Source organism: Lagenorhynchus albirostris, chromosome 18 (assembly GCF_949774975.1).
Source record: "Lagenorhynchus albirostris chromosome 18, mLagAlb1.1, whole genome shotgun sequence".
Classification (NCBI taxonomy): Eukaryota; Metazoa; Chordata; class Mammalia; order Artiodactyla; family Delphinidae; genus Lagenorhynchus; species Lagenorhynchus albirostris.
Window position 1 is genome coordinate 78476620 of NC_083112.1, and position 139705 is coordinate 78616324.

The following is a 139705-nucleotide window of genomic DNA, read 5'->3' on the forward strand; positions in this document are numbered from 1 at the left end:
AGGGACAGGGGCCTGGGGGTGACGCCGACCGCGGCGGTCACCCCCTTGGCTTCTCCTCATCCTGAGACCATTGCCAGTTGATGACAACTGGACACAAGCTGCCCACCCCCGACAGACAGGACGGGCCAGCGGCTGTCTCCCCGCACCCGGCACCTGCTTCCCACCCCGACTCTGCCTCTTGTCCTGCAAAGCCTGGCCCTCTCCTGGCCTCCCTCCTGGGGCCAGGAGGGCTGGTGTTGCTGCGTGGGGTTTGCTGCCTGACGGCCGGGAGCAGTCCCCTTCCTTTCTTGAGCGCCTCTGCCCTCAGAGTGTCACGCTGAGTGTGGCTAGCACCCCTGCCATCTGCTCCCCCAGCAGCCTCGGGACAGGAGTGACCCTGAGGGGCACGACCTTGGAGGCTGCGGCCCAGCCACCTGGGACCAGTGGCCCCGCTGGCCTGGAGCCACTGCAGGAGGCTGGCCCCGGGCTGTTGTGGCTCAGAGAGCCGTCAGGTGGAAGAGGCCGGCTCGTTGGTGGGGATGTTTCAGCATATCTTCGGGTCCCTTGTGCACCGAGGGCATTAAAGCCCCTCTCCTGGTGAAGAAACCTGCAGGACGACCCTCTCTCCTGTGCGCTGCAGCCGCGATGTCCTGCAAGGGCCCTGAAGGGCCGTCCCGTGCTTTTGGTCTGTGACCTGAAACTGCCACGTGAGCATCACCTGGGAGGCTGAGATGGGGGCCCGTGGCCAAGGGAGGCCGGCTGTCGGCAGGATGAATCGCTGTGTCGGCCCTGACGCGGTTTTGTGTCCTAGGATGAGACACGTGGATTATCTAATAGCTGTAAATCTCACCTCACTACATTCAGGTGCAAGACACACCACTTCTGGTCTTTCTAAACCCATTTAATCTGCTCTAGGTCCCCATGGCCCTGAGCAGAGTGATCTAAACCTCAGGGGGCGGGTGTGGCCTGGCCTTTGGCCGCCGTCCCAGTGCCTGCCCGGGGTCCATGGCGCCTGAAGGGCAGCCCCTCCTGTGGGACCAGCAGCCCCGGCGGGGACCCCTCTGCTTTCATCTTATGCCTGGACGGCCCGAGGAGACACAGGGCGTGGATACAGTTGAATTTCAGATAAACAAGTAACTTTCTCGCGCGTGGGACGTACTTAACGCTAAAAACCGATGCAGCGTTTTTGGCTACATCTGGTACAGCTGTTGCAGGTGCTTTACTCAACCTACGAAGGAGGGTTATTCCATGGACCAGCAGGTCTGCGGGGATATAGTTGCAAGAGCGAGTTACGTGTGACTTCCGCTGCCTCTCTTGTGGCCTGCTCAGGGGTGCCCCCCGCTCCCCAGCGAAACTCAAGCCAGCCTCATGTAGTTGCACACAGGCAGCAAAAGTCGTGCAGTCACTTCACTTTTATTTTAAAACACTTTGAAACTTAAATTTTCACATAGAAACAAAGGAATTGGCAACGCCCACACTGTGATACGGACACCGCCGCACAGGTGCAGGAGCCTGGATGCGCCGGTGTCCCGCCGGTCAACCCTGACCCAGAGGCGCCCTGCGGCCACCGTGGGGAGCAACCAAAGCACTAACGTAAAATGCCCCCCCGGGAGGACTGCCACCCCAGCCACCCAGCCACTCCGTCTTCCCCAGCTGGGCTGGAGGGACGTCTCCACCCTCCCGTCCAGCCGCAGCCTTGGGGCCTGGGGGCGAGGCCGGGGGCCGGAGGGTGCACAGGGCAGTTCCCGGCTGCTGGGTGGGCGCTTATGGTGACTCTTCCTTGTGGGGTTTCTTCATGGGCCTTCGGGGGCCTCTGCTGTGGGGCGTCTCGGGTGCAGACCCCCTGACCGGGCACACTCTGAGGGGTCTCGCTGTCACTCCAGCTGTTCCCCGGCTCCCCTGGGCAAGGGACACGCCATGCAGGCTGGATAACGGGGCTGCCCGGGCGTTGCCCCAGGCCAGAGCTGGGGGGCCCTCTGTGGAGAAGCCTTCGTCCCTGGGCCCTTTCATCCCCCGAGCACAAGCCTCGGGATCCCCGAGGGGTGCTGGGCTCAGGCGCTTGGCCCTCGCCGTCGTTCCCATGCCAGGAGCCAGAGGAGATCCCACCTTTCCATCCTGGTGCGTTCCAACGTGAACTGTGGTGAGGATGTGGGCCCCCCACAAGCGCATATTTCCTTATGGAGAATCTGCAAACACCTTCACTGCGACTCTTCCTTTGTAAAGGACAAAAAATGCAATTTCCATCCAAGTAGAAAGCGTAAAAATAAAAGTTTAAAAACACGGCAGACTCTCCAGATTGTGATATGGTCCTGGTGCGCACTCTCCTTCAAAATCACATACACACATTGCTCAGCCATAAAAAGAAGCGAAATTGGGTTTATTTGCAGTGAGGTGGATGGACCTAGAGTCTGTCATACAGAGTGAAATAAGAAAGAGAAAAACAAATACCATATGCTAACACATATATATAGAATCTAAAAAAAATGGTTCTGACGAACTTAGGGGCAGGAGAGGAATAAAGACGCAGATGTAGAGAATGGACTTGAGGACACGGGGAGGGGGAAGGGTAAGCTAGGGCAAAGTGAGAGAGTGGCATGGACATATATACACTCCCAAACGTAGAATAGATAGCTAGTGGGAAGCAGCCGCATAGCACAGGGAGATCAGCTCGCTGCTTTGTGACCACCTAGAGGGGTGGGATAGGGAGGGTGGGAGGGAGGGAGATGCAAGAGGGAGGGGCTGTGGGGATACATGTATATGTATAGCTGATTCACTTTGTTATAAAGCAGAAACTAACACAGCATTGTAAAGCAATTATATTCCAATAAAGATGTTTTAAAAAATCACATACACATGCGTGCAGATGCATATGGACACGTGCACACATGTACACACACAACACACATGTACACATACACGTACATAACACATGCACACACAGTGCACTCATGTACACGCACACACGTGCACACACATGCACTCATGCACACACATGCGCTCTTGCACTCACACACGCACACACTCTGTCCCCATCTCCCTCCAGATTCAGAGAGTTGCCGGCGCAGCCCTGCGGCCCCTGGGTCTGCACCTCTGCTCTGCTCCCCGTCCGGGCGGGTCCCGTGTGGCTTCCGTCTGCTGCTCCTGGTAGCCCGTCAGGCCCTGCTGTCTACACATATAAACCCCTTTCTTCCACTTGTCTGAGTGGAGCTGCAGCCTGGGAGAGGCAGCCCCATGGGTTTTCCGGGGCGATTCAAGCGATACGGTCTGACTCTGATCAACACAATAACTAACTAAATATAACTGCAAATGTCATTACCCAACCCGAGCTCAGCAAAGGCTGAGGTCACCTCCTCTTACTTCTCGATGGGCCCAGCCCCTCCTGCGAGTGTTCAGACACACAAGTGGGCCCCAAGTGAGAATACAGCGTCCACGTTACAGGCATTTTGCCGGCTAAGAGAAGAAGAGTTTGAGAGGCCATGGGATTAAAATAACCATGAGATAGGCTCCCAGGCTTTACCCAGACAATGTCAAATGAAGGTAAGAAGGCTTGATTTGATTTTGTGGAAACCAAACCTCAGTCCCTCAGTGACGGTAGAACACTGTTCTTCCAGGTTCACGCTCCTTACGTCCAAACGAAGGGCCGAGGGGAGAAGGCTCATGAAGGGCCAGGGCCTCGGGGTGCGACGACGGGGGTGGCCAGCCTGGGCGCTCCCAGCCCTGTGGGTCCTGGACGCTCAGGGCGCCGCCTTTCCCCAACACTCCAGAATGGGTAAGGGCGCGGGTGCTAGGCCAGGCCTGTGAGGGGCAAGGCCTCACTCAGGGCGACGGCTTGCACGTCCCAGGAGATGGCAGGCAAGCTGTGTGGCCAGTCCAAGGCCCGGAAGGCTCCCCCTTCCTCACCGGGGAGTCAGCTGGCGGGGGGCTTCCCGCTTCCTGTGGGGCCTGAGAGCCTGGAAAGGTGAGCCTCCTGCTTGGGCTCTCTAGAGGGGCAGGGAGATCACGGTTACAGGCCCCCCGCGAAGCCCCAGGAGTGTTTGCAATTTACACCGTTTGTGTCCCTGAGAGCATCTCCCGTCTGGCTGGCCGCCTCGCCGGGCACAGGCAGGCGGGGCCCTGAGTCTCCCCGGCCTCCGGTCTGCATTATTCATTCCTGGCTCATCGCAGGCTATTCGGTTACCGCAGGGCCCCTAAGCCCGAGACCAGACTCTAACGCGCTCCCACAATGGACAGGGGTCCTGCCTGCGCAGGGGCCCAGGGCCCTGGATCTGGACCCCGCCTGGCCTGTGGCTGACAGAGGAGCTTCCTGCATGGTTCCTAGGGGTCTTTTAATCCCTCTCTTTTTAGGGCTGGTCCTAGTTTCAGAGCCTGCTGACCCCTATCTGCTCACACAGGTTGGGGAGAAGGGGCCTCCACCTGGGTCTCCTCGAGGGGGCCGGGCCGGGAGGACTCCGTGGAGAGGGGTGCGTCCAGCAGGGGCCCCCGCCTGGGTCGGAGCAGGTGCTGAGAGGGGTGGGGGCCGTGCTCGTTCAGTCTCCATCCGCAAGGTGTTCCTGGGCGCCTGCCGTGAGTGGGACGTGGTTCTAAGCAGGGAACAAAAGAAGGGCCGTGATGAATTCAGTTTCATAACAGGACCGAGTGAGCGCCAGGGTCACCCTGCCCACCGCCCGCGCCTGCATGGGATCGAGGGCTGAGCCTCCCTTCTTGGGCAGCTGGTCATGTGCTTGTATGTCACCCTGATCGTGATTTAAGAAACTAAGCTCTAGACTCCTCTCCCTCTCCCCCGTTCCAGCTGGAGCCTGTGAGATTCATCCTCGGAGGAGGGAGGCCGGGCAGGGTGGATGGGCGGAAATCCCTGGGGCACTTCCCGTCTCTGCTTTCTCCAAAGCCTAAGCCAGGTAACTGGGAGGCAGCGACCGGAGGGTGAGGGGAGGTGGGCCGGCACCCGGCCAGCCTTGGCCGCCAGCCACCAAAGGCCATCTGAGCTTGGCGGGGGGGCCCCCGGGGGCAGGCCGTAAGGACCGACGGCCAGACGTGCCCACACCCTCACCTGCCACTGTGACAGAGTGGAGCCCCGACGGGAGCAGGGGGCCAGCCAGGTGTGTGTGCACCTGTGCCGTGCGGGACCTGCGAGGACGTCAGGCTGACGGGGCCTGTGGGAAGATGAGTCCCTCTTCTCGCAGTGTGGGGCCGAGCCAGCCCCTCCCGTCGGCTCCTCCGTGCTGGACGGGTCTCCAGGGGCAGCTGGGGTCACGCTGGACCTCGTGCTGGGAAGGGTCCCTCCCTGCCCGGGCGTGAGGAGGATGCAGGGAGACCCCACTGCGCAGAATCCTCAGTCTCACGGTGATTGCTTGCCCTCCCGCCAGCCCTGCTCCTGGGCCCCTGAAAGCCTGCCCCCCGACTTAGCTACCCCCGCAGGCAGCCGGACACAACACCGTGTGCACCGCCCCCCCAGCATCCCCTCGGCCTGAAAGCCTGCTTCCCATTCCTGTTGCTCAGGGACCACCTGGGCACCTCAGACGTTCATTTCCCTCCAGACGCCCTGGTTCGAGTGTCCAGGCCCCAGGATTATTAATGGCCCCTAGGGGGTCCCGATGCAAGGCAGGGTCACCGAGCAGGTCACCGGGGAGGCCTGGATCTCCGCAGGGGCCGGGTCACGTCCCTGGGATCCCTGCTCCTTCTCTAGCACGGTGACTGCTCTCACCGATGCTACTGTCACCATCTGCTTTATAACACAGTAGTATGTTTTATTTCTCCTGCTTCGCACTTTTAAAGCCTTGAAGGGCAGGTCTGTATGACTTATCTTCACGGCTCTCCTCGTATCTTGCATATAGAGGAAATTCAACAGATGTTGACTGCACGAACGAGAGATTAAATTAAATGTCCGTAGTGAAGTAAATACATGCTTTCCCACTTGGAGGATGTGATTACGCCTTGATATCGAACTGACCTGGTTCGTATCTTATCTCAGCCACTGACCAGCTACTTCAATTCAGAAAAATTATTTAAATTCTCAGTGCCTCAGTTTCCTCATCTGTGAAATGGGTAGAACATTGTACCGATTAACAAAGGCAGACATGAGCAGCGGTGATCACAGGGAAAGGCATCTGATAGGTGTTCGACCAGTGTCAGCCCCGATCTCCACCTGCCCCGCCCATTTGAAGGGTGAATCCAGGTCAACTCAGGACCTCTGGGTGAGACCCTCTGAGGGGATGCGGCTGTTTCTGGGGGCAGTGGGGACTTGAGTTCAGGTGAGGGAAGTGGAGGCAGGGTATTAGGATACTTCAAACATATTACACTGAGCAGGAAGGAACTTGGCACTAGGGTTCATAACTGCTTTAATCAATTATCTTCTTAACATCAGAATAATTGGTCCAGACCCTCTGCCTGTCCTCAGACCAATAGAAGACAGATTTCCTCATCGTCTCATAATTGCCTTTGCAAGAGCTAAATTACATTACGTTTTAAAAATACCCTGATCCCCGACTGTGGCTCCCTGCAGAGCTGGGCTGGATGCAGGCGTCCTCAGGCCTCCGCGGGGGGATCAGGTGTCAGTCGGTGTCATCAGCCTCAGAGTCGGTGCCTCCTACACTGGTTGTGCTGCTCGGTCTCCTGGCGGGGGTGCCTGGGGGTGAATTCTAAAAACGTCCGTGCCAGGTCCACACGCAGGCTTTGGAGGAGGCCCGGGTCTGCTCTAGTCACGTCGAGTAGCCTCCTGGGCCTGTTTCCTCACCTGGGCAGGGGGAGCTTGTGGGGGGGGGGCACACTAACGCCTGCCATGCTTTTCTCACGACCCCCTGCTCACGGAGCCCTGAAAGGATTCCCAAAAACCTGCCCAGCTCCAGTTGGCATCTAAAATCTCCTGCGGTAAACGTATTAGTTGGAAAAAGGTATCATTTCTAGCAACACATGCACATTTTTTAAGGATATTTTCAGCGCACCTTTGGAACGACACACAGGTCCAGCCCACCCAGCTGCCCTCGGGGTGCGGCCGCGAGCTCGGCCACGCACGGCCACGGCCGGTGACCCTGCTGAGCGGCCGGGCTGAGTGTGGACAGAGCACTTGGACCCCGTGGGGCTCCTTCCCAACACACACGGGGCTCCGGTCGGCAGAGTAGGGTCTGGTTTTCAAAGCAGCCAACCAAATCAGACTTGCTTGCTGTCAGATGTTATGAGCTACCCTTCACTTCCGACAAGTGGGCGAACAGACGCCTCCACGGCAACCGCTCGCTGCGCGATTGTCGATTGTCGTCTACACCCTCCTGGGCGATGTGCGATGGGCGGGTCTCCTGTGAGCTCGCAGAGGTGTTTCCTACTGCTGCTGCTCTCTGGTCGTGGTTTCTGTCATCGCTTCTGTTTGGGCCCCGGAGGGTCATCCGCACTGGGAACTGCACCCCTGGGGGCCTCGTGGGGGAGGGGAGTGATGTTCCCTCCACCCTGAGTTCTCGGCTCAGACCCCAACACAGAAGGCAGAGTAACAAGAGGAAGGCAGCTTAGCACACAGCTTGGGGAGCGACTCCCGGGAAACGGCGAATTCAGACACACAGGGCAGGGGAGCAGGTGCGGCTTCCAAGGGCATCGGGTACGGGAGGGAAGGCACGGGGTGAGGCCTGCAGATGCCGCTGGGCCGTCTCTCGGCCGGTGAGAGTCGGTCTCGGTAAAGGAGAATTTATTTCCTGTTTTTAGGCAGAAGGGGGAACTTTTCCTGCTCCTTCAGAGCCTTCAGCTTCAAATAATTTTTATGTCAAAGACGCACGTACTTCGGGGCGATGTGTTCTGGTTTCCTTCAGCCTTTCCTGTTGAAGGTGGGCTGGGGAAGGAGATGCCGCAGCCCCGAGGCCTGTTCTCAGCGGAATCTGCTTATTCCCCCTCCCCGCAGCCCAGGTCCCCCCACCCCCGCCCCCCGGACGGAGGCTCTGGGTTAGAGCCCTTAAGCCTCACACGTACCACTGTGTATTGTGCTTAAAACAACACAACTTATTCTCGTGCAATTCTGGGGCCAGAAGTCCAAACTCAGGCTCGCCGGGCTGCAGTCAAGGTGTTTAGGGGGCACCCGCTGTGTGTCTGCACGGTATGGGGTTGGCGTGACCACGTCTCACCGCCCGCTCTACACCACGGTCACTTCTCCCTGGACCCTAACCGCCTTTCTGGCCTCCTGGCTCCCATCCTGCTGCGCTACAACCCCTCTCAGTGACCCTTCTGACGTGGGCTCCCCTGGGGCCCTGGCGCCGCAGGTAAGACCTCCTGCCGCCCACTGCATGCCAGGCCCGCCCCTGCTCTGCCCAGGGGCTCCTTCCCAGACGGCCGAGCGGCCCCACCACACGCCCTCTGGGTGGGCGGGACGTCTCCTCTGATGACAGTGACCCGAGCCCTCCTCTCCGAGTTGCACTTTCCCTCCTGCCGCAGCAGGTGTGGCCGTCTCGGGCCCCCCGACCTCCTGCATTTTCCTCGGTGATTGTATTTATTGGCCACTGTCTCGTCTCCGAAGGGTGCCCACTGCACCAGGACCTCTGTCCATCGGCCCTTCCTGAGTGCGGGGCACGGTGTCTAGCAGGTGGGGTGGGTGCCCAGTGCAGCCCGCGGAGGGGCCGCTGTGAGCGAACGGTACCGCTTTCCACGCCTGAAACCTGTACACAGGTGGTGTTATACTCACCTCGACGCCACGAACCGCGGTTTTGCTCCACGCTGGGTTTGAGTTTTTCCTGCTGGTGCGGGAAGCCTCACCACGTAGTGAACCACTGGATACGTAAATCTCTCCCTCGTCCTGGTGTTCGTTGTTTTGCCGTTACACACAGAGCTGTGTAGCATATTTTGTGTGCGAACCTCACACGTCAGGGTTTTTCTGCCTCAATGGAACCCCTTCAGAATGACTGGGGCTCCTAACAATTACTTCACTGCCAGACATTCTGATTGGACCCGTCTGGGTTGGCTCAGGACTGCAGTAACTTTTATTTATTTATTATTTTTCTTTTAGGTACGTGGGCCTCTCACTGCCGCGGCCTCTCCCGTTGCGGAGCACAGGCTCCAGACGCGCAGGCTCAGCGGCCATGGCTCACGGGCCCAGCCTTTCCGCGGCATGTGGGGTCTTCCGGACCGGGGCAAGGGCAGCCTGGGCCTGGAACCACAGGTCTTGGGCTTGTCTTTAAGCAGGGAATTGCTGGCTTGTAGGGACCCATCTTTGACTTTCCTAAACACTGCTGTCAAAGTGGTCACAGCGGCCGTAACCCCACCAGCAGCGCACGCGGCTTCCTTCCCCCAGATTCTCAATACTATTACCGTCCCAGCTTTAAAGGTTTGCCTGTGCCAAGTCCGGGGCGGGGCGGGGGTGGTGGTGGTGGGTGGGAACTGGCTCTCAGTCCCCGGCCGCATCGCCTTCCCTTCGCTGGTGCTTTGCGCTCCGGGAAAACCGGGAGGGGGCAGGGGGCGGGGCGAGGGGCGGGGCGCAGGTAGGAGGCGAGCGGACAGACGCTGACCGGAGGGGCGGTGCTCGGGCATCTGGTCCTCGCGGCCACCGCGCCCCACGGTCGCTGTCGCAGCGGGAGAACAAGCAGCCCCTCCCCTCCGGAGCAGCCCCCGGGATGCAGCCGCTCCCGCCGCCGGTGCCCGGGCCCCTGGCCCTGCTGGACACGACAGGTGAGCGCACAGGTGAGCCAGGCTCCGGTCTTCCGGCGCCCGAGCTCCGCCGGGGCCCCTGGGCGCGGGCACAGGCCCTCTCCCTCCGCTTTTTCCTGAGTGTCCAGACTTTGCGCCTGTCTCTCCCCGTCTCGTTCTCCGCTGTCCTTTACTACGAACAATAGACGACGATCCGTATAAACCTTACAACGCACTCCTTTGCCATCTCTTCCACCCCATTTCAGGCTCCAAAAATTTCTAAGAAAAGGTCATTTCGTGGGGCCAGGTGGCTTTTTCCTGCTTGAAAGTGACCAAGGCCCTTAGGGCATTCTTGGCGCGGCTGTCCGCCTCATCCGCGCCCTCCCCAGGCTTCTCCCCCGTAAATTCACGGAATCTCGAATTCGCGGATTTCCCACTAAGCCCGATGCAGCCCAAGCCAGGCGGCGGGACACAGGAAGCCGGAGCCTTTGTCTCCCTACCGGGAAGTGGCCGGGAGGGGAGTAACGGGGGTGTTTTCCTGACGGGGAGGCTGGGAAGCCTTCAAGAAAAGAGAAGGTAGTTCCACCGAGAGCGGGGCTCTGACGGACGGGCGGAGCGGTGGTGATGCCTCGGGGTCCGGCTGCCGCTTCACAGGGGTCCAGTGGAGAGCGCAGGGGTGTACCTCCCAGCCCTGTGTGCAGTGGCTTTGCAAAGTCTCTTTTAAAAGACCAGATTAGTGACGTTGCTTGATTTTTAAATGATAATCAAGGCTTCTGGCTTCTTCCTAAAAGAAATAATTCTATACCCACCGCTCTCTAAAGCCAAATGCTCTGTGACAGACTGACCTACACGTGTTCCATCCTCCTGGAAAACAATTACTTATTATAATGACAACTAGTTGTTATGACTAGTTATTAACTACTTACAATTATTACCATCATTATATTAGAATGACTTGATTTCAAAAATAGCATTTTTGACTTAGAATTTTCTTCTGAGGAGGAACTTTGAATTTAAAAAATACTGAGAGTTGGTTTTTTATTTAAAAATACTAAACAGGAGTGTAGCTGGGATGGGATTATGGGTATTTTCTACCTTACATGTCTGCACTCATGCCCTTGGGGGATGTGTTCTGTGTAAAAGAAAAATAAAAGGGAAACTGTTGGCTGAGGGCACGTCCTTGTGCCTTTGTCTGTTTCCCTGGGACGGTTACTTAGCCCCCATGGCTGCCGTCGAGATGAAATGATTAAATGAGCTCATTCTTCTTTCTGGCAAGGAGGGGGTGACGAGGTGACTGCCCCCACCCTGGTCTTTGTGACACCCTCTTCCCGGCTCCACTAAGTGGAGAAGGTGCGGAGGGGGACAGGCCCTAGGTCTGCTCCATCCTTGCACCTGGTCGTGGAGCCACAGAGGCTGGGAGGAGGCTGGGAGGGGGCTGGGAGGAGGCTGGGAGGGGAGGCTGGGGGGAGGTTGGGAGGGGGCTGGGAGGAGGCTGGGAGGGGAGGCTGGGAGGAGGCTGGGAGGGGAGGTTTGGGGGGAGGCTGGGAGGGGAGGCTGAGGGGAAGCTGGGGGGAGGTTGGGAAGAGGCTGGGAGGAGGCTGGGAGGGGAGGCTCGGAGGAGGCTGGGAGGGGAGGCTGGGAGGAGGCTAGGGGAAGGCTGGGGGGAGGTTGGGAAGAGGCTGGGAGGAGGCTGGGAGGGGAGGCTGGGAGGGGAGGCTGGGGGGAAGCTGGGAGGGGAGGCTGGGAGGAGGCTGGGGGAGGCTAGGAGGGGAGGCTGGGAGGGGAGGCGGCAGGTGCAGGGAGCTGGCGGGGCTCCTGGGGAGCGACATTCTGCACAGGCTGGAGTCAGGAGAACAGTGAGCAGGCAGGTGAGATGCAGGTTTGGCCTCAGCCCCACAGCCCCAGACGCCCCCCCTCCACTCCCAGGTGGAGAGCAGCGGGTAGGAGTAAGTGCTGATTCACCTTGACGTTAGCACCACCCACGACCACATGCCCATTATGCGCATAGACACGCATCTGGAATTTCACGGATGTTCTCTCACTGCATCCTTATCACAGTGAAGAGGCAGGCAGTCAGGGGGTTGTCATACCCCCCCCACCCCACGGCTTTGCAGATCAGGAAACCGAACTTCCCTCATTCATTCAGCATGAGAAGATACAGGCTCGGGGACTGGCATCAAGCAAGATCCCAGGGCCCCTGCTCTCAGGGTCCTCCCTCTGCAGGGCTCGGAGAGGGCGGGGGGCCGTGTGCAATCACTCAGCAGGCCTGGCAGCCCCACAACAGCTTGGGCAGCGTTCGTGTAAGTTGCCACCAGTGCTATAAGCCTAACAGTAGAGATTTTAACTAGGAGTCAGGGCACTGCCTTAAGGATGCTTCAGTTGTAACAACACACACAGTAGGACTCCTGCTAATGGGACAGGAAGGTCGAGGGAACAATTCAGGGAATTCGGTTTTTTTCCTTCAGTGTGGACCCCCTTTCCTCCGAAACTTGACCTAAAAATGCATATGTCTTATGGCGATTAGAAAGACACCCTACCTCCTTTTCTCGAGGTTATTTCTCGTTGTCTTATTTTTTATGCAAACCCCTCTATTTATAAAGACTATTGAAGGTTGGGACTCTTCTCTTTGTCATCCCTGTTGTACCTGGAATCAAAATATTGCAGTCTGTGTCATTGGGATGAGGTCGCTCAGAAGCATCCCTTTCCCACCTGCCTGTCTCTCCAGACCTCGCGGTAAACTCGGAACCCGCAGTACGAAGCGTGACAAGGAGGACAGCCTGCATCTTGCGATGTTTGTCATGGAGAAGTTTCAGAGGGAAAGTCATGCAGGGAAAGCCTGGTGAAGTCATACTGCAAATGGCTCCTAGGAAGCTTTACACGGTCCCAAAGGAGATGTTTGACGTGACCTGTCAGAATGTCACTAACGGACTTGACAAGGTCCCAGCAAAACTGTTTGCCTGGTGGGGCCCCTCAGGTCCCTGCTCATCACGCGACCGCCCTAAAGGGACAAGTCAAAGCGGAGGCAAGAACCTTCGGAACCAGAATATCCCCGCGGGGCGTCTTCCAGACGGGCCCACAGGAGCGAAGAGACAAGGCCCAGGGGCCGGAACTGTGGCTTGAAGCAGGTGCTGAGGCCTCAGTTAGTTATTCTGAGAGAAATAGACACGTAACGCATTCAATTAGGGGAAACAGCAAGACGTCCTCTGAGGAGGAGGGCATTTGATAACTTTCTCAAATACTTAGTCCCAGAAAGTTTAGTTTCAAGAGGCTTCTTGCTCTTAAAAGACATTTTGCAGCAGAGATGGGGACGGGACCTCGGGAAGAACAGTTGAGGAGATCTGATGAGGAGGCGGTGCTGCCCTGGGTTCATCCGCAGGGGCTCGGGGGCTGGCGGGGCGGGTAGCGCACGGGAGGGGTGACCGCTAGGGGCGGGTGGGCGAGCGGAGGCTGCAATGCCACCCCCCACGACTGCTGGGCGGCCCTGGCGTGAGTGTCTCATCAACTTCCATGGTAGCAGCTTCACTAACTTCCAAAACATAGAAGAAGGTGGTTTTCAACCTTTGTGTCCATTTTTTCCCAATGTACCTGCCTTTCTAAAGTTAATCACCCAGAGCAGAATGTCGCCCGAGGGGAGCCTTCTTTTTTCCTCTCACGCACTCATTTTCCAAGTGGCTTTGCCATTTCTGTCCCGTTTCCCTACAGACACCCCAGATCGGCTGTAACCACTGATCTTTCTGACCCTGGGGCAAACCAACCTGTACTTATATCCTTGGTTTCAGGCTCTAGATACATGCGAGGAAAAATAAGTGACTGCTGTCTGCATGCACACGACTCTGCAAGTAAGATGCCGTGAATAATAGTGAACAGAGAAAAGCCCACCAAGGGGACCCCAGGGCCGCTGGGTCCCAAAGGTGTAAATCGTCTCCCAGCACTTGTGGCTGTGCTTCTGTAGACTCTCCTACAGATGGTTCACCCTCAACAGTTCTTATATATTTGCAGTAAAAAGTACGAGAAAACGGTAATGAAAGAGCAGGTGAAGGGAGGTGAGGGCCTCGCAGGAAATGAAGCGACCTTCCTGAGACCTTCGCCCTCACCAGGCCAGCGGGTAGAAGCGGCGTTCCCGGGCTGGCCAAGTGATCCTGAGTGAGCACGTTGACCCAGAGTTGTGTGGAATCTATTTCTGAGTGCGTGACAATCCCTTTCTTGGGTGGCGTGACCTTGACCTGCCGTTAAACTTTGCTGACGAGACTGCGGACGGGCGTGCAAATCTTCAAAGGCACAGTCTGGGCCGGGGGCCTGGGGTCATCTGAGACAGTGGTTGAGGTCAGATGAGCAGCCGCTTCCCCACCAAACACACACACACACACACACACACACACACACACACACACACACACACGTCAATTTTAAAACTTTGGTGTGGGAAGAAGCACCACGTTTTTCTTTCATCCTGTTTTGTTTTGGAGTCACAGGGATGAAGATGGTTAACCTTCCAACAAACGAAACACACCAGCATGGCTGTGTTCAGTGTGGAGTCTCGTCCTGCCCTCTGCCTGGCCTGTGTCTCTGCCTCCGTTGTGCGGTTGCTGTTGACTACGTAGGAACAGGCGTATCTGAGATCGAATTGCTGTAATAATGATTACAATTACGGTTATTGTAAGTGAGGCTTCCCTGCCTTCCCTGAGACACACGAGAGGAAAAACGGTTCACACGAAATCCAGGAGTCAAGGCCTGAGGGAGGAAGGTGCCAGTGATGGAAGGTTTCCTTTCTTGGGTTCTGTGACAGTTAAAATTAGCTTTGGCTACAGATACCAGGACATCCACAATAGTGGTTTATGGTCCAGAGATTTAATTCTGTTACCTAATCAAAGTTTGGAGGTGGACAACCCAGGGCTGTCTTTCTGCTCTGCCTCTCTTTGTGTGTGGCTTCTATTGTCATGGTTCCCTCATGGTGCAAAATGGCTGCAGGGGCTCCACCTTTCTGTTCACGTTCCAGGCCGCGGGAAGGATGAAGGGGAGAAAAGCAAAGGGACTGGCTCCTTTAAGAGATTTCCTGTAGGTCCCACCCAACATTCCTTGTTGAGGTGGAGATTATTTGCTGAGAATGTAATCACCCAGCTGGAGCAGAGGCTGGAAAATGCCATCTTTCAGCTGGCGTGTTTCCACATCCAATAATTGGGGCCTGTTGACAAGGGGAGAGGGTAATGGACGTGCAGGTGGGCAGCGGCGGGCTCTGCACAATTTTCTTTCCACCCCTTCCCATTTGATCACTCACGTGTTTGGCGCTGAGCCAGGTGTAGGAGTGGAAGAACACAGGATGCCTGCCCTCCAGGGAACGGCTCGGTGTGGACACGGGGGCACACGTGCACCCATGGAGCAGCGTGGACGTGCTGGCCATCCCAGAGGGATGCACGCCCCCTCTCTGTGTGGGACCTGCTCGGCCTGGTCCAGGGCAGTGTGCAGAGGTCCTCTGTGCAGTCTTGGAGTAGGGCAGGGTCCAGGGTCATGGACTTGGCAAGGCCCAGGGGTGCTTGTTGATGCAGGTAAAGTGCTCAGTAAGACCAGGCGCGGAGCACATGCGCCATAAGCGGCCGGCGTGACTGCTGCCGTGTGGGGTGAAGCCGGGACGGAGGCCGCAGGGGACTTGGAACCCGGGGAGGGCCCAGCCGCCCCCTGACGTTTACTGAGAAGCTGCTGTGCGCGGCACTGTCTCAGGTGGCAGGGACGCAGCGGGGAACGAGGCAGGGCCCCGCCCACTCTCATGGGGCTCGTCGTCCGGACGTGTGGGTGGTGACAGTGCCTGGAAACCCCTGGGTGCGGTGGGGGCCACAGGGGAGGGCGGCTGTGCAGGGGTACCGGCGGGGTCTGGGTGCCCTGTAGGAGACGACGGTGAGTCCTCAGGGCGGGCGGAGGGGTGGCGAGGGGTCCCGCTCTGAGCACGGGGATGGGCGGGGAAGAAGCAGGCGGTGGTGGTCCCTGGGGAGCGCGTCCCAGGCTCCTGCCAGCGAGCAGCAGGGCTGCAGCAGAGAGCCACGCTGACCCGGGATGCGCTCGAGGTCCTGGGCCCCCCGCCCCAAGCTCAGCCCCTTACCAGCTGGCTCCTTGTTTGTGTTCCCCCAGAAGGGTTTGCGAGAAGAAAGAAGACTTCCCTGTGGTTTGTGGGGTCTCTGCTGGTGGTGTCCATCTCCATCCTGACCGTCGGCCTCGCTGCCACCACCAGGACGGAGAACGTGACCATGGGCGGCTACTACCCTGGGATCATTGTGAGTGGCGCGGTCCCTGGGGTCTGCCGGTCGGGGGGCCTGGGGGCGGTGGGGACACAGATGTCCGTGTGCTGCAGACACGCTCCACCCCAGCCCCCCGAGGTGGAGGTTTAGGGCAATTATCCTGCATGCTCAGGTGGCCCTGCAGGCTTAGGTGGCCTGCTCACCTGAGTCAAAAGCTCATTTCTAAGGGGTGTCAGCCGTGTGCGTGTCAGAAACACCCTTGGTTCCAGCTTCCTATGATACTCCCTGAGGGGTCAGCCGTCCGCCCACGACGGCCCAGGAGAAGCTCTCAGACGGGCCTCTCCCTGACCACCAGGCGTGGAGGATGGGTCACCATGAGGAAGTTCTGTCTGGGTGGGGGGCACGTGACACTCATTTCCCGGACTCGAGAGTTAAACTGACGTCGGAGTTAAAACATTTGAACACGGGAGATGAGACAGGCCTGTTTCAGCAGCTTCTATCCCGACCACTGGCTTCGACGGCTCCTGAGAAGTCCACCCCAATGGGCACGAACCTACCTGCCGCTTAATGCTTCGGGCTGTGTGAGGGGGGCTGGCTGGCCTCGCTTTCCGATAGGATGTCCTGAGGCGGGTGGGCACTGTTCCCTGTGGGCGTTAGGCTGCCAGGCGTGTAACCCGAGCGCTTTCTCCCTTGTTTTCTTCTGGTGTCAGCTGGGCTTCGGATCCTTCTTAGGAATTATTGGCATCAACCTGGTGGAGAATAGAAAGCAAATGGTAAGAATGTGCATTGTTTCTTTCAAATGTGGTTCGTGGGGCTGTACCCGGGGTGGGGGGGAGTGCTGCCCCTCTAGCTGCGGTGTTCCTGGGAAGGCCCCTGCCCCAATCCAGCACCCCCAGGGTCAGTGCCCAGCTTCCCAGACTGTGGACTGTACACCCCAGGACTCAGGGTTGAGTGGGTGCCGTTCACATCTTAGGCTAAGTGAGCATCGCCCCTGGGATTGTAGGGTACATTCTACAACCTCATGTGGTGTCTTAGCAGCTAAGGTTGGGCCACGGGAAGGGGTGGGCTGGGAATGTTGGCAATTAGTTTAAATCATGGTGTATAAGGTTCAGGCAAAAACACGCGTGTATGAGCGTCTGTCCTTGAGTCAGGGAGCCTGGCATCTCCTCCTACGTCTGGGGTGTGACGACGGCTCTCCCAGACTGAGGAGAGAGAAGGGGTCAGTGGAAAACCAGGAGAACCGTGGTTCAGAGGTCTTTGCAGAGGGCGTGTCTACAACTGTTTGGCTGTGGGACAGATGAGGGCCAACGTTGATCGGTCAGGTTACAAACCTGACTTTTACTGATCATTTCAGTTTGGAGTCTGTCGTGTTGATGCAGTGCTTTGGGGAAGAGCGCTATAAGAATAGTGAATCCCTAGTGAATTCAAAATAGTTAACTTTGCCAAATCATTGTACCAGCCAGTGCTGACTTTTGAGAGGGTTCAGGGAGGATGCGGTTGGACCATACGCTGTTTGTGTCTCATCTCCGAATCATCGTAACAGACTGTGCGGGCGTTTCCGCCTCTACCTGCACCGGCCATCATCCTGAGGTATCACCAGGATCCCAGCGGCTGCCCTGGGCTTTCACGGGTGTGTGAGGGTGTGGAGAAGGTGGAGACTTGCACACAGCTGGCGGGAGTGTGAAGTGACGCAGCCACCGTGAAAAACAGCGTGGCAGCTCCTCACAATGTTTCGCGTAGACTTACCGTAGAGGAAAGCGTGTGCTGTCGTCTGCTGCTCGTCTGGCCCTTCTGTTGGGTGTGAAGTGGGGTCTCCTCGTGGATCTGTGTTTCCTCGATGACTAATGATGTCGAGCCTCTTTACATGTGCTGATTGGCTTTTTGTGTATCTGTTTCTGGTTGTCGCTGAGAAATGTCTATTCTAGTCCTTTGCCCATTTTAAAATCGGGTTACTTGTCTTTTTATTGTTGAGTCGTCAGAGCCCTTTATATATTCTAGACACAGGTCCCTTATCTGATACGTGATTTTCAAGGATTTTAGCCCATCCTGTGGGTTGTCTTTTCACCTTCTTGGTGGTGTCCTTTGAGGCACAAAGGTTTTCCATTTTAATGAAGCCCGATTTATCTAGTTTTTCTTTTGTTGCTCGTGATTTTGGTGCCATTTCTAAGAATCTCCTGCCAACTCCAAGGTCATGAAGATTACCCTTATGTTTTCTAAGAGCTTTATCACTTACATTGAAGTCTTTGGTCCATTTTGAGTTGATTTTGTTTACGGTGTGAGATAGGGGTCCACATTCAAGCTCTGGCATATGGCTCCTCAGTGGTCCTGGCACCATTCGGTGAAGAGACTGTCCTTTTTCCGTTGGATGGTCTTGAGACCCTAATTGATAATCACTTGGCCATAGATGTGTGTGTTTAGTTTTAGACTCTCAAGTCTGTTCTGTGATCTGTGAGCTTCTGATAGAAATTGTGTTGAATCTGTAGATCAGTTGAGGGAGTGTCGCCCCATGAACTTGGGGATGTTTTCCATCTCTTTAGATCTTCTTTCAACAATGTTTTGTCATTTTAAGAGTTGAAGTTTTGCACTTCTTTTGTTAAATTTATTCCTAAGTGTTTTATCCTTTTGGAGGCTATTGTGAATGGAATTGTTTTCTTAACTTCATTTTTGGATTGTTCATTGCAAATGTATAAAAATACAATTGAGGGGCTTCCCTGGTGGCACAGTGGTTGAGAGTCCACCTGCCGATGCAGGGGACACGGGTTCGTGCCCCAGTCCGGGAAGATCCCACATGCCGCGGAGCGACTGGGCCCGTGAGCCATGGCTGCTGAGCCTGTGCGTCCGGAGCCTGTGCTCCGCAACGGGAGAGGCCACAGCAGTGGGAGGCCCGCATACCGCAAAAAAAAAAAAAAAAAAAAAAACCCCAAAAACAATTGATTTTTGCATGTTGCTCTTACATCCTGCAACCCTGTTGGTCTCACTCATTAGTTTTAATAGTTTTTTAGTGGATCCCTGAGGATTGTCTGTCTATGAGGTCATGTCACCTACAAATAGAGATAGTGTAACTTCTTCCTTTCCAAAATAGTTGCTGGACTTCTATTTCTTTGGCTTTGGCAAAAGAAATGTGGGCCTTGGAGTGGGAGGATAAAAATCCAGAACTGACCCTAGCCCCCAGACAGGGTCCAGCCTCCCTGGAAGCCACCCTGAACCCCAGGCGAGACGGGGCCACCAGGTTCCATAGACCAGAGCTTTCTGCCTGAGGTTGCGTGTGTTGCTGTAGAATCTCATTTCAGCCCTTTCAGGAACGCGTCCCCCAGAATCACCTCGTACGATAAACACGTGTTTCACTATCTAACACTTAAGTTAATATTTGTGAGAGCTGAAACCTGTGTCGACCATTAGTCTGTCGCCATCTCGACTGTCGTGAGCCTCAGTTTCTCCACATTCAGGATTGTTGAGCATCTGAGTCAACGCACGCGAGAACACGCAGTGCCACGCTGGTCCGTAACGGGTGTTCGGAGACTAGTAGCCGTTGTTACTTATTGTACTGAAGCACGGAGGTCAGTCAGAACATTCGAGTTGTAGCAAAGGAAACAATAGGAAGCTGAGAAAACGTCAGCTGGAGACAGTGCTTGTTTCAAATGTATCTAGATTTGTAAGAACGCTCTCTTTTCCCTTGCTTTCTCTTCATTTTAATTTTTTGCAATAGAAAAATGTAAAGATATGCAGAAGTGGACAGAATAGTATAGCAAACCCTCTGTATCCATCTCCCAGCTTCATCCATTGTCGACTCGTGACCGACCTTGAGCGGTGTTTTGAAGCAAGTCCCAGACGTGGTATCATTTTGTCTGTAAACATTTTACTCCGCTCAAGCTAAGGGGTGGAATCTAATCATTACAAATGGCTCCTCCACGATCTCTGCCCGTCATGGCATTAGTCTCCAGTGATGTCCAAAGAATGCCCTCAGCGGAGTCAGCTTTTGATATTTTCCCATTGACAAATGAGTTCTTGCTTTCTCCTTGCCCAGACGTCAGAGGCCCTGATTTCACCAACAGCTCTGCAGTCTAGCTTGGTCCCCACGGCCGGGGATGGAGAAGTTAAGGGCTTAAAGCACCTTGTTAACTGCCGCCTCCGCCCACCCCCAGCCATATGTACGTGCATGCGCACACACACAGACACGCACGCACGCACACAAGAGACACACACGGACACACAGAGACACACACAGACACACATATACACACACAGACACACACACAGATACACACACAGACGCATACACTGGAATCTTCCTGGAACATAGTTTAAAACCCCCTGAACTAGAAGGACCGATGGGACGTCACTTAGCAGTAGAAGCGCGTTTCCTACAGAGGATTAGGGTACCGGCCTCCGTCTGCTGGGCTTCTGCTCCTTCAAGTGTTGTGCTAGAGGGTACTGGCTGTGCCCTCCGGCACCCCTGCTCCGGGTCTTGACATCACAGGAGTCTCCTCGGCCCTTCACCTTCCCGTGTAGAAGCCAAGCTGGTCTCTGTCCCCCCAGGACTGAGCTGGGCGGGGCTGAAACAGCAAGGCCTCGAGGGCTGGGCAGGCAGACGTTGGGGTGCTGGGGGATCCGAGGGCCATCGGGGAGGAAGCCTGCGAGGTCCACGGTGACCCACGTGGAGGCTGTGCAGGGGGGGCTGGGCTTTCCCTGTGAGGGCCCACTAGTGACGGGGCAGGAGGGTGGTGGCCAGGTTCACACACTGTCCCACCTCCAACCCCGTGCTCCACCAAAGGGCCTGCACACCCGTCCAGTTCTTTCTTCGACGAATGCTTCCTGGAAGAGCTGCACGGGTCTGAGCTGGGGGCTGGGGCTGGGGGGTGGGGGAGACCCTGACGCATGGGGCTTCGACCTGTACATGCAGCTGGGGGGCCCTTGGGGCCGACAGGGGAGAGGCAGTGAAGGCAGAGAAGGGCCGGAAGGTCTATCCCCAGGCCGGGACAGGAAGGTGGACGCTCCTGGCAGATAAGGCCGAGAACCAAACAAGGCGTGTCAATTCTGGTAATAGTTTCAAAGAACCAACTTGCAGTTACCTCGATTCCCTTTGCTGCTTTCCTGCTCTCTGTTTCTTTTATCTCTGCTTAAGCCTTTCCTAGTGCCTTGCTTCTGCTGGTTCTGGGTTAAGTTTGCTCTTCTCTTCTAGTTCTCTAAGGTGTTACCGCCTTCTCCTCGGTGTGTGTGTTCACAGCTCTCACTTTCCCTCGGTTCTGGTTTAGCTGCATCGCCTCTTGCCTGGACCCTGTGGTCGGGGCTAATTGCTCCCGTCTCCACTTTCTACCGTTTATCTGGCTCCAGGCAGCCTCCTTCGTATCACACCCTTATCTGTTTGGTGTTTGTTTTTGAAAATCACTTTCCCCTGCTGGAATGTAGTAAACTCTGTGGGCCCAGCGGAGATTTGAAGATGACCTTCCCCCACTGAGTAACAGCTGCCCTTCTCCCAGAAGAGACCCTGACAGGACAAGGAGACACAGTCCCAACCCTAATCTAGTGCCTTCCTTAGTTGCTAGAGTCACAGACAGACCCTGTCTGCAACATCTGTCGGGCCCGGCAGCCCTCGTGTTAGAGAGGGGCCTTCGGGGCGTGAGCGGGTCCTTGTGCTATAACGTTGTTAAACCACTAGGCTGCTCGAGGGGCAGCGAGGCCTGAAAAGGACGTGGCGGCTGTGACCGAAACCAGGACACGCAGGCCTCGGCCAAGGGGCAGCTGCTCGTCCTGGCCGGTTTCCTATTTCCAGCCCGAAGCGCTGGAGGAGAGAACTTCCAACGTCTTTCCCAGCGCCGTCAACTGGACCCTGGTGGTTCCCGGGCAGGAGCACGCGTGCGGTCACCCCAGAGCCGAGTTTACCACGTGTGAGGTGGTGCTAGGTCTGGCTTTTACTTTTCCCAGGGCAGTGGGAGGAAGGGCAGCCGAGCAGAGTCCCCTGAAGGTTGAGGAGGACGTTCAAGTCGTGGGGACATGTGCAAACAGAGTCAGAGCACGTTTACACACCCAGCTGTGGGCAGCCCTGCGTGCTAGGAGACGCTTTGCAGGTTGTGTGCTGTCTGTGGAGACCTGGATGAAAGCCGGTGGAGGTGTGACGTGAGCGTCTCTCGGCCGAGACTGTGACCGAGCCACAGTTGGGGCGGAGCCGGCCAGTGGCCAGCGTGGAGCAGGGCGTCCCCTGAGGCGTTGAGTTGGTGCGTGGAAGACTCACCAGGGCAGCGGGTCCGGCGATGGCTTTGCTCACCCGCTGGTGGTGAGAGAAGCAACAGGGCCTCAGGGGCCACTTCTGGGAGCGTCTCAGGCGACTGCAGTGCTTAGTGGACTTCCTGAACCAGCACCCGTGCTGGAGCACACGGGGCTGGGCAGACACCAACTTCTGGCGAGGTCCCGGTGACCAGGCTAGCCGCAGACCCACTGGTCCTAGGAGACCCGTCACTGGGGACAGCTCCACTCCTTAGGGACACTGGCAGTGGCCCCGGGGGAGGTGGGAAGGGGGAACGGTGCCGTCCCAGGGGTGTCAGGCCGCAGGCTGCGTGGCTCTCTGCAGGAGCAGGTATCCCGGACCGAGTGCACGGCTGGACCCAGTGCCAGCCTGGCGTCTGGGACGAAGCAGGTGCTGGGGAACACTTGCTGGCGGAGCAGTTTGTCCCTCCCATTGCTTTTCTGCCAGAGAGTCGTCCTCCCTTCCTGAGGTCACAACTACCTGGGGTCTGGGAGGGGCCGGGGCTGCGTCTGAACTTGACTGTAGCTGTGGCCCCTCTGTAAGGCTGGGGCGGGAGTTCCAGGTCAGAACCGGTGCTTTCCCTCCCTACGCGGCTGGGGTGTCAGGATGAGATGGGTGCCCCGTGCTGAAGGACTTGGGGCTCCAAAGCGATGTTGTTCAGGTCGCGTCTCTGTGTTGGGCCCCTCTGGCCGGAAGCTCTGCCCAGCAGGAACCGCGTCCTTCCTGTCGGGCTACGGCATCCAGGGGCCTCGCGGTCAGTCACAGGAGCTGCCCTGCTCTCCGGCCGATGCTAAGACGAGACGGGGCGGCCTCGCGCTCCAGCCTCTACGAAGCATGAACCGTGCGCTGAGCGTCTCTGTGCGAAGGGCGCGAGCCCGGGGCGGCTGGAAGGTCCGGGGAGGAAGCGGGAGGACGCGGCAGGCAGAGCAGACACAGGCCTTTCATTCACTGGAGACGCGGGCCTGCCTGGCTCCCGGGACAGCGGAAAAGTGCCTTCTGAGTCTTTTTTGTGTTTTCCTGTAGTTTGTCACAAGGCAGTACAAGCCTGGGAAGGCTCGGTTCGGTGTGGTTTCTGCAGTGATTTTTCCCACCACTCTTTAGCCAGCCGCGTCGCATCTGTGTGCAGTAACTTCACGGGAAGGGACCACGCGGTCTTCCTCCCCCCATATGAGGGAGGGTCTGCCCCTGGCCTCCCTGCTCGGCGTCGAGGTCCTGCTGGGATGAGACCCCGCCTCGTGTCTCAGGGCAGCTCCTGCCTCGTAGACCTAGAGCACCTGGGCGGAATGTGGGTCTGACTGGGGCTCCGCAGAGCCCCAAGGCGAGGTCGCTGCCATTGTTCAGATGCAGGCAGGGTTCTGTGCATGGCTCCCCGCAGGGGGTCCCCAAGGTCCCTTCCGTTCAATTCTCCATTACTGTCACAAGTGTCACGTGGGGGGAAGGGCCCGCGGCAGCAGCCGGGCTTGTCACACCTGCATCCACACAGCACCTGCAGGGCGTGGATCCGGCGCATGGAGAGGTCAGCCGCACGGCTCCTTCTCCGGATGGGGACACAGGACCAAAGGGGTCAGCAGGGCAGAGACCCCCGCAAGGCTGGGCGACGGCTCTGACGTGCGGTGTCAGGGGACAGGTTTCACTTGGAAGCAACATGTGGGGCTGGGCCTCAGGCCTGTGGGCTGCAAGGAGGGAGCCCGGCCACCCTCCCCCTTGGGACAGCCTTGTGTGGCCCTCCCGCCCATTCCGTCCCTTGAGTAGCCACCGGGAGCCTCACGTCAAAACGGAAATCAAAGTTGCAGTCTGTCAAACCAGCCCACGTTTCATGCCAATCCCTGTGCTCTGTTGAAGAAACAAATCTCTCAGGCTGACGAGGGTGGGAGGGTGGGGCCGTGCAGGTCAGTAACACCAGAGCCTGACTCGGCCACGGGGAAAGAGGCAACCGAGGAACGCGGGTGGCGGGAGGCAGCTTCTGGCCGTGTTCTCCAGGCTGGAGGCAGACGACCTGCACGCGCGCGTCGTGCTCTAGCTCGCAGCTTGTTGTTCACAAGGTCTGGGCTGGAGATCCCGGTTACTCTACACGCCCTCTAGGACGGAGTGAATGCACTGACGCCGTGGCTCGTGGCTGCCACGGGGGTCCTGCCGTGGTTGGCAGGGTGGACACTCGGTGTCGCCAGTGGCAGGACGTACAGGAATTTTGGTACCACTTTTGCTGTCTGTTTTCGTAAACCTGAAATTGTTCCCCGAGAGAGAGAAAAAGATTTAAAGAAATGGCCAACAGACGTAAGAACAGGTTCTCAGCCTTGATAATAACAGAGAGATGCACGTGGAGTGGCAGCGAGGCTTTTTCTGCCGTCAGATGGCAGAACCGAGAAACGAGCAGCGAGCCCTGTGTCCTTTGGGACATCAGGGGGTGGGTGTCTGGCCGTGGGGCGTGGGAGCGAAACACATGCCCCCTCAGATCCTGACGTGCAGAGACCCCCTACCTTGTCCTGTTGGCAAGCGTGGCTCCCTGTGTGTTCCAGGAGATGGTCCTGCAGGAACACGTGTGTGTGAGCCCAGACTTTTATGTAGAATGTGATTAGGGCCTTTGTAGCAGAGTCTGTAAAAGCAGGAGATTGCAAACCGTTTAAATACCCTGGAGGCCCGCCGTTACCCACAAGGCCATGGGGGGGGACCACACTCCCCATCCAAGAGCTCCTGCCTCCGACCCTGTGAAATAAATGAGGCAACCAGGACGGGCCTTGCTCGGTGGGATCGGGCCTGGGGCGCCGCCCCGGCCGTCGGGGAGGGTTTCTGGAGAGGCCGTGGTGGGAAGTGAGGACCCTGCGGAGCAACTTCGGGGGCGGGGCCGGGGGCCTCGAGTGGGCGGGCGCTCGGGGAAGGTCTGATGAGACTGAGCCTCTCCCGTCTCTGCTTCCAGCTGGTGGCGGCCATCGTGTTCGTCAGCTTCGGCGTGGTGGCCGCCTTCTGCTGCGCCATCGTGGACGGCGTGTTCGCTGCGCGGCACATCGTGAGTTCTTCCCAGTCTCCCTCATTCTGTTCTCAGTTGCTCTGTGGGTTTAAGAAATCTTCAGAAGTTCAACTTCATCTTGCAGGACGCAGCTCGGTGACCTTCACAGTCTGACGAATACAGATTGTGTTGGCCAATCGCAGTCTTTCCTCCTGTCCCTCCCCTCGTTTCCTCCAAAACTGACCCAACACGCACCCCCTACCCCAGCCATCACGTCATTAGAACCAAAGTCCTCAACTTCCCACCGACACTCCTCAGGCCCCTCTTTAATCAGTAAGATGAAAGATGTCCTGGAGCCAGTGCCCCACGACTTCCCAGGCTTTTTGCTCAAATACGTGTGTTGGGACCTCCTCACTGGACGCTGTGCCCATGAGGTCCCTCTGCCTCTGTCATCCTAACGGTGGGGAAGCCGGGGGAGGACACGCCACGTCAGACACTCGTGCTTTGGAACCGTGGGGCGGTGGCCGGGACCTGCTCAGAAGGAAGGGCCGGGCGCTGCTGCTCTGTCCACCAACCCTGACCTGGCGCCCCGTCCGGGCCGGGAAGGACCCACTGGCATTTCTCTGCGGCCCCAACGGGTCCTGTGTCAGGTGGTAATGCGACACGAGCTCAGGGCTTTACGTGCGCTCGTTCACGTCGATTAACACTGAACTCTGAGTGGTTTTATGCTTGTGAAGTTTCTTAGGTTATAAAAAGTGCCGGCCCTGGTGGTAACGTTAGGCTAAGCTTTACAGTCGCTCTTCTTGGGACTATTCGGTCAGTTTGAAATTATTTCCAGATAATTACAAAGTGCTGGCCCTGGGAATCCTTACCGATTCCTCTCCAGGAGAGGCGAAGGGCCAAGGACGGCGCAGTTTCACCCTCCCAGTCAGGTTTTACAACTAAAGAGGCAGGTACGGTTGATTCCCGCAGCCTCCCTCGAGCCTCAGGCGTGACGAGCACCCCCTGTCCGGGGTGTAGGGTGTGGAGCTCAGTCCCCACGTCCCTGCGCTTTTCTTTCTTTCTTCCTTAGATGGGTTTTCAGCTTCCTCTAGCTGCATGTGGCCAGTGTGCCCAGGATCGGCCGTCCCGCCAAAGCTGGCCTGCCAGTCAGGGACTTGGACGTGAACAGAGGGGCTGAGTTTCCAGGTTGAAAACACATAGCCTGAAGCTGCAGGGAGATGGCTGTGGTTGAACTATGGAGAATCAATTAAAAATGCCCTTTTCTGGGCTTCCCTGGTGGCGCAGTGGTTGAGAGTCCGCCTGCCGATGCAGGGGACACGGGTTCGTGCCCCGGTCTGGGAGGATCCCACATGCCGCGGAGCGGCTGGGCCCGTGAGCCATGGCCGCTGAGCCTGCGCGTCTGGAGCCTGTGCTCTGCAACGGGAGAGGCCATAACAGTGGGAGGCCCGCGTACCGCAAAAAAAAAAAAAAAAAAAAAAAAAAAAAAAGCCCTTTTCTGCAGCTTGTAACTGGCTATCGGCACTTCCCGAGATTACAGCTTTAAGATGCCAACAGCTGGGGTAGAAAAATGTGTGGAGGACGACCCCCACGTCGTCCTCACCCCCAGGGCAGGCGAGCTGGCATCCAGCCCACTGTGGACGTGTCGGGTGTGATGGGGTCCGGCAGGCTGGCAACCACGGGCCCGGGAAGACTTCATGAACATCCACGACGACCCTGATCCTCAGGGACCTGTGAGCCTGTGCCCGCCGGCGTGTTGCCCTTCTGGTCGATCCCAGCCTCTGGGCTCAGCCTCTGTCTGGACCAGGCCCTCCTTTCTGCCTGTAACCAACCAAGCAGAGGGGGATGAGGGCGCGCGTCTGGGAGGCAGCCTCAGGGAGCCCCACATTCCTGGGGGCAACAGAGGTGGGGTCTCGGCCGTGCGGGCGGCTTTCTCAGGCCTCAGCACCCTGAGCCCTCCCTTCAAACGCACTGGCTTCCCAGTGGAAGAGCCTCCCCGGCCCTCTGTAGGAGCGAGACCGGCCCTGCCTTGTTTCAGGGCTGCACAGGACACCTGGAGTGGCATCCCTGCAGGCGAGGACTCACAGCCTGCAGGCGCCCCCTTCCCAGCTCCAGAGCCAGGAGGCCCTCCCGGGTGCCCTTATGGTTTGGCACCATCTGCCCTGTGAATGTCGGGGACAGACTCACGGATAGATAGTTGGATGGGCACATAGGTGAATGTACGCTCCCGTGGCTGGTGAGTGGATGGGTGCATGGAGGGAGGGGGATGGATGGACGTGGGTGGATGGATAGAAGGATGGAAGGATGGATGGAGGGACGGGTGGATGGACGTGGGTGGATGGATAGAAGGATGGGTGCATGGAGGGAGGGATGGGTGGATGGACGTGGGTGGATGGATAGAAGGAAGGATGGATGGAGGGATGGGTGGATGGACGTGGGTGGATGGATAGAAGGATGGAAGGATGGATGGAGGGATGGGTGGATGGACGTGGGTGGATGGATAGAAGGATGGAAGGATGGATGGAGGGATGGGTGGATGGACGTGGGTGGATGGATAGAAGGATGGATGGGGGGATGGGTGAATGGACGTGGGTGGATGGATAGAAGGATGGAAGGATGGATGGAGGGATGGGTGGATGGACGTGGGTGGATGGATAGAAGGATGGATGGGGGGATGGGTGAATGGACGTGGGTGGATGGATAGAAGGATGGAAGGATGGATGGAGGGATGGGTGGATGGATGTGGGTGGATGGATAGAAGGATGGAAGGATGGATGGAGGGATGGGTGGATGGATGTGGGTGGATGGATAGAAGGATGGAAGTATGGATGGAGGGATGGGTGGATGGATGTGGGTGGATGGATAGAAGGATGGAAGGATGGATGGAGGGATGGGTGGATGGATAGAAGGATGGATACACAGATGAGTAAGTGATCGGGTGGCTGGTTGGCTGGTTGGATGGATGAGTGGATTAGGCTGAAACCCACCTTGCTCCCTCCCTCGTGGAAAAATTGCTGTGCTTTGAGGGAAAGAGGCAGGAGCCAGGGGGTCTCCTTGTAGAAACTTGTATGGGAGCACGACCACCTCCCTCAGCTGCCCTGTGTTGACCGATGGGGGGAGCTGTGCCCCTGGCCAGCAGGGTTGGGGTGCCTGCTTCCTGGCTGCAGGAGCCCAGCTGCTCTGGGATGAGCCCTGGTACTTCCTTTCTTTGTACTCCTGGGAGGGGTCCGTTGGCCTTGGCCTCTCTCCTTTGGGCTCAGAGCCTGTGGCGACAGGTCTGGAATCACCTCCGGTCCCTCCTGACATGGGGGTAAAGCCGTCCCCTTCCATCTGTGGTTCTTGGTCTCTAGGAGCCCAGGCCCCTCACCGCAGGAAGATGCCAGTTTTACTCCAGTGGGGTCGGCTACCTGCACGACGCCTACCAGACGGAGGTGAGTGCAGCGCTGGTCCCGCTCGTTAACCTGGCCCAGATCCGACCTTCTGTCCCCAGCACGCCCTCACGTCGTGCTCACCGCGCCCGGTGAGGTGCTTCGCTCCGGATCACAGCTGCCGACTGCCTGTGGTGCAGCCCCGAGGCCACCGGCCCCGTCTGTGCGGCGTTCACGATGAGCTTTTTATTGACGTGATTAGTGCACTAAAATCTAGGATGCTACGTTTGCACTGGCCCCAAACTCGCCGGCTGTCCCTGGGCCGAGGATGTCTGATGGGCGTTTCTAAGCGTGGCCGGCATCTCCTCGTGGACCGTCCCAGGTGGCTGCGTGGCTCCCTTGTCCTGCCGTCTCCCTCAGCTCTGTGTAGATTTATCGGTGTAACTAAACATGGCCTCTGACACTGTGCACAAATGTCAGGAAGGAGGCGCGCAGGGCGGGCAGCAGACGCCGTGGCTGAGGCCGCGTGGCTGGCGGCGGGGAGAAGGGGCCTCTGCTACTGCCCCTCAACAGGGGGCGGCACACGTCTTCTCCAAAGGCCCGGCCTGTGCCGCTGGAGGGGGCCCTGGGGACTCGTCCTCTTCAGCGGGGGTCACTGGGCCCCCCATGCCCTCGTGCTGCTCTGTCCTTCCTTCCTGCTCACCGCAGTGTGTTCCGAGCGGTACTGGGGTCACAGAGGTGACACCTCGCAGGAGGGAGGGACACCTCCCAGCAGGGGCACCTCGGGTCAGGATCAGGGTTAGGTCTCGCCGTCCTGTGGCTCCGACCTTCCCGTGTGCTGGCTGCCAGGCTCAGAGCCTGGCGGTGCCCTGACTGCTCCCCTGCTCCCCTCGCTGAGCCCCGGTTCTCACCTGTCGGGCCGTCCGCCCAGCCCCCTTGCAGGCCTGAGTCACACGGGCTCACTTCCATGGCTCCCAGCAGCCTGTCTCTGGTCTCCGCCCCGTCGGGACTGTTTTTCCAGATTAATCTTTCTAGGACCCTTGCTCAAGCCCTCCCACTCCTGATGTGGGTGGCTTTCAGGAGTTAACCACAGAACCCTGAAAGAAAGGCTACATGCCCAAGGGTGGCTTGAGGTGCTGCTATAGGGGCCGGGGCCAAGGACCTCTGGGGTCAGGCCCTGCCCCCGACCTGCCCCCTGACCTGCCCCAGGCGCTTGGCCTCTCAGGCGACCCCAAGCCTGCTCGAATGTCTGTCCTCACTCATGCACGGCCCTCCCTCCAAGTCCTTCTCCCCAGGGTCCCCGTCCTCTCTCTGCAGCTGGGTGGTCTCTGCCCCACTTACCTTCCACATGGGGGTGGTTACAAAGCGCCGGGGGAAGGAGGGGAAGCCTCCGTGTGACCTGGGGAAGGGCTGGCTTGGTCAGACTGGGCGACCGGGAGCTGTCCTCTGGGAGGTCAGGAAGGGGCTCCTTCCTGAGGGGTCCCCACCTGCAGGCTCCTGGGGACCCCCCGCCCCTCACCTCGTCCAGCAAGCTTTGGCCTGGTCCTCTACCTCTCCCTTCAGGGGGTCCCTGTGGCCCCCCAGCCCTGCTGCACCTGGACTGGGTGGAGGAAGGGGCAGGTCAAGAAACGTGGGCTCAGGGGAGGCAGCTGCCTGGCTCATGGGGCAGAGGGGTGGGTCCTTACGCCCAGGGAGGCCCCTGCCCGCTGCGGCCTGAGGACAGGGGCACCTGACCGGACTCTCTGCTCACAGGTGACCTGCCACTCCCTGAACGGTAGATGCCAGCTGAAGGTGAAGAGTAACACCTGCTACTGCTGCGACCTCTACGACTGCCACAGGTGAGCGGTGGGAGCCCGACAGCCGCGAACCCCACGTCCCCGGACTTACCCAGCCCGCTCTGCATGCCCGTCCTCGCACGCTGCACCCACATCTCATTCAGCCCTCGCACATCCTGTGAGGCCGGGCATGGGCTCCGTTCCACAGATGAGAAGGCTCAGGGCTGCCGGGAGGTGGGGGGCAGGGGAGGCCTCCCGGGGAGCCCTGTCCTGCTGTGGGCTGTGACCGGCACAGGTGACCCGTTTCTTCCTCCCCGGAAGGCCGGGACCCTGTCTCTGCCTGCTGGTCTCTCCGGTCTGGGGACGGGGGCGGCGGTTTGCCCTGTGTCCTCCCCCGTCCCGTGGGGCCCAGAAGCGCTGCTCTATTCAGTCTGTCCAGCTTCTCACCTGTCATCTGGACCAGTGCAAGGTCCCAGCTCCGTGGGAAGCAGAACCCTCCCCACACCGTCTTTTAAATTTTCTGTTAATAGCTTGAATACCTACATTAAAGCCAACAGGGAGTTTACTGTTGCTTCTTGGAGACCCTCCCTGAACTGTTGAAAACCCCAGGGGTGTAGGCTGCAACACCCTTCCCCCAGAGCAGGAATTCACCCCATTTCCAACCCGAGGCTGCGGTCCAGAGCCTGCACAGACCGTGACCACGGGGACCAGGCCACGGGCCAAGACGAACCCCCTCCGAGGCTCACCCCTCTGGGCTCCCTGCCAGGGCGGCCAGCAGCCGCTAAGCCCTGCTGGCTCCAGGGGTGACCGGGCCGGGGCTCTGCCTGCCGGGGCCCTGTTTGGGGCAGGCTGTCCTGCTCAGAGACCTGGGCCCCCTCCCAGGTGGATTCTGGGCTCCCTGGGACAGCCCTGCCCCCAGGGCCTCCCTCCGCCACCTGAGGGCCTGGGCCCTCCCAGCAGAGCCCCCGGCCCATCAGTACGCGGAGCGTCTGCCCCGCTGGCTCAGGTGGCGAGGGGGCCCCCCTGCGGCCGTGGGTGACGCTGAGCCCCTCCCTGCACAGCACCGAGCACCCGCCCACCTACTACGAGTTCGTGGGCGTCCGCGGCTGCCAGGACGTGCTCCACCTCTATCGGCTGCTCTGGGCCTCGGCAGCGCTGAACGTCCTAGGCCTGTTCCTGGGCGTCGTCACCGCGGCCGTCCTGGGGGCCTTCAAGGACATGGTGAGTAGTGCCCGCCGCACACTGGGCAGACTCAGCGATGGGGACGTGGGCTCGTGGAGCCGGCAGCCGTGCTGACCGCAGCCTGGGGACACTTCAGTCCCTCCTCCCCGAGGCTCGCGCCACCTGAGCCGGTCCAGGGAGCGCGAGTTTAGCGGCGGAGAGGGGCACCGAGCCTGGTGCCTGACGGCCGCGTCCATCCCTTGGTGGCCCGCTGAGCACGGAACCCCAGCGCCTCCGATCCGGTAGATCTGGGGCTCAGGCCCGTGCTTCCCGAAGTCAGGTGACTCCAAAGTGAGCCCCCGAGAACGTGCTGCAGCATCTGGGCGGCCCTGGGCAGGGACCGCACTGCAGGGCCCGGGCCTGAGGCCACCCTGCAAGTCTCTCCACGGGCAGCGTCCTCTCCAGGGGACCAGCTGTTCCAAGCTGTGTTCTCGCGCGGGGCCCAGATGGTCCCTCCTGCGACCTGACACTTCATCTGTGGAGGTGCCGCACGGGAGGCCACAGGCGCCAGGAAGAGCTCACAGCCTCCCACAGACCAGCAGCCACCCGCCCATCGCCCGGCTTTAACGAGGAGGAAGTGCAAATGCACGTGCAAACACCCCCTGCAGGCCAGACCCCATCCACAGCCCACACTGCCGAGGGGAGGCTTGTTACCTCTGCCCCAGAGACTGTGGCCCTTGGCCGCATTTCTCAGCCTCACCTGGAGCCTCCCGAGATCAGTGACATGTTTCTTGGAGGTTTCCTGACCCCAGACAAAGCCCGAGATACCACGGGAGACCCCCACGGGTGACCCCCCGCCCCACTCCCACTCTGTGTGGTGCAGACGCCGGGCCCAGCTCCCGCTCGGTCGCAAGGTGTCTTTCCGTGCGCGCACAACAACATCCTGTCCTTCAAGGACGAGGGCCGCCTGCCCCCGGGACGCCTGGGGTCTGCAGGGCCCACAGTGCGGTCTGGGGGTCCCTCGGTGGGGCTTTTCCTGCTGTGACCAGGTTGGAGTTTTCTCTCTCGGCAGATCCTCAAGGAGAGTGAGGTTAGACTCGATGGCTACACAGAGTGTCTTGTTCGGGTCCTGCCCCTGGGAGCCCGGGTGGAGGCTGCTGGCTGTCCCCAGGGATGGCCGTCAGCTCGGTGGCTTTTCCAGAAGAGGGCCCTGTGCTCATGAGTTTATAATAAAACTGCTGGAGCTTCTCTCGGGAACGTAGCAACGCCCCAGAAAAGCTGCTTGTCACGTGGGACACAGAGTTACGTGTCAGCCCCGCTCTGGACAGTTTCCTCTCTCACACCCAGAGCTCAGGGGTGTTGTAAGAAGCAAGCAAAGTGATTCCTTAAAATTTTACACCTACGAGTAGTTGCTCTTGTAAGTTAATGGAGCTTATAATTTAAGAATTATCTTAAGGAACGACACGTCACAAGCCACCCGAAGCTCTGGGCGCTCAGGGCTCCGTCCCACGGGGTGCTGGGTGGGCGGGCGGGCAGAGCGTGGAGTCTCGGGGCTGCAGAGGGTCTCCCGAGGTGGGGTTGCCCTGGCAACGTGGCCACGCTTACAGCCCAGCCTGGCTGAGGAAGGGTCTGCGCTGGCCTCAGGTATGAGAGCTGCAGGTGGACAGTCCTCCTGGCCCAGCTGGGGTCTCCTTGCCGTCATGGGAGGCTCGGAGGTGAGAGGGTGCACGAGGGGTCAGGGCAAGACCAGGCAGTGCAGGCGCCTAGCGTCCCCCGCAGAGTGGCCGTAGTTCCCAGAGTGAGGCGGCCTCTGGGAGACCCCTACACCTCCACCCCATCCTCCCCAGGCCCCGAAATGCTGAGCCAGGCCAGGCAGCTCCTCTCCAGCCCATGACACCCTCTGGACCCTCGAGCCACGACCCTCACCAGCCCCCTCGGCCCGGATCCCCTTAGCCAGGCCTCAGGCCCGAAACGCTCTCCGCAGCCCTGGGGCCCAACTCTGGCGGCACCGGGCCACGTCGGGGCGCACAGAGTCGGCCCTCAGCTATGCTTGTTCGTAAGTCATCAAAGCATCGAGGTGGCTGCACTTGGGCCCCGTCTTGAGTGTTCCGTCCTCTCTCCCTGCTTTCAAGCTGCCTGTTCACCCCTCGGAGTTTAACTGACTCGCCGCGCAGACCAGAGCTCCTGGTAGGAGAGGACGGAGCACTGAGCCTGCGGCATGAAGGAAGCGCGACGGGCCTCCTCCTTCCTGGGCTGCCTGCGTCCCGAGGGCAGGGGCGGCGAGGCAGCTCTGGGGGGCTCGCTGCCCCCCAGGACCCTGCTCTTGCACCTCCAGGGCTTTTGATGAGTTTTCAGATGCTCCGTCTGTGCTGCTGCCTGTGCTGTCGCAGCCCCTCCCGGCTCTGCAGGGCCTGCCCCGTGGGTGTCAGGCGGGATCCAGGTTCTGGGCTCTTAGGGAAGGATGCACCTCTGGTCTGGGAACCCCCGAGCCCCCCATCGGGAGCGGCTGGCCTGCCTCTGGAGAGGGGTCCGTCCTACGGCCCGTCCTTTCTGGGGGCGGGTGAGAGGTCAAGAATTAGGGCCCACGTTCTGTTTTCCTCTGGGGAATCAGAGCCTCCCATGAGCTAAGGAAGCCGGAGTTGGAGGAGTTTGGGAAGCTCTGGTCTTGGCTGTGCTGCTCCAGAAATCCCTGCGGCCAGAGCCCTACCCCGGCCTGTGCCACCCAGAGCCCTACCCCGGCCTGTGCCACCCAGAGCCCTACCCCGGCCTGTGCCACCCAGAGCCCTACCCCGGCCTGTGCCACCCAGAGCCCTACCCCGGCCTGTGCCACCCAGAGCCCTACCCCGGCCTGTGCCACCCAGAGCCCTACCCCGGCCTGTGCCACCCAGAGCCCTACCCCGGCCTGTGCCACCCAGAGCCCTACCCCGGCCTGTGCCACCCAGAGCCCTACCCCGGCCTGTGCCCCCCAGAGCCCCTGTGGGGAGAGGGCCCTGCTGACTAGAGCCGGGGGCATCTTTGGAGTCAGCGCCCCTCGGGGATGCCCGTGACACACGCTCCTGGAGCAGACAGGTGGGGTTTCCTCACTTTTCCAAAAAAACCCAAGAGAGCCTGGGCCTAGCTGGGCCTCTCAGCGGATCCCGGGACAAACAGGAAAAGGAAAAGCAAGAAGAGACCCAGCTTTGGGGCTTTAGTTCTGGTCGGAGAGAGGCTGGTGAGAGGACTCAGAATCTCTCCCTTGGGGACTCCGCCTTCCTGAGCGGCTGCCAGACGGGGCTCCCCAGAGCGGGGCTCGGCTGACACGTCTCCATCCTTTGCGCAGGTCCCGCTGTCCCAGCTGGCCTATGGCCCGTCCACAGCTCCTCAGGCCCTCTACAACCCCGCCCAGCAGATCCTGGCCTCCACGGGCTTCGGCCCGGTGCCCCCGGCTGTCCCCACCTGCTCGTCGTACCCGCTGCCCCTCCAGGTAGGCCGAGCGTCCCCGGGCCGGACGGTGCTCACGTCCCAGGCAGCTGTCACCCAGGGAGTGCGGCTCGGGTGGGACACGGGGGTGGGGGGCTTGGGTTGAAGGAAAAGGGGGGGTCTGTGGCTCCCCCTCCCGACCTAGACAATGGGGTGATGCAGCTGGTGTGGACCAGCAAAGGGGGTGGGACGACCGAGGGACGTGGCGGGTGACCCCAGGCCCCGCGCAGGACGCGCGGCATCCCCGGGGGCACCTGGGGCATCCTTGCTCCGTGTGGCCCTGGTGACCCAGCCCGCCACGTCTTCCGGGGCCTTGAGGTTTTCTGGCCCCTGACCTGGCCCCACGCGAGTTGCCTGCAGTTTCCTGGCCCCGTACCAGCTGCCGGGCCCCTGCGACAGGGCAGCGCCGCTGAGTAGAGCCGAGGGCTTGCCGGCGCTCACGGAAGCGGCAGGTGCACAGGCCTCACCCTAGTACCACTCTGGTGGCCTTGGGGCTGCTGTGGAAGGGGGCACGCGGGGGTGAAGCCTGTTCATAGAGCAGCGTCCCGCCCGACCAGCTGCCACTGTGGTGACCAGGACGTCCCCAGATGTTGCCCTGTGTCCTCGGGGGGCAGAGGTGAGCACCTCTGGCCCAGACAGCCGGTCGGCCTGTTTTGGCGGGGGCGGGGCGGTGGCCTTGGCACGTTCTCTGGTCTGTGTCAATGACAGCAGCCCCTGAGCGATTCTGGGAAGTTCGCGGGGTCAAGGTACCGGAGGGGCTGCGTCTGTGTGCGTGGGCAGGTGGGGTGCTGAGACCCCGGCCGTTTGCTGTGAGGTCACACATCTTCATCTGCTGCTTGGGGTCCCAGCGCTCGAGGGGTGATGTTGACGGGGCATGAGAACTTTCCAGGGCCAGAGGCTGTTTAGGGCAGGTGTGTGTATCCACCAGCTCAGGGACAGAGGCGGCGGCCAGAATTGAGGAGGGGCTGAGGGGAGCGTGGTGCCCGTCTCCGCAGCCCCTTATGACTCAGAGGAACCCGCAGACTCGGCCCGGCTGGCCGCCCGGGGCTGTGGCATAAGCCCGGCCAGCGAGGTCCGCGGTGGCCTCCCCAGGCCCGACAGCTCGTGGGGCTGGAAGCGGGTGTGGGGTCTCTGGGCCCCGGGGCGCAGCAGGTGTGGCGAGCTGAGAAAGCCTGCAGCCTCGTCCTGCCCGGGGCAGGCCCGCTGGGCGGGGAATCAGGGGCCGCTCCACCTCCCCGTGGAGGCGCAAGTCCGTCCTCTCCGCGCCTGGCTCCTTCCGCTTGCCGTGAATGTGAAGCTGGCGGCTGTGCGCCCAGGGCTCCGGGGGCCTTGGAATTCCCAGAGGAGGCTGCGCCGCGGCGGCCTGGCCTGAGGGCAGCGCCACGTCTGTCTCCGAGGAGTGGTGGCCCACGGGCTGTGCCACGGGAGGCCTCCTCCTGCCGATGAGGGGCAGCCCCTTAGCCACCCCACCAGTCCCGAGCAGGCGCCCTGGCCGTACGGGGACCTGCAGGCTGAGTCCTGAGTCAGGGAGGGGCCTGGCTCGAGAGTCCTCCCATTTCTAAGACACGGAAAGGAATTACCCAAGCGTCAGGAGGTGAGCTGGCTGCCAGTAACCCCCCGTGGCATCACTTCTCACGGTGGGTACGTCAGCTTCCCCGACACCCAGGTGGCCGTCCTTGGCGGCCCTCGTCTTCCCTGGGAGCTTCACCTGCATCCCACCTCCGGGCCATCCTCCCTGGTCCCCATCACGGGAAGGACCACGTCATCTGGGCGTGGCCTGTGTCCTGGGCTGTGCTCTGCCTCTCATCTGCTTAGTTTGCCGAACCCAGAACATGAGACCACAGCTGGAGGGAGGGCTGGTTGGCCACCTGTGGTCTCAAACGCCAGCTTGGAAATGCACAGACGCTGAGGAATGGGCGTGCTCCACGGGCCGCTGTCTCCCGTCCTCCCAGCGTCCACCGCGAGTCCGCACAGTCACGCCCGCACACGGGGACTCCAGGCAGCTCTGGGGCGTGGCTAGGGGGCAGAGGCGATCCCCGCAGGGCCCTTCCTCCTGGCTGAGCCCCGGCGTTTGGCTGGTATAGCACCAGCGTCCCGCAAGCTTGGCCGCAGGGAGGACCCGGGGAGGACAGCACCTCATCCGGGGCCTGCTGCTCTGGGTCCTGACCTGAGGCACCGGCAGGTGTCCTGCCTCTGTTCCCCCAGGAGACAGGGCTGCAGGGTGCGGGCACGGTCTCCCCTCCTTACCGCTGGTGCTGGAGAACACATGGCTCTCTTCCGGTGTCGTACTCCAGCCTCATCCACCTTCGGGCCTCTGGCTCGTCACAAACAGCAGATGCTCCCAATTCTCCCTCCCAGGGGAGGCCTGGGCTCCCTCTACAAGGGCCTAATCAGCTTTTATCACCGGCACATGTAGGAGCGTAATTACATACGCGTCAATAATCAGATTTCCAGGAGATGGCAAATCAGTGATGCTGTGTGTCTCGTCAGGAGGGAAACGACAGATTGATGTTTCTGACTCTGTTCCCATCGGAGGAGGAAAGGGATATTGCAAGTGTCCTGTCCAGTCATTAGCAGCGGAAAACACTCCTGCATAATAGAGGGAGTGAGCAGCTCTTGGGGCTGTTTGGAGCAGCTGGTCAAACGAAAAATCGCCTTTGGGCTTCCCTGGTGGCGCAGTGGTTGAGAGCCCGCCTGCCGACACAGGGGACATGGGTTCGTGCCCCGGTCCAGGAAGATCCCACATGCCGTGGAGCAGCTGGGCCTGTGAGCCATGGCTGCTGAGCCTGCGCGTCCGGAGCCTGTGCTCCGCAACGGGAGAGGCCACGACAGTGAGAGGCCCGCGTACCGCAAAAAAAAAAAAAAAAAAAAAAAAAAGAACACTCGCCTTCGAAGAAAACCCACCTTCCTTATTCCCGGGGCCACCTGGTCAGGAAGTGCAGGAACAAGGACACGCCAAGGATTAACTCACATCCTGTAACTAAGGACCTCGCATCCTGTAACTAAGAGGCTTTTTGTCTGCTCCCCGATGGGATTGCCTGTGTGGACAGAGCCTAGTTTCCTCTGTGGTTCCTGGTGGTTTACCCTGTGGTTCCTGGTTGTTTACTCCGTGGTTCCTGGTGGTTTTCTCTGTGGTTCCTGGTGGTTTTCTCTGTGGTCTGTGGTGGTTTACTCCGTGGTTCCTGGTGGTTTGCTCTGTGGTTCCTGGTGGTTTGCTCTGTGGTTCCTGGTGGTTTGCTCTGTGGTTCCTGGTGGTTTACTCCGTGGTTCCTGGTGGTTTACTCTGTGGTCTGTGGTGGTTTTCTCTGTGGTTCCTGGTGGTTTTCTCTGTGGTTCCTGGTGGTTTTCTCCGTGGTTCCTGGTGGTTTTCTCTGTGGTTCCTGGTGGTTTGCTCTGTGGTTCCTGGTGGTTTACTCCATGGTTCCTGGTGGTTTACTCTGTGGTCCCTGGTGGTTTGCTCTGTGGTTCCTGGTGGTTTCCTCCGTGGTTCCTGGTGGTTTACTCTGTGGTTCCTGGTTGTTTGCTCTGTGGTTCCTGGTTGTTTGCTCTGTGGTCTCTGGTGGTTTGCTCTGTGGTTCCTGGTGGTTTGCTCTGTGGTTCCTGGTGGTTTACTCCGTGGTTCCTGGTGGTTTGCTCTGTGGTTCCCGGTAGTTTGCTCTGTGGTTCCTGGTGGTTTGCTCTGTGGTCCGTGGTGGTTTGCTCTGTGGTCCGTGGTGGTTTGCTCTGTGGTCTGTGGTGGTTTACTCCGTGGTTCTTGGGGGTTTTCTCTGTGGTCTGTGGTGGTTTGCTCCGTGGTTCCTGGTGGTTTGCTCCGTGGTTCCTGGTGGTTTACTCTGTAATCCTTGCTGGTTTGCCATGTATTTCCAGCTGGCTCCTCTGTGGTTCCCACTGGTTTATTCCATGGTCAGTGTGGTTTACTCCCTGGTTCTCTCAGCTGCTCTTTTCTGGTAAAGAACTGACAACACACATGCCTGGTGGGAGCTGGGGACCCGCAGATCTGAGGGATGTTCTCTAGAGGTTTCATTTGTCCCCTGAGGTCAGAAAGAAGTGTGAGTTTGAGAGAAAGAAAGCAGTGGAGGTGGGCAGGGGCCCAGGGCCCTTGGATCCCTAGAGCCCTGGCCTGTGAGGAAATTCTCTCTCAAAGCCCGAGGTCTGGGGTTCCTCCAGGGGGAGGGGCAGGCAGGCCAGCATCCCTGGGCCCTGGACACCTGCTGAGCAGAGAGCAAGGAACCACCTGGCCCCCCCGAAGATGAGAGCCTGCACACACGCGCCTGTGTCCCATCACAGAAGGGGTCGCTTGCTTTATTTAATGTTGGTTTTAAGCAGGCGTTTTTAACCTCTAGAAGTTAAAAAAAAAAAAAAAGAAATTTAAGAGGTTGTTGGCGGGTGGAGGAAAACTGGCAATTTTATTAATTTGAAGTCTGTGGCATGCCCCAACATTCTCTTTGCAGAATCACCTTCTGCATCTATGTGGGTTAGTGTGGGTTCTCCAGAGAAACAGAACCAATAGCATGTGTGCACGTAGGAGACACAGGTAGAGATATATTTATAGGAAGAGATGATACAGATATAGATATATAGAGGGAGAGAGCCCAAAATCTGCAGTGCGGTCCACAGGCTAGAGGTCCCAGGAAGACAGATTTTGCAGTTTGAGTCTGGTCAGTCTGGAGGCAGAATTCCCTCTCCCTCGGGAACCTCCGTCTTTTCCTCTTCAACTGATTGGACGAGGCCCACCCACACCAGAGAGGGTGATCTGCTGGTCTACATGTTTATCACAGCTACCAAACACCCTCAAAATGACATCCAGACAGTTTGAGCAAACATCTGGGCACCGTAGTCTAGCCAAGTTGATGCATAAAATTCACCATCACACTATGTGGAAAATGTTGATGTTCTTGTTTTTTTCTGTAAAATATGAAGTGTTGAGTAAACCCAGGGCCCCAGATGAGCTGGGCAGCCTCTTCCTTAGACAGCGTTTGCATGTCCGTGCATCCCAGTGTCAGGTGGTCACCAGCCACCCTCCTGAATGTCAAGACCTGGATGTCAATGTGCCCACAGGCGAGAAGGGGGCCCAGTGGGGCTGAATCGGGGCCTCCCTGCGGCCCCCTGGGAATGCACGCTGTTCAGGGAGCGATTCCCACCAGGAGGGCCTGGGTCTGGGGGTTCGGGCCAGGGTGGGCTCTGAGGGGCGCCAGTGGCGCTGGGCATGTCCCCGGGCTCCCGTCAGCTGAGGAGGCTTTTTCTGTTTGGTTGCAGCCCCCTGGTGGCTTCCCGGCCTCACCTGGCTCCGACCTCTCTCTGTCCGAGGATGTGCAGCCTCCGTCCCAGCCCGGCTCCAGCTGCCGGCCCCCCCCGAATGCCCCCCCCATCTTCGCCCTCACCCACTTCCTCCCCGGGGAGAAGCCTCCCCCCTACGCACCGTGATGCAGAGGGTGGAGACTGAAAACAAGTTTTTGTCTTGTTAGAAAACAGAGCAGCTTCTACGAACCCTGCTTCTGTGGCCAACCTCCTGGAGATGCCGAGCCCTCCTCCCCTCCCTGGGCACATCCGGGCAAGGAGAGGCCGGACCTGCCCTGGCGGGCGGGGAGCCCTGGTGGCTAAGGCCACCTCACCCTGTGTGAAGCCACACACGATGCCGTGCTAAAATGCCCGCCGGAGCCGCCTTGCTCTGGTGGCGTCACTTACAAAACAGTTTCATTTTCCTCCTAATTCGTTAGCACTATTATGATCAAGGGGACTGCGGCAGGTGCCCCCGTGTGAGGACCACTTTCGAGGAAACGCGCTGTGTTTGTATTTATATGTGTGTCCCCGGCGAGGGCAGGGTCACCACCCTCAGCGCTGCACTCCTGGTCCCCACGCACTCGAGTGAAAACTTGTCCCAGCTCAAATATAAGCGCTGTTTCCAAGGCCTGCGAGTGTTCTGAGGTCTGCGTGTGCTCTGTTCCAATCGCGTCCCGCAGCTGCGTGTGTCCTGTGTACGGGGTCCAGGCCCCCTTAGGGGCCCCCGACTGTCAGCCTTCGTGGAGAATCCAGGGAGCCTGGTCTGTTCTGTGGGACACCCTGTGTGGGCCCCCGCCCGCAGAGCAGGTGCCCCTAAGATGCAGCCTCTCTGCTGAGAGACCCCTGGAGGGGGGTGGCCTCTGGGCCCTGGTTGAAGCCGTGCCCAGAACAGACCAATGGCTACCGACCAGGGCCCCACATGCACCTGCCCACTGCCAGACACACCTGAGGAAGCAGGTGAGCGTGGCCTTGGAGCCAATCAAATCCTGGTCGAGAGACAGACCAGAGTCTGTCTCAGAGTTACAGAGTTACAGTCGTGGATGTTTGGGGAAAAGAGATGGCGGAGGAGGGACAGGAGGGAGGAGAGGTGAGGGGAAGGGAGAAGGGAGGGAGGAGAGAGGGAGGGAGGCAAGTGGTTGAGTCTAAACAAGGCGTGGCCTCCTCTCCCGCTGCCGGCTGGGAACGCAATTCTGTCCAACAGACAGAATACTCCCAGCCCTCACATCCAGAAACACTTCTCACTACATTTTCTGAGCATGTGGACCGTTTCCTTAGAGAGGAGGACACGCGTGGATGCGTCTGGCCCCTTGGCCTAGGGAAGGCTATTTGTCACAGACGAGGCAGGAAGGACCTGGTCACTGGTCAGAGCATGTAGATTGTTTTGGTCCCTGCAGCGCCCCCCCGCCCCCCGCCAGTACCGCAACGAGGGGAGTCACAGAATTCTTGGCTTCCCGGCACATGAAAGCGATGTTTACACCATCCTGCAGTCTGTTGCCAGTAGCATATGGCTAAAGAAACAACCCACGACCTTAAGTAAAAACACTTCCTCCCTAAAAAATACCAAAACAGTAGGGGCTTCCCTGGTGGCGCAGTGGTTGAGAGTCCGCCTGCCGATGCAGGGGACACGGGTTCGTGCCCCGGTCCGGGAAGATCCCACATGCCGCAGACTGGCTGGGCCCGTGAGCCATGGCTGCTGAGCCTGCGCGTCCAGAGCCTGTGTTCCGCAACGGGAGAGGCCACAACAGTGAGAGGCCCGCATACCGCAAAAAAACCCCAAAAAAACCCAAAACAGTGACAAGAGTAACATCAAAGACCACTGGTCACGAATCACCATGCAAATATAATAATAATGAAAGAGTCTGAAATATCATGAGAATTATGAAAATGTGACACAGAGACACGCAGTGAGCATACACTCCTGGGAAAATGTGCTAACAGACTTGTTTCGCACAGGGCTGCCCCAGACCTTAATTTGTAAAAAAAAAAGCAGTATTTGTAAAGCGAGATGTGACTGTGTTTTGTTAAACGTGGGCTCGCAAGCCCCGTGTTTCCAGGCTGGCCTGATCCGATGGGCCCAGCGCAGCCCTGGCCTCTGTGGCCTCCATGGCCAGGACGTGGCCCCACCTCCTGTTGTCCCGGAACTTCAGCTCCAAAAGCCACGAGCACAGCGAGGTCACTCCTCGTCGATTTGGAATTTTAGCTCAAACTCTTAAGTGGCCAATCCTCCCTAATTGTTTGACTTGCTTTGGGCATATCGTAAAAAATAACAAAACTAGCAGAATTTAGGAGGAGTAATTCCTTTGGCTGAGATGCAGCCCGTGGCCACACCGAGAAGCAGCGTGAAGTTAGTTTTTGAAGCATCCTTTGTCTCCCTTTTAGCTCGATTTTGACCCGACGGGCTTGCTGTCCCTCCACCTGTCTGCCCCGTCACCAGCCTCACTAGTCTGGGTCCCAGCTCCTCACGGCTTTGCTTGGTAGCCTCTGCGGCTAAGGTCTCCCTTTCGGGGCTTCGCCGTCACAGTGGCAGGCATTTGGGGCCTGGGGGGGTGCCTAGTGTGACCACAGGACCAGTGTCCCTGTGCCCAAAGCCAGCTCTTGCAGGACGAGTCCCACTCAGCTGTGCGACTTGGGGAGACCATCTTTCACCAAAGAAACCTAGTTTGAATGTCACGTAAAACAATGGTGTATGAAAGGAGAATTCACGCGACTGACTGTGCTCCCTGCCGGGATCGTGCGGAGAACAGGGAAGACGGTTCTTACTTCTGAGGCTCGTTAGACCCAGACGGGTCTTGTTTTGCATAAGGAGGATGATCTCTTTCCTCCGGCGGCCCCTCTACAGCCCACTCGAGACCTCAGCTCTGCTAGAGGCCCAGCAGGCATCCCTGCGGCCTGGGTGTCAGGCAGGGGCAGGAAGGGGCCCCCCGGGCGGCAGCTGGAGCCGGGTGACGGGACGAGCTCCTGCACACTCCCCCCCAAACACAGGCGGTCCTCTTCACAAAGGCAAACTCGTTACTTTACAAAAGTTATGTGTATCAATGTAGGGACTGTCCATAAAACCTAAGAACTTAAGAGTCACTGAGATGTTTACTTATGCTGAGAATTATGTTAGGATATTAGCGCACAGGTCACAAACCATCAGGGACCGGGGTGGGGTGAGACCAGATCCCGGCTCCCCCCTTCCAGCCTGCCTGCCGGTGCGGCAAAGCCTGGGCCTGGCTTCAGGCCCATCCAGGTGAAATCCACCAAGAGCTCCCTGTGTGGGCGCTCGACGCCAAACCTGCCTCTTCCCAGCCTCGTCACATCATCATCTGTTCATTTTGCTGCATCCGATAAGGTCCTGCCAGCCCCGTCTCTCCCTCGCGGCGTCTGTTGGGAGATGCGAGCTCACTGGCACGGATGCCAACATTTATTGGGGACACCTGCGTAGACCCCACAGGCACTTAGGGTTCCGCGTGTGAGGCGCCCAGCCCGGCCTGGTCGGGGCCAGCGCCTGCCATCTGGCCGCCCTTCCCTGCATGCCCACCCCGAATGCGTCAAAAGATGACACGAGCCAAGCCGCACAGTATCGGATGGACAAGCGTCCCTTCCAGCCAGGGAAACCTCAGCCTAGTCTGATGGGTTCTAGGAGGGATTCTTCCTTCTCCGGGTGACTTTCCAGTGGATCCTTGGTTTTATGTTCTTGGTGTTTTCGGTTCAGTGGGCAAAGACACGTGACACTGAAATGCCCGCAGCTGTGTTGCTTGGGAACGACCTCTGGCAGCAGGGCCGTGGTTCTGACCGTGGGCTTTGCCCTCCGCCCGCAGCCAGGTCAGCCCCCCTATCGCAGCATGGAAACACCTTCACTTGTTTTATTCTTTCCACCTTTGTTGCTCCTGGAAATGTCGGTCAAGGTGGAGATGCTGTCTGATCACAGGAGCCTCTGCGGCCCCTGGGCTGGAGCCTCTGGGGGAGGACGTGCCCTCCCCGTGTCCGTGCCGGCTCTGCTGCTGCCCCGTGGGGCTTCGGCGTCCTGCCCTTCGGGGGCGTTTAACCCAGTGCAAACCGTACCAGGCAAAAGCAGGAGAGGAGAAAGGAACTGGGGCTGGGACTTGAACGGGGCGTAGGGGCTGAGCCCCCGAGCTGCTCGTGTGGGCACGCGGCTCGGAGCTACCAGCGGGAGGGGGCTCCACGCTTGACCAGAACCCCTGCCTCCACAAGGCTGGACCGTGCTCAGGAACAAGGAGGAAACCCTCTTTCCTCCACGTCTCTGGCGCCCCCTACGGTTTCTGCACTCAGATGCGAGCCCCGGGACGGGGGCGTCCTGGAGACAGAAGCCCCTTGTCCAGCAAAGGCTGGAGGTGCCCGGCCTCCACTTTCCTCACGTGACGCCAGGGCTCGAGGCTGCTGTCCGCTCGGTCCAAGGAGGGGAAACCAGACGCGGCCAGCAGGCATGAAGGGCCGACTGCACGCCCAACCCGCACCCCGGCCCACTGACCCGCCTGGGGTCCTGCAGCAAGTCCCTCTTCTGCCCAGAGTTTAAGAACCGTAGCGTCCAACCGAGCCAGGGGTCTGTGGTCCGAGACGTCGATCCCCTCGGTGGCTCCGCACCCACGAGCGCCCGGGTGGGGAGGGACCTTGGCTCCGGGCTGCAGGGAGTGAAGCCGCAGTCCCTGGTCCCAGCAGGCCCGTGGCTGCCTTTGGAGCAAGTGGCAGGGAAGCCGGTCGCGGGCCTGGATGCGGGATGACCTTCGACCTCCGAGCACAACCCAGGGTGGGGTCTGCAGGGCCTCAGGGTTTCCCCGGACCGTCCACACCCGCGTGGCCCAACCCAGACTGTCTGCCCTGCCAGGTCGTTTCATCTCGCTGAGAGCCGGGAGTTGATAAAAAATGTTAGACTCCAAGGCCAACAATTTTGCTCTTGCGCACAAAAATGTCTTTATCCCTCAGCCCAGCCACAAAGAATGTGAACGATTCAATTCCCAGACTGGTGGTGGCTTCCAGGCACCCCCATCCCCAGGACCCCCCAAGTCTGGCTGGCCTCAGTGTGCTCTGGGCGCCGTTCCCTGGGGACCCCTCTCGGTCATGCCCTCCCCACGGCAGAACCCGGCCAGGCTCCGCCTGCGTCCTGACGTGTGTGAGACCCGGCCCTGCAGCTCTGACGGGCACCACCAAGGGGTGGGGCTTGGTGGGGCCTCTCCCCTGGCCCCTCCCCCTGCTGAGCGGCCCCGCCTCTTCCTCAATCACAGACTGAGGCTGGTTGGGCGGAGGGGGTCAGGGAGGCTGCTGATGGGAACGGGGCTCCCTGCTGCCGTGGTGGAATGTTCTGGAACTGACGGTGATGTCGCACAGCCCTGTGAAGGTGCTGAAACCCGCTGAGCTGCACACTGTTAGGGGGTGAACGTTATGGTATGTTACTGGATCTCATTGGAAAAGCACTCAGGGCAGGGCCGGGCGATAGTACGCGCTTGGTTAACAAGCACGACCTTCAGCAGCAGTCTGGTCCGGTCCGCGCAGCCTGCGGCCACCCGCACTGCCCCCCCCCCCAACTCCTGGCTTCTCAGTCCTTCTGCAGCCCGATTCCGCCACCTCTGGGTGTAGGGAGAGGACACAAAGCCGGTGGGAGCACAGGCGCCCCTGGATGAAGGGGACGTGCCCAGCCGAGCGTCGTCCAGCCCAGACGACAGGAGCAGGGCAGGGCCTCGCGCTGCCAGCGGCTCGTGGGTGGCACCATTACATGCCTACTTCCGTTTCCCATTTGCTAAAACTTTTTAGTTATGAAATTTAATACACCTGCAGAAAGCCTGCTGGAGACCAAGGTGTAACGTGGTGACTATTTGCAAAGCGAGGCAGTCACCTGGCCCCGGGGCTGGCCTTCCCTCCGCCCGGGGCCCACTCTCCCACTGTTCTGTCCTCTGTAGGGACAGGTGCCCAGCCTCCGCTGAGCTTCCTGCTTGCGAGATGCACGTGTGGGGCTCTGCCGCCGAGCCCAGGACCCGTGATGCCCCTTTGGCTGTGGGCGGGCCTCGGCTGATCTCGGGGTCCCTGTGTGTATGCGGGGCCCCTGGCTTGGATTTGGGGCACATGGCAGACTTTGACTTTGGAGGATGACGCCCGGCCAGTGTCCGTGGGGTTGGCCCAGCGCAGTCTCAGCTGCGGACCTGGCGTCCTGACCCACCGAGATCTGGTCCTGCGCCATCCGGGAACCTTTCGCAGCTGTGGGTGCGGGGGACACTCCTTGTAAGTTTCTTCTCGTGGTGTCTGTGACCCCATTTCCTCCTTGTTAATGAAGCGGGGCCCTTTGGACAGACAAACCGACCGCTGCTGTTTCCTGTTCTGTGCAGCACCCGCCTGGTCTTCTGCCCGTTCTTCTGTTGGGTCGTTACTTTCTCTCACTGATTTGCAGGAAGAACTCGTTCTCCCTTCTGGGTTAGCCCACGTTAGCGGGTTCACGTGGTTCCCAGTATCTTCTGTTCTGAGCTGGTCTCGTCACCCTCTTTATGGTACTTGGTGAACAGATGTTCTTGATGTATCTACTGACGGATATGCTTGTTTATTTTTAATAGACTTTACTTTTTATAGCAGGTTTAGATTCACAGCAAAATGGAGAGGAAGGGCCACAGAGTTCCCACAGGCCCCTGCCCCACGCAGGCGCAGCCTCCCCCACCATCACCATCCCCCACCCGAGGGGCCGGCCGTTACCATCCGTCCCCGTCACCCAGAGTCCGTCGTCTCTATTCGGGGTCACTCAGTGTTGTACATTGTGTGGATCTGGACAAATGTTTAACGTCCCGTGTCCGCCATTACCGTCTCATGTGGAGCACCTTCACTGCCCTAAAAACCCCCCATGCTCCGCACTCTCACGCCTCCTCCCCTAACCCTCGTTAACCGCTGGTCTTTTTATTGTACTATCTCCATAATTTTGTCTTTGCCAGAGTGTCACATAGCTGGAATCATACACTACGTAGCCTTTTCAGATTGGCTTCTTTCACTGAGCAAATATGCATTTAAGTTTCTTCTATGTCTTTTCATGACTGGATAGCTCATTCTTTTTATCACTGACTAATGGTCCGTCGTCTGAGTGTAACACAGTTTGTTTATCCATTCACCTACTGAAGGGCATCTTAGTTGCTTCCAAGTTTTGGTAATTATGAATAAAGTTGCTATAAACATTTGTGTGTACATTTTTATGTGGACATTAGTTTTCAGTGCCTTTGGGGAAGTACCCTGGAGCACGATTGCTGGATCACGTGGCGAGAGTATGTTTAGTTTTGTAAGAAACTGTCTCCCATGGTGGCTACACCATCCTGCGTTCCCACCAGCAGTGCTGAGAGTTCCTGCCGTCCCACGTCCTCACCAGCACTTGGTGTTGTCTGTGTTCAGGATTCTGGCTGTTCTAATAGGTGTGCCGTGGCATCTTACTATTGTTTTAATTTGCGTTCGCCCTGATGACATATGACATATGAGCACGTTTTCATGTGCTTATTTGCTATCTGTGTATCTTTGGCGAGATGTCTGTTAAGGTCTTTGATCCATTTTTTAATTAAGTTGTTTATTTTCTTATAGTTGAGTTTTAAGAGTTCTTTGTATATTTGGGGTAACAGTGCTTCATCAGATATGTCTTCTGCAAATTTCTTCTTCATCTGTGGCTTGTTTTTTCATCCCCTTGATGGTGTCTTTGCAGAGCAGAAAGTTTTCATTTTAATGAAGCCCAACTTATCCATTATTTCTTTCATGGATTTTGCCTTTGGTGTTGTATCTAAAAGGTTATCCCAAATCCAAGGCCATTTAGATTTTCTCCTGTGCCGTCTTCTAGTTTTATAGTTTTGTGTTTTACTTTAGATCTGTGATCCATTTTGAGTTGACTTTGTGAAGGGTGTGAGGTCTGTGTCTAGACTCGTTTATTTGCACGTGGAGTCCAGGTGTTCCAGCCTTATTTGTGAGGAGACTGTCTTTGCTCCATTGTGTTACCTTTGATCCTTTGTTGAAGATCAGGTGACTCTATTTTTGTGGGTCTGTTTCTGGGCTCTCTGTTCTGTTCATTTATCTCTTTGTTTCTTCTTTTGGCAACACCAGGCTGTACTGACCACTGGAGCTTCATAGCAAGACTTGAAGTCGGGTAGCTTCCTCCAACTTTGTTTTCTTGAAGTTCTTAATTTTAATGCAGCCCAATTTTAAAATATTTTTCTTTATCATGAGAGCATTTTGTTTTATTTTCTATTTTAAAGCAATATTTCTTTACCCTAGTTCATGAAAATACTCTTCTATCACAGGGGTCAGCAAAGTTTCTCTGTGAAGGAACAGATAGTACATGGTTCAGGTTTTGAGGGTCCGTAGCTGTGAAGCTACCGCTCAGCCCTGCCATTGTAGCAGGAGAGAAGCTGTAGAGAATCATAAGTTAACGGGTGTGACCGTGTGTCAATAAAGCTTTATTAACAAGAACAGGGGTGCATCACCTTAGGCCCACAGCCTACAGTTTTACATTATCTTCTAAATGCTTTATAGATTACCTTTAGATTTAAATATATGCTCTACATAGAGTTAATTTTTTCTGTCATATGAGCTGGGGTCAAATTTCCTATTTCTTTAATGCAGAGATTTCAACAGGGATGATTTGCTCCAGGGGACGTGTGGCAGTGTCTGAAGATGTTTTGACTGTCTCAAGTGTGTGTGTCTATGTGTGTGTATTTGGGGGAGTACTGGCAGCAAGGACAGAGGTTGCAGGCATGCCGCCAAATACCCTAAGGGCACAGAACGGCCCTTCACACAAAAAGCCGTTATCAATCAATCGATAGTATCTGAAAAACAAACAAAAGAATGAAATACAAACAAATATTACAGCTCTTCTATTTAAAACAAAAAAAGCAAAACTCTGAGATCAATGCAGACCACAAGTGTCAGCAGCATAATCCACCTGAGTTCCTCCTTCCTGGCGCACAGTCAGACCCATCCCAGCTCCATCTCCATGGCGCACAGTCAGACCCATCCTGGCTCCATGTCCATGGCGCACAGTCAGATCCATCCCGGCTCCACGTCCATGGCGCACAGTCAGACCCATCCCGGCTCCACCTCCATGGCGCACAGTCAGACCCATCCCGGCTCCACCTCCATGGCGCACAGTCAGACCCATCCCGGCTCCACCTCCATGGCGCACAGTCAGACCCATCCCGGCTCCACGTCCATGGCGCACAGTCAGACCCATCCCGGCTCCACCTCCATGGCGCACAGTCAGACCCATCCCGGCTCCATCTCCATGGCGCACAGTCAGACCCATCCCGGCTCCATCTCCATGGCGCACAGTCAGACTCATCCCGGCTCCATCTCCATCTCCATGGCACATAGTCAGAAGACATGCAACTCTCTGTCTGCCCCAGCCTCGTGTGCAGTCTGGCCCGGACTGGGTAGCAGCAAGGACGCCAATCTGGCCAGTACAGCTGGGGAATGTCTTGCAGATTTTGGCTCTCCACTGGCCATAAACTTTTTCTTGGCAGTAGTTAGAATAACCCCTGGCGCCCAGTGGAAGTCTATGGAAACCTCAGTAGGAAACAGATGTGGCCCTCACTCTCCCCGGAGAGAAGATGAACCCAAGGTGGTCAGAAAGCCCCTGAGAGCTGGCCTCGGCTCCGTGTGTCTGTGAGGCCAGAGTTTCCAGTCCCAGAGCTCAGCATGTGTATTGTCTGCTCTCTGGCCATCCTGGCCTTTGTGAGCGGGTGGGGGCTGGCCTGGGGAGCATTCCGTAAGAATATTCCAGAGCTGCCTCCGGAGTGGACAAAAACCAGAGAGGATGGCGGGAATGCTGTGGTGACTGGGCTGAGAGCAGGCCCCAGGGTGGCTTTGGGCTCCTGAGGCCACATGGGGCCAGAGGGTGGGCAGCAGGGGGTCTCCTGGGGTCGTGGGCGGGACTGCGTGCCCCCATTTCTCAGAGTGGTGCTCGGCGGCTCTGGGAGACCACGGGCGGCAGGTGAGACCCCTGCTCCCTGAGCTGATGGCAACCGTGCCTGGTCCTCCTGGTCAACATCAGAGTCCCCAGGAACTGGGCTCTCAAGCCCCCAGCGGACAGTGTGAGGCACGTCCTACAGCTGCGGGCCACAGCCTGACCAGTTCAGCCCACCAGGCCAGCCCCCAACCCGGAGGTGGCACAGGGGCCTGGGCTGGGGTCCACTTAGGCTGTGAGCCAGACCACACGTCCACTCCGGTCACGGATGGAGGAGGGGGCTCCACGGTGCTCTGGGAAGAGGCTGGCTGGAGGCGGACTTTGCACGAGGACCAGGGCTCGCCGAGTCCCCTGACTGACCTCCCTGCCAGCCCTCTGTGCAAATCACTTGAAGAACTCTCGGGCTAGTTTCCTGAAGTCCTGAGTCAGCAGAACTCTCACCCACAGCCCAGTGAGGTTCAGGGACGCCTGAAGGAGTGCACCGTGCCCACGGCTGGCCTGGCAGAGGAGGGGCCCAGACACATACATGCACGCTCATGCACACACACACAGACACACACACACACACACACAGTCACACACACACACACAGAGACACACACACACACAGAGACACGGTTTGAGGCAGGCCGGGGAGCAGACAAGTGGGTTCAGGCTGGCAGGAGGACATGGGTGGCCCTGGGAGGGGCTGACCCCGGCTGCACGTGCCGGCCCTGCTGGGCCCTGGGGCCCGAGCGCCTCTGCCTCTGGGGTCCTGGCCGTCACCTTGTACCTTCGGGCCTCAGCCTGGTCGTCTTAGGTGAGCTTGGCCCACGGGTCCCGCCTGATGGGCATCTGTGGTTGCCAACCCCTCCCCTGTGTCATGGAGACCCCGTCCCTTCCAGGGCACGCCAGCTGCCTCTGCCCACGGTCCCCGGGGTCACTCCACTTGCCAGTCCCGCCAGCCAGGATCGAGAGGGAGCTTCTCCTCCTGAGGTGCCGCGGCCACTCTGCGTCCCACGGGCTCCGCACGCGGCTGGGCTGGGGTCTTCGGCCCCCGCCCCTCCTTCCGCCCCTGCTTGTCTCTGGGTCAGGTTGTGACTGTAAACTCACGTTCAGCAGCGGGGTGGGGGGGAGGCGGGCGGGTGCAGAGACCCCGAAGCCGCTTTGAGGGATTAAAGCCATGAAGCTGAAATGGGGCCGTGGGACCCTGGGCTGCCTGCCTGAGAACACACTTCGGGGTTTAGTATTTAAAAAAATAGAATCTCAGTCTTGGGGTGGAGGGAAGCCCCACCGGATGCCGGAAACTCCCCTGGGACCCTCTGCTGCGACAGCGCCCACAGCCCCGGACGTGTCCGCAGCAGCTGCAAATGCCGGGCTTGCTCTCCCCCGTGACCTGGGCTGGCGTCGTGGTGTCGTTACTGCCCCCCATGCTCCTGGAGCCAGAGCGAAAGGCCCGTGTGCTCGACCCCCGGCAGACCCGGCTCGCTCTACAACGAGCAGGTGCCTTCCGGCACCGCGCACGGCCTCCCGAAATGAGAAGGTGGGAGAACCGAGGCTGCGGGTTTGCACGGGGAGCCGGCGGCGCTGACCTGTGGCGCCTGCTCGTGGCCGCGCAGGCAGGCGACCGGCACTGCCGCCTCCCGGAAAGCGGCTCATCCCTGTCTCGGGGACGCCGGCGGCAGGCGGACGGGATGCCGCCTGGAGTTAAAGCCGATGGGCCTGGCGGACCGCTCTCGGCCTCGGACCCCACGACGGCTGCGCCGCTGAGTGCCAAGGGGCAGAAAGCGCTGACTCAGAGCTCGGGAGGTTCCGTAAACGTTTTATTTTTCCATAGTTTTAGGTCAGAGAGAAGCATCTGGTAATAAAAATAACAGAATTCTCTTCCCGGGTCCGCTCGGGTGGTGCTGAGGTGAGTCCGCTATTTACACATATGTTACACACGGGCAGGGAGGCCGTGAGGGGAGCTGGCGGGCGAGGGATCAGTGTCTCGGGCAGGGGTGCGGGGGCCTCCCGCCGTCCTTCCTGGTCTGGGAAGAAAGCTAAGGCGCACGTGGCTGTGCGGGTGTCCGGCGGCAGCAGAAGCCTAGGCGGCCGGCTCAGCTGGGGGGCAGGAGTGGGCCGTGATGTCGCTGTGCTTGTAGGTGGCCTCGTCCAGGTCCAGAACCTTCCGGTTGACCTCCAGCGTCATGCAGCCGCGGTAGAAGGCTGTGACCGGGGCCGAGGTCACTGGCACATCTGGGCCGCGGGGGAAGAACAAACACGTCTCAGGGGGCGAGATGCCCGGCGTCTGGGGCCCGGGCTCCCCGCGCTGCGTCTCCGGCCGCCTCGAGGGCACGGTTTCCCATCCCTGCGGAACCCCTCCGTCTGGCTCGGGCACACGCCCTAGGCAGGTGGTGAACCGCTGCCGCCAGGCTTGACGCCGCACCCCGGCCCCCAGGAGCGCACACAGATAGCAGATCAATTAAATATTATCTTCTCGGCCCGAATGAGTCATGCCCAGGGCTTCCAGGCTTTCTCTCGTCCTCTTCAAAGCTCTGCTTATTAAAACCAAATGCACTCTGAGTCTGCCAGCCAAGACAGAGATGCTGCCGTCTGTGGCAAGTGGACACCCACCCTGAGGGGTGGGAGCGGACAGGGGCTTACGTGAGGCCCTGGCCTCGTCCTCCTGCCACCACTTCGCCCCGATTCCTGGCTCCACCTGACCAGACCTGAGCCCCGGACGCAGGAGGGGCCGGGGTCACTCTGCCTGCTGCCATGGCAACTGGACACCAGGCCTCAGGGGCGAGGCTGGCTGGGGCACTGGGGCACCCAGCCCCCAGCGTGGCCCAGTGGGCTGAGCCCTCCTCACTAGCCTTGGCCGGAGCCACCGTCTGATGCCCACGGTTGGGGGAGGGGCTCCTGGAGGGTGCGGGAGCCGGGCGGGGGGGAAGCTTCAGGCTGCCGCTTGGCCCTGCAAGCGTGTTCTCAGCCGGAACGCCACACACAATGGCAGGCCGGGGCCGACACCCAGCGAGCACCCGATGCAGCCACGGGCCGGCTGCTTCCCTCCTCCTTTTAGTACAGAGCAGCCCAGTTCTGCTTGGGGCGAGCAAGTTGGGGCACCCTACCTGGCAGCCCCCCGACGAAGGTGAGCACGGAGCCCTGCAGGTGCCTCCCGAGGACGGCCAGCCTCTCCTGCAGCCCTGCTGGGCTCACTTCACTCTGGCCCTTCGTGCCGTCCACCTCCAGGGTGGCCTCGTCCTTGTTCACAGAAACGGTCACAACGTGCTCCTGGCCGTCACAGACCTTGATCTCCATCAGGACCAGGGTGACGCTCTCCACGGCCAGGACGACCAGCTGTGGGGAGAAGCATGCCTGAGCAGGGGCAGGGCAGGTGGGGTGGCGGCCAAGTGCCCGCGGGCCCTGTTGTCCTGCCCTGTCCTGCGGGCCTCCTGCGGGCAGGGTCGCCTGCGGCCGGGGTGTGACAGGGACTCAGTCTCTATTCGGGTGAAGGAGGGGGCCACCTGGACCCTGTCCAACGTGATGGAGGACGAACAAATAAAGCCACACACCCTCGGGCGGGAGCTGGGGGGAAACACGCTCCAGAAACGGGAATGCACATGCATTGGCCTGGGCAGAGGTGACCCCAGTCACCAGCGTGTCCACAGCCGGGACACAGGATAGGGCTGCCCCTCCACGTGGAGCTGCCACGAAGCAGCACAGAGGGGCCCGGGCAGCAAATGCACACGCCAGGCAGAACACGCCTCTGACAACACAGGGCAGAGGCGCGTGATGACCGATGGCCCTCCCCTCCCTCCCTCTCCCCGCCCGGGGAGGTGGTCTCAGCTGGGTGGGCCTCGGGGCCGTTTGTCCCAAGTACCGGGACGGGGGAAAGCCGGCCTGGGCAGGGCGCGAATCTGCGCCCATCAGCTTGCAGACCCGCTAAGAGGGGAGCTGGGTGGCCCCCACGGGCAGGCTGACTTGGTGAACACACCCCTCTTAGGACAGAGGTGAGAAAATAAACCTATTTCCGCCACCTCTTAGCTGTTCTCTGAGAAAACAGTAAGTCCAGTCAGCACGGTGTTGGCATGGTGTCGGGAGAGTCGGGAGAGGGGGGCTGCGTGGAGGTGACGGGCAGCGTGTCCAGTGGCGTGTGCCCAGAGCTCCGCCTGCGTCCCCAGGGGGCCGCGTGACAAGGGTCTGGGGCACGTTTGCGCATCTTTTTCAAAAGGAAGATCTGATCTGTGAGCAAAGTCCTTTGGCTTGCATACGAGCAATTAATTCAAACTGCTACACCACTGAGCGGGTGGGAAAGTCTCCCCACCGCACAACTGGCTTCGGGAACGCAACACTGTCCCCGAGCCACGCGCGGCTGCTCTGACCCTGGAGAGAGACGGGGAGGGTGGGCTGGAACCTCGAGGGGCACGGTGCGGGCCGCAGCCTGGCTGGGCACTGGGCGCTGGGGCAGCAGTGCGTCCTCAGGGGTCGGGGGTGGGGTGGGGCAGTGAGTGGTACCTGCTTTTTGAGCTTCTTGGTGGAGTGGTAGTCGACCAGGGCCACGGAGAGGGCCACGGCCTGGTCATCGCCCACCAGCGCAAGCAGCATCCCCGTGTCGGCGGCGGGGCGGATCCGAGCCACGGCCTCTACTTCCCAGGTGGTCTCGGTCCCGACGTCCGGCGATGTCCGAGCTGCAATGAAGGCGGCACATCACAGGGCGATCCAGACCCGAGAGGCGGGGAGCGAGACGCGGCGAGCTCAGCTCCCCCGCGGCCCCGGGCAGCAGAGGACGCCGGGCGGCGGAGGAGGTGGGAAGCCGGTAACAGCCTCCCAGAACCCGCGGTTCGCGCCAACAGCTGGGAAGTGACGGGGGCCGGGCCCTGGACTCAGGTCTGGGCCGCAGTCCAGAGGCCCCAGGCCGCCTGAGGATGGCCATGCCGCCCGCTCCCCCGAGGGCCCCTTCGCGTGACCACCGGGCCACCTAGTCCCGCCGGGACCTCAGACGCGCCACTCGGGCCGTGCTCAGCCCCCGGGCGCCCCCGACTCCCTCCCCGCGGGTCAGTTGAATGGGGCGGGCGTCTCAGCCTTCGACCCTCTGCACCTCAGCTGCGGCCTTGTGCAGCCCCGCAAGCTGAAGGACTTTGAAAAGTTAAAGACGCGAAGAAAATGGACGCTTCCACGAGCCCCTCTCAACAGCACATACGATCTTACGTCCTGAGCCGCGCTTTTCTACCGTCACAGTCGACGCGTCCGCGGGTGAGGTTTTGTTCGGGTGTGTTAGACGGGCCGCAGCAGGTACCGCGTGTGGATTATAAACCATACGGTGCGTGTCACGCACACGACGCATCGGAACGCGTACACATGGTGCACGCCTCTTGCACAAACTGCTCCAAAGCACTTGTGGTAGCAGGGCTGCATTCCGGTTCTCGGAGGGCGAACGCCACCTCACGTTTCTTCCCCACGTGTGATCACCTGCTGCTGAAGAGGCCAGACAACCTCCGCCCTCTTGGGTTTTAAGTGTTTCTACCTCGTGAGGATGTCAGGCAGGGGCTGCTTCGGCAGAGAATGCTGAGGCCACGTCTGCGAACATCTGGGCTCGGACCTCGCCGCGGGCCGCTCTCTCCCCCCAGTGGACTGTGTGCCCCTCAAGTCGTGTGTGCGCCCGCATCCCAGAGGGGCCTGTTACGGCCGGTTCCCATAATTGTTCATCGAATCGAACGCACACAGAATTGGAAAAAGGAACCGACCCAGCCTTCTCCTCTGCTGCCGAGCTCCCCCTGCACCCCTGCGGCAGGGGGAGTGTGTTCCCTGCTGAGTCCCGGACAGAGGAGGCCCGCGGCCTGGTTGCTAGCAGTGTGCTTAAGGTACCGACGCCTCGGCTCCCCTGGGGAGTTTTCTCGGGTGCACAGTGGGGTCAGCCACACGCCCCTCACCGAGGGCTTCTCAGGCTTTGAGACCCAGTGAGTCCAGATCCACTGGGACCTGCTGCTGAGGACAGTATCTGTCATTTCCTAATGTGTCCTTTCTGTGTTGTAACGTGAGAACGTTGACGGTATAGTTCAAGACACATTAAAAATGCATAGAGTTCTAACTACCATTTGGCCTTTGTTGTCACAGAACTTGAAGATCAAAACCATGCAGCAAAGCGGCGAGCAGACCACAGCAGGCATGGTGACGGGCACAGGGACAGCACTGCAGCCAGTGGAGACCGTGCCTGTGGTGTCTGCGTTACCACAGTGTTAGTGAAAAAGGAATGAAACATGTATGCTCCATGATGTGATATTAAACATCATAGGATGCTCTAGGGTTGCACGTACAAAAACAAAGACTGAAAGAGTGACGTGTTTTGTATGAGGTGGTGCGATTAGGGGTCAATGGTTCTTTTCTAAAAACCCTTCAGTGACGTGGTGATGCTTTTGACAATTAAAGACAGAAAGGGGACAGTGACACAAGGTCTTGAGAGGATGGCCCGACTTGCTAAGGAGGAGGGAGCAGGCCCCACGTCCTCTGAGCTGGACGGGCCCTCCTTGAACTTGCAGGCCACCGGGGCAGTGAGGTCTGAAGGAGGCAGCAGGCCACCTGCCCTCCTGGGCTGACAAGCAGGGCCGGGGTGGGGTGGGGGGTCACGTGTGCGCCTTCAACCACGAAAGGCTCAGAGTCTAGGAACAGAGAGGGGTGGGGGTACCCCGGGGACTCTCTCAGGGTGAGAGTGTGGAGGGGGGAGCAGAGCCGGGAGCGGGGGCCTTCGCAGCAACGCCAGGAGCCTGGCAGGAGGAGTGGACTGCGGAGAAGGGGAGGGGGGCGACCCTGGAGCCTCCCTGGACCAGGTGTCCACCTGGGACTGCCGGGCAGCCCGGGCTCTGGATGCCTTCCCGACCCTCGGAAAGAGGCGCACGGTTCTGTGCGAGCTGTCCCTGGGCCGGGACCCAGGGCTCTCCCGACATCCTCAACTTGGAAGTCACTAAGGCCCGTGAGCCCAGGCACGGTGACACCTCGGGGCTGCAGCTGGTGCCCCCTGGGAAACAGAGGCTAACTTCAACCCTGTCAGAGGGGAAGTCGGGGAAATCCTGGGTCCAGAGTCAAGTGGAACCGCCACCGTCCCCGCCCCCCGCCCCCGACGTCCGCACCGTCCGGGTTGACGTCCCCAGAGCAGAGGGGGCAACGGTACCGCCGGGATTTGGAACATTCACTCATTTCACATAAAGCTGACATCTAAGTGCTCACTTATCAGCACGGGAGGATTATTTGTCTTTACTGTAAAAGTTGTCACTGATGGATAATAAAAGGGAAGAGATAGTTGTGGTTTGTTCCAGGAATGAAGGGCCCTGCTTCACAGAAGCCGGAGGGACTCCGGGCCGACCCTGTGTCCCCTGCGGCAGCACGCTGGCCCCCAGCTGCCCACCCCGCCCGCTACGAGGCCTGCTCCTGTCTCCCCGGGCGTGAAGGAGAAGCTCCTTTGCTGCCTCCGTAGCGGCTGGAAAAGCCCGGCTCCTTGGGGCCTCTCTCCTCCTCGTCCTTCTGAAGCTCGGGCTCAGGGACTCCTTGAGCCGTTGCCCCCTCCCCACGGCCCACGGCGCTGTGACTGCAGTGCTGGGCGTTCCCGAGGGGCTCCGTCTACAGCTACCTGGATGAGCCTGCGCCTGTCTTGTCTCGGAACCTTCTGGGAAGCTCCCCTTAGAGCCCTGCATCCGCCTGCCCGTCTCGGCCACCAAGCACCGGCACCCTCCTCCGTCCCTTTTTTCCCAGCCCTGCGCCCTGGGAGTGGGCCTGTGCCCCGCCTGTAGCCCGGGGGCCGTGAGGCCGTCCCTTCTGCCGTCTTCCCCGGTAGGAAACTGCTTCCTGCTTCTCTGGTTTTTAGTGTATTTCGGCGTATTTTGGCTGCAAGGACAAGCACAGCCATCCCGATGCAGGAGCCAGGACTCACCGTAATCCAGGCTGTAGGAGGCAAACCCTCTCCCAGGGAAGAAGGAGCCTCTCTCGGTCAAGGAGAAGCACTGCATGTTCACGTTCGCCTTGACCGTCTCCTGGACGGTGGTGTCCTCACCGTCCAGCCAGTGCCAACTCCTCAGGCAGCCGTCCAGACGGGGGTTCATCTGGAAAGACAGAGACCCCCGGTGGCTTCCTGGTGCCGCCGCTCCCACAGTGCCCTCCCGGCGCAGGCACGTGGAAATCCACCACTAACGTGGATGAATCCTGCGGGGGGAGCTGTTTCCACTACAGGTTCCGCGCTCACGGAGGGATTCGCTGCCCGACTGCAGGTACACGGCACACGCAGCAGCACACGTGGCACATCCGTGCCCCACCCGTCCTCCTCTGCCTGCACCTGGTCCCCACTCATCTAACAGACACAGGGCGCTGACCACCACCTGGAAGGACGAGGGCGAGGGGCCCCTTCCACAGCAGCTGTGCCTGTGCTCCTGCCAGGCGCCCGAAGCACCTGGGGTGCGTAGGGCGGGGGCTGGGGACCCGCAGCTGTGCACACGCCGCGTGGCTCTGCACACGCCGCGTGGCTCTGCACACATCAGGTCGCCCCAGCCTTTGTCTGTAAAACGAGGAGGCATGAGGCACACGGATGGGACTCTGGGGTGTGGGCCAGCCCTCTGGAGGGAAGGTGCTGCCGCCACCACCCTACTCAGAACCTCAGCGTGCTGGACTCACGTCTCGTGTTCAGTGTGGAAATCAGACCCGAACACCAGGGATTCTGGCCGTGGACATCGGCACACCGGGGGAGTGGGGTGATGAGATGGGACAGGACTTTGGGAAATGACCAACGCCAACCTCCCGTTAGGTCTTGTTTCCCCTGTGGGAATCCCGGCAGGGTTTACAACCCAAATGTACTTGGGAACTGCCCAAAAAAGTGAGTGTTCTTTTTGTTAAAGGATAGTTTCTTTGTGATTTATCTCCTCTGCAAAATAGATATTTTTATCATGAATTTAGACGAGAACGCGAATGAGTTTCGTAGAGAGATGGTGCGGTGCGTGACGCAGCCGCACTGCGGCTTGTTAGGGTCTAGAGATGCTTGCCTCCCTCCGGTCCTCTCCCAGGGCCCTCAGGGTTAAACCCTGCGCTCAGCCACCTGGGCTCCGACCTCAGGGGCTAAGGACAGTACTTACAGGCTGGACGAGGTCTTTCTCCTTGAAGGGAACGCCTCCCACGGTCAGGTTCAGATGGTATAGTCCTCTGTCCAGCTGGAACAGGTCACCGGCCACGGCGATCTTCATGACAGCATCCTTGTTCACCTTGATCACCAGGTTCCGTTCGAGCTCCTCAACAGAGATCTGAAGAGCACAAGTGCTGTGAGGGTGGATGTGCACCTTCTGAAGGGGCGCCGAGCCTTGGGTACCAATTCCCATCACCACCCAGGGCCAAGAGACCCCCAGCCTTGGGGGGGCCACGTTCCCATCACCACCCAGGGCCAAGAGACCCCCAGCCTCGGGGGGTCCATGCTCATCACCTGTACTGCTTCCCTGGCATCTATGGTGTGGCTCCGACCCTGCCGGTTTTGGTTTCCCTCCCAATGCTACTCCCTCCCCCTGGCCCCCCCTCCTCCTGCAGGTGAGCCCACCTGGAGCCCCTTCCCCATCTCTGGACCCTAAATTAAGCCTCAGTCAGGGAGCTGCCTTCCGGGGGCCTGAGGTCACTGCCCCCTTGGGTCAGCCCTGACACCTCTGGCCCTTAGCTTCTCCCACCCCTCACTGGGCACTTTGAATACAAGAGGACATATGTTACCTTGGGATCTCCAGCAATAGTGCCTGGCACGGACTGAATGCTGACTGAACGTATGAATTCTTTCTAAAACTTGGCACTCTTTCCTGCTTTCCTTGTAGGAAAATTAAAAAATCTGTCACTCTATACACAATGCATCTTCCTAATGACCCAGAAGCCCCTCAATTTCCTTTCTGGCTCAGGTGGAGAAACATTTAGGTACTGGGTCTGAATTTGGTCAGGAGACAGCAGTGTGCACATGTGGGGAGCCTCAGGGGCAGGGAGAGCGGGCAGAGGTCGTTGTGGAACTGGCCCTGCACCTCAAGGACCAGTTTGTGCCTTGGGTGGGCTGGCAGCCACGTGCATCCACTGGTCATGCCTCCTCTAGCCCCTTCCCCTCGGGCAGTGTCCCAGCCCCGCTCGGGACCCTCCTGCCCTCAACCGCGGGGCAGCGGGTTCCCACGTGTGGAGCTCCCTCAACCCCGAGACGGCTTCCCTCTAGATCGACTGTTTTATCTGTAACTTTGCGGAAGGCATCCCTCCTTCTGCTTTGGAGATGCTCGTGCTTTAAGAGTCCAGGAAAGGAGGAGCTAGACGCCACCGACAGGATGGAAATATTAGCAAACGTCTACACTGTTTTTATTCGCAGAGACCAGGGCAAATTTTTCCATTTAATCTTCACTTCTAGAGGAAAAAAGAATGCTTTTCCCATTTCTCTTTCAAGCACTTACTTCTAAAAGCCCAGTTCCAACTAAGGTTGCCTCCAAGTTTGGGGAGGGAGCCTGCGTGTCACAGGCTGCTTTGCGCCAGGCATCATGATGGAGGACACAGCGGCAGCTCCAAAGCCACCGGCTGCAGTTCAGGCTCTGGGCGGTCAGGGCACCTCCGTCAAGAGGCTGGAGGTCAGCGTGAACGGAGCCGGCCAGGGGGCCAGAGCCTGCGACGGCGTCACGAGTCACGTCTGACCCTGCCCCACACCGAGAGCCGGGCCCCGGGACCTTGGCCGGTTCTCAGCCTCGACGCGACTGGCAGTCTGAACCGGCGGGTCCTCGAGGTGGGGAGTCCCGAGCCCCCCTGGCCTCAATCCAGCTGCCAGGGGACCCCCATACCCCCCCAGAGCTGTGATAAGCAGAAGTGTCTCCAGACACAGCCAGGTGTCCTCAGAGGAGTCACCCCACTGAGAATCACGGCCGCTGCGGTGGAAGCCCTGCTCTGCTTCTGTGAGGACATAATGCCCATCTGAGCGCAGGCTTTCTGGCGCGGGCCGTCCTGCCACGGCTGCACCCACTAACTGCTGAGTGGGCGAGTGCAAGTAGATGCTGGGTCCTCGGCCCAGGAGCCCCGGGCAGGCCCAGGCAGCACGGAGGGGGCCACGCTCACCGTCTGCCACGAGCCGTGGTTGATGATGGGTCCGCTGCTGGTGACGCGGCCCACGCCCTGGTAGCGGAGCTGCAGCTCCAGTCGGCCGGCCCGCAGGCCCAGGACGATCCAGGTGCTGTCCCGGTGGCCTCCGGCGAAAAACAGGACGCCCTCAGGATCGAAGGTCCTGAAGTCGAACTCAGCCACCAGTCTGAGCGCCGGCAGAAACGAGTGGGTTACACGCGGGTCGTGGTGCGCGACCCCTCCCGGCGGGGCTCGCCTGGCCTCGGGAAGAGCCCAGGCGAGCGGGCCGAATGCCGCCCGCACCCCAACGCCAGCAGCGAGTCCCCGGGGAGGCGCACAGCTGGCGCCAGCCCTGAGGCCCACGCGGCCGTGCTGGACTGCGGGCTCCCGGCCGGGACGCGAGCACGGGGCTGACTTTGCCGCCCGCCGCCGGGCCCAGACGCTCGGGCCGTCCTCTCACCTCGTGGGCTGCAGCCGTTTGAAGCGCAGCCTGATCACGGGCGTCCCGCTGAACATGCGGCCCAGGTACAGCGACTTCACACTCTTGGCCACGTTGAAGGGCACGCAGGGCAGGATGTCCTGTCAGGAGCGGGGAGCTGGCCTCAGGTGGGGGCCCTCGGCCGGGCTCCCACTGGAACCCCCAGGGACCCTGCTGCCCCCAGCCCAGCCCACCATGGGGGCTCCCAGGGGAGGCTGGTCTCCGATGTTTTCAGAGGCCCCGCTCCCTGCTGGCAGCTTCTCCAGCACCCTCCTTCCCTGTGCATTTCCCTTCTGCTTTCATATTTTAATTATGGAATATTTCCAACGTACGGAGAATAATAAAAACAACTATAAAATGTTGTAAAACAAGCAAAAAATGGAGACCTTGAAGTCGTTTCTAGAATGTTCCCTGCTCTGCGATGCGGCTTCTCCACTACCTGGAGGGCCACACGGTGGGAGCCCCGGGGGGGTCACAGGGCAGCGAGGGCGGGCCTGCCCTCACGGTCAGGGGGCACCTTGCTGCCCACGCATCGCAGAGCCTGGGCGGGGGCTGCGGTCACGCGTGTGTGAGTGAGTCACACTGGGGAGGAGCTGAGGTGGCCACAACCACACATCGGGTGGCACGGCCACGCCTCCCACCCCGCCTCTCCCCACGGGCCCGAGGACGCGCTCCCAGCCAGCCCCACGCGGGGCCACAGCGCAGCCGGGAGGCCGGGCCAGGCGCTACCTCGCAGGTGTTCATGTCCTGGGACAGCTTGAGGCCCCCGCGCCCGTCACAGTGGCAGGTGTAGCTCCCAGGGGAGTTGACGCAGGCCTGCTCGCAGCGCCCCTCCGCACACTCGTCCACATCTGCCAGCCACAAGGAAGTGCCTGAGTCCACTGACGCCACCACGCACCCTGCTGCCCCATCACACCGCCACGGACGTGAGTCCCCAGCCCGAGACCCGGGAGCTCCAGGCCCGTGGCTCCCGCCCAGCTGGCCGGCTCCTTCCTGGGGACGCGGGACGGAGGCCGTCAGCATGGCCAGGTCAGCATGGGGCACAGGGACAGCCTGGTGGGCGGGCAGGGCCAGGACTACCCCATCCCCTCCCTGGTGGAGGGGGCAGCCACGGGCCCCAGGCAGGAAGGTGGTGGGAGGGAGCAGGGCTCTCGGCGCCCCCGGACTCGGCTGGGCTAGGCCGCACCGAGGGCAGGAGAGAAGCCCGTTGCCCAGAAGCACAGGGGCTCCGCCTGGTCGGTCTCCCTGTGTCTCTGGGGAAGAGGCCCAGGTGCACAAGGGGCGCGCGCCATGTCGCAGGTGTGCAGGACCCACACGAGCGCCCAAGCACGCTGTGCTCCTGGGAGAGCAGTGCCCTGCGCGCGCGCGTGCGTGTCCCGCGTGGTGTCGGGCGGGTACCTCGGCAGGACTTCTGCTGGGGGCTGAACGCGTAGCCCTCGTCGCAGAGGCAGGAGTAGGAGCCCGGCAGGTTCTGGCACTGAGCCTCGCCGCAGGCGCCTGCGTCCGCACATTCATCCAAGTCTGCAGGAAAAGCCAGCTGTGCTTCAGGTCCACCAGGCCTGCTGGCAGCCGGCCCGAAATGAGGCGCCGCCAGCCAGGCTGGGAACCGCCGCTGAGAGGCATCCAGGTCTGCAGAGTGAGCACAGCCTGGCCGGGCGGTGTCATCACTGCACCCTGGGCAACGCAGCCCTCCTCCCCTCCCCTCCCCGTTCCCTCTCCCCTCCCTCCCCTGCCCTCCCCTCCCCCTCCCTTCTCTCCCCCGCCCCTCCCCGCTCCTCTCCAGCCTCCTCCCTTCCTTCCATCCACTGGGCTTTCCAGCCCCAACCCAGGAGCAGGGGTTGGGGGGGGCACTGCTGATCAGGGGCCTGGTTGAGAAGGCTGATTCCAGACGGTGTACAGGGCACCACCTGGCCGGGCTGCACACAATTGGTGCTTAATCCCAATGACTGCAGTCCAGGAAGGTAAAAAAGTAACTCCTGGGGCCCTCTGACTAGAAGTCCCAGCCTGCGCCCTGGAGCCCTGAGCTGACCACGGAGCTGACCACTGCCTGCCAGGCCTCACTCAGGCTCCCTGGTTCCAACCCCCTCCCCTCGCACCGGGGGCTGCCCGTGGGAAGCCAACGCCACAGTCGGTGTAACTGACAATCAAGGGTCAGTCCTGAGGTTCCGTCCCCTCCGCCCCTCTGGCAAACAAGTACAGAAAGCCTGCAGTTAAGAACTGGTTCCTAAAGTGACAGAGGGACTTTCTAGAAAGCGCAACCGTTACTTCAAATAACATCAATTCCTCAGAAGGCACACAGGACCGCATGCCGCAAAGACTCACGACCTCATTACAAGGGCAGTGGAGCGAACACAGGCTTTCAGATGTGGAAACTAAGATTTCTCCCCGCGATCAATCGTGGGAAGGAGACAACACAAAGGGCACCTGCTCCCCCCAGGGAGCCTGTAAACCTACACGGTTCCACATCGTCAGGACCCACCTGCACAAGGACCAGACTGCAGCCGTGACGCGGGCTGCTCCGTCCTGAGCAGAACTGAATCTCTAACGTCACAATTCCAAGAACTGGCCTCACGAGAATGGGATTAACACTATTGCTCATAATAATCTATACGTTTGTGGGCATCAAAATAATTGTAGCTGGCTCTGCCCCTATATGTAAGCGGACAACTAAAACCGTCAGCAGAGAGGCGCTACAGACCCACGTCAACGTCGTCCACCCTGAGCATAAGGCGCCTATGTCAGCACGAAGAAGTTACAGAACACGGACCTTCACCCCTAACCCCACAGAAATGGAACGATGTCTGACGGGGGATTCGTAAGCAGCTCTCTACAGGGAACTGCCCTCAGGAAGCCCCCTTCCTTGTCACTTTAGCAGAGCTTACATTGCAGCTGGCTTTCGACCAGGCACCCCCGTGCTCTACTCATCTCAGCCCAGGCACACCTCTCAGATCTCTTGATCACACAATACCTCGCCTAACCTGTCTCTTCTTTCTGTAGATCAAAGGAGTAGAAATGAACAGATGACCAGACCTCCCGCCAGCTTCCCCTCCAGGAATCTCCCGAACGAACTGTGTGACCAAGATCGCATCTAGAGGGAGGCCGTGAGGAGTCGACACGCCCGCACACAGTGGGGGACGGCAAGGACTCTGACCCCCCATCTCAGGGATTAACTCAGATCCCTTCTCTGTCTCCCTTTAGAAGCTTTCAGGGCCGGGCGGAATCTTCGGAGGTGGTTTCTGGGGGACTCTGAGGACGCCATCTCCCCAGATCGCTGGCCTTTTCTGCCGGTTGTGAGCGCTGGTTTTGTAAGCAGCGAGCAGTGGGACCCTGGGCTCCCTGCCCACCCCCCACCCCCGCCCCAGATGCCCTGGGCCCCGACCGGCACAGAAGCCTCTGCTGGCTCTGTGGCCTGGAAGGAGGCCTGGCAGCCGCCTCCCGTCCTGGGCAGTAGGCACGGCCTCCCCAGCTGGGCCGGCCCTGTCCACAGGTCCTGGTGCCTCAGCCCGTGTGGAGGTGCTGGGGCAGCTCCCCGTGGCCGCGGACATGCCCGGGCATGTGCTGTGTCTGCAGGACGCCCACAGCCTCCAGAGCCTGAGGGACCAGCCACGGCCTGCAGCCTCTCGCAGAGGAGCAAAGCAACTGTGGCTTCAGCCAACCAGCAACTTGGCAATCGCAGAAGAAAATGGGGGAGGAGGAGAGAGGACGGCAACCAGGACCCAGGGCCTCACCGTGGCAGGTCCGGCCGTCCAGGGAGAGTGCGTAGCCGCTGTAGCAGCCACACTGGAAGCTGCCCGGCTTGTTGTAGCAAATCTGGCTGCAGATCCCGCTCTCCTGGCTGCACTCATTGACATCTGGGAACAGGACACAGGGACGGAGAGAGCCAGAGGTGACCCACAACCCGCCTGGAGCACGTCGCAGCGCCTGCATCTCCGACCCCATGGGATCCACCCTCAGATCCTGGGTGGGAGGGCACAGGGGCCCAGGGCTCCCACTGCAGCCAGGGGGTCGCCTGAGGGTTCTAACCACGTCCTGGGGGTTCTCTGCAGCTTCTCCACTGACCCTGCGCACTGCAGACTCAGAGTCTCTTGACTCCTTTCTGACAGCTGGGGGGCCGCGCCGGGCGGGGCAGCTACAGGGCACTCTTACTGCCCTGCTCTCAGGAGGGGTCATCGCCCTCCCCGCCCGCCCCCCCCCAAGGAGGTGGCCTGGCCAGAGCACAGTTCAGGGCTCAGCACGGTGGGTTTTCAAGCTGGGTGGCGCCCAGCCCGGGGGGGGGGGGGGGTGAGGCAAGACCTCCCGCGCTGTGCAAACATTCGCGCTCTTGGGAGGACCCCGCCCGCCCATCTTCTCCCGGGAGCTGGGAGGGGGCCAGCCAGCGAGGGGCCTGGACCCCCGGCCTGCCGCCCTCCCGCTTCTCCTCTCTCTGCTCTCAGCCAGACGGGCCAGTGCAGCTGTGTCCCTGGCGGGGCAGGCAGGCGGCCCGGCGGGGAGAGGCGGAAGAGAGGACTCAGGGCCCCACCAGCCCGGGGCCCTCGGGTGGCCCTGCAGGGAGGGCCTGACGCCTATGCCCAGGCCCGCCCCCAGGCCGTGGCCTTACCTCTGTTGCAGAGCCGTCCCGCCCAGCCGTCTCTGCACTGGCAATAGAAGGTGCCCATGAGGTCCTGGCAGACCCGGGTCCCCCCCTTATCGCAGGGGTCTGGGTAGCACTGATCCGGCAGCTCTGAGTTGGAAGGAAGGAGAAGGCGGCCCTGAGCTGTCCCTGGTCGGCTGGGAGGAAACCGAGGCAGGTCTGGGGCACTAACGTCCCCTCCACTGGCCCCGGCAGGCCGCACAGGACACCCACCTCTGGGAGGGAGGGGGTCACAGACCAGGCTGGCCGGGCCCCGCCGATCCCAGGAAACCCAGGTCAGCTCGGAGGGAGTGGCCGCCCACCCCCTGGGCCCGAGGTCAGGGCCGCGGCCCCGGGGCAGCGGAGGAGAGGAGTGGGCCTGGCTGGGCCCCGGGAGCTTGGACCTCCCAGGGAGCAGGTCCACAGGGCCCTGGCCGGTCCACGGGCCAGCCCGGCAGACACAGAACATTCCCCTCCCCCGGCAGCTGTGTCCACCCTGCCAGGCCAGGACCCCTGGCCTGTGGGGTCCAGTTCGCCCAGAGGGCGCCCACAGCCTCCCCGCCCGCCCCTCGGGTGGGCCTGCTGCCTCTGCCTCCGCTTGGACACGGTCCAAGCCATCCGGGCCCCGGGCTCCGCTGCTCCCCTTTCTCTCCGACACGCGCTGGCCCCACGGCCTGTCGGCTTCAGTGGTGCTGGTGACCAAGGGCCATCCTGCTTCTCTGATCGTCCTGCTTTCAGTGGAGGGGAACGGGGCACATTTCCCAGGGCCCTGGAGACGGCAGGGCAGCCACCCGGCCAGGCTCAGCCCTGCGATGCCGCCTGTCTGTGTACCAGTGGCCACCACCTTCTCACACCCGGGCGTCCACCCGCAGCACCCGAGCCAGGCACTGTCGTGTGTCTGTTCACCGAGCGACGGGCCCGTCTGAGCGCTGGGAAGCCCACGACGGGTGGCCGCGGTGCTTCCGCCCTCCCTCTGCCCCCGTCCCGTGTGGAGCTGAGGTCACCACTCACTGCACAGCCTGGTCACTAGGAACAGGCCAGGCCAGCACGTGACCATTGAGAGCGCCAGGCGGGCACTAGCCCCCGCCTCTTCACTTCTTTCTCAGGACGCTGACGTCTCCAGCCGGACGCTGGTCTGGGGACAGTGTTTCCACCGTGGGCTTGCTCCTGGTCCCAGGAGGGCAGTGGGCCCCTGTGTCCCCCGGCTCGGCAGGCCTCGCGCCAGCCCCTGTCCTTGGCATGGACCCAAAACCGTGCTTTGTCCCACTGCGTCCCTGTGGGTCTGGGGGCCCGGTCACCGGGGACCCCCTCAGGGAGGGCCCAGCATAACTGTTTGTGTACGCAACCCTGGAACCCACGTCTCTCACTGGGCTCTCCTTGTGACCTTTCCACGGGACCCCCCAAAGCTTGCTTGTTCTGCACAATTACAGCCAACAAAACACTTGCAAGTGTGCCCCGAACACAGCACCTCCGGGTATTTGGAGACCCATGCACAGCTGTCCTCGGTGGGCTCAGTGAGTGCCTTCCGCCCCTAAGCAAGTAGGACTGGGTCTGGCGCTCGGAGAGTGAGGAAGGGGGGCCCAGCGGTCAGCCCTGTGGCCCCCGTGCCGCTGTAACGAGGGCTCCCCCGGGGCGGCGGGGGTCAAGCCCAGTGCCAGGGCTGAGATGACGGACGGGTCTGCTTCCTGACACTGTCTCCGCAGGACGGGGCTCTGAGGGGGCAGGGAGACCGGGGCGGTCGGGGGGACGTGTGCTGGGGCCCGGACAGCATCCGAGCCGAGGGTCCGGCTGTTCCCCCAGCAGCACTTGGCACGTCAGAGGCCCTGCAGGAGGGACGGGGAAGATGGGGTGCGTCTCCACTCGACATATTTGGTGAAAGACTTAAAGTTATTTCAGAAGGACACACCTGGCCTCGTTACCTTTGTCTGGAATTTGCCTAGAATGCCTACCCGCCGACCCCCCACCTTTAAAAATCAACCTCCCCTGGGGTGGGACAGCCCCAGGAGATCCCCACAGGGAACCCAGCTGGAGAGCGGCTCTTATCTGTTGCCCTGTTGGGAAGCTTATCTGTAGGGCAGAGGAAGGAGAGTGTTTGCAGGTGCCTCTGAGCCTCTAGGAATTCGGTGGACGCAGGCAGCCTGGAGGGGCTCGGGGCTGAGTCAGACCTGAGCCCCAACCCGGGCCCCCGACAGGCGGGAGGCGAGGGCCACGATGGCTGAGAGAGGATGGAGGGAGAAGCGGCTGCTCTGTGGACGGGGCTGTGAGGCACCTGCTGAGGCCAGCAGAGGCCTGTCTCAGTGGCTTTGGCTCCCACTTCCAGGAATGTGTGGGTGTGACGAGTTATAAGCTGGGAAATACATGCAAATGCGGGCCGTCGTCCTCACGGAGGAGAAGAGGCACGGAGACCCTTCCTCGTGGAGACCGTTGGCCAGGACTCCGCAGACGGCATCGCCCAAATCCTCTGGGACCCAAAGGCAAAGCCTCAGAAACCGATCCCAGACCCCCGGGGGAGGCACATCTAGAATAAATGACCTCCTCACTGCATCAGAGACGGCGAGGCAGGTTATAAGCTTAAACATGAAATATCAGACAACTTCTTATAGTCTCAGGAAAAGGACAGCCTGAAACCCAGGAAGTAAAACAAACTAATCAGTTTGAACACATAACTTAAAACGAAGGAACTGGTATGGCAAGTTGACAGCACCACAAATCTGCTACGAGTGAAGCGTAATGACAGGAAGCTGAACTGCTGTGATGCTCCCATGTCTGCCTAGGGCCGGTGAGGTCCCGCTCAGCTTGGGGGGCCGAGGGGCGGGCTTTGCTCACGTCAGCCGGGGTGTGTGGGCGCGGGCTCTGTTCCTTGAGTGCACACTGGCCTCTGCCCCTCACCTGCTCTTGGGAGGCTGCTGAAGGGTCCGTGGGGAGCCCGGGCCTCACAGCAGGGCCCCTGCCCTCGTTCAGTCTCTCACTTCCTTTGTGCGCCTGGGCCGGGTCGGGGTCTGTGACCCGGGGCGAGACAGGCAAGGCCAGCGGCTGGTAGTGGGCGGCTGGGTGACGGGTCACAGCCGCCGAGCCCTGCCCACCAGGCCCTGGTGCCAGTCCCAGTCTTCCACCCGCCCGGGGCGACCCCGCAGTGCAGGCCCGCGTGCAGCGCAGGGCTCCCCGTGCGGGGCTGGCTGTACGCTCAGAGCCCGTCTCCTCACCGGTGGAGCCGGTGCAACAGAGCAGCTGACAGCCGGGCCTGGCGGGGACGAAGCGGTCACATCACAGAGCTCTCCGGCCACAGCCGGGCCTGGAGTCAGGCTCGGCTGAGACGGGCCTGGGGGTCTACGTGTGGATTAAAGTTCGTGCAAAGCGTCAGTGTTACGTATGATAATTTAAAAGAATAATAAAGACGCAGGATGAGCTGAGGAAAAATTTTGCTACCTTTAGTACAAATGGCTAATTTGCAAAATATATCAAGAGCTCCTACAAATTGAGGCAAGTAGGCAAAGACTCTGAACAAACTACCCACAGAAAAAGAAACCCAAGGTTCCTCAACATATGAAGCTCAGCTTTACTCACGAGTAAGAAAAAAAGAAACTGAATTGACTGGGGGTCTTTTTTCACTTTTTCTACTGAAAGATATAAAAAAGTAAGAAGCAATACACCGGGCTGGTGCAGGTACTGGGAGAGGCACTCCCGCCCTCCACCGGGGTCGGGGGTAACGGGGCCGGGTCTGCAGCAGAACTGAAAAAGAACACAGCTTTCCCTCTGCAAGTCCACTCTATTCTGCAGATATATTCAGACAAGGAGGTCACTCTGGCTTTGCTTGTTACGGTATAAAAACTGGAAACGGCCCAGGTGTCCGCCAATGCACACTGGTTAACAAGCATGCTGCCCACCAAGCGCGAGTGTGGACGCAGCCCCACGTGCTGGCCGTGCTCATGCTGACACAGGAAGCGCCTGCGAACCGTGGAGGGGAAAGGGCGGTGAGGTCATGGGTTCAGGGAGCTGCCACCTGTGTGGAAATAAGAGACTCTGAGCACATTCCTACGGGTCTGAGCATATTCTTAGAACCGGTGGCCGTGGCGAAAGGGCCCCTGACTGACCAGGAGGCAGGGCCGGATGCACCTTCTCTCCACCTGTGAAAGGTTTACACTTCATACCGTGCGAATTTCCTGCCTGTTCGAAAAGCCAACACGTACTCGCTTAGAAAAGGAAGTTCAGGGCAAAGGAGAGGACCTCAGGCAGGTGCCGTGGCTCCAAAGACAATGGAAACATAGCAAAGCCCCAAGACCCCAAACGCAGGGGCTTCGAGGAAGGAGACAGACTTACTTTGCACGCAGGTGATGAAATCTGTGTTCTTTTTGTACGGAGATCCATGTTTACTGATGCATTCTGCAAAACAGGGAGGGCAGGGCGTCACCTTCCGGCACGGGGCCAGCAGACGTGACACTCTGGAGGGAGGCTAGTCACGCTGACACGGAACATGGAACACCGTCAGACGAGACGACGTCTCCACCCATGGGCAGAGCTCTGTCTCCAAGGAGCCTTGGGCCCCTGCAGCCTCCCGGTGGGGTTCTTTCTGTCGTACAGAAGGCTCTCCAGTGGCACTCAGGAAGCTTCTGACCGTGGTCAGAGAGCTGGCCTCCATTTCAACCTGACCCCCGCTTGGAAACAGTACCCTTGGTTTGATGGTCAATCTCTTTGGCGAACTAGCCCCCTCCTCCTCTGTGCTGTCTGACCGCGTGCTCCACACGGAGGCCAGGGGTGGGAGGGGCCACAGGCATCCGGATGATCTGAACTTGAGCTTGGGCATAATGGGTGTTGGTTGAGCCACTTCACTGGCCCTTTGGTGGGTCGCTGCTGCCCATCCGCGCCTCGGAGGATGTGGGCACAGGCAGTGGATAGCATTGGAGGTGGCCCGGGGGCCACTGTCGCCTTTGCCTCAGGATGCAAAGCCATGCACCCGGGAGCAAGGCCGGCAGGGAGCCCGGATGGGGCTTCTCAAGGCCAATCGCAGGTCCACTACGCTTGTTGCCAGATACACACCCACAGAAGGTACCTCTACGAGGCTATAAGGCCAATGGAAAATTTACCAAAATGCGCTTCACACAATTAAAGAGGAAAGCCCTGGAATACTTCTCTCTCATTATAAGTAGAGACATAAAAGAACCCTTGAAACAGTGTCGATTAAGGAACAGTTCGCAGGGGAACTTTCAGGTCTTCCTGAAAACACGGGACCGCCTTGGCCTTTTTCCTCTCGTTCTCCCCCAGTCCAGGCCCCCCCGCCTCCACACACAGACATGACTGGCACTCGGGGAGTGCCATGACTGCTCGACGGCCAAGGCTGTTAGCCTGCCCGTTCCTGTTGTCCAAGTTAAACAAAAGCACGTTTCAATGTTCTCAGCTTTAATTAATCACATGGTATCAACAACCAGAGTCCGCATAAGCAAAAGCTCTCTGGGGTCTTCAGTGATTTCACAAGGGCAGAGTCCTGAGACCAAACAGCCCGAGAACCACGAAAGCAATCATATTTCCAGTTAACGAGCTAAGCCTGGAATCAGAGTGGGGCAGAGGTCTGCAAACAATGGCATTGGCTGGAGGTGACACTAACGCGGTCACTATGGTATAAGAGACACAAACTAGGGCTTTGTCCCGTGAGCCCTGGAGAGCTCCCAACTCACTGTGCGATTAAGCAGGTCCTTCCGGGAACAACTCGGTGATGAGGTGTGAGGCCCCAAACAAAAGGAGGAAATGAGTCCAACTTACCTAAGTACCTTGGATAAAAGTACTCCTGCAGAAAAAGAAAAAGAAAAGGCAGCGGTTAACCGGCAGAGTGCCCGGCGTCTGGGCACCACCCCCTGGCGGCTGGTCCACCAAACCTCACCCCTCTCCTCCAACAGAAACGGCCAGGCCCGGGAGGCAGGTGCTTGAGGGAGGACGGCTGCCCAGAAAGCCACTTTCTGCCCTTGAGAGGGCTGGGGGAGGGGACGGAGGGAGGGGGCGTCCCTGGGGCCACGCAGCTTCTGCAGAGTGATGTCTGCACACTGAGACCAGACCTGCGGTAACCAGCAATGCTGTGCGGGTGAAGCATCTTTCAGGAAGACAGGAAACATGCCAAGAAAAAGGCAAGCCTTGGACCCCGGTGGCCGCAGGGGCCCCTCGGGAGATGGGAGGCCTCTGTAGGACTCCCAGCAGCTACGGTACTTGTAAAACAAACAGCTGGATGAGGGATGGAGGGTGTAGACGGGGAGTGCTTTTATCCATGACTGCAAATTAAGAGATGGGCGCTGGGCAGTGAACGTCAGGTGAGAGAACACCTGCCTGTGCCCATCCCGGCAGCAGCTCCGGGACCCACACGCTCTGATGTCCCGCTCAGGGCTGATCGCTCAGGGCCGATCGCGGAGCAGTTTGGCCCTGTGTCCCCTCCCTGACGGAACCAAGGGGCCGGATGCTGGGTGTCACCTGCTTGCTCACGACCACCCTCCCAGGAGGGTCTTGCTAATCAGCCCCATTATCACAGATGAGTAAACTGAGGCTCCAGGCCGGCTGTGGAGTCTGACTGAGTCCCGTCCCAGGGAGGGCGGGGGCGCCGGACCCCACGGGGCCCGTGCTTCACGCCCGCCGGTCCCCCACCGCCTCACTTGTCCCCTCCGCTCGTGCTTGGCCGGGGCGTCCCACGAAGACGCGTTCAGATGTGCTTTTATAAAGTAGCGTTCTGGTAAAGATGCTTCTTGTAAAACTCAACTTGTTTCAAAGAAAAGTAAGGATCAGAGCAAGCTGGGGACTCATGCAACACTTGCGAAGGTGACATTCACGCGAATGTGGCAGAGGCAGGCAGGAGGCGACTGCCCTCCTCTGTGCTCCCAGGCCCCCAACAAGGCTGGCTGCGCTTCTTTCTCCTGCTTTCAGTCCCACACCGGCTGGCGCTGGGGACGGAGAGACAGACCAGTCTGGGGCCCTGTGACGAGAGCTCTCAGGGTCCCGGGGGTTGTGGCATCTTTCGGGGTTAGAGGGAGAACAGAGGCCACTGGGCTTTGCAAAGGGAGGGAATTTGATTCTGAAATAAGATTCAGGATGGACGCAGGAAGTTCCGCTCAGCCTTAGGAAGCCAAGGGTTAGACTAGGGTTGAACATGGTGAAGAACTGCGGGGCAAGCACCCGGTCACACACACGGTTACACGCTGCGGCCTTCCGGAAAGGCAGGTTCCATTCTTCCTAATCGTGACTAGTTAACAGTAACGTGTAATATGTTTTAATACTGAGCCCTGCTGTTGTGAAAACTCAGGCTCCGCAGCCCTCCGTGCCGCCCTGCTTCCCGCAGGTCTGTGCACGGGAACGTGTGGCCCGAAGCTCCTTCAAGGAGCTGCGCCCAAGGGCAGCTGCGTCCACCGGGGTCTACAGTGAGGCTGCATGGGCTCTGGAGCTACAGGAGAAACTTCCCTGTGAGCCACCTCCTCTGTCTCTGCTACTTGTGACCTGCCCCCCGCACAGGAAAGGAGAGCAAATCTGCTTTACCCCTGAGCTCCTCAGAGGCCGGCCACGTCCCTGCGGGGACCAGGTGAGGCGTGAGAATCCAGCCCTGATGCTGTCCCACTGTTCACCCGATGGCCTCGCTTCCTGGCCCTGCGCATGGATGGGCCAGGGGACTCCCGCTCCCGGCTCTGCTGACCAGCAGACCAGCTGACCAGCAGCGTGGACGTTACCCTGCAGACATGCCCGTGCCGGTGGTGCGTGGATCTTTGTCGTGGAGTGTCTGGGCTTTTACCTGGATTACACAACGTGGCCGGAGTCGCACCTCACACCACAGTGTGGTTACTTCTCAACAGTAAACTGAGAACTCATTACTTCCTTTAGGACATAACAGCGCTAGGTTGTTTCCAAACATCTCTACTCGGACAAACCAGGCTGGGACTTGGCTGTCAGGACAGCTTTGCTTCCTGACATGAAACGTGTAAAGGTGTTTTCCCTGGGGAACAGTCGGGAGGGCTGACCAATCCTTCGGCCACGGCCTTGCTAGCAAATCTGCCTTCTGGCAGAAGACCGTCAAGGTCACGGCAGCCTGAACTGCCCTTGCCGAGGCTTCCTAAGAGCGTGAAGCTCACTGCGGCCCCCGAAGACGCCCTCCTGCAGGTGGGTGCCCCGGCTCCATTGGTCCCGCCCGGGGACCCGGAAGGGCTCCTAACCCCTGGGGCTGGCGTTACACGGCTCTCCACGTGTTCTCCTAGCACGGTTCATACAAAACCCTTTCTTCCTTCCTTTCTCCCAAATTCAGCTAAGATTCTCCAAACCAGGTGCAAAAGACTCCACAAGACAGAAGGAAACACAGACACCACTTCTCAGAACACGGACCTCTGGGATCCCCCAGGCCCTGCTCCACCCAGAGAACCCAGGGCGGACCCTGCAAGGGGGGCAGTCCCCAGAGACACCCCGCGAGGGCACTGGGTCCTCTCCTTCCTCAGACACTGAAGCGCACGTTGCAGGGAGGTCCTGGAACAAAGTCCTGGGTATGACCACCCAGTGGCAGGGGTGACGCTGGGATCAGCCCCGGCCCTGACCCTGAGGTCCTGCTGCAGCTCTGCACGTCTGTGTGTGTGGTTCCCTCGGCTGCACGTACACCCTCCATCCCCATGGCTGTCCCCTCCCACCCAACCTGCACGCATGTGACAGGGACAGCGGCCCGAGCGGGGGGGCCCAGTTCTCCGGGTCCTCTTCACATCAATGTTAGGATGATACGCGCTGCTCCGGATGCTCAGGGCCCTGGTACGGGCAGCAGCGGCTCTCGGGGGCATGGAGACCCTGGTCCCCTTACCACCAGCCCCTCCCTGCAACCTGCACCTGCCCACGGCACATCCCTCTGCACGTGCTTCCCACCTGCTCTGGGCACCCGCTGCACCCCAGCTGCTGGCGGAGCACGTGCACACAGGCCCTGGGCACCCCCGCACCCCGCCAGGGTCAGCAGGGCCGCAAGGCAGGGGGTGGCAGCCTCCGCTCACCACTCAGCTGCGGGATGACAGGCTCAGGGGGCTGGGCGACTGCCGAGGCCCAGTGTGCGGCAAGAACCAGGGCAGCAGAGCGGGGCTGGTCCCTCCAAGCACAGGTTGTATGAGTGCAGCTAAAAAGACCCATGTGAGAGGCGTGTTGTGCAAAAACTCCGTGACGTGGCTAAGTACAGTGTCTCCGGCCAGGCATGAACATACTCTTGGAAATGAACCTCGTAAAACAGGTTTGCTTCCAAACACCTCCCCCCACAGCAGAGATCTGCAGTTGCCATCCAGCATCCGCAATCCTCCCTCCAGCCTCAGTAACAGAACTCTGGATCTAGTTAGAGCTGCAATGCACCCAGCTACAGGACTGCACTTCCCAGCCTCCCTTGCAACTAGGGGTGGCATGTGACTGAATTCTGGCCAATGAGATACACACAGAGAGTGAAACTGAGTAAAGAGAGTGGAGCACTTTGGTTCTCTGGCCTCCTTGCTGGAATGTAGATGTGATGGCTGGTACTCCAGCAACTTGCCCAGTGTATGAGGAGGCCTGGCAGACAAAGGCCATGCACCAGTACAGTGGAGCACAAATAGGTCATGGAGGCCCCTGGGCCCCCACGACTGAGCAGCCCCGGGCAGCCTGCCTCCCACCTTTTGCATGAGAGATAAATAAAACTGTCTTGTTTAAACCACTGTTGCTTGCAGTTTCCAAATTTAGGAGGCAAAAATCCCAGGCTAGCTGAATTTGAAAAGTGAGTGCAATTCTCACATTTGTAATGACCTGCAAAGTAAAGTTATAAATCTACCGTGAGTCAAGATTTCATGAGTCAGTGAGAATGTTTTGGGAAGTAACCAATGCAAAGGCACTGATAAATCAGGGTTTAGGCCAGTTAACAAAGATAGAAGAGAAACTTCGCACGTATCACAGACTGACTGCTTCAAGACAGAATAACCTGATTGCCTAGGATTAGCAAAGGCTCGTGGGACTGTGGGTGAAGCTGTCAAACGCTTTTTGCAAAAATGTCTCCATTTATGGTAAGGAGAAAGTAGGCTTTCTAAAAATCATTATTATTTCGAAAAAATGTGCCCTGCCTCTCCCCAAAATCTTACTTCAATCTTTCTTTGTTCTGAAAATTTAGTGCCTAATTACATTTACAATACAATTTTGTAAAGCATGAAATGGAATAAATTTGTTTTTATAATTTACGGCTTGATTCCTCAAGATGGATCGGTGCCCTCACTGTGTAATCTGATCAGTCTTCAGTGGCTCACTCGAAGTGGCCCTTCTTCCCGTCTAATGTGCTCTCCTGGCGGAGGCTTCTTGGGGCTGCTGGGCTCTCACCTTCACAGCACTGGCTGGTCATCCACAGCTTTGCCCGGAAACCCTTTGTTCTCAAGGCCAAATGCAGCGATGCTGCTCACTTGAGTGGCTGGGGTGCTCACAGGCAGGAGAGGAAACGACTAAGCCACACTGGATACTACTAAGCCTCACCGGGTACTAAGCCTCACCAGGTACTAAGCCTTCCCTGCCAGGCCTGCCACGTTCTCGCTGGGAAATGTGATTCACGAAGGTGAACCAGCAAAACTTTATTCAAACCATGGCTATGCCGCACTGAGGGATTTCTAAGCACCGGACCCCATGCTAAGTCCTTCCTTCACCCTTGTGGTGGCACAACAATGACCCCAAAGACGTCCAGGCCCACCTCCCGGCAGCTGTGAATATGGTGGGCTCCACAGCGAAGGTCAGTGAGGTTGCTCATCGGCTGACCTTGGGAGGAGGAGATTCCCCTGGGCCATCGGGGGCTCAGGGGACCACAAGGTGTGCAAACAAGGAACAGCAAAGGCAGCAACAGATCCAGAAATGGCAACGTAGAAAGAACGCCCACCTGCCGGCCAGGAGGATGGAGGAGGGGCCCGAGCCAGGGACGCGGCGCCTGCAGAATCTGGAATAGGCAGGCGTGGGCTCCCTACTGGGGCCTCCAGAAGGGAGCGGCCCCAAGAGACGCATTTCAGACTCTGGCCTCCGGAAGGGTAAGCTTGTGCTGAAGTGTCACAGCAGTGAGGAAACGACATCTTCCCTGGAGTCAGGCAGGGACGCTCCTGTCCCCTCCGACCTGTCCCTGCCGACACGTGGCAGCTGGCCTTGCGGAGCTCAGGCAGCGCAGGACCAGGCGGAGGGACAACGCTGTCTGCCTCCCACCCGCAAAGCCATGCCCACCAGCCCCTAGAGGGATGCCAGCCCCTAGCAGGGCGCCAGCGAGCAGAGTGTGTCCCCCAGGACCTGTGGAGCAAAGGGGCAGAGCGGGAACCAGGGGGCTCTGGGCAGGGACGCGGCCCTCGTGGTCTCCAGCGCCAGGAAGGGGCTTACTGGGCAGCCTGGCTGGGGGCTCAGGCGTCATCCCAAAGCCAGAGGGAGAGACCGTACGCGGCTGCTTGGCAGTGTGAATGGGGACCGAGGCCCAGCAGGTGGGACGGAACGTCGGCCTGTCCTGGGAGGGCCCCGAGGAGGCAGAAGTGGTAGCACCAGAGATGCTCCACGGAGGCTGCAGGACGTGTGCTGCGGGGGGGGGGGGGGGGGTGGAGCGGGGGGCCGCAGGCTTTGTCCAGAGGCTGAGAGGCCGCAGCGGCACCGACAGGAGAGGGGAAGGAGGTGAGAAGCCAGAGAGAGTGAGTAGGAGGGAAGAGGAAAGTGGACATCGCCCGGGGATCAGGGAGGAGCTGGCGACCACCCGTCCCTTCGCAGGGACCCACACAGGCTGGGCTGCAGAGGACTCGTGCTGCGGGTGAGATGGGCAGGCGAGGGTGGCATGGTCAGGTCAGAAACGCAATGTTATGCTTCCCTGTTTACGTGAATTCAGGAAAAACAAAATGATGTATTTTCCCATCATGCAAAACCCACAAATAAAATGCTGGACAGAGTACAGGGTGACAAGTTATCAGGGCAAACAGCGCAGCTCCAACACAGCCTTTGTGCAAAGGTAGTGTGTCCAGGAGGCCCTGAGAGCAGGCTGTGCAGACGGGACCCAGGCTCGCCCTGGAGGCCACAGACACCTGGGCTCAGGGGTCAGCCCTGAGTTCCCCCTGGTCCTCCCACTAATGACCTGACTCCCTTGAGTCTGTCGATCCCCGGGCCGCAGCTCAGGGGCGCCTCCACGGGATGGCTCAGGCTCTCGCCCGAAGCAGCATTCTGAGGTCCCGTGACAGATTCTGTGAGTGTGCAGCTCCAGCCCGTTCCTGGCCTCTGGAAGGGGATGGAAGGGCACCTCGGCCCCTTCGGGTCCCTGCTGAACCACGGCCCCGCACACGTGAGCGTTCAATTCCGAGCAGCACAGGATGGGCTGGTGTGAACGAGGAGAGACTCAGAGGAGGCATGTGGTGGGTGCAGACCTGGGTCAGGGGTCAGGGGTCAGGGTTTGCCACACCCCACGGGAGAAGGCGCCCTGCCCCCGACAACTGCCAACAGCCACCTCCTAACACGTTTTCCATTTCAACCCGAAGCATCGCACTAAAGAAACGTGTGTCCAAACCACAGAGGCCCCTGGGGGCTGTACCTGTGGCCGTGCTGGGCAGGCGGCCCCAGCCTGGCCTCCGGCCCCGCGGCTGCAGCAGTGGCCTTCCCGGACGCCCTGGGAGCTGGTCCAGCCCAGCTGTGGGATTTCCACAGGGCACAGCATTCCCAGAAGAGGTCCTCAGAGAACTGGGTTTAGGTGGTAGGGTTTGGGGACAGATGTGGAAAGAATGTATTTTATTATCATGGTCACTAACTGGAAGGAGACTAATTTCACCTAGAATTTTGGAAGAAAAACAAAAAGTCCAAGAAAATAACAAGTGTGATGGAAACACATCACTACCTCCTTTGAAGGACGTGTTTTTAATTGGGGCAAAGTGCCTTTCTCAGAGGCAGATAAAGAACTCCGTCCACTTCCAACACCTCCTTAAAACTGACTTTAAAACTTAATAAACTGCACTCTCTCAGGGTCAAAATTTACAGGTGTACACGCACCAGGATCGCAGCGAAATCACTGGACTAAAACAACCACCGAAGGGGCAGAGTATCCCCAACATCAAATATCAACCCTCAAACCACAGCCAAGTCTGCATCACAGAAGCAGCAGCACGAAGACGCCAGACACCTGCCAGTGCAGCCAGGGCAAAGTAACCGCCTGGCCGGGTTCGCGACGTCCCGGCCCAGCACCTCAGAACCTCGAGAAACAGGCCAGAAGCATGAGCTTCTTAAAGGGCGTGTTCTTCCTAAGTCCCATAGGCAGACCTGCGGTGACTTTCAAAACGTCTTGAATTGGTTTTCCAGACGTTAAGCCCGCAGGCTGGGACGAGGTGTCTTTTAGGGGGCTGCCCTGTCATTACACTGCAGGGCCAGCTCCGGGCCAGGCAGACCCCCGGGACTAAAACAAGCACGTCTGTAGGCACAGGGGCAGCCAAGGGGGTCCAGACAGAGCCTGTCTCTCCCTCAAGGCCACCCGGGGGGCGGCTGCCCCGCGCTGGGGGCCTGAATGCGGGCCCGTCTAACCAGCCGTCCACAGGCCTCTGAGCCGTGCCGAGCCAGCTCTGGAGAAAACATTATGACTCGGAGACCCTGCCCTGCCCGGCCAGCTTCCTTGGGCCTCCAGGGGAGGAAGCCCTGGAGGGCCGGGGCCCAGTGGGGAGGCCTGGGCAGCCCCGGGGCAAGGGGCCACCCAGGCGCACAGGAGCTGGGGCTGGATCTGCACAGGGAGGGCGCCTGGTCACACTCCTCGACGGACCCCGGTGTGGCACGGAGGAGCGGGGCGTGTGCAAGTGCGTGTCTGAGCGTCCAAGTGAGTGTTAGGGGCTGCTGTCCAGGCGTGGGGGGCAGGGGGCCCAAGGCTGTCCTGGAGGTCACTGGGGGTGACGAGGGCCCCCTCCCCGCTCCTGCTGGGACCCCTGAGACCCCTTAGGCCACCCCAACAGGGGAGACTTGAGGGAGGGGCTTCCACCTCCCTCGGGGTTGCCCCTCCCCAAGCTGTCCCCAGAGACTCTGGGGTCTCAGGAAGACAGGTGTCCCTGGAGGGCAGACGCGGTTCAAGACAAGGCGGCAGCCCTGCAGGGCTCTGAAACTGGCTGCACCCCGAAAACCCTCCTGGGTAGGGAAGTATCACCACCACTGGGCCCCCATGTCTGAGAGAGCGGGGGTGGGGTGGGGGGAGAGAGACAGAGACAGACAGAGAGACAAGTAGACACCACCAGACAGAGACAGAGAGAGACACGGGGTGCGGGGTGAACATGCGAGGTCAGAGGTCAGGCTTGGGCTGCACTGGAGGCAGAGGGGCCCTGTGGGTGGGATGCCGGCCGAGCTGCAAACACTGTGAATATTGTTGTTTGCATCTCAAACTAACCAAGGTGATGGCGTCAAGGCCCAGGACCTGGAATTCCTCCCGACCCGCAGGCCTCGGGCGGCACTGGTGCTGGGAGGTGGTGAACCATGCGGGCCCGCAGGTCGGGCTGGGTAAGTCTTTCGTCCAGAATCCTTTCTGGAGGCCACGGGCAATGGTATCGGTGTCTGGAACCCACTGGCCTTAAAGGACTTAAGCGGGAAGGTGACTGCTGGGCTGGCCCCGTGAGCTTCTGGGAGAGCTCCGGAGACCCAGCAGGGGTGCCTGGGGGCCTGGCACCCTGAGTCCTCTGGACAAGAGGCCAGAACGAGGGAAATGCCAGGAAGAGAGGGTAACAATGCGAAAGGAAAACGAGATAAGGATGGAATCTAATCGCCGGCTCTGGGGGGAGGGCAGGGCGGGGACACTCCCCCCGCGGCCCCAAAGAATGTGGAGGAGACCCTGGTCAGCAGGAGGGAAGCAGGCGACACCTGCATCAGGAAGGCCCCCAGGCTCCGTTAACCCCAGGAATCGGGAAGGTGCCCACAGCTACCTGCTCAAAGGAGAGCTCTATCTGTCAGACGCCTCCATCCCCAAAGAGGAAGACGGCCCAGGCCCAGGGTGGAACAACCCGCCCGGCAGGAAGAGCCTAGAACACACCCAGCACAGAGGGCACAGCCTCCGGATTCCAGGGGCGGCTTGCTGCCCAGAGGGCCGGCTCCAGGTGCCCCAGCCCCCAGCTCAGGGGGCAGGGCGTCCTCCCCCCTCCCCCCTCCCCGGCCCCCCAGAGCACCAGGAACTGAACAGGAAAGACAGTGCGGCCTCCTCTGCTCCAACAGGTGTGTGTGGCTGCAACGGCCAGACACACAGAGGACAGGCCAGCCCCAGAGGTGACCCTGGCAGGTAAGGACTGGCTTCTCCTCCAAGCACCCCCCTGAGCTGGCGAGCGGATCACAGCCCAGCGGATGCTGTGATCACATCACACGTCAGGACGCTGGCGGGAGGTCCCATGACGGTCACAGAACCAGGTCCTGGTGACTTCTGAACTAAGGTCAGGGCGCTCATCCTGGGTCACCCCCGCGAACACTCACAAGGAACAACATTTGAAGGCGAGGAATTGATGTTTCTCAAGAGAGCCCCAAACTGTGTGGGGCAGAGGGACCCACTGGTAATGTCACAGGACGGCCTCATTCAAAAGCACTGTTTCTCCAAAGGTGTATTAGCAGTGAGCTGTGTTTGGAGGGTTTCCCAGGGATCCCAGGTCCCTGGAATCTGGGACCTCCCCAAAGTGAGGGAAGGGATGGTGTGGACACCTGGAGGGGCAGCTGGTCGACCAGAGCGGGGCCGGACATGCAGGAGTCCCTCACCACCAGCCTCAACCCACGCCTAGCTGGGCTCCTCCCAGCCTTCCACAGCACCTCCTGAGGAAAAGGACAACAAGCCAAGGGCCAGACCAGACAGAGCAAGCAGCCTGCACAGCGGTCTACACAGGAGGCAAGGTGCGGGCTGAGATGCGGGGGTTTGCATTGACTGCAAGGGAAGCTGGTAAATAAAGGGAAAGATGTGATTACGATTTGGGGGTGGGGGTCAGAAAGGAGGACAGAAGTCTGGAAAGTTACAGATGGCTTTGATATGAAAGGAGTTCACAAATTCCCGATGGGGTAGACGGGGTGGATGTGAGAGAGGACACCCCCGGCGTCACAGCAACTCCACCTCGGCAGGGAGGGAAGTCAGGACGCTGAGGGAAGTACAAAGTCCCTGCACAGAAATGGCGGCGTCTCATTAAAGTCATGGACTGTGAGCACGGCTTCCTTGTCTCGTCTTCATTTCATCCATTGTAGACAAAGTTATAATTAAAACGTAAGTCACAGGGGGGATGGCTCTGGGAAGGGTGGCGCAGCGATTAGTGTGCAGTGTGCCCAGGCCCAAGGCCTTTCCATCCTGGAAAGCAGGGACGGGGGCAGGGCAGGGGCAGGCCGGCGTGGGTGGTGGCCTTGTTGCCCTCAAGTCTCGTCACCCGCAAGCCCATCCCACACTCTGTACAAGCCAGCGCTCCAGCTGGGCCTGGGGCTGGCGGGACTGCAGCCGGTACACAATCCCGCAGCAGGGCAGGGACACAGCCCACTGCGGGACCTTCAGAACTCCTCCGCAGGGGCCATGCCAGCTCCTCTGGGCCACCGGGACTCACCATCAAAGAAACGGGCAAACAGGCCAGAAGAGACCGGTGGCAAAACAAACAGCGTGGCTGCGGACACTGAGGACAGAGTCGCCGCAGAAGCGCCTGTCACGGCTCAGCCACCGCCGCCGCGCGCTGGGCCGGAGGGAAGGTGGGCACAGCTGGGCCATCCCTGTATAAAGCTTGTTTCGGAAAGGGGACTGAAGGGATGGTCAAACCAACCGGTCAGAAACGGGAGTCAAAGTAAAAGCCCACGGGCCTCACAGCCATTTGTTTATTACACGAGACATTTATTTCATCCCAGAAGAATCCTTTAGAAGAAAATTTCCCGTAGAACCAAAACCAGCTGTGAAATCACCCTGACCTCTCGGTGTGAAGCGACGCAGTGTAAGCCCACCCCATCTCCATCAGTCCTACTTCCCAAAGGCAGGCGCGCGCCAGGTCCCCCAGGGCACCGCCACCCCCTCTCCCCTCCCCGAAGATGGTACAGCTCCTGCGCTGACGCGGAGGCCACACCGGGGCTGCTCCCTGCGGTCGGGTGCCAGCCACCCCGCATTCTCCGAGGACATTATTAATAGAAATCTGTCCTGAGCCAGCCCGTCGGGCTCCTGAAGGCACCAGCTGCTTCGGCGAGTGCACCTTTCCGCAGGGGCTGCGCACCGGCGGCGGGACCTGGGCCCGTCCCTGCTGTCCACTCGGACCGCCCCCGACCCTCCACGGTACGTGTTCCAGCTCTACTCCCGTCCTCCTGCCGCGGGAGCCGCTGCTGCCAGCAATTCCAGCCCTCACGCCTTTGAAGCTAAAGCTCTGTCCCTCCTGCTGCGGATCAGGGCGCTGTGAGCAGCTCCCCCCCGCTCCAGTCTAGCTAAGGGAGCGGGGAGGTAGGAAACTGATCTTCTTTTTAAACCATTTATTTCTTTTACATTTTAAAACGGACCCTGCGGCATCCCGGTTGAGCTGTCATATCACTGCACGGTTCTTTCAAAGCGGCTGCTTTCACAGGCTTGCCGAGGGAAGAGGACTGCAGGGCGTCCGCAGGACCTCCCGCCGACATCCGCCACCCCCCTCCAGCTAAGGCGGCACCTGGCGTCACCAGCAGAACTGGGCCTCGGAAGGAGGAGTCTTGAGGGTGGGCCCGGGTCCCGGCGCCTAAGACCCTGCCCTTCCGCCGCGCCGACCGCCCCCCTAATAAGGGTCTGGATGTGCCCTGCAGCCGAAGGACTTGCCGCAGACGCCGAGGCTCCCAGCCGTGCGCGCACGGACGGTGTCCCCGGAAATGCGGCGCCGCAGGGACGGCGCTCGAGGGGACCCGGCTGCCCTGCTCCACCTCGCGGTCCCAGGCGCCGGGCGCATATCTCCCCCGCCCGCGCGCTCACCGTCTCGGGGTCGTTCTCGAACACTTCCCGGGCCTCCTCCTGGCTGCACAGCTCCTCGATGCACTCCCTCTCCAGGTGGCCCTGCTTGGCCTCCTCGAAGACCTGGTAGGCGCGGCGCTGCCTGGGCCTCAGGAACTGCGCCGCCTCGCGCGCCCGCAGGATCACAGCTTCCCGGGCGCGGGCGGGAGAGAGCGGGGACACGCCGTCAGCGCGGCGGGGCCAGGGTGCACGGGGTCGGCGCGCACGGGGCCGGGTCTGGGCGCGGGCACCGGGGCTCCCCTCGCCCCCGGGGTGGCGGGGTCTTGGGACGGGTCCCCCGGCCCAGCCCGCGCCGCGGCCCCGCGCGGTACTCACTGTGCGCGGACTCGGAGGCCAGCAGCAGCAGCAGCAGCGCAGTGCCCAGGGTGGCGGCGGGCCCGGGCGGCATGGCGGGCGGGGACGGGGACGACGGCCGGGACTGAGACCGGGGCCGGCAGCCGGGCGCGCGCGGTCAGAGCGCCCGCGGGGCCGTGGCGAGGCGCGGGCGCCGCGGGGCGATGGCTCCGGTCATCCCGTGCGGGCGGCTCTGAAGGTCACATCCCGGCGGCTGCACCGCGGCGCTCGCGCGGGGCTGGGCGGGGGCGGCGGCGGGGGCGGGGCGCGCGGGCAGGACCGGCCTCCGGGCCGCGCGGTGCGGGCGGGGCGCGCGGGCCGCCGCCGCCGCCGCCGCCGCCGGGCCGAGCCGGTTTTCTCCGGGAAGATCAAAGCCCGGAGGGGAAGCGGGTCGCCGGGACGAGGGAGGGGACCCGCCCCACCGCCCCACCGCCCCACCGCCGCCGCCGCCGCCGCCCTTGTGCAGGAGCCTCTCCCCAGTCAGTGGTTAAGTGTCTGTAATCGGGATGTAGACGCGACGAAGTCACACGGGTCCAACCTGACAGGTACAGTTTGACCATTTACCGGATGCAAACCTCTTTCCGCCGCCCCCCCCGACCCCACCCCGAATCTACTACATCCTTTTTGGAGTCTTCATTCTGGGGCACATTTTCTCAAGACTTAAAACCCACCAAAGAAAAGATGAACTGAAGTCAAATCGAGTCCCAGTGGGGTCCGGGGAGCCAGATTGAATGATGTCCATTTGTAATCTCTGTTTTCATAGTGATGACATTGGAAACCTTGAGGGTTCCCAGTAGATATTTCAGCTGAAAGCAGCATTCTGTTTGTTCTCGGAGACCAAGACTTTCTGTCTCTCGTCCCAGAATATTTCGCAAAGTCACAGGCAAAAAAAACCACACACACAAACAAGCAAAACCAAAACATAGCGGACCACTCGGGGGACCGAAGCGGACAGCGAGCCCGGCACCGCGGGGAGGGGGCCTGCGCCGCCCCCTGGGGAATCCTGCCGCGGAAACCGCGCCCCAAGGGGAAGGTGAAAGGGCAGCCGCCCCCAGCTGGGCGGCCGGTGGGCTCAGCGCGGGGTCCGCACCGGTTCTTCCGCCTTCCCTTGTGGGAGGATGAACCGGCGCTGCTGGTAGATGCTTTGACGTCACAGGTTTGAAGATGGGGTAGTGAGCATTAATATGTTAAATTCAAGGAGAAGGATGTTCTCCTTGAGGCTCTGCAAAGAGAATTAACAATTTAATAGCTGGGTCGTCTGCACCTGTGCCTGAACTAGTTCCGGGGCCTCCCTTGTCAGCCGGCGATTCCAACGCCCAGTGACTCAAAGGCTGCCACAAACACGGAGGTGCTCACACAGAATACTGACCACATTATCTTCCTGCTTGTCCTTCTTAAGGAGAAGCCCTGGCTTCAGAAATCTGGGCGGGGTGGAAAATTCTTCAGTACGGATTTCCGCCAGATCTTTAATTAATTAGTGACACTTCTGTTGTTGGACATCATTGAGCTTCTTGGATCTGTGAATTTACAGTTTTCATCAAATTTGGGAAAAAAAATTGGCCATTTTTTTTTCAAATATTGCTTTATGTCTCTCCGACCTTTCCTCTCTTTTGGGAACTCCAGTGGCCCCTGCGTACAGCCACTTGAAGTTTTCCCAGAGCTCGCTGAATGCTCCGGTTTACATTTTTACATCTTTTCCCGCCTCTGTATTATTTTGATAGTTTCTATTGTTATGCTTTCTTTTGCTGATCTCTAGAGGTTTGCCTGAAACCTTTTTGGGCAGAAGCAGAGCAAAATGGTTTCAGCTCAGGGCTGAAGTTCCACGGCAGAGTCCTTGGACAGTTTCTCCAATGCCCATGAGTGTAAGATCCCGCTCTGGCGGAAGAGACTGCAACTGTTCCCCGCCCGCCCGTGAGAACCGCGGGGTTGGGCCCTCTAACCCTTTCCCAGCCTTGGGAGTCTCTGCCCAAGCTTGTGATCATTCAGCCGAAGAGCGGAGGGGCCTCCGCAGATCCCACAAATCCCTCCTCGGGCAGCACTCTCCTCTCGTGCTCTCCAGGGAGTCAGCAGACTGCGGTGCCCTCCACCCAAGGTAGCCGCAGCGGGAGAGATCCCGGTGGGAGCCGGGCAGTGCTAGGGCCCACCTTCCCCTGTGTCCTGTCCCTCTGTTGCCTGATGTCACTGTCTGGAATACTGTCATTTCATACATCTGTCTGTTTTTTCAGTTGTTTCAGACTCGGCCTGGTAAATCAGACAGGAAGTTGAATCTGGGCCGTGTGACTCTGTCTTGTCCAGAAGCAGAAGCCTCCAGTCATATTTTAATGAAGTTTTTAAAAGTTCAAACCATGTTTTGTACCCACTGGTAGGTACTTAGTATTTTGTTAACCTGCAGTTTTTACTGATGCAGGATAGAGGGTAGCAGAGTTTTATCAGATGGGAGTTCTTATTTCCACTGTAATTCTCTGAGGACACACTGGATCATGGTGTAAAATGTATTCATTACCGTGGGTTATGGTCTGAAAGTTTGAGAAACACTGCTTACCACCGTGAATCAGGTGGCCAGACCCCACTGAGGTGAAAGTTCTTTTGTGGAAAAGCCCTTCAGGGCCTTCCTGCGGGGGAACCAACTTGTCCCGGTTTTCTAGGGATGTTCCCAGTTTAGCCCTGGGTCCCAGGACCCCCCTCAGCCCAGGGCAGATCAGGGCGGTCGCTCCCTCTCCTCTGCCCGGTTGGGGGCCCCTTGGCGGCCTGTGACTTACAAGCGTTTTTGTGCCAAGTGTCCACGTGTAAGTGGTTTTGTGGAATGCTCTAGGGGCCCTGCTGGAGAAGCAACACCCATCTCGAGGCAGGGCTGGCTACCCAGCCTGGTTAAGCCCTCCTTGTCTGAAACGTAGAGCCTCAGCCTAGCCTGAGGCCTGGGTACCAGTCCTGGGCCCGGGGAGGTTGCAGAGCTGATGGAGGGAAGGGCCGAGATGTGGCTCACCGCCCCGGGTAGCGTGGCCTTTGGCAGCCACCCTTCTCCATGCCCAGGTTCCTAATCTATGACGTGGTGCCACACAGGTCCCGCCTCCTGGTGTGTGGGACAGTAAGACGAGGCGGTGACTGGGGACTCCGTGGAGGCACGAAGGGAGCAGGGCTGTGGCTTCCGACACGGTCTTTGTCGGGTGTGTCTATTGCTGGAGGGGCTTCCCCTGACCAGGTACTGGTTCAATCCGGAAACGTGCCCACACTCAGGCCTAGCACAGGAGGGACCTCGTGGGACTGAGAATCACGCAGAGGCTGGGGCTCCTGGACGACGGCCCCGTGCCTGGGACAGGGTCAGCTCCCTGATCTGCAGGGCTAGGGGCCGAGACAGGGGTGACGGTGTAGCGGGCTAGAGCACAGATGCTTTGCACCTGCATTTGGGACGCAGCGTGAGCCCTGGGCCGTCTCCCGGGGTAACTTCTGGGACACTTGCGGATTTCAGAGGTGTGTCCATCTGGGCCAGTGCGGCTGCACGTGGAGCCCATTGGTCCAGGCCTGCGCTGACCGCAGGGCTCCGGCGATGCCGGGACTCGCTGGCTTTCCCGCAGGTAACATGTCCTCTGGCAGTGGCGGGGATGGCACAGCTGCTCCGGGCTTGTGCTGTCCCCGCCTCCAGAGGACTCCACGCGTGTTTCTGCAGGGCCCCTGCTGGAATTCCAGGGATGAGTCTGGTCGGCCTGGCGTGGGCGGCGCGCACACCCGGGAGCTGGGGCCCCTCTCCCCCGCACTGTCCTGCGCAGTCTGCTTGGCAGCCCTGCCGGCAGGGCAGCGCCCCCTCCAAAAAGGGAAAGTTGCTGGGCAGACAAAATGCAACAGATGCTCGTTATCTAGAAGAACTTTCGTGCTGGAGGTGTAGATGAATGTACCACGACAGGAAAGTTTACATTTTTAGAATTTCTAGATCAGTAGCTTTTTTGCAGAACATTTTTTCCCTTCTGGCTGATAAAATGTTTGTTTGAAAACTATGTAAGTTGGCTTAGACTATATTCTAAAGATCTGAAACCCTGACTCGATTTGCAGGGTTTGGTCTCCTTTTGCTGCAGCGACCTTCAGATGAGGTCACAGTTCATGGGGCCCCTCCTCCTCCGGTACCAGACACGACCTCTGGTGCCAGGAGATGTGGGACTCGGGGGTCAGGGCAGATCCCTGCTCATCGCCCCACAAAGCTCCAGGCGGACTTTTAACTTTATCATTGTGGCAAAGATAGGGCTTTTGCAAAGCCTGATAGAAAATGTCTTTTTTGTATCTACTGGCCTCCTGGGTAAATTTTGTTTTAGGTCTGAACACACTCGAAGCAGATTTTAAGTTGAGGCAAAGTAACGATGAACGGATTTTTCTGCGTCCTCGTCAGCCTGGCTTCCGGGAGGGTCAGTGGTGTCTTCCCTCTGGTTAGAGGCAGCCCGGCGGGGAGGGCCTGGGCCTCGGCAGGAGGGGGCCGCGGGACGCTGGGCGGTGGGCCCGGGAGCCATGGCAGCGGTGGCAGGCGTGCAGCGGCCGAGAGCAGGGCTGGGCGCTGGCAGCCCAAAGGGTCCAGCAGAGCCGGTGGGTAAATAGCCTCGTCTATCACCGCTGAGTCGACAGCGCTGAAGGTACCCCGGGACCCCGTCCTGCTACGTGTGGGAATTTCTCCTCACCTTCAGTCTCCCACTCTGTTTTTGTGGTTCCCAATACCTCAGTGTGATACTGACCATCTGTTCAGTTGCCATTTGCCGAAACATCGAAGTTTTCGGGACTTTTCAGTGTGCTGGGAAATGGGACTTGAGGGTGGTGGCAGCCTAGAATGGGGGAGATGCATGGTTGCCAGACCTCTGCTTCCTGCCCCAGGTCCCGGACGCACCCCCGGATCCACGGCTGCCCGAGAGCCCGCCTGTGCGGGATGCAGTCTCCGCACGGTCCGTGGGCTGTCACGGGTGTCTGGGGACACGCTGTTTACAGTGGCTACCTGTGGGGGGGGGATGGTCCCTTTTTACTGTGTTGTTGCATCTCCGCACCCGTTCTGTCTTTTACAACGAGCATGTGTTACTGATATAACAAGTCCACAAACATTGAACGTCGGCAAGCCCCTCTGAGGGGGAGGCCCTGTTGCAAAGAGAGGGGCTTTTATAGCAGCTCGGAAGGGAAGCTCTGAGCGGGAGCAGAGGACAGGCTGGCGGTGAGCCTGGGCCCCTCCACTGGCACCAGGCTTTGCACGTGGACGAAGCACCTTCCCCGGAGCCTCTCCTGGCATCGGGGAGGCCGAGCGTGTGCGGTACGGCGTGAGCAGATGTCTGGGGCCAGACAGGCCTAGTCTCAAAGGTGATTAGGGCTGCCTGTTTGCTGGGCTGAATTATTGGATGACTTCTATCTGTAACAGCCATCAGGATCTTTGAAAAGTCATATAACTTAGTTTATTCGTATAGAAAACTATGTCGATGACCGTCTCGTCTGGCAGACTGTCTCTGAAGGCTGAGACGGCTCCTTTAATTCCACACAAGGAGTTAGGAGAAGATTCAGGTTTCTCTGGGGAAAGCAGTGTGTGAGCACACAGCCAGGCGCATTAGGGGGCCCGGCAGGGCTGGAGGTGGGTGGTCACCTCCGAGGCTCTCCAGGGAGAGCAGGGCTTCCGCTGTGCCCTGGCCTGGGCCGCTGAGACAGGGGCGGGCGCCCGGTGGGCTACCAGCTGTGTCATTTGTGGTTCAGCTGACGAAGGACGAAAGTCATGACGCTGAGGCAGCTGTGAAATCCCTGAGGCTCATCCTCCTTGGTGACGGGGACACACGTGTCAGGGACCAGGAAGATGGGCCTGGGCCTCCTGCATGCGTCACCCCAGCTGCTCTTCTCGTGGGGCTCCGGGCCGGCCCTTCTGCGGACCAGGATTTGGTGTGTCCCTGCAGGGCAGCGGTGAGAGTGGCGCGCCAGCATCTGGGTCTGATCTGCCTTCCGAGGCTGGTCTCACACAGCGGGATGGGGAAGGCGGTCTGAGGACGGCAGAGTAGGGCACAGCCTCAGGTTTGAACCCACCCACCCGCCGACAGAAACTGAATCTGAGATTGTGAACTCCGGTGAGATGTAGAAGTGCTGGTCTGAGCCCTGACCTTTAAACGAACTGAAGAGCTTTGCTTTAGTTAATGCAGAAAAACCTGGTTTGGCATGAGCTTGACGAGGTCTAGAAGTATTCCTTGGGGGGGATCCAAAGCGTTTACAGCAGCTGCAGGAGTGTGGAGTTGACCCGCTATTGTAACACACGCACGGTCGGTTTCTAACCTTCAGGGACAGGCCAGGCGAGAGGTGGCGGTCACAGTGCCCTCGGGAGACCTGTTAGGCCGTCTCAGCACCGCCGAGACTGCAACACATGACCTTGGGGTACATTTCCTGAGGCCCGCAGAGCCGGGTGGACTGTCTTCCCCAGGCTCCTGCCCAGAGCTGCCTTAAGTGACGGTCTGTCCTTCTGTCTGTGGGTGTGACAAAGTGTAGTTTTTAAAATTTCAAAACCTGACTGTCGTGCAGATATAGAACGAACAAGTGTCAAATATTTATTAGCTGATTAACAAGGGAACCAGAAAGTTAAGTTGGTTCAAAGAGCATCTTAAGGATCTGGATGTCCACAGCCATTGAGGGATGTGTGCGCAGGGCTGCTGGGGTGGGTGCAAAACTGGTGAGTGTCCTTCAAGGTCACTAGTATATGTAATTGCATACTGCCTACAGAACATGTCATTAAAATGTACATACAGATTCTGAAGTTACCCTTTCTGGTGGGAGGAAACTGTGTGCCCCTTCGCCCGGAGAGATCTGAGTTCACACGTGACCCTGGAGCCCGACCCCGTAATCCACAGGAGGCTGGGCTCAGGTGGAGAGGCCGGCCTGGTGGGCTGGGAAAGGGGACAGAGGTCGGGATGTTCTGGGGTGAGGATGAGCTAATGATGTCCAGGGGTTTAACTTACGCTCAGCGCACGTGTGGCTCGCCAAGTGTGACGCAGGCAGCCCTGGGAGCAGCTGCGATTTGGGGGCAGGGTGGCAGTGGCTGGGTGCAGGCGAGGGGCTGCTGCCCTCCCGGCCCTGGCTGAGCCCAGCTCCCCCCGCCCAGAAAGCTCACCACGAGCGGCTGACACCCCTGCTTCCTGCCCATTTGTCGAGGACCACGGCAACGCGGAGGGATTTTACGGGCTGCAGAACTCTGCCTGTACATCGAGTGCGTCTTTGTAAAATGGAGGAGCACATTGCTCTAATTTTTTATGAAACTCAGGCCGAAGACATAGTCAAGTTGTTACTGTCAGTGCCATTCACATGTAAGAACCCAGTCAATGCATTTCTGTGTAGAGTCAGATAAAAATTTGTTTTGCGGAGGAAAATCTTTGAGGACTTAACTGAGCCCCAAGCATCGTGTATGTGCTGGAAACCCGAGATCCGTGGGTGTCCGAGGACTGCGGTGTCACTGACGGAGGTGGTGGGACACAGCTGCCTCTTAAGAGTCGATTGCATTTTGAGCACTTTCATTACATTATTTTGCTTTTATTCCCATTTTACAGACGAGGGGCGTGAGGCTCAGAGAGGGTAAGCATCTTGCCGGTTGTCAGAGGCAGAAGCAGTTGAACTGAGTTTGAATCCAGTTCTGCGGAGTTCAGTGTGTCTACGGTCTTTCAGGGGTCCCAGCCCTTCCTGCCATCCATGGAAGGTGGGGATGCTTCTGTCATCTTTCACATTAAGAGACATCTCCACGTCGCCGCTGGGAAACGCGTCCCATCTGACTGATCCAGGTCATCCCATCAGGGTTAACTTCGTTCATTCTCTGTGTGTCACACCTTTAGGAAAAGAATCATGCATTGAGGTGAAATTCACAAGAACTTAGGCGTTTCAGTGTGGCGTGTAGTGGATTCACAGTGTTGCACCCCCACCCCCCGTGGAGTTCTAGGACATCCCACCGCTACAGGGAAACCCTCCCCCAGCCCCTGGCAGCCACAACCTTCTCTCCGTCCCCATGGATGGGCCCCTCTGGAGGTTCCACATAGCTCGCGCGTGCGACCTGTGTCTTGTGTGACGGGCCTCTTAACACTCGGCTGGCGTTTCCAAGGTTCCTCCTGCTTCGGCGCACGCTGGAGCGTCGATGGTTTTTTTCGCTGGAGAATGTTCCATTGTGTGGATGGACCACATTTTGTTTGTCTCTTCATCAGTTGAGAGACTTTTGGGTTGTTTCCACTTTTTGGCTGCTGTGAACACTGGTGTGTGTTCACTGTATTTTCTTGTATTTCCATACGTGTCCCCATACGTGTGGCTTTGTCTTTTTTCAGTTAATGGTTATTTTTTTTTTCAGAAGTGCATTTTGAAAATATTATCAATGCCTTTATTTCCATTCCATTAAATCCAATAAAGTTAAATTATAATAACTATTCTTTTTGGTATAAATAAAATATTTAAACTTAAAATAACATTGTGAGTTTTAATGTGCCTACTTTTCAATTTTTCAACATCTTTCTCAAATACTTTTAATGTTCCAGAAAAACGATTAAAAACACCCATAAGCACGTGTACCCAGAGGCGTGCATTCTTCCTTTTGTCTCAGGCCCCTGTGTGCCTTGGCTGGCGCTGGGCACTGCCTGGTGCTAGGGGCACCGGGGGGGGGTTGGAGGAAGTAAAAAGTCATCGTCACCATCGTAACTGATAATAATCGGTGTCTGCTAAGGACGCCGGGGTTTTCTCAATCCTGACTGAAGCACCTGCAGGAAGCGTCACTGCTCGAATGCGGTGCCCGCTGGCCCAGCGGCTTTAAGCTGACGCCGCGATGATGCCCGGTTTCTGCGTCCTTCGTCTCCTCCCTCCTCGGGGCACGTGCTCCACCCACGCCTTCCAGCCACATGGTCAAGCTTTCGGCACGGCCCCAGGCCTCACACACCTTCGACCGACCGCCCTCCCAGCCGGGCTGGCGCCCGCCCTGCATACAAAACCCCGGGAAGTGGCGGGGCAGCGGGAGCTGAGGGCCCAGGTCCCTGCCCCCTGCCGGCCTCTGTGCATGTTGGCCTCCCCACTGCAGCTCAGCCTGAACGCCAGACCACACGGTGACATCGAGGTCCATGCTCTCTGGCGGCGGGGACCTCAGCAGCTCCCAGGCTGCCCACGTGGGCACGTGGCCTCCGTCCCCGTCAACAGCCCTGGCCCACGTCCAGCCACGTCTCAGGCGATCACGGCCCCTCCGGTCTCCTAGGCCCTGCGCCTCTCACCAGCCTCACCCCTGGGCCGACCTCACAGCTCAGGGGCTCTGTTTGGGGAGCCGCTGTTGGTGTTTATCTGAGGTCGTGCCCGCCGTCTGGGGCTGCAGAAGTCAGGGTACCTCTACCTCACCTAAGTCTCTACTTGACGCTTCCGGTGTCTGTTTCTGAGATTTGGACCAAAGGCAACAGAGCGAGTGGATAAAGGGACCGTTTGACCTTTACTGACACTTCGGGGACTTGGGAGAGGAAACGCTGCAATGGTGTTTAGAGCCAGGAAAATGGCTGCAAAGTCCCTCAGCCTGTCAGGCACGTGGCTGCTTCTCCTGACGGTGATGGAGCCCCCGGACCGTCACAGGCCGCCGGCACAGCCTCCGACGTTTCGAGGTCGCCCTGGGCTCCCCTAACCTTTCCAAAACGAGACCAGGCTCCTGGGCCTGGAATGCGGCAAAGGAAACGCTTTTGTCCAGCCCAGCTTATCTGATTTCCCAGCTTGTAGCTCTGTCTTATCAAAACAGGCTGCTTCCTGTGTTACACAAGGCGGGGAGGCAGTGAGCGTGGCGGCTGCCAGCTTTAGCAAAAGCCCGGTGTCGGTAGAGGTGACCCTCTGTCCCTGGTGTGGCCCGGGGTTTGGGTTGTGAAGACTCCACACGAGGGACACAGGTGAGCCAGGCGAATGGAGGCCTTCCACCTGCCGGCCTTTCCCCTCCGAGTTGTTTGGGGTACGCCGTGCCCCTTTGCCTGCCCCTAAACTCCCCAGCGGGAAGGCCGTCCTGGAGAGGAAAGCGAAGGAAGGTGACGGCAAGGCTGGGACAGTCGTAGAGAAGATCCCCGACACGTGTGTCCCTGAGGCCCGAGGGGTCGACAGCAGATCATTGCAAGTGAGATGCCCCGTGGGTCCCCTTGTTCTCCACTTGGTGGAGGGTGTGCACCCAGCCCAGCCTCTTGGCTCAGGGGTCAGAGAGGGCCCTGAGGGGGAAGGTAAGGCACGGGGCAGTTCACGCTCATCGTGGAAGTTTCTCACGCTCGTCGGGGACCGTGCAAACCAGCCCCCGGCCCGTCACCACCGCAAGGATGCAGCCCGCAGCTGGCCTTGTTTTGTCTACACCCCACCCATTTCCTCATGGGGCTATTTTAAGCCAGTCCCAGACGTCATATTACTTTATCCATAAATTTTTCAGAAAGTATTTCTAAAAGTTAGATAAGAACTAAAAAAATCCTCATGAAACCACAATTCCATGTTTACAACGAAAATAATTGACAGTGATTCCTTAAAGTCATCAGATATCGGCGTTCAGGTTTCCCTGGTGGCTTCTCCCTGTTTTTTGTCATGATCTGGTCTCCAGGCCAGGCTCTGGACTGGGCACACAAGACATAGGTGGCACAATCCTGCCACGTGGGGCTGGAGTACCGGCGCCCAAGGGCAGCCCCAAACCGCCAGGAACTTGTTCACCCTCCAAGTGAGTGCCGGAGGGGTCTGTGCACCCAGGGGTTGAGGTGGGGAGTGGAGAGGGTGCAGAGGCCAGGGGGAGAGGTGGGCTGAGACCCACACGGGGGTGGTGACGGCTCTGCCGGAATTCCGACTAGATTGAGCCACAGGCATGTGAAGCGTTCTGATGGGAGCTGGCCGCCCAGAAGCCCTCCTTCCCCAGGGTCTGCGTGAGCACCAACACACCCCTCCCCCACAGCGCCGGCCCCCTCGGCCCAACCTGCTCGAGCGAGCGTCTGAAAGTGTGCGCCCGGCTGTGACCTCCACTCCGGGCGCCGAGCCCCCCGCCCGCCACCGCCAGCCCCGACCCGGCACGCAGTCCTCGTCCAGGATGGACTAGTCTTTCCAGGGTGGGGTACTTCCTGCGGCTCTGCAGGTCAGAGGCTACCGTAGGTAAAGGTGTCCCAGGCGCATCCGTCCGGGCTCCTTCCCCGCCTGCAGCCCCCCCTCCTCCCGGGGTCTCTCTGACTCGGACCCTCCCGCTCCCCTCCTTCCCTTGTCAGGACGGGCGATCGGGACCGTCACCCGTCTCAACATCCTCCACTTCTTCTCATCCGCAGCGTCCCCGCTGCCACTAGGGGGCACATTCCCGGATCCTGGGGGTCAGTGTGAGGGCCCCTGGAGACGCGATCCCTCAAGCACACGAACCCTGTACAGCTCTGCACCACGTGAGCAGAGACATGTCCCCAAGGTGCCCGCGGGTTCAGGGCCCTCCCAGGCCTCCCTCCCGTCAGACGGCTTGGCTGGAATTCTATGCCAGATGGGCGTCCAGATAGATCGCTGCGTCACCAACCGAAGATAAGATCCAGGGTGATGAACCCTGCAAGTCCCTGTGAGAAGCGGCTTTTCAGACACAGACATGTGGGCGCTGGGGCTGCCTCGGCGTCTGTGGTCTGTCTCTCCAGAAACGGCGCTTTGCTTCAGTTCCTCGGGTCTGGGCCGGGGGAAGCTGCCCAGGGTGGGGGAACATTGGGGCTCAGGGTCACAGCGCGGCTGCCATCACCGCTCCCTGAGGGTGGGGAACACGTGTGAGAGAGTCTCGCTGTCAGCTGTGCACCACGCTGCCCCTCCCCTTCCCCCCACTTCTCACATTCGTTCGTTGATTTTTTTTTAACATCTTCAGTGGAGTATAATTGCTTTACAATGGTGTCTTAGTTTCTGCTTCATAACAAAGTGAATCAGTTATACATATACATATATTCCCCTATCTCTTCCTTCTCGCATCTCCCTCCCTCCCACCCTCCCTATCCCACCCCTCTAGGTGGTCACAAAGCACTGAGCTGATCTCCCTGTGCTATGCGGCCGCTTCCCACTAGCTATCTACCTTACGTTTGGTAGTGTATATATGTCCATGCCATCTCTCACTTAGTCACAGCTTACCCTTACCCCTCCCCGTATCCTCAAGTCCATTCTCTAGTAGGTCTGTGTCTTTATTTCCGTCTTACCCCTAGGTTCTTCATGACCTTTTTTTTCTTTTTTCTTAGATTCCATATATATGTGTTAGCATATGGTATTTGGTTTTCTCTTTCTGATTTACTTCATTCTGTATGACAGACTCTAGGTCCATCCACCTCACTACAAATATCTCAATTCCGTTTCTTTTTATGGCTGAGTAATATTCCATTGTATATATGTGCCACATCTTCTTTATCCATTCATCCAATGATGGACACTTAGGTTGCTTCCATGTCCTGGCTATTGTAAATAGAGCTGCAATGAACATTTTGGTACATGACTCTTTTTGAATTATGGTTTTTTCAGGGTATATGCCCAGTAGTGGGATTGCTGGGTCATATGGTAGTTCTATTTGTAGTTTTTTAAGGAACCTCCATACTGTTCTCCATAGTGGCTGTAGCAATTTACATTCCCACAAACAGTGCAAGAGGTTCCCTTTTCTCCGCACCCTCTCCAGCATTTATTGTTTCTAAATTTTTTGATGATGGCCATTCTGACTGGTGTGAGGTGATATCTCATTGTAGTTTTGATTTGCATTTCTCTAATGATTAATGATGTTGAGCATTCTTTCGTGTGTTTGTTGGCAATCTGTATATCTTCTTTGGAGAAATGTCTAATTAGGTCTTCCGCCCATTTTTGGATTGGGTTGTTTGTTTTTTTTGTTATTGAGCTGCATGAGCTGCTTGTAAATCTTGGAGATTAATCCTTTGTCAGTTGCTTCATTTGCAAATATTTTCTCCGATTCTGAGGGTTGTCTTTTGGTCTTGTTTATGGTTTCCTTTGCTGTGCAAAAGCTTTGAAGTTTCATTAGTTCCCATTTGTTTATTTTTGTTTTTATTTCCATTTCTCTAGGAGGTGGGTCAAAAAGGATCTTGCTGTGATTTATGTCATAGAGTGTTCTGCATATGTTTTCCTCTAAGAGTTTGATAGTGTCTGGCCTTACACTTAGGTCTTTAATCTATTTTGAGTTTATTTTTTTGTATGGTGTTAGGGAGTGTTCTAATTTCATGCTTTTACATGTACCTGTCCAGTTTTCCCAGCACCACTTATTGAAGAGGCTGTCTTTTCTCCACTGTATATTCTTGCCTCCTTTATCAAAGATAAGGTGACCATAGGTGCGTGGGCTTATCTCTGGGCTTTCTATCCTGTTCCATTGATCTATGTTTCTGTTTTTGTGCCAGTACCATACTGTCTTGATTACTGTAGCTTTGTAGTATAGTCTGAAGTCTGGGAGCCTGATTCCTCCAGCTCCATTTTTCATCCTCAAGATTGCTTTGGCTATTCGGGGTCTTTTGTGTTTCCATACAAATTGTGAAATTTTTTGTTCTAGTTCTGTGAAAAATGCCAGTGGTAGTTTTATAGGGATTGCATTGAATCTGTAGATTGCTTTGGGTAGTAGAGTCATTTTCACAATATTGATTCTTCCAATCCAAGAACATGGTATATCTCTCCATCTATCTGTATCATCTTTAATTTCTTTCATCAGTGTCTTATAATTTTCTGCATACAGGTATTTTGTCTCCTTAGGTAGGTTTATTCCTAAATATTTTATCCTTTTTGTTGCAGTGGTAAATGGGAGTGTTTTCTTGATTTCACTTTCAGATTTTTCATCATTAGTGTATAGGAATGCCAGAGATTTCTGTGCATTAATCTTGTATCCTGCTACTTTACCAAATTCATTGATTAGCTTTAGTAGTTTTCTGGTAGCATCTTTAGGATTCTCTATGTAGAGTATCATGTATCTGCAAACAGTGACAGCTTTACTTCTTTTCCAATTTGGATTCCTTTTATTTCTTTTTCTTCTCTGATTGCTACGGCTAAAACTTCCAAAACTATGTTGAATAGTAGTGGTGAGAGTGGGCAACCTTGTCTTGTTCCTTATTTTAGTGGAAGTAGTTTCAGTTTTTCACCATTGAGGATGATGTTGGCTGTGGGGTTGTCATATATGGCCTTTATTATGTTGAGGAAAGTTCCCTCTATGCCTACTTTCTGCAGGGTTTTTATCATAAATGGGTGTTGAATTTTGTCGAAAGCTTTCTCTGCATCTATTGAGATGATCATATGGTTTTTCTCCTTCAATTTGTTTATATGGTGTAACAGGTTGATTGAGTTGCATATATTGAAGAATCCTTGCATTCCTGGAATAAACCCCACTTGATCATGGTGTATGATCCTTTTAATGTGCTGTTGGATTCTGTCTGCTAGTATTTTGTTGAGGATTTTTGCATCTATGTTCATCAGTGATATTGGCCTGTAGTTTTCTTTCTTTGTGACATCTTTGTCTGGTTTTGGTATCAGGGTGATGGTGGCCTCGTAGAATGAGTTTGGGAGTGTTCCTCCCTCTGCTATATTTTGGAAGAGTCTGAGAAGGATAGGTGTTAGCTCTTCTCTAAATGTTTGATAGAATTCGCCTGTGAAGCCATCTGGTCCTGGGCTTTTGTTTGTTGGAAGATTTTTAATCACAGTTTCAACTTCAGTGCTTGTGACTGATCTGTTCATATTTTCTATTTCTTCCTGGTTCAGTCTCGGCACGTTGTGCATTTCTAAGAATTTGTCCATTTCTTCCAGGTTGTCCATTTTATTGGCATAGAGTTGCTTGTAGTAATCTCTCATGATCCTTTGTATTTCTGCAGTATCAGTTGTTACTTCTCCTTTTCCATTTCTAACTCTATTGATTTGAGTCTTCTCCCTTTTCTTCTTGATGAGTCTGGCTAATGGTTTATCAATTTTGTTTATCTTCTCAAAGAACCAGCTTTTAGTTTTACTGATCTTTGCTATCGTTTCCTTCATTTCTTTTTCATTTATTTCTGATCTGATCTTTATGATTTCTTTCCTTCTGCTAACTTTAGGGTTTTTTTGTTCTTCTTTCTCTAATTGCTTTAGGTGCAAGGTTAGGTTGTTTATTTGAGATGTTTCCTGTTTCTTAAGGTAGGATTGTATTGCTATAAACTTCCCTCTTAGAACTGCTTTTGCTGCATCCCATAGGTTTTGGGTCGTCGTGTCTCCATTGTCATTTGTTTCTAGGTATTTTTTGATTTCCTCTTTGATTTCTTCAGTGATCACTTCGTTATTAAGTAGTGTATTGTTTAGCCTCCATGTGTTTGTATTTTTTACAGATCTTTTCCTGTAATTGATATCTAGTCTCATTGCATTGTGGTCGGAAAAGGTACTTGATACAATTTCAATTTTCTTAAATTTACCAAAGCTTGATTTGTGATGCAAGATATGATCTATCCTGGAGAATGTTCCATGGGCACTTGAGAAAAATGTGTATTCTGTTGTTTTTGGATGGAATGTCCTATAAATATCAATTAAGTCCATCTTGTTTAATGTATCATTTAAAGCTTGTGTTTCCCTATTTATTTTAATTTTGGATGATCTGTCCATTGGTGAAAGTGGGATGTTAAACTCCCCTACCATGAATGTGTTACTGTCGATTTCCCCTTTTATGGCTGTCAGTATTTGCCTTATGTATTGAGGTGCTCCTATGTTGGGTGCATAAAAAATTACAATTTTTATGTCTTCTTCTTGGATCCATCCCTTGATCATTATGTAGTGTCCTTCTTTGTCTCTTCTAATAGTCTTTATTTTAAAGTCTATTTTATCTGATATGAGAATTGCTACTCCAGCTTTCTTTTGATTTCCATTTGCATGGAATATCTTTTTCCATCCCCTCACTTTCAGTCTGTATGTGTCTCTAGGTCTGAATTGGGTGTCTTGTAGACAGCATATATAGGGGTCTTGTTTTTGTATCCATTCAGCCAATCTGTGCCTTTTGGTGGGAGCATTTAATCCATTTACATTTAAGGTAATTATCAATATGTATGTTCCTATTCCCATTTTCTTAATTGTTTTGGGTTTGTTATTGTAAGTCTTTTCCTTCTCTTGTGTTTCTTGCCTAGAGAAGTTCCTTTAGCATTTATTGTAAAGCTGGTTTGGTGATGCTGAACTCTCTCAGCTTTTGCTTGTCTGTAAAGGTCTTAATTTCTCCATCAAATCTGAATGAGATCCTTGCTGGGTAGAGTAATCTTGGTTGTAGGTTTTTCTCCTTCATCACTTTAAATATGTTCTGCCACTCCCTTCTGGCTTGCAGAGTTTCTGCTGAAAGATCAGCTGTTAACCTTATGGGGATTCCCTTGTGTGTTATTTTTCCCTTGCTGCTTTTAATATGTTTTCTTTGTATTTAATTTTTGATAGTTTGATTAATATGTGTCTTGGCGTGTTTCTCCTTCGATTTATCCTGTGTGGGACTCTCTGTGTTTCCTGGACTTGATTAACTATTTCCTTTCCTATATTAGGGAAGTTTTCAACTATAATCTCTTCAAATATTTTCTCAGTCCCTTTCTTTTTCTCTTCTTCTTCTTCTGGGACCCCTATAATTCGAATGTTGGTGTGTTTAATGTTGTCTCAGCGGTCTCTGAGACTGTCCTCAGTTCTTTTCATTCTTTTTTCTTTATTCTGCTCTGCAGTAGTTATTTCCACTATTTTATCTTTCAGGCCACTTATCCGTTCTTCTGCCTCAGTTATTCTGTTATTGATCCCTTCTAGAGTATTTTTAATTTCATTTATTGTGTTGTTCATCGTTGCTTGTTTCCCCTTTAGTTCTTCTAGGTCCTTGGTAAATGTTTCTTGCATTTTCTCTATTCTATTTCCAAGATTTTGGATATCTTTACTATCATTATTCTGAGTTATTTTTCAGGTAGACTGTCTATTTCCTCTTCATTTGTTAGGTCTGGTGGGTTTTTACCTTGCTCCTTCATCTACTGTGTGTTATTCTGTCTTCTCATTTTGCTTATCTTACTGTGTTTGGGGGTCTCCTTTTTGCAGGCTGCGGGTTCGTAGTTCCCGTTGTTTTTGGTGTCTGTCCCCAGTGGCTAAGGTTGGTTCAGTGGGTTGTGTAGGCTTCCTGGTGGAGGGGACTAGTGCCTGTGTTCTGGTGGATGAGGCTGGATTTTTTCTTTCTGGTGGGCAGGTCCACGTCTGGTGGTGTGTTTTGGGGTGTCTGTGGCCTTATTATGATTTTAGGCAGCCTCTGTGCTAACGGATGGGGTTGTGTTCCTGTCTTGCTAGTTGTTTGGTGTAGAGTGTCCAGCACTGTAACTTGCTGGTCGTTGAGTGAAGCTGGGTCTTGGTGTTGAGATGGAGATCTCTGGCAGATTTTCACTGTTTGATATTACGTGGAGCTGGGAGGTCTCTCGTGGTCCAGTGTCCTGAAGTTGGCTCTCCCACCTCAGAGGCACAGCACTGACTCCTGGCTGCAGCACCAAGAGCCTTTCATCCACGTGGCTCAGAATAAAAGGGAGAAAAAGTAGAAAGAAAGAAAGAAAGAAAGAAAGAGGATAAAATAAAATAAAGATAAAATAAAATAAAGTTATTAAAATAAAAAATAATTATTAAGAAAAACTTTTTTTAAAAAGAAAAACAAACAAAAATACGGACGGACAGAACCCTAGGATAAATGGTGGAAGCAAAGCTATACAGACAAAATCTCACACAGAAGCATACACATACACACTCTCCAAAAGAGGAAAAGGGGAAAAAAATCATAAATCTTGCTCTCAAAGTCCACCTCCTTAATTTGGGATGATTCATTGTCTATTCATGTAGTACACAGATGCAGGGAACATGAAGTTGATCGTGGAGCTTTAATCCGCTGCTCCTGAGGCTGCTGGAAGAGATTTCCCTTTCTCTTCTTTGTTCTCACAGCTCCCGGGTTCGGCTTTGGATGTGGCCCCGCCTCTGCGTGTAGGTCGCTGGAGGGCGTCTGTTTTTTTGGTCAGACAGGATGGGGTTAAAGGAGCCGCTGATTCGGGGAGGGAGGGGCGCGGAGTGCGGGGCGGGCCTGCGGCGGCAGAGGCCAGCGAGACGTTGCGCCGCCGTGACTTTGCGCCGGCCTGAGGCGCGCCGTGTGTTCTCCCGGGGAATTTGTCTCTGGATCCCGTGACCCTGACAGTGGCGGGCACACAGGCTTCCTGGTGGCGGCAGCAGCAGCCTTAGCGTTTCATGCCCGTCTCTGGGGTCCGCGCTTTTAGCCGCGGGTCGCGCCCGTCTCTCGAGCTCCTTTAAGCAGCGCTCTCAATCCCCTCTCCTCGCGCACCAGGAAACAAAGAGGTAAGAAAAAGTCTCTTGCCTCTTCGGCAGCTCCAGACTTTTCCCCGGACTCCCTCCCGGCTAGCCATGGCGCACTAGCCCCCTGCAGGCTGTGTTCACGCCGCCAACCCCAGTCCTCTCCCTGCGCTCCGACCGAAGCCCGAGCCTCAGCTCCCAGCCCCGCCCGCCCCGCTGGGTGAGCAGACCAGCCTCTCGGACTGGTGAGTGCTGGTCGGCACCGATCCTCTGTGCGGGAATCTCCCCGCTTTGCCCTCCGCACCCCTGTTGCTGCTCTGTCCTCCGCGGCTCCAAAGCTCCCCCCCTCCGACCCCCGCAGTCTCTGCCCGCGAAGGGGCTCCTAGTGTGTGGAAACCTCTCCTCCTTCACAGCTCCCTCCCGCTGGTGCTGGTCCCGTCCCTATTCTTTTGTCTCTGTTTATTCTTTTTCCTTTTGCCCTACCCAGGTACGTGGGGGGTTCTTGCCTTTTGGGAGGTCTGCGGTCTTCTGCCAGCGTTCAGTAGGTGTTCTGTAGGAGCTGTTCCACATGTAGAAGTATTTCTGATGTATTTGTGGGGAGGAAGGTGATCTCCGCGTCTTACTCCTCCGCCATCTTCTCCGACTCCCATGCATTGATTTGATGATTATTTACCAAGTGCACATTATCCCCCAAGAACCGTGGAGATGAGGGGCACACAATAAATTAAAAATGTACACATAGCGCCTTTCTCAAAGAGCTTACCTTGTTTAATGGGGCAAATCTTAACCAATAAATTGTACAAATAAACGTAAAGGCACAGTTGGAATGCAGGCCCTGACTGTGGTGTGAGATCTGCACTCAGGGAGGTGTCCTTCCTCCCACTGGGGGTGGGGGTGGCGGGGGGGGGTGGCGGAGAAGATCCTGGGGAAGGAGGGACTCCAACCTTCATAGGTGGGGGAGGGCGACTGGGGGGAGGGCCTGTGTGCCGCAGCCGTGCGTGGGAACCGAGCCCCGGGGAGGCACGTGGGTCCCGGGACGTGCTTCCTGCCCAGCGTCAGAGGGAGGCCCCTGGGTGCTGCGTGTGTGAGCGGGGAGTGGAGGGCCCCCCAGCAGGGTGGGGAGCGGGCCTCGGCTGCATGGGTGGGGGATGGACTTGGGGGCGGCGCTGGCCATGGGCGGGGCCACACAGCTTCAAGGCCACCTGGGGGGTAAACCCTCGCGGTCGGTGGGGTGGAGTCCGCGAGAAGCAGGAGGGACTCTGGCCTGAGCGAGGGGAGGCAGGTTTGGGGGAGGACCAGGGAGGTTCGGGTGTGCTCATTCTGATGGGCGTCCGGTGTTCATCGTGTTTGGGGAGGGTCCTTTAAGCCCTGGGGAGCCGTTGAGGGAGCCCTCTGGTCCGGGGGTGTAGAGGTGGGGGTCACCACGCGCCTACCGCTGCTGAGCACTAGAGCGCAAACAGAACCCACTCTTGAGCTCTGGACTCGGTGGGAGCTCAACATCATGGCCTGGATGTTTGTGACCCTCCCCCCCAAGTCATATGTTGAAGCCCTTCCCCCTCCCCGAGTGAAGCGTCAGGAGGGGGCCTTTGGGAGGGGACTAGGATTATCTGAGGGCATGAGGGTGGGGCCCCCCAGGGTGGGATCAGTGCCCTCAGAGAGAGCTTGCTTCCCCCCTGCTCTCTGCCGTGTATGGGCACCAGGAGAGGGTCCCCACCAGAGCCCAACCCTGCTGGCTCCCTGACCTCAGGCTTCCAGCCCCCAGGACGGTGAGAAACAAATGTCTTGTCTGTAAGCCACCAGTCTTGGTGTTCGGCTGCAGCAGCCCAGACAGACTAAGACAGGCCACAGGCATCTCCAAAGTGACTCACCCCAAACGAGGCCCCCAAGGTCCTGAGTCTGAGCCGCTCACACTGGTGAGCGGCAGACCCCCAGCCACGGCCCGAGGACGCCCCTCTCATGTGGCTAAAGTAAAGGCAGCAGTGGACGACGGTCTCCTGGGCCTGAGGGCTTCAGCGGAGGACAAGGGGAGTGTCGGCAGGACACGCTTGCTGCCGGCCACGAACCAAAGGGCCAGGTTGGCACTCGGGGAGCTCTGCTCAACGAATCCTTTTACTTGTGGGGGAAAAGAAGACGGAGGAAGAGTGTTCAGCGCGTTCTTCTGGCTCCAGGGAGGCCATGTTCGTCTTCTGCCCCCCTCACTATCTGTCTTTTCTACAGCCAATGTTTATTTATTATTATTATTATGGATACAACTATTTTTACCTTTGAGTTGGTAATGTACTCACGTGGTTCAGGGTTCAAACACTGAGACAACATGAAACCTCCACTTTTGGTCCCGTCTGCTCTGTTAGCTTCCAGCCACTTTTATTATCATCAAGAATCTTTCCAAATTCTTTCACGCAGACAGATGTGAATACATTAGTTTCCACCTCTGACGTTAAATGCAGCTTACTGAACACATCTCTTCATAACAGCACCTAAGAGTTCTTCACTTTTTAAAGATTGATTTCTTTTTCAATCAATTTTTGAAAGAAAATTCAATTTCTTTCAACAGAGCTTTGTCGTTTTCCTCATATAGATGTTATACATCTATATATTTTGTTTATGTCTTTATATTTTGTTAGATTGTATCTACATATGTCTCCCTTTTATTGGTCCTAATGTAAGTAGTTTGGGTTTTTTAAAAATTAATTAATTAATTATTATTATTATTATTTTTTGGCTGTATGCAGGCCTCTCACTGTTGTGGCATCTCCCGTTGCGGAGCACAGGCTCCGGACGCGCAGGCTCAGCGGCCATGGCTCACGGGCCCAGCCGCTCCGCGGCATGTGGGATCCTCCCGGACCAGGGCACGAACCCGCGTCCCCTGCACCGGCAGGTGGACTCTCAACCACTGCGCCACCAGGGAAACCCTGTTGTTGTTTTTTTTAATCATGAATGTTTGTTGAATTTTGTCAATGCTTTCTATACATATGTTGAGATAATCATATGAATTAAGCTTTTATTCTGTAATCCTATAAATGACAAAAAATGATTTTTAATTAATTTTTTAAAATTTTGAGATAATTGAAGATTCACACTCAGTTGTAAAAAGTAAAGCAGAGAGATTCCTGTACCCTTTACCCAGTTTCCCTCCAATGGTAAAACTATGGAGCAATGTTGCAGCTAGGATACAGAGATCAGCACAGCCAGACACGGAACCTCCACCGTCACAAGGATCCCAGTCTTTCCCTGCTTTTAGTCACACTCTGGTACCTTCAAATAGTAGTTTTTTATACTGTGTTCAGAATTTATACTTGTTATCTTTGGAAAGACTGGTTCATGGGGAGCTATTGCCATGAAGGGGAGCCTGCTCTTTTCTTTATCTTTTGTATGTTATGGAAATTACTGCTTTGTCAAGTGTACAGAAAACTTTCCTCAGTTTTTCTTTATTTATTATGTTTATTTCAAAAAAAAAATCCATTTGCACGGGAGAATGTTCTGTTCCTACGTACAATCCCAAACGCCAATCATTATTGTTGGGCTATACGGATATCATCTGACAAACAGAGTTTAAAAAGCATTATACCGTTAATTTTATCAGTCTTTTTCTCAGTCCTCAGGATTTTGCATCCAGAAAGGTGACCAGATTTTCCTTAGAGCAGCCTTTTCACTTCAAGATTGTAAAATTGTAAAAATATAAACAGAAAAATCTTGTTTTCATCTATTGCTTTTCTTCCTTCCATCCTTCCTTCCTTCCTCCCTCCCTCCCTCTCTCTCTCCTTCTTTCTTTCTTTCTTCCGTCCTTTCTTTCTTCCTTCCTTCCTTTTTTCTTTCAAATTTAAATACTTGCTTCATCTGAAATGTATTTTAATACATGAGATGAAGAATAAAGTCTAGGAATTTTCTTTTACTCAAATGGATAGTTGGTTGTCTTAATATCATTTATTGAATAATTTATCACTTAAATATTTTCATTGTGACTCTTCAGTGTTAACCGTTATGTGTAAGTGTTGCTATACTTATTTCACAGATGCGGTATCTGAGATCAAGTTAAGTAAGTTATTCAAGGTTGCAGGGCTAAACTTTGTAAAGCCAGAGTCCAGTCAGGTTTGCGGGCTCCAGGGCCCATCCTCTTCCCCGTTTCCGGCTAAAAACCCCCGTCTGATGTCAGAGCTCCGAGGGTCCTTGGGAACCATGTCTCCCAGGTGACTGTGGTTTAGAGGAGCTGCCGGCAGCACAGAGTCTTTGGTTTTGGGTCTCGAGCTGCCTTGTAGGAGGCATTGCTCTTATAGGAGTGTCCTCGCGGCACCAAGACAGCTCAGCTCCCTTGGGTGATCTAAGGCAGCTCAACCTACACCAAAGTTAGCTTCAGGCCACGCTGACGAGCATCTGTTGTTAATTTTGGAATCCTGTGTTCCTATTTGGGATGCAACAATTGGATTCAGATGGGAAAAGTTGGAGGAAGTAGGAAGAGTTCTGCTTCAGAGAGAGGAGAGATGGAGCTGGCTGGAGAGATGGAGTTCCTTCCCTTTATCCCGCACTTTTGTGGTGGGAAAAGTATGCTTTGCTGAGAGGTGAGAAGGAGTGAAAGCAGCCCGTTTGGCAGGTGGACCGGGAGGGATTCCTCCCGCCTGAGCCCGGAGGGAAGCCTGCTCCGCACGCCGCCCGTCACGTCCACAGAGCGGCCAGCAGGGAGGTGTGATGTCACGTCCATGTCTACGGGCAGCTGACCGACTGTGGTTCCTGACCCGTGCACAGAGCACGTAGTTAACTGGGAGGTGCAGGACCCACTGCCCGCCGCACGGGGAGCAGTCAGCCCCCAGCCCCCTCACGGTCCCGACACAGTTGAGGCGGGAATGGCCGGGCTGTGATGCGGAATCCATTGCGGTCCACTCAGCGAAGGACCGCAAAGATGACACTAGTGGGTCTTTGCAGTGCGGGGGATGAGCCTGTCGGTTCAGTGGAGCTCGGGGTTCCGGGCTGCTGGGGCCTGTCTGCTGGGACAAAGCCAAACGGGGTCCCAGCAGGACACAAACACCCCACCCCAGTGTGCCCTGCGGGGTCCTCGCCACCGAGAGATTGTCTTCAAACAAGCAAACAACAACACTTGAAGGGTCAGAGATTTATTTGCCTGGAAAAGTTATTTTTGAGGTTGTCAGACATTTCAATTTTTAAAAGCCGGGGCTAAGTAGACCTCAGAGGCGGAGGAAAGCTGTGTGGAGGGAAATCGCCCGAAGAACAAGGTTGACGATACAGAGCTTTAAGCAGAAGCTAGTTTTGGATGAGAGAAGCCAACACCAGAGAAGAGGGTCCAGAGACCTTACCGGGTCCTCCTGGTGGTTTGGTTAAACCGCGCCACAGTCCCACTCCTGGACCGTCCGTCCTGACGGGCGTGGGGACTTGGGATGTAAAACTTACATGTAATGGATTATAAGGTGTTGATAAACTGAGCGTCCGATGTAACCTTCACCCCCTTTTCAGTGGCTGCCTTCTGCCCACTGGGGAGCCAGTGTCCTGATGCCTCCTTCGCCTGTATGGGGCCTGCCCTCGAGCCTGCTGGACGCGGATGCGTGCTGCGCGAGCACCCGTCTGTGGGGCCATCCTCCTTCTGTCTCGGGAGGGAGGGTAGCGCCATCAGGTGGCTGAGTCCCTGTCACTGTCCTCGCATTTCAGAGCATCTGGAAGGAGATACTGTGCTTCTGCTGTTTGGCCACATGTGGATGAATCCCTGATTCCCTGGGAAGGGGCTGGCGTTGGGGGTGGGAGACCCCAGCAGTGCTTGCAGAAAGGGCCACCGGGTGGTTCCCAACGAATGCAGGACACGCAGGAGCCGAAAGCTTGTTCATGAGGTGCGCCTGCGGCTGGTGGTGACCAGCGCTGAGTCACTAGATTCACCTTAACAGAAAGGCGGGGGTGCTGGTGGTGGTATCAGTGCTGGGACGTCTCCAGAAATAAACAGCAGGATGTTCAGAATTCTCATGCATTGTAGAAATAGATTCTGAGATGTCGTTTTCCCTATGAGAAAGCAGGAATTTAGATGCTCTGAACTGTCAACAGACCGAAGGCTTTTGGCTCATGGGGGCCTGAGGTTCTTATTTCAAACTTGAAAGGGTCTGAATAAGAGTACATCATAGCTAATTGGACCTTGGGCTCCAACATGGCAAAAATAAGCTTTACCCTAACCACCCACAGGCTGGAGGAAGATGAAAGCCGTTGCTCTGAGATGAGGGACCACAGGCGAAGCTGCACCCCTCCTGCAGCCGAATGGGCCCTGAGGGTCTCAGCATCTCCGGTGACGGTGGGGCTGCTGGGAGCGCTTGTGCCAGGTCGCCGCCACCACCTCGCACCCGCACCCTCGTCTGCAGCGCCTCCCTTTTCTCCTCTTGTGGAGCCTGCAGAGTCGTTTCAGGAAACGAAATATATCAAGCTGTCCTGGAAGCAATGAAAAACCGGAAATTGGAGCCAAGCTTCCAAGAAAGAGATGAGAACGTTGTCACGTGTCCTGCGAGTGCTTTCTTTTCTAGGCAGCGTGCGTTTTTCCTGCCCTGGGACCTTGGGCTTACAGGTCCCCCCACCTCCCCACCCAGCAGGTGCCTCCTCGGGATGGATGCCCTCCTCCCTCATCACCAGCCAGGACTTCCTGGAGGGGACTTCACGCTCGCTGAGGATTCGGAGCCTTCTGTGCATATGTTCCAGCACCCAGTACGTTGGCTGCAAATAATGGGTGCTCCATAAATATAGCGAAAAATTTTAACTCTCACGGTGGACTCTTCTTAAACATTAAGTAACTGTTTAACATTTTTTGCACAGCTCTTCAGGGTAGAAAAGCAAACTCCCAGAACTCTCCAGCAAAATGCCAGTGTTTCAGTATTTGAGTATATTTTATTTAATTAAAAGCACCAGCTTGGTGTAAGGTCAGCCAGGTAAGACACCCAAAGTCTTAAAGACATTCATTGCCCTTGTTTCAATATTCTATTTCTGGGAGTTTGTCCAAAGGAAAGAATTCAAAATATGGAAAAATCTTTATGCCCCAAAATATTCATTATAGGATAGCATTATTTGTAATAGTGAAAAAATAAACAACTCAGTTGTCCAAAAGGGAGGTTATTAGGTGGACTACGGTGGGTTCTCTCTTTTTTTTTTTAATAAACTTATTTATTTATTTATTTATTTTTGGCTGCGTTGGGTCTTTCTTGCTGCACGCGGGCTTTCTCTAGTTGCGGTGCGCGGGCTTCTCATTGTGGTGGCTTCTCTTGTTGTGGAGCACGGGCTCTAGGCACCTGGGCTCAGTAGTTGTGGCTTGCGGGCTCTAGAGCGCAGGCTCAGTGGTTGTGGTGCACGGGCTTAGTTGCTCCACGGCATGTGGGATCTTCCTGGACCGGGGCTCGAACCCGTGTTCCCTGCATTGGCAGGCAGATTCTCAACCACTGCACCACCAGGGAAGTCCCATGGTGGGTTCTTTTAATGGATGATGGTAAAGCACTGAACACTGATGCTTATCAAGGGTTAACGACATTTGTTCATACATCCGTGAGTGATGGGAAAGTGTTCTGTGTAATAATAAGATCATACATACGACGTATGGGAACAGCTAATGTTTTCTTGAACTACAGTATCAAAGTTCTTCAAAGAAAATGTGGCAAAAAGGTTCACTGCGGTTTTCTCTGGGTGATGGGACTCTAAGTGATTTTTTTCTTTTTTCATTTTTTTTTTTTTTTTTTACTCTCCAACTTTCCTGGGATGAGCATTTTACAACAGCAAACCACCCAAGATACTGGCTTCACGTTGTGTGTGTATTTTCTGCTCACGTGTACGTGATTTCTGTTGTTCTGGTGCCTTTTCCGCTGCACGGGAAATTCCTGGAACAAACGCAGGGCCGGGGGACCTGGAGTCCAGGGCACCTGGCGGGGCCTGTGAGCAGGGCGGCCCCACCCAGGTCTCCAGAGCCCCGACCCCCATGCAGACGAGGAAACAGACGGAGAAGGCACACAGCCCTGGCAGGTTGCTCTGTCCCAGTGCAACCTTCACGGGGGAATTAATGTCTATTCATGTCATTCCTGGAAACCGTGTGAATCATTCCCAAACACGCCCATTGTTTCGGCGCATACTTTCCCCGTGAGGCTGGCCCGGCGAGCTGCAGGCCACAGCCAAGGCCTCAGGAACCCTCAGCGACACCCCCCCTGGCCCCCACCGAGCGTCTGCTCTCTGGCAGGAGCGTGGTCGTGGCCTTGCACTCACTTTCTTCCAAATATGCATCTTGTCAAAGACAGAGGACCTGTGGTTGACTCTGATTATCAAGGCCTTATTGGATGGAGCAGGCCACTTTTGTAGCATTTAAGAAAGAAACAGACTTCCAGAAAAATGGCCTATTTTTCTGGGCCATTTTTTGAGCATTTAGCTCAAGAAAAAGATAGCTTTTCCTGGGCTAAATGCTCCAAGGCAGGGTATACCCCAAATAAAGGGCAACAAAAGTCTAGCACGGGACTCCCCCAAAATAATGAGGAATTTGGAGAAAAAGACCATCCTCGGTTCAACTACCAAGAAGTGTTCTGGTGGCAGGGGGCGCGGAGGGATGAGGGAGAGAACTGACGGGAGAGGCCGCGTGACGGGCGGGAGGCCTCCAAGCGCACACTGTAGCTCAGGCTCAGCTGAACGGACACTATTTAAAGAGAGAAAAGTCAGTGTTTGTAAACATGTGGCAGGTCACTGGTATTCAAATACTGTGCTCGTAATCATAATGGGGATTTTAAGAGATCAAGCAAAGATGCAGTATTGATAACACTCCAGAAGCACCACAGAAGCACAGAAGGATGGTGATACCCAAGGGTCTGGTAGAGTCAGATTAAGTTTTCACTTGTAAATATGAGGGCAATCGCAGTGGTGGGCGTCGTAATAAGAAAAATGATCGTGATAGTAACCGCCGTCTAGGGGTCGTGATACACGTGCTGTCTTGTTTCAATCCGCAGCAGCCCCTCAGGGCAGCTTCTTGTATCAAGTGTACAAATAAGGAAACCGAGGCTCCCAGAGACTGTGTGTCTTGCACAAGATCAGATTGTTAATAAGCAGGCAGGGCCACGTGGCAACCCAGACATGACTTTCAAGCCCTTACCAGCAACGTGCAAATGAGTTCAGAAGTTCATTCCAGAAACTTTCCTGACTGAAAGTGAATTGCGGCATTGATATTACAGCCAGCCTTGCCCAAAAGCAATTTTAAGAGAAAGACTCCACCCCCATCTCCAACTCCAGGCACCTACTTGTCAAGTTTTGTATTTGAAGAAAGGAGAAGGGATCACATGGACACCCACGAAGAAATGAGAGGGGCTGTGTGAGTATTTCAGAAATCGCTCCTTTCGACTTCTGAGGTGAGAGTGCTTTGGGGGGAGAGGTTAAACAAGTAGCTTCGGCACACAGCTCTCTGCTGCTGTCCCAGGAGGAGACTCAAAGGCAGCACGCCTACAGCATCGCTCCCGATCCTCCCCTGCAGACGGTCCTGGACCCTCACCTTCTCCGCTTCCGCCCAGAGGGCTCCACCCACCCAGGTGCCCAGTTTCTCCTGGTCCAGTCTGTCTGGATCAGGTAACAAAACGTTATCAGGAATTTCTGACCTGAAGTCCCAGTTACCACAAGAGTTGTCGCCTTCGATACGCAGCCAGGTGGGCCGTCACCAGGAGGGGCATCTGGTGGGTGTGGCCAGAGGCTTGTCCCGGTCACTCAGCCGAGCAGAAACGTAATCCACAGTCTGCCCGTCTGGATTCTCTGCAACCCACCTGTGTTGCGAGGTGGGGTTTTATTCTATTTAGAAGGTGATTATAATTGGTTCTAGGCAGTAAAGATGCATTTGATAAATTCTGTAAAACTTCAGGCGATCGTACTGCAATAACACTGAAACCAGCTAATAAAAAGAAGGAGAAAAACTACCATCGCAGAGGGAAATTAGGACTATTTTCTACATAAAACAGAAGTGGTGCATATATAGAAAGCACTAGGAAAGGTATCTGCAAGCAATGGAAACACACGTACAACATACGGCATTTGTAACATGAGGCCCAAGCACTATTTCATACATCAGTGTTTCCCGAGTTTCAGCCTTTCGCATGCTGGTTTTAAAGTTTTGCCATATCTATACATCTGAATTTTTATTACTCACTTACAGATTTGTGGTACTGGCCGTAATTGTTTCTACAGTACACTGAAATAAATTAAAAACTTTAAAAATGAAAAGTATCCATCTCTGTACCACCTAAAACTCTTCTTATAATCCCTCCACGCTTTGGGACCTAAGGAAACGTATAATTACCTTCCCCTATGAAAGCATGTGTAGCACAGCACATAAAGAGCGTAGACAGATGGATAAGGGCAGTCGACATAGAGAAACCCACCCCTCCCCACTGCCAAAAAGGCACCTGACACACATACAAAAACCATCCTCAATCAAAAAAATGCAGGCAAGGGCTTCCCTGGTGGCGCAGTGGTTGAGAGCCCGCCTGCCGATGCAGGGGACACGGGTTCGCGCCCCGGTCCGGGAGGATCCCACATGCCGCGGAGCGGCTGGGCCCGTGAGCCATGGCCGCTGAGCCTGTGCGTCCGGAGCCTGTGCTCCGCAACGGGAGAGGCCACAGCAGGGAGAGGCCCGCGTACCGCAAAAAAAAAAGAAAAAAAAAAAAATACAGACAAGCCCCACTTAAACTCCTGGGAAGGAAAGCCGGATGTGACAGGTGATTTCCTATCCTGAGTAAATTCTTACAATAATAGGACTTCTCCTGATGGGGCAGATGTAATACATGGAAAGGTGGCACCGTAATCTGCGTTAACACTGAAACATGTAAGAATAGCATAAATATTGGAACAGTTACCAAGAACGCATTCTAAAATTCAAACAATTTCTTAACCATTATGTTTTTTCTAGCTATAAAAGTAATTCATGTGTACTGCACATCATTTGAAAAACACAAGGAAAACACAAATAAGGAAATAAAATCATCCAGAGATAACCACTGTTAGGACTTTCACACATTCCTGATGCCTTAATACGTATGTAAAGGCATAAATACACACGCTACATCAACATAGAGCCATGGTTTCGCAAGAATGTGTTCCTGCTGTCCGCTCAGTTCCGTAACAGCCTTTCTCTGCTTAGCAACGTTGCTAGCATGTTCCTCCAAATAGTCACACTCTTTTTTTATGTCCCTTAGTGAAGTTTTGTGTTTTCATCGGCTTTACAAATGTGTATGCTGTGGGGTTTATATATTTTATATTTTTTTTATGCACTCAGATCTACCAGTCTTCCCATCTCTGGTTCTCTTTTTGATATCATGTTTACATCTCTCAATTTGCTCAAGTTTTTCCTATAGTCCCTTACAAAATTTGTTGTTTCCTCAATATAAATGTTGTCTACATTTCTTGACCTAACTAATCCTAGAGCTGGTGTTGCTATTTTGAATGGGTCCTCTACCCTCACCATCGTCGGCTAATTCGTCATTGCTAGCATCTGGAAATGCTATTGGCTTTGTATATTAATTTTATTATACATCATTGTAATTTCCTCTCTCAGTTTTACTAATTCTGAGTCCACTCTTTTGGGTGTTTGGGGAAGTTTTGTGGCTCAAAACTGCTTCTGGAATCAACCAGACCTGTGTTTACATTTTAGACACAACACTTGCTGGATCCAGTCTTGGGCAAGTCCTTGTATTCTCTTTTTTCCCCAGCTCTATTGATATAACTGACACGTAACATTGTGTATGTTTAAGGTGTACAACTTGATGATTTGATACATGCATCTACTGTAAAATGATCACCATTAAGGTTAGTTAACACATGTATCACCTCACATAGTTACTCCATTGTTTTGAGTGTGGTGAGAAGATTTCAGATCTCCTCTCTCAGCAAACTTCAAGTATTCAATACAGTGTTCACTCAGTCACCAGGCTTGTTCATCTTTTAACTGAAAGTTTATATCCTTTGACAAATATCTCCCCAAATCCCCCAGCCTCAAGCAGCCACCATTCTACTCTCTGTTTCTATGAGTTGGATATTGTATTTTATTTTATTTTTTGAGTTGGACACTTTAGATTCCACATAGAAGTGAGATGACGCACACAGGTGTGTTTATCTTCCTCTGTCTGATTATTTCACTTGGCAATAATGCCCTCAGTGTTCATCCATGTTGTGGGAAGTGACAGGATTTCCTTCTTCTTTTATGGCTGAATAATTATCCATTTTACATATATGCATAATTATCCAGTATATGTATGTATGTATAGAAATGTGTATATGTGATAATTACGGATGAATGGATAAAGAAAATGTGAGTTCTATTAATCCGTAAATGTGCTGGTCATCTGTCATCAGGTACTTCAGTTGTTTCCATACCTTGGCTCGTGTGAACAATGCTGCAAATGAACATGAAGCTGCAGATCTCTCTTTTTTTTTTTTTTTTTGCCCTTTTTTGCGGTACGCGGGCCTCTCACCGTTGTGGCCTCTCCCGTTGCGGAGCACAGGCTCCGGACGCGCAGGCTCAGCGGCCATGGCTCACGGGCCCAGCCGCTCCGCAGCATGTGGGATCTTCCTGGACCGGGGCACGAACCCGTGTCCCCTGCACCGGCAGGCGGACTCCCAACCACTGTGCCACCAGGGAAGCCCGCAAATATCTCTTAAAAATAGTGATTTAACTTCCTTTGATTATATACCCAGTAGTGGGATTGCTGGATGATACGGTAGTTCTATTTTTAATTTTTTACTATTTTCCACAGTGGCTGCATCAATTTACATTCTCCCCAACAGTGCAGGAGGGCTCCCTTGTCTCCACACCCTCACCAACACTCCTTACTTGTCTTTAGCATAACAACCATTCTGATGAGTGTGGGGAGACATCTCCTTGTGGTTGTGATGTGCATGTCACTGATGATGAGTGGTGTTTTCACGTGCCTCTTGGCCATGTGGGTGTTGTCTTTGGAGAAATGTCTGTTTAGGTCCTTCGCCCATTTTTTAACTGGATCACTTGCTTTGCTATTGAGTTGGATGAGTTCCTTACAGCCGTATCCCATCCCAGACGTGTAATCCGCAAATATTTCCCTCCATTCGTTTGTTAAATGATTTCTTCCGCTGCGCAGGGGCTTTTTAGTTTGACGTAGTCGCGCTTTACTTTTTGCTTTTGTCGCTCGCGCTTTAAGTGTCAAATCCAAAAACTTTGCCAACATCAGTTTCCAGGAGTTTTCCCCTGTGTTTTCTTCTAGGAGTTTTACAGTTTCGGGTTTTACATTTAAGTCTTTAATCCAATTCGGGTTAGTTTTTGTGTGTGATGTAAGACAGGGGTCCCGTTTCGTGCTTTTGCATGTGGATATTCGGTTTTCCCCACATTATTCAGTACCTTCTGAAAGCCTTGGCTCCTCTTCTGTAAAATGTATGTGGTAAGACCTACCTCACAGGACTAGCGTGCAGGGAAACGGGACAATGTGTGTAGAACACGGATTACAGATATTCTTGGACACAGATATTCTTAGAGACATCATGTGTGAAGAGTGATAGTTTCTTTTCCTCACCCCACCCACCCCGCCCTTCTTCCGGAGGGTGTAGCTCTTCGTTTCTTTTTTGGTCTTACTGCATCGGGTCGGACTTCTAGGCTGCTGAGTACGGTGGAGATGGGGGGCTTCTTGCCGTGGCCCTGATGACGCTAGGAAAGCCGGGTGCTTCAGTCCCAGGGATTCTGCTGCCCACCAGCCCCGCTTCATGCTCCTTGTCAGGGTTCCTCTGAATTCAGCTCCACAGCCGCCTCCTGTTCTAGATCTGGGCACCTGAGCTGTCTCCTCGACTGACACAGTCCGGGAGCATGACCCGGGCTCAGTGCCGCATGGATCACATGTTCAGTTGTAAGCACCTTACCGTGACCTTGCTTGTCACAAGCCCAGGGTGGTCTCTAGGACCAGCTGGGCTCAGGGTCCGGGAGCCCTGTTTGACTCCATCACGCGAGAGCTGCCACTCTCTGCCTGAGGGTCTCCACCCTGCCGCCCCCTCTGCCACAGTGGAAAGATTTGCTCTGGGCAGCTGGCCCAATAATGCAGTAAGAGTTTCCTCCCCCCACCCAAACCACTTCTCTTTGCTTATCTCTGAGTCTACAGAAATGTTAAAATGTGTTGGGCAAAAACATCTGGGCAGCTTCCAGGTAGAGGAAGGCTACTTCCTTTTTGTTTCCTTCAAAAGCAAAAGTTTTAAATTTTGGTGAAGTCCGATTTATCAAGTTTCTTTCATGGTTCATGCTGTTTGTATCCTAAGAAACCTTTGCCTGCTCTAAAGCTGCATGTTTTTCTCCTAGAAGTCCTACAGTTTTTCACTTAACATTTAGGGCTATGAGCCATTTTGAGTTTATCCCGTATATAGTGTGAGTTAAGGGTCAATGTTGATTTTTTTGTTTCCTCCGCGTGAATGTCCAACTGTCAGCATCATTTGCTGCAAAGATGTTCCTTTCTTCATTGCGTTATCTTGGCCGCTTTGTTGAACATGAATTGACCATATACGTGTAGGTGCATTTCCACTGATATGTAAAAAAGACACAGTTGATTTTTTATGTTGCCTTTCGCTCCTGCCACACTGACAAATTCATGTTATTACTCCTGGCGCTCGTCTTATCATCCATGAATAGGTGTTGATTTTTGTCAAATGTTTTTTTTTCATTTGTGCTGCACTGATAGGATCACGTAATTTTTCTTCTTTGGCCCATTAATATGGTGAATCACGCTGGATGATTTTAAAATATTGAAGCAGCTTTGCATCCCTGGAATAAAGTTCACTTGTTCCTTGTATAAATTTTTTTTTATATATGTTGCTGAATTCTGTGTACTAATGCTTTGTTAAGGATTTCTGCATCTCTGTGAGAAATATTCGTCTGTAGTTTACTTTTTTTGTATTGTTTTTGCCTGGTCTTAGTATGTGGTTAATATGAGCTTCCTAAAATGTTCCCTCCTCTTCTATTTTCTAGAAGAGATTGTGTAAAGTTGGGGTTAATTACTAAACATTTGGTAGCATTCTCCATTGAAACCATCTGGGCCTGGAGATTTCTTTTTCGGGCAGTTTTAAAGTTACAAATTCAGTGTCCTTCATAGTTAAAAAGCGATTCAAATGGTCTATTTCACATTGGTTGAGTTGTGGTAGTTTGTGGATTTTGAGGATTTGGTCAGTTTCATCTAAGAGCTCACACTTTTGTAGAGTTGTTCATAGCGTTCCTTTAATACCCTTCTGGTGCCTGCAGGGTCTGTGGAGGTAGCCCCCGTTCATTCCTGGCATCGGCAATCTGTGTTCCCTGTTCCCTCTCTGTGTCAGCCTTGTTGGAGGTTTGCCTATCTTGTGGATCTTTTCAAAGAGCTGGTTCTTTGTTACATTGCTCGCCTCTTGTTTTTCTCTTTTCAGTTTCGCTGATCTCTGTTCTTTCCTTTGTCCTCTCTTTTGTTCTGTTGTTGTGGGTTTGTTTTGCTCTTCCTCTTCTGGCTCCTTGAGATGGCGGCGTAGATTACTGATTGGAGACGTTTCTTCTTTGCTAACATATGCGTTTAGGAGCCTAACCATCTTTGTCAGCACTGCTTTAGTTTCTCTCTCTCAAATTTTGACACGCATTTTCATTCATTTCGATATACTTTTAAAATTTCTCTTGAGAGTTCCTCTGTGACCGAGGGATTATTCACAAGTTTACTGTTTAGTTTTCAAGTATTTGGAGATTTTCCTGTTGTCTTTCTGTTATTGATTTCAGACTCAATTCCACTGTGTTACAGAACACCCTGGGTGTGATTTCAGTTCCTTCAGATCTGTTGAGGATTGTTTTGTTGCCCAGGACAAGGCCCACCTTAGTTTATGTCCCATGGGCCCTTGGGAGAAAGTGTATCCCTGTGTTCTGGGCGGGATGTTTGCTGGATGTGGGTTAGATCCTCTTGGTGGTGGGGCTGATCCGTCTATCAGTTACTGAGAGAGGCACGTCGAGGTCTCCAACCAGAATCGCGGGTCCGTCTTTTTCTCCTTTCGGTCCCATCAGGTTTTGCTTTGCATATTTGTAGCCCCGTTGTCTGATGCATATGCACTCAGGGTTCCCGGGTCTGCTGGTGGACGGACGCGTTTACCGTCACACAACGTCCCTTTGTCTCCCGCAGTTTTCTTTGCTCTGAAGTCTGTTTCATCTGATGGAAGGTAGTCACTTCTGCGTCTTTTTGAATGTTTCCACGGTATATTTATTCCACTCTCTAACTTTCAACCTGCCTGTACTGTTATATTTGAAGTGAGTCTCGTGGCACAGTGTTTAATCCATTCTGCCGACTTTTAGTGCCTTTAGCGTTCTCAGGCCTTCAACGTCCAGTGCAATATTGACGTGCGAGGGCTGGCGTCTGTCATCTTACTTTTGTTTTTTCTCTCTGTTTTTCAGTTCTCTGTTTTCTTTTTCTTGACTGGATTACTTGGACAGTTTCTAGCATTCTGATTTATCTATAAAGTTTTTGATCATAATTCTTACTATAGCATTTTTAGTAGTTTCCCCAGATATTACTTTATATACAAATGGCTTATCGCAGTGGACTGATGTCGCCGTTGTACCAGTTCAGGTGAGGAATAGGCCCCTCGCCTCCCTGTATGTCTTTTTACCCTCTTCTGTCTCTGGTATAACTATCTTATTTCCTCCAAGTCAGACTGTGCAATAATTTTTCTTCGATTGTCAAACACAATTTAGAAAACTCAGGAGAAGAAAGACTGACTGCGTTTACACCATTTTGTTCACCATTTCTTTCTTCCTTCCTGACGTTTAAGTCCCCCCTAGGTCCGAGGAAATCCCTTTAACCATTCTTCTGGCGTAGGTGTGCTGGTGACACATTTTCTTAGTTTTCCTTCAAATGAGGTGCTTTGCTTTCCCCCTTCAATCCTGAAGGCTATTTTTGCAGGATACAGGCTTCTACGTTGACAGTTCTTTAGCAGCTGAAAAACGTAGGGGGACTTCCTCTGGCTTCCATGCTTTCTCATGAGAAATCTGCTGTAATTTGTTTCTAATCTGTTGGTGATCTGAGTGAGAAAAATGCCATTTTATTTTGTCTTTAGTTGTAAGAAGTTTGAGTCTGCTGGGGTTTGCTGTGGATTTATCCTGTTTGGGAAGTTTTTTCAGCTTCATTTTGTAGGTTTATGCCTTTTGGAAAATTTGAGAAGCTTTCATCCTTTATTTACTTGTTCGTTTGTATTTTTTCAACCCCATCTTCTTTCTCGTATCCTTCCAGGATGCAAAGTGAGCTCTCTTGTTATAACCCCACAGTCCCTAACATTCTGAGTGGTTTTGTTTTCAGGTCTATTTTCTCTCCGTTGTTCAGCTTGGGTGATTTTTATTGGTCCACTTTCAGTTCACTGATTCTCTCCTCTGTCTCCTCTGTTTTTCTGAGCCAGTCCATTAAGGTTTTTTATTTCCATTCTTTCTTCCAGCAGAGCCACCTTCCTGGCTGGTCTGCGGGGCTGCTGGGTGTCGTCTCTCTGGGCACAGATTGGAGCCCCAGAGACCTGAGCAGCTGCAGCAGGTCTCAGGGCCCAGCGTGTCTGGTTAGGTGTTGGGAGGGCAGGCCCGACGCTGGCCAGGCCACTCTGGCTCCAGAACCAAGTGGGGTTCAGAGGGGACTGGAAACACACAAACGCGAAGGCTCTGGACGCCCCTGCTGTCTTCCGGCCCTCGGTCACCAGCGGTGGCCGCAGCTTCCCACACGGGCCTCAGACTCATTGTGATGCCCGTGGAGCCCGCCCAGCCCCGCCCCACCCTCCTCTGCTTCCCTAGACGCAGACAGGCCATGGGCAGTGCTGGGTGTGGTTGTCAGGCCCTGGCGGCCTGCTCTGCTCGGTTTTTCTCATGTCGTCTCCTTTCTGATGCACGATCCTCCTGTGATGATGGTGGCGCACACAGGGGCGGTGACGGCACCAGCGCGTCCCGCTGACATGGTTCCCGGTGTCCTGGGTGGGCCAGCTCGTGTTCTGCCCGGGCGCGTGCGCGGTCATTTCCCTCTTCTATGGATGAGGAAGCGCACCCACAGGCTCTGCGGCGGCCTCACCTGGGCTCACGTCCTGGCAAGAGCACAGGATCGCACAGGGCGAGTCTGACTCGCAGCGGCCCAGCCCTGCGGCCGCTCTGCTCTGCACCGACGGGTCGGCGATGGCCTCGAGGCCTCGGGCAGAGCCCTGCCCCCGGCACCCACCCCGGAGCAGGGTGAGCCCGCCGTCCGTGGGCAGCTTGTGAGCCAGACTGCAGGTTCAGCCTTCCTTTCCCGCCAGCACTTGGACCCTCGGCACACAGAGGGTTAACGGCATCCGCTTTGGGATGCGCAAAGTAAGTACAGCATATTTTCTTAATCCCTTTCACCGTGTCTGTACACGGTTCTGTGGGCTGTGTTTAATGGAAGGAGACCTCATGCTTGGTTCAAACAAATCCTGAAGTTGGAAAGAATGCTCTCCCGCGGTGGGAGGAGAAGGCAGGGCGAGGGCTGGGGGTGGGCAGCGGCGGGGCCGGAGGCGCTGGCTGCCCGCACGGCCCGCCAGCGCAGACGGAGGACCGACCTGTCCTGGCACCCGGCGGAACCAGCAGCGCCTGGAGCGAGCTACGTGGAGGCACTGGGCACGCACTTCTCGGCCGATTATAAGCCAGTTACTTATTACGGTTGCGTTTCAGGAGCCGCCCGAGTCCCTGCTTGATCTGAGTCCCCGCTCCCTGGAAAGTGCAGTTCAGAACGTCTCTGGCTCAAAGTGGGTCCAGTGTGTCGTAATTACGTTCTCAGTCACGGTGCTGCTGGTGGCTCAGAGTGACAAGTAATGAAGTCCCCTACCAGTTTTGTCTTTCTCGCACTGTTTGGACGGCTGCTGATTTTTTGGCCCGTGGCTCGGTCGTAGAAAACTACAAAAGGATTTTAGAAGAGCAGCATGTCCTTGGCGAGCAGGTTAGAGAATCCTGCTGTGTTTCTGTGACTTTCCTCTGCAACTGTAGTTCCAAATCGTAAAGAGTGGTTTCCTAGGAAATACAAACCGAGGAGAGAGAAGACCAGGGGGGCCGTCGGCGGGACGATGTGGGTGGACGCTCCACCGGGAAGGTTCAGGGCGTGTGTCGTTTCCTGCTGGAGTCTCGAGGCCACACCCTCTGAGGCAGTTACTGGAGGGGCGGCAGTAGCCACACGGCCAGCCCTTTCAACACCCTCTTTGCGGCTCGGAGAAAGAGCTTGTAAAATCCCGACACTTCGTGGCAGAGCTTCCAGACGTCTTGGCGATGCCCAGAAAGTCTCTGGTGAGCAGAGCCCAGCTGACAGCAGGATTCAGTTACCCCACGGAGGACTCAGACTCGAGGACAGTCACGCCAGAGGCCAGCGGTGAACTACACAGACGGAGGTTTCGTATTCAGCCTTCATTTCCTCTTCCTCTGGACGCAGTTGTCGAAAATCGTCTCAATTAGCACTTAGCGGGCACAATGGCCCCAGGGCCCTGTCGCTCCTGAGAGGGGACACACAAGAGGCTGCTGCTCTCCGACTTGAGGGCAGGGCAGGAAGCTTCTTAACCTGCTGCCTCTGGACGTGTCGAGGCCCAGGGCTGGCGTTTGTCCATCTCTACTCCCTGCTGCACCAAGAAACCAGACGGCCGAGGGGAAGCCTCACCCTCCAGTGACATCACCAGAGTGCGGGCTGAATGAGGAAGGGGAGAAAAGGGGGACAGGGGCACTCAAGACAGGAGGGACACCATCGGGCCCAGGCGCCCGGTCTGGCTGGGTGTTGGCCTGCTGCCGGGATGGAGGGTGGGGGGTCACAGGGGCTGGCGCCCTGCTGGGGGGAGGGAGGTTCTCACCGATGAAGCGCTGGGCCCGGCACAGCGGCCACCAGCCTGCTCCGCAGAAGCCACCGTGGGCGGTGCTGGGAATGCAATGACCTGACGGCCCTGAGGCCAGGGCGGGGCTGGGAGAGGGTCCCGTCGACACAGCTCGGATTCAGGCACTAAACAGGCTCTGGGAAAGCGGGAGGGTCCCGGAATCATGGTGATGAAAACCTTTCATTGCCAGAGTGAGTGTCCGTGTGGTATCAGTGTCAGAGTGAGAGGAAATGCAGTGGCAGCAGACGTCCAGCCCCTCAGAAGGGCTGCCTCACCGTCTCCCTGCCAATCCCGGGGCCAGCTGACCGGGGGAAAGTTAGAGAACAGGGTTTCCCAGCGCAGGAGGCGGCTGGGTTACTGTTCAGGACTCGTTGCCCACCATGGCCCCATGACACCGGCACGCTTGAGTCACTGAGATGCCAGCCCCATCTGAGCAGAGCTTGCGGGCCACCCCTCGCCCGCCTGCCCCTGCCTCTGGCCTGTGGGTGTCCACGTCCCCTGCGGTGGGGTGGTCCTTCAGCCTGGGCCCCAGCATGGAGCAGACTGGGGCGGGCCCAGCTGACCCATCACACACGCACACACACACGCATGCACACAGCTACGCGGAGGAGCTACCGTGCTACCACTGGGTCACCTTTGTCATCCTCAGCCCTCAGCAGGAGGGTAGAGGGGACGGCGCCCTGGGGCTGGTCACAGAGGACCCCAACTGTGGCTGCCGGACACAGCTCCTTCAGCTCAAGCTCCTCCGTGTGGAGACCCTGATCCTCTCCCAAGGCCAGGCTCCGGGGGAGGGAAGGGCTTCAGGAGCTCGCCATCAAGAACATCGAGGTTAGCACCTGCGTCCTGCGTGATGGACGCTCTGCAGAAACCCATCCCGGAAACAATGCGTGGACGTATGGTTCTCGGCACAGGGGTTGAGAGTGTGGCTTCTACCGAGAATTGGAGCGGCCCCAGCACGTGGCTGGCGTCTGGCCCATCACCAGTCACCTGGATGGGCACTTTGCCCACAGTGTGTGCCCGGGCGCCAGGGAGCCCCGAGGCTCTTCGCTGGCGGTCGTTGGTTTCGGTGCGTCATCGCTTAAACCTCACGAGGAACGTAGAGGAGCCCCGGTGTCCAGCCCCTGCCCGAGCTCACCTCGTCTTCTCCTGGCGGGTAGCCTGAGGCCCTGAGAGGTGACGGTCCCCAAGGCCACCTCGGTCAGCACCTTGGCCCCTGTTGCAGCCCCCGTGGCCAGCACTGCTCCCCCCTCCAGCCCTGCTGCAGGGCTGCGGCTCGGCGGGTGGGCCTGGGGAGAGGCCGTGGGCTCTCAGCGCACCCTTTCGTGGGCAGGGCCGGCTGGAGGACTCGACCTAACTTGCTGAGCGTTGCAGGGTGGTCGAGGTCCTGGCGGAGCAGCGTGTGGAATGTGCTCATTTAGTTCCCGGCTCTTAGCAAGTGCTCAATAAATTTCAGAGATCGTCCCAGATATTCCTGTCACTGCTGAGGCTGAGTATTGAGAAGTGCATCTGGTTCGTATTAGCGCATCTGCAACAAATCCCACCCCCACCTTGCTTTTAAAGTCAGGCCTGGGAGCCGACCCCCAAGGGGTCTCCTGTAGGACGAGGCGTGAATCCCTTCTCCACTCCAGCGTAGGGGAGGCCTGGGGTCTTCCGGTGGAGCCGTGAGCAGCTCCAAGTGGTGGCTGGGCGCCCAGACTGAAGCGGCAGAGCTAGTGAGCGCCGGCGTCCAAGCCTCGATTGAGGCCGTCCCAGCGCCAGAATGCAGGCGTGACCGTGTCCTCCCGCCAGGAAACTGTGTCGCAACATCCCTCAGCCCTTCTCTTCTGGCCCCGCGCCCCCGGCCAGTCAGCTTCAGGTAAATAGTCAGGTTGGAGGCCTGTGCTCTTGCTTGTTCAGAAGCCCTGCCCGCTGCTCCCTGCAGGGCCCTGCGCCCTGTATTCCTGAAGCTCCATCAGCACTCCCACTCCCCCCATCTCCCCCGCGTCGCCGCCCGTCCCCGGCTTCAGAAGCGCAAAGCTGTGTACCAAGGCGGCTTAGGAAGAGGCTGTATCTAATTAAACTTTAAATTATGGACATGAGAGGTTTCCTCCTTTAGTTTTCACTGCTTTTTTAAGAAACCCACACCGTTTTCCAAATGCAGTGTGAACCTCCCTCCACCCCCTCGCGGGCTCCTCCTGCAGCCCTGCTGGGACAGCCCGCTGCTCGGCCGCCATCTGTGAGGGTCCCCGTGTGGCCACTTTCGTGGGACCACCACCACTCAGGGCCAGAGGCTAGCCAGCCTGCAGATGGAGCTCACCGAGAGAGAGCAGCTTAGGGAGGAAAATCCACTTGAAATTTTGTTGCTGCCTTTATTCTTGGGTCGATGTGGAATTTCACCCAACAGATAAGTACTAACCAACTACTAGGTGGTGGGAAGGTGCTGGGTTTCTCCCCATGCAAGGGAGACGTGGGGTGATGCAGGTGTGGGGCCCGAGGGAGACAGAGGAAGGAACGGGGACCACAGGCTGGAGGCCACAACCCCTGTCCACCCCCGTCCACCCACCTGTCCATCCACCTGTCCACCCCCGTTCACTCCTGTCCACCTACCTGTCCACCTGTCCACTCCTGTCCGCCCCATCCACCCACCTGTCCATCCACCTGTCCACCCCCGTTCACTCCTGTCCACTCACCTGTCCACCTGTCCACTCCTGTCTGCCCCATCCACCCATCTGTCCATCTACCTGTCCACCCCGTTCACTCCTGTCCATCCACCTGTCCCCCTGTCCACTCCTGTCCACCCCATCTGCAGGCCCCCTCCACTACCCCCACCCCGCCCCCGTCCCAACCCAGAGGGTGACACAGTTAAAGTTCAGTTTTTGATGCAGGAGGTGACATTTTATGACAACTGTTAAGAGTGGGTGAGGCTTTAATGACCAGGAACGTACAACTCCAGAGGCAGCCGAGGAGGCTGGAGGCGGCTGTGTCTTCTGCGCCCGGTGAGTTGGGCAGGCGTTGAATTACCGCTGTGAATTTTCACTATGGCTCAGTCATTTGTGGTCTGAGCCACATGTTTCCCCTTCTAAAAAATGGGGTTACTGACAAGATGAATGAACTGTCAGCTTTAACCTTCTACAAGTCAATAAACAAGATAATTCTATTTTATTATTCAAATACTGAAAGACAGCATGTTGCTTTTTTTTATGAAGCAGCCTTACGTATTTTGAGTTCTCCTTGTTTCTTGCACATTGAATCATATGTACACATATATTTACACAATTTCAATATCGCTCATACACTAGTGTTCCGATTTTCTTCAGATAAGGTATTTTGTAAGTATAACATCTTTACGAATGTACACGTTCCCAGGTGTCAATGGTGATAAGCCGTAAAATAGAGAAGCCTTGATTTACCGATTGTCTGTTGGTAGCCAGTTTGCATTGTTTTCTGTTTACACACGTGTAGCTTCATAACCTGTCCTTTAAGTTAGTTCCCTGTGGGTTTGGTGGGTCAAAAGGCACGAGTCTTTTGTCTATTCCTCTGTACATCTTGTCACCCTGCCTTCCCAGACCGGGAAGAAGACGCACTTTCCCGTCATCTCCCGCTTCCGTTTGCACCGCAGCTCCTGGCCCTGAGCTCACACTTTAGATCACTGAATGGAAGTACAGCAGCGCCTGGTTTTACTTGCATTTCCTCGGTCGCTGGCGACAATCTCATGCTCGTCGTGCGATTCGTTTGTAGGCCCTGCTTCTCCCACGCAGGCCGCTGCGTGTGCCACGGCGATTTTGCACGTAAGTCCTTTAGTAGAGGTGACATCTGTCATATAGCTATGAGTCTTTTGTGTCCTATTTTTTGCAAATATGTGCTGATTTCTGGTTTCCTCTGTGATTTTGGATGACCGTGTAGGGCCCCTCCCTCCTCTTCAGCGCGGACTTGCCAGGTGGACATTGTGGGTTTTTTGTTTGTTTGTTTGTTTGTTTGTTTGTTTTTTTTTGCGGTACGCGGGCCTCTCACTGTTGTGGCCTCTCCCGTTGCGGAGCACAGGCTCCGGACGCGCAGGCTCAGCGGCCATGGCTCACGGGCCCAGACGCAACGTGGCATGTGGGATCTTCCCGGACCGGGGCACGAACCCGTGTCCCCTGCATCGGCAGGCGGACTCCCAACCACTGCGCCACCAGGGAAGCCCCGACATTGTGTTTTCATTAAAGTAAGTGTATATACAGAACACAATCACAGTGTAAAGTAAGCCAGGACCAAAACGCTGACCTGGAACTGACAGTTCTATCACTAAATCATATGCTTCCCTTTTTATTTCTTGATCTGTCACTTTTAGACAATATCTGCTTGTTTTCTGCTGTGATAATGTTTTAACTCTACCTCTCCCACTCCCATACTCCCACTGTAATTATATTGATATTTTCAGTTAAGTCCATAAATAGCATTTACATTTTCATGACAATGTAAATATTTTCTGCTGAGCCGAGAAGCACTAGGATTATTTCTCCTTCTGTAAACACTGTCCACCTGCTTTGTCCACCCTGATGGTTTTAACATTTTTTTCTTCAAATGTATTCTCATGTTTCTTCATATTCGTTTAATATAGCTTTTATTCTCCTTCACCACTATGTCAAGTGACCCTTAGTACTTTCCCTCTGGAGCCAGACGTTGTTCTGCTCCATCAGAGCTGGTTGTTCTCTTGACCTGAAGCACAGTTGTCGTTTTCAAACTTCCCTTCACAGTTTTTCTGAGCTGGAGCCACTATTCTGTGGATCCCAGGCCTTTCTCTTTCTTTATTCTTTCCTTCATTTTTCTGGAGCACATCCTCAAGTAACTTTCTTAAAAAAAAAGTGTTGGGCAGAGGTAAATATTCTGAAAACTTGAATGCCAGAAAACACCTTTATTCTCTCTTCACAACTTGACTCATAATTTCAAAGTTTGAAGTTCACAGAACTGATTTCAAAGTCAAAAGTAATCTTTCAGGAGCTAGGAATTGAGCCCAATCTGTCTGACGCAATAAACTTGACATGCCTGCTGGCTGAGAAATCACGTCCACCATCATCACCATCATCAGTAAGTAGCTTGAGGGAAATCCTTTGAAAAGTAGTCTTAGATTCATAACCAAGATCATGTTTCTCTCTCTTTTTTAAAACAAATTGCTTACTCTTAGGAAGTTCTAATTTCTCCATCTGTAAAGTGGGAATCCTCTCTCGTTTATTTGTTCTATTTCTTAGTCTGGCGTTTTTGGAAAGCAATGAGTGAAATTTGGCTGAAAACTGTACGAGGGAGCATGTTACTGAGCGCCCTCCAGCCACAGGTCGTGAAGCACTGGGTGCTGCCTCTGGTTCTCTCCACGCATTGGCTTAATCGGATCCCGCTTGTGCTGGGACAGGGACTTGCATGACCCTCTGAGGGCAGGGACACCACACATACCGCTCAGGGGTTAGCAAGGGTCTCGGGCAGCTTGGACTGTGTAACAGGGCACCCCCAACCCCTGCTGGGGGGAGGCTGGATGTCCAAGATCAAGGGGCTGGCAGACGTGGTTCCTCCACGGGCTTCTTCCTGTGTCCTCATCTGGGAGAGAGCGTGAGCTCTGGTTCCTCCTCTTCTCGTCAAGGATTAATCCCGTCTTGGGGGCTCCACCCTCACGACCTCATCTAATCACCTCCAAATCCCATCACATCGTGGGCCAGGGCTTCCGTGTATGAACTCGGGGGACACAACTCAGTCCACAGCAGCAACGTGCAAAAGTGGTTGTGTGTTTTCTTTCACTCTTTCCTGGATAAGGTTTTGAGTCAGTCTCACAGCTGGTCCGAGTGGGAGACCCATCCCAGGGCCTGCATGGCTCCCGGCCCAGGGACAAGTTGGTGAGAGCAGGTGCAGATCCCCGCGCCCGGGGTGCTGTGCCCCAGGCCCTACGGAGGTGTGTACGTGCATGTTGTCGAGTTCTCACCTGCCACCACCTGGCTTCCGTACACAGAGGTACGTCCAGCAGATTTCCTTCTAAAGGTCTTAAAATGGGCTTAGAGGCATTTCTGAAGATTCGTCATGAAATAAGTATGTAATTTCAGCCTGTATTCTCCAGTCAGGTTCAGAACATCTTATCGGACTTGCTCTGAAGATCAGTAACTGGGTTCTCCGGAGGCGAGTTACTAACCTGTGGGAAACAAATGAGTTCTTTCACAGCCCTTGGTGTCCACTCCTGGGAGCAGTGAAAGGGCTAATTTCCTAAACGGACGCTGGCAGGATTAACACCCCAAATTCCTTCAGGGACACTGGGCTCTTTGTTCCTGGGGTTCTTCCTGCTGTCATTACTCACCCACCCCGACTCTAAGTGGCTCTGCAGTTACAACCCACCATTTGGGCAAGCGCACGTCTTCATCCACACGACGAAGGTGCTCGCTGACCGTGAATCAGGTGCGGCCAGGACTTGGAGGCCCGTCACTTGCTGCCCTCACCCCTGCCGGTGGGGTGGGGGGACTAAAGATGGGCCCAGCTCTGAAGCAGGGAGATCGGAGAGCCAAGGAGACAGAGCAGCAGTGCGTCCAAGGAATGGCAGAGAGGGGCCCCGAGTGAGTGGAGAGCCCCTCGGAGGACACGCGTGTGCCCTCTGTGCTTCCACTTCTGCCGAGTGTGACAGCCCGGCCGCCCGCCCGCATCTCCAGCCATCTCGAGTCCAGAGCGGACAGCTCTGATCCGGGGCAAGCTGCTGTCCCCAGGAAGCCTGCAGTCACCCGGAACTGCTGCCGGGGTTTCCTTTGTCTCTCGCCCTGGGAAGATGCTGAGTGGCCAAGAGCAAGCGGGAGCAGCTTGGGCTTGGGCCAGGCTTTCTGGCCCCCTCGGCTGCCTTTCCCTGTGCCGCTGGTGCACCCACGCACTGTCTCTGTCTTACTGGTGTGGAGGCCATCCTCGTCCTCAGCTGAATCTGCTCACGGCCAAATAAATGACACCCCGCTTGGGTTTGAAAGCTCTCTAAGCTTGCAGTGCTAGTTATCGGCAGCTCTCTTTCCAGCACTTGGGATCTTATGCCTTGTTGTATGGTTACTGGTAGACAGGTCTCCTCTACCCGACTAGCCTGAGCCATAGGTCATCCGTTGTTATACTTCCTGCACAATGTATTGTGGGCAACGACAGGTATTGCTACATAAATGAATCAGTAGTTGGTCTCTGAATGTTGCATTGACCACATGGAACCCATTGTATGTGAATTCATTTACTGGATTGATGATAACTATTGGATGAACAAACATTTATTAAATACATGAAAAAGAGTATTATTTCCTCACTTTCAGAAATAGAACATCGAAAACGGATCAAGAAGGAAAGAGAGGGCTTCACACACTGGAAACCAGTTAGACCAGTTTGACCAGACTATAAAGCACACTCAGAAAACCAGCAGAGCACACGTTCTGCACGTGAAATAGTTAGTCCTCAGAATGTTAGGCCACAAAACGGTTCTCAGAACATTTTTAGAAAATTGAACTCATACACACTATCTTCTCTCATCACAACAGAATGAAACTAGAAATCAATACCAGAAGGAAAACAGGAACATTTGCAAATACATAGAAATAACATGCTCAAACAAACTATGGATCAAAGAAGAAATCACTACGGAAATTAGAAAATTTATCTGAGAAAATACTTAGAGAAGGATGAAAATGGAAACACAATATAGCAAAACTTACGGGATGCAGCAAAAACAGTGCTCAGAGGGAAATTTATAGCTGTAAATACCTACATTTAAAAAATAAAATTAATTTGAAAGAGACACCATGTTCATCGCTACATATTTAAGATAGCCAATACGTGAAAACAATCTCAATGTCCATCAATAGATGAATGGATAAAGAAATGCAGTGTGTATATGTGTGTGTGTGTATGTGTGCGTATGTGTGTGTATGTGTGCGTGTGTGTATGTGTGTGTGTGTGTGTGTGTGTGTGCGTGTGTGTGTATGTGTGTGTGTGTGTGTGTGCGTGTGTGTATTTATACACACACAACTCTTCCTCGGCTTACAGTGGGGGTTATGTCCCCATAAACCCATCCTGAGTTGAAAATATTGTAAGTCGAAAATGCATTTAATACACCTAACTACACCGTAGCTTAGCCTGGCCTACCTTAAACATGGTCAGAACACTTACGTTAGCCTACAGTTGGGCAAAATCATCTAACACAAAGCCTATTTTATAATAAAGTGTTGAATATCGCATATAATTTATTGAATACTGTAGTGAAAGTGAAAAACAATGGCTGTAAGTGTACATCGGTGGTTTACCCTCGTGACCTTGGGGCTGACTGGGAGCTGCGGCTGCCACCCCTGCCCAGCATCACAACAGCCTCGTCGCCAGCCCAGGAAAAGATCAAAATCCAAAATTCGAAGCACGGTTTCTACTGAATGTGCATGGCTTTCACACCATCATAAGGTAGAAAAATCATAAGTCGAACCATCGTTAAATCAGGGACCCGCTGTACAATGGAATATTATCGAGCCATGAAAAGAATGAAAACCTATCATCTGCAACAACACAGATGGACCTGGAGGTGTTGCGCCCAAGTGAAAGAAGTCAGACGAATACCATCTGATCTCACTCGTACGCAGAATCTTAAGAAAAAGAAGCTGGCGGATACAGAGGTGGGATGGGCAAGATGTGTGAAGGGGGCCCAAAGTTACAAACTTCCAGTTAGAAAATACATGAGTCATGGGGGTGTATGTACAGCATGGTGACTGTGGTTAGTAATAAATACTGTATTGCATATTTGAAAGTTGCTAAGAGAGTGAAACTTAAAAGTTCTCATCACAAGAAAAAAGGTTTTGTAACTATGTTTGGTGATGAATGTTAACTAGGCTTATGGTGGTGACCACGTCTCAATAGATACAAATATTGACTCATTACGTTATACACCTGAAACCAATATAATGTTATATGTCAACTATAACTCAATAAAATTTTCTTCACCAAAAATATAGATCTCAAATCAACAACTGAACTGTACACCTTAAGGAACTAGAAAAAGAAGAGCTAACTAAACCCAAAGCCAGCAGAAAGGAGGAAATAATGAAATAATTAGAGCAGAGATGAATGATAAGAGTACAAAACAACAGAATCAACAAAACCAAAGTTGGTTCTTTGAAAAGATCAACAAAAGTGATAAACTCTGACCAAGAGTCCAGAAATTAGCTATACCGTCTAAGAAAAGAAGAGAGAATACATAAATTACTAAAAACAGAAATGAAAGTGGGTACTTTACTACCAACCTTACAGAAGGTAAAAGAACTATAAGAGAAGAATTCTAGGAGTAACAGTCTACTGACGGATGTGATAACCCAGATGAAAAAGACAAATTCTAGAAACACCAATTACCAGCACTGACTAAAGAATAGAAATTCTCAACAGACCTATACAAAGTAAAGAGATAGAATCAGTAATCAGAGACCCGCCGACAAAGCAAAGCACAGGGCCAGACGTTCAGTGGCAAAACACCTCGTATGAACCCGGAAAAGTTGCTCAGTGAAAGACGTTAGACACGAAAGGTCACATACTCTAGGCTTCCTTTTACATGAAATGCCCAGGGGAGGCAAATCCTTAGAGCCAGGATGCAGACCGGTGGTTGCCTGGGGCTGGCCAGTGGCGGCGTGCAGGGATTACTTAATGGTTTCGGGGTATCTTTCTGGGGTGAGTGTTTTGAAAACGTTTTAGAACTAGGGAGAAGTGGTGGTTACAGACATTGTGCACTAAATAGCACTGGACTGTACACTTTAAAATAGTTGCATTTGTGAGTGACCCATCTTTCCATCGTGATGGTGGGTTACTGAGATGATTTCAGTTTATAGGTCAAACCACTTTACACTTGCTTCCCCTTTCAGCCCCTCTTCCTGTTTTGCTGCCGTATCAGGGCCCTCAGGGACCAGATGGCCCCAGAGGTCGAAGTTGTTGCAGATGCTGCCTTTTGAGTCTGTCCCCGGATCTGAGGAGCATCTGGCCGTCTCTACCCGATGGCCTTCGACCTTGGGGCAGGGGCAGAGCTTGCCTCTTGTGTCACACTCGACAAAACACCACCCCAGTCACCTGTGGGATAAAGTGCCCCCGGGGGCCTCACTCCACAAGGAGGCCGTTGAGCCCTTGACCGGGCCACAGAGGCAGCTGCTGTCAAAGCTGAGAGACGGAAGGGGGGCTCCGGCTGACAACCCCGCGGCCAGGCCCACGGGACGGAGCGCCGCCCCCCGGTTGGGCCAACCCCGAGGCCTGGAGGGCAGGAGACCACAGCCGCCCCCGGCCGTGCTTCCCCCACACCTGCCTCTCCACTCCACCCTCCTGCACCCTCCTTCCCTTCCTGGGTCCAGATTTCTTAAGTCTGGGCCTTAGACTCCAGGACAAGTACTGGGCCTTCTCGCCACCCCCGGGAGGCCTGCCTGGGAGAAGCTCTCTGCCCGTCCCTCACCCCCAGGTGGCCCTCCTGAGGCAGGATGGTCGCCCAGCTTTCGGGAGAGCACACGTACCCAGCGGCCATTCCGCTCCAGGGACACACGCAGTAATGACCGCGATGACTCAGAAGATTTGGTCACGTCTGCATCTGCATCCAGTCTCTGAGGCCAAGCTCAGCCCCGCACGCGGACTCCGGCCAGCAGCCCGTGGGCACCGGGCCTCGGCCCTCGCTGCGTGGCGAGTGGCGTCCCATGGCCTCGGTGCTCGGACCACTTTCATGTCCAGCTTTGTCAGCTTCCTGGGCTGAGTCCCTGTGAGTGTCCCAGAGCCTGCGTCCTGGCCTGGGGGACTCCCCCGCCGTCGCGTTCACACAGACCTGTTTTCATGGTAAAAGGCTGCTCAACTCTGCGGTAAAACCCACAAAACTCTGGAGGTTCCTGGAACAGGAAGCACCGTGTTCCTCCAGATGTTGTGAAACCTTCACTCCAGACGTGGCCCCGAGCAGTGAAAAGGGAATTGGAATTTCTGTTTATCCTTTTAAGTGCTGACTGTGTATCACGTCTTCCCAGCCAGAAGGATGCTTGGAGCAGGGGTCCTGGCCAGACCACAGGGAGGGTGATCGTACCCCTCACTGTGGGGGACGGGGGGTTGTTTCCAAGGGCTCCTTCAGGGGACTGAGCCAGGGAAGGAGGTTTGTGCAGGGGGAGCAGCTGGGGGGGGGGCCCATCTGTGGAGAAGAAGGGGAGTGGCCTGGGTGAGAAGAGAGGCTGGAGCTGAGGGTGGTGCCTGGAACAGAGACCCGTGGCGCTGGGGGGTGGGGACCAGGGAGACTGCAGCAGGCTCTGGGCCTCCTCACCTGAGAAGGGGGACGAGAGGGCTGCCCCATCCCGGCGGTGTCGCCATCCCAAGAAGCGCTTGTGAGCTCCCATCAGCCGCGTGCCAGGAACACTCTTCCCTCAGGAGCCCATGAGGGGTCCTGGTCCACTTCGCTCCGTGACCTCTGATGCTGACGCGGAATGTCACACTCCCCAGGTCACCGTCCCCACCACCCTGCCCCTGTTTGCTCCAGGACAGGAAAAGTCCGCATGCCAAGGAGAAGGCAGTGTTTGGTTATGGAGAAGTCGGGGCCCTACCTTGGGAGGCTGGGACTTAGGCCAAGGTCAGAGGAATCTAAGCCCTGGCCGTACTAGCAGGATGGAAGAGCTCCAACCACCAGATGGAGCCTCCGGCTCCGCCAAGCCAGAGGGTTCAAGTGTCGTGTCCCCCCCCCCCCCCCCCCCCCCCCGCCGCACCGCAGAGCTGCTGGGGCCTCCAGGCCCTCGGGCTCCGCTCCCCCGACCTCCCCTGGCTACCTGCCCCTTCTGTCCCCGCAGCTGCCCCTCCCTGCCGCGGGAGCCGTGTCCTCGGGAAGGGATCCCTCCTCCCCCCACCCCCCCCACCCCCCACCCCCGCCATCCCTGCTCCCTCGTCTGGGGCCAGCACCACCCCCAGTAGAGGGCAGCTCACAGCTCCGACTGCCCCTGCGCCCCAGGCTGTGACCCTGGGAGGGGTCTGCCTGAGGTCCCGCCAGAGGCCTGTCTGGGAGCAGCACAGCCCGGGGGGCGGAGGTGGGCCGCTCCTGCCAGGCTGGGGCGTCGCGTTAGCCAAATGGATTTACGGGGCAGACTGTCAGGCCGAAAAGGAATCCTTGGCCGTCTTGAGCCTTCACAAGGATGGAAGCAAACTGCATTCTTTGAAGAACGTTCAAGGGAAAAGTAATGTTCAAGGGAAAAGTCTGGCTTTTCCCTTGAACATTATGTCTGTGAGACTCAGTTTGTAACGTCGACGAGAAGAATTAATCGGTAGCCAATCTAAAAAAGAAATGGAAAAATTTATCCGAGCAACCTGAGGATTATAACCCAGGAGACAGTCTTTCAGGAGCTCTGAGGACGGCTCTGCCTGGTTGAGGTCAAAGCACAGTTAGATAAGTTTTTGAGACAAAGGGTCTTACGTCAGAGTCACATACTGACAGTGTACTTCGTCTACCAGGGCGAGCAGTGGGCCACCGTGGCCTTGCAGGGCTGAGAAAGGAATGTTATCTCCTAAGGAGGCACCTGCCGGCGCCAGGAGGGACTTGCTCTGTTTTGTTTGGAGAGCAGGCATTCCTGCGTCTTCTAAGGGGCTCTAGCAAGTGTGCAATGCGCGTGTGCAATGCACACTGAAGGGCAGGGCCAGTGGCTCAAGGGCAGGGAAACTTTTATGTTAAATTTACTTGTCCTGCCTTAACAATAATTTTATTCCATCAGTAGCTCCTGTGTCGGACAGAACTCCATTGTGCGGGTGGAACGCAGTTCGTGGCCTGAAGCTGTCCAGGTGAGGCGGGGTGAGGCCTGTGTTCTGGGAGGAGCAGTGGATGGGAGGAGAAGCCGCTCAGGAGGGAGATGCCAGGAACCCCTTAGGTCAGGAGAGGAATGTTCTTTGTAAACTGCAGAGCGCTCCAAGACGAGAAATCGCAGCTGCTCTGTTATTTCTATGTCATTTCCCAGGAGTAGCCCATGGGTCACCGGTGTGACCGGCATCCGCGCCTGTCCTCCAACGGCACCCAAGCAGGACTCACGGAGTGCGGTTGTGCCACGTCCCCAGAGACCCACGGCCTCTACTGAAGGATTCTCCCTTCTACCAACCTAAATCCCTCCCATCACAACTGGACGCCATTCGTTGTGGGCTTCTGTTCACTTCTCAGCTTTTTGAGCTGTATTTGACATAAAATGCACACATGTAAGATGCACACCCTGGTCAGTTTTGACATCCAGACACACCCGTAAAATCGTCACCGTAATCCAGACAATCACGAGCGCATCTGCCACCCCGGAGTCCCCCCGCCCTTCCTGCTTCTCTTGCTGGGGGATCACTAACCTTTCCGTCACTATAGGTTAATGTGCGTGTTTTGGATTTTTCTGTGAATGGAATTACCCGTGTGTATGTAGTTATGGCCTGACCTTGTGCACGCTGAGCAGTGCTGGGTAGCTTTCCGCTGTGTGCATGTCTTAATCTCTCCACTCGCCCTTTAGTGGGCGACTGGGTGGCTTCCAGATTTGGGCTATTAAAAGCTATAATGGACATTCATGCACCAGACTTTGTGTGGACAAACCTAGAAATGGAATGTCTGGGTTTAATTTTTTTAAGAAACTGCTAAACTATTTTCCAAGAGGGTTTTCCTGTCTCACACCCCTGCCTGCTGTCTACGGAGCCCAGGCGTCCCCCGCCCTCACTTCTGCTTGGCTTTTAATTTTCACGATCCTAGTGGGTTTGTAGTGGTGTTTAGTTATGGTTTGAATTTGCATTTCTCTAAAGATGTGCGGTGTCTTTTTTGTGCTTCTTTGCCTTCCGTATATCTTCTTTGGTGAAGTGTTTGTTCAAATCTTTTGCCCATTTATAAATTGGATTGTTGGTCTTCTTGAGTTGTAAGACTGCTTTATATGTTCTAGATAAAAGCCTTTTGTTGGATGTATGTTTTGCAAATATTTTCTCCCACTCTATTGCTTGCCTTTTCATCTTCTTTCGTGTCTTTTGAAGGGAAAAATTCAAGATTGATGAAATTTAATTTATTGATAATTTCCACATAGTTTAAACTTTTGTGTCATATTTAAGAAATCTTTCCCAAAGGAGAGGTCGCTATGATTTTGTCATATATTTCTTCTAGATGTTTCATTGTTTTAGCTCATACATTTAGGTCTAAGATCTCTTTTATGTTAATTTTTGAAATTTGTCACTTTCGGGTGAATTTTGTATCATTTTTTTGGAGTGAGCCAAGGGTTTTGAGGGCTTTTCTCTGCTTTGTTCTGGTGCACATGAACGTCCACATGATCCAGGGTCATTTCTGGAAGGAGTCTTCTTTTCCCGTGAATTGCCCCAGCACCCTGTCAAAGTCAACTGATGGCATCTGAGTAGGTTTGTTTCTGGAATCTGTTTTGTCCTGAGCTGGTCTGTTATAACCATGACAAGTCAGTCTTGATGACTGTTGCTTAAAATAATCTTGGGATCACGTAATATAAATTCTCCAGCCTTGTTCTTTTTCATGCTTGCTCTGGTTCCTTTAAGTCTGTGCATTTCTATACAAATTTTAGAACTAGCTTGAATTTGAATTTCTACCGAAAAACCTGCTAGGATTGTGACTGGGATTGTATTGGTTCTACATTAATTTGGGGAGACTGTCATCTTGATGATTCTAATAGTATTGAATCTTCCACTCCCTGAACTCAGCGTTTCTTTATTTACTTAGGTCTTCTTTCATTTCTCTCAGCAATGCTTTTGCATTCTCAGTGTATGGGTCATGTGTGTATCTTTTGTCAAATTTATTTCTAAGTATTTGTATTTCTAACTTTGTCTTTTGAATGAATTACAGCTTCACAAGAAGTTGCAAAACAGTACGGAGAGGTCCCACGTACCCACCCCTCAGAGTCTCCAAGTGGTGGAAACTTACACAACGATCCTAAATCGTCAACACCAGGAGCTGGATGTTGGCACAGCACAGTTAACTGGACTGTGGAGCTCCCTCGGCTGGGCTGACTTGTGCAGGTTCACATTTTCCTTCGGGTGTGTCCTCGTGCAGGGGTTCTGTGACATGTAGGTTCCACAACCACGTTCAGGACACAGAACTCCTTGGTCCCCACAGAGAACTCCTTTGTGCTGTTCTCCCCCAACCCCTGGTTTCTTCTCCATCGCGATAATTTGTCATTTCAGGAGCATTGTGTAATTGGAAGACGCTTCCTTCCAGGATGGGCCAAGGTTCTTTTAACCTGAAAGGACGCTTGGGTGTTTCCAGGCTTTAGCTAACACAGTAAAGCTGCTGTGAACATTTCTGTACAGGTTTGGTGTGAATGTAAATTTTTGTTTCTCCAGGATAACCCAGGAGTGCAATTGCTGAGTCATGAGGCACATCTATGTTTAACTTTTTAGGAAACTTCGAGGCAAAGGATGGATGGAGGTGAGTCAAATGTGGGGAGTGGTAGGACAGGGACCAAATTTAGAAGAAAGAGTCTCGAATTTTCCTTCCAAAAATCTGCTTTTAAAAAGAAATAGACCTACCATGCATGGTAAATCAATTTTCAACAAAGGTGCCAAGACGACTCAATGGGAAAAGAAAGTTTTTCTAACAAATAGGGTTGGATCCGCTGAATATCCTTATGGGGAGAAAAACATTGACCCTTATCTCATACAACACACACGCACACAAATAATTCAAAATTTAAAATTTTGATTCAAAATTTATTGGTAAATGTAAATTCTAAAACTATAAAACTTCTGCAAGGAAACACAGGAGAAAGATCTTTTGCTTGGGGTAGGCAAAGATCTCTTAGAACACAAAAAGCACGAAACAATTTTAAAAATGGATCAGTTGGACTTCATTGAAATTAAAAACTCCTGCTCTTAAAAAGACACCATTAAGAAAAAGAAAAGATAAATCACAGAAACATACACAACTCTACAACCATCCCACCCCGAGATGTTACCCAAGGAAAAAAAACCATGTCCACACCAAGGTGTGAACATGAAGCTTCCTTTGGAATCACCAAAACCATGAACACACCGCATGCCTGTCGCCTGGTGAACACACACAGATCGTGCTGCCGTACAACTCAGGGCTATTTAGCAATAAAAGGAAGCAAACGTGTGATGACGGATGTGTCTCAAAATCATGACGCCGAGTGAAAGAAGCCCACGTGTGTGGTTCTGATCATATAAAATTCATAACCTGAAAACTAGTCTGTTTTGCCCAGAGGTGGCTGGCTGGCTTCTGGGGATGGGCTGGAGGGGCTGAGCTGCCACCCTTCGGGGTGATGGAAACTGTGACGGTTTCTGGGCCCAAACACATGCCCAACCCTATCAAATTACACACTTCAGGTACATACAGTTTATTGCACTTTAATTTTAATTCAATAGAGTTATACCCAAGGAAGAAATACTTTATAAAACATAATTAGGGGAATTCCCTGGCGGTTCAGTGGTTAGGCCTCTGTGCTTCCACTACAGGGGCCGCAGGTTCAATACCTTGTTGGGGAACTAAGATCCCATATGCTTTGCGGCACAGCCAAAACCAAACCAAACCTAAAAAACTAAAAGAAACCGAAAAACAAAGAAATGTGACTCGATGGCCCAGGGTCAGACTCTGCTGCCCATCTGGTTCTGGGGCCTGCCCGGGAAGGCCAGTGTGCCCCCTGGAGCCGTAGGCTGGGTGCCCGGGACATGCGATGGGCTCTGCCTTCAGACGTTTTCAGCCACCAGCCCGTCCAGCGCTCCCCACAGCTTGCGGGAGGTTCCCGCCTGCTTGTCTGGAAGCCGGGGCCGGCCTGGCGTTCCAGCCAAATCTCTGCCTGCTCCCCGGGCAGCCCCGAGCGTGTCCAGCACCACCTCCTGGGGCCTCGCTGGCCTGGCCCGTCTCTGGCTGCAGTGCCCGGGTCTGGATCTGACCTCCTGTCACAGCACCTGGGCCCGCCCGCTCTGCATAGCGCCCCTGCCTCGGATGGCGCAGTCTAGCTCACGGCTCCTGACGGGTCGCTCAGGAAGTGTTGACCAGTTGGTGACATGGTTGAAGGTCTCCTGCAGCCACCAGGAGGGAATGTACGAGAAGGGGACCCACATCCTACAGTGGGACCCGGGTCACCCGGCCCTGGGCAGAGTGAGGGGTGCTGCGGCCCAGGACAGCGGCCCAGGCTGTGGGGAAGCGTCCTGGGGGCAGGCCTGGAGCCCAGCTCGCCCATTCTCCTCTCCCCCACTCAAAGGAGCCAGCGGTTCTTCCCTCTCCTTTTGACCTCAAACCCCCTCTCAGTCTCGCCAGCGATCCTGGGCGCGAGGGCGGGGGCCCTGTCCTCCTTGCCTCCCTGGGGTCTCGACTCCCGGGTCAGGACCTGGGAGTGATGCCCCGTGATGCCTTCGCCCCGGGACCTACAGCTGCTTGGAGGAAAAGTGGAAAACAGCTCCCCAAAGC

At 56.0% G+C, this 139705-nt stretch overlaps 2 protein-coding genes across 4 annotated transcripts; one reads left to right on the forward strand and one right to left on the reverse strand.

The window, feature by feature from the left end:
* The first annotated feature begins 9434 nt into the window (after positions 1-9434).
* Positions 9435-40650, forward strand: TMEM255B (transmembrane protein 255B). Of its 2 annotated transcripts, none has more exons than XM_060129249.1 (9): positions 9435-9609; positions 15688-15830; positions 16505-16567; positions 24950-25039; positions 28330-28410; positions 30100-30185; positions 31184-31343; positions 34603-34746; positions 39999-40650. In XM_060129249.1, the coding sequence occupies exons 1-9, from the start codon at positions 9555-9557 to the stop codon at positions 40164-40166; spliced, it is 990 nt and encodes a 329-aa protein (XP_059985232.1). In that variant the 5' UTR covers positions 9435-9554; the 3' UTR covers positions 40167-40650. The 2 variants fall into 2 exon arrangements, with proteins under 2 accessions (XP_059985232.1, XP_059985233.1); XM_060129250.1 differs by lacking the exon at positions 9435-9609 and adding an exon at positions 13071-15350.
* Positions 40651-51718: 11068 nt separating this feature from the next.
* GAS6 (growth arrest specific 6) lies at positions 51719-84445 on the reverse strand. Of its 2 annotated transcripts, none has more exons than XM_060129306.1 (15): positions 84289-84444; positions 83935-84101; positions 71820-71844; positions 70383-70445; positions 66054-66176; positions 65185-65307; positions 62855-62977; positions 62186-62307; positions 61439-61557; positions 60976-61165; positions 59004-59168; positions 57815-57983; positions 54409-54581; positions 53022-53250; positions 51719-52149 (listed from the first exon to the last, which is right to left on the reverse strand). In XM_060129306.1, exons 1-15 carry the CDS (start codon positions 84359-84361, stop codon positions 51998-52000), a joined length of 2016 nt encoding a protein of 671 aa, XP_059985289.1. In that variant the 5' UTR covers positions 84362-84444; the 3' UTR covers positions 51719-51997. The 2 variants fall into 2 exon arrangements, with proteins under 2 accessions (XP_059985289.1, XP_059985290.1); XM_060129307.1 differs by lacking the exon at positions 51719-52149 and adding an exon at positions 52156-52448 and having other exon boundaries at positions 84289-84445.
* Between the last annotated feature and the right edge of the window lie 55260 nt (positions 84446-139705).

Coding starts and splice junctions, on each gene's coding strand:
- GAS6 (XM_060129306.1), bottom strand. CDS start 84,361: ATGCCGCCCGGGCCCGCCGCCACCCTGGGCACTGCGCTGCTGCTGCTG. Junction 65,308..66,053: donor GGGACGGCTCTGCAACAGAG/GTAAGGCCACGG, acceptor TCCTGTTCCCAG/ATGTCAATGAGTGCAGCCAG. Junction 61,558..62,185: donor AGGACATGAACACCTGCGAG/GTAGCGCCTGGC, acceptor CGCTCCTGACAG/GACATCCTGCCCTGCGTGCC.
- TMEM255B (XM_060129249.1), top strand. CDS start 9,555: ATGCAGCCGCTCCCGCCGCCGGTGCCCGGGCCCCTGGCCCTGCTGGAC. Junction 30,186..31,183: donor GACCTCTACGACTGCCACAG/GTGAGCGGTGGG, acceptor CTCCCTGCACAG/CACCGAGCACCCGCCCACCT. Junction 34,747..39,998: donor CGTACCCGCTGCCCCTCCAG/GTAGGCCGAGCG, acceptor GTTTGGTTGCAG/CCCCCTGGTGGCTTCCCGGC.